This window comes from Scyliorhinus canicula, chromosome 17, assembly GCF_902713615.1.
Source record: "Scyliorhinus canicula chromosome 17, sScyCan1.1, whole genome shotgun sequence".
NCBI lineage: Eukaryota > Metazoa > Chordata > Chondrichthyes > Carcharhiniformes > Scyliorhinidae > Scyliorhinus > Scyliorhinus canicula.
Window position 1 is genome coordinate 122,437,917 of NC_052162.1, and position 137,279 is coordinate 122,575,195.

General features: G+C 45.8%; 5 protein-coding genes, 2 long non-coding RNA genes, 2 other non-coding genes and 2 pseudogenes across 10 annotated transcripts; 7 read left to right on the forward strand and 4 right to left on the reverse strand.

The window, feature by feature from the left end:
• The first annotated feature begins 6,754 nt into the window (after positions 1-6,754).
• On the forward strand, positions 6,755-6,826 carry trnae-uuc. Its single transcript has one exon. It is a non-coding gene; the product is annotated as a tRNA-Glu (tRNA).
• Positions 6,827-8,011: 1,185 nt separating this feature from the next.
• On the forward strand, positions 8,012-8,083 carry trnae-uuc. Its single transcript has one exon. It is a non-coding gene; the product is annotated as a tRNA-Glu (tRNA).
• A 5,796-nt stretch (positions 8,084-13,879) lies between these two features.
• LOC119951853 (zinc finger protein 214-like) lies at positions 13,880-19,420 on the forward strand (the record flags this gene model as incomplete). Its single annotated transcript, XM_038775230.1, has 2 exons — positions 13,880-14,866; positions 19,050-19,420. A coding segment is annotated over one exon (699 nt), but the record flags the coding sequence as incomplete, so codon positions are not given.
• A 6,883-nt stretch (positions 19,421-26,303) lies between these two features.
• On the reverse strand, positions 26,304-36,215 carry LOC119951861 (zinc finger protein 229-like). The gene is made up of 2 exons (XM_038775237.1): positions 35,348-36,215; positions 26,304-27,330 (listed from the first exon to the last, which is right to left on the reverse strand). Exons 1-2 carry the CDS (start codon positions 36,008-36,010, stop codon positions 26,563-26,565), a joined length of 1,431 nt encoding a protein of 476 aa, XP_038631165.1. The 5' UTR covers positions 36,011-36,215; the 3' UTR covers positions 26,304-26,562.
• Positions 36,216-43,060: 6,845 nt separating this feature from the next.
• On the reverse strand, positions 43,061-56,610 carry LOC119951877. The gene is made up of 3 exons (XR_005457700.1): positions 56,400-56,610; positions 43,612-43,946; positions 43,061-43,473 (listed from the first exon to the last, which is right to left on the reverse strand). It is a non-coding gene; the product is annotated as an uncharacterized LOC119951877 (long non-coding RNA).
• Positions 51,183-54,263, reverse strand: LOC119951803 (annotated as a pseudogene).
• Positions 56,611-58,638: 2,028 nt separating the features above from the next.
• LOC119951857 (zinc finger protein 239-like) lies at positions 58,639-60,088 on the forward strand (the record flags this gene model as incomplete). Its single annotated transcript, XM_038775233.1, has 1 exon — positions 58,639-60,088. A coding segment is annotated over one exon (600 nt), but the record flags the coding sequence as incomplete, so codon positions are not given.
• Positions 60,089-60,914: 826 nt separating this feature from the next.
• Positions 60,915-61,750, forward strand: LOC119951881. The gene is made up of 2 exons (XR_005457704.1): positions 60,915-61,274; positions 61,485-61,750. It is a non-coding gene; the product is annotated as an uncharacterized LOC119951881 (long non-coding RNA).
• Positions 61,751-74,132: 12,382 nt separating this feature from the next.
• Positions 74,133-79,110, reverse strand: LOC119951813 (zinc finger protein 235-like). Of its 2 annotated transcripts, none has more exons than XM_038775176.1 (2): positions 78,970-79,110; positions 74,133-76,185 (listed from the first exon to the last, which is right to left on the reverse strand). In XM_038775176.1, the coding sequence occupies exon 2, from the start codon at positions 76,020-76,022 to the stop codon at positions 75,096-75,098; it is 927 nt and encodes a 308-aa protein (XP_038631104.1). In that variant the 5' UTR covers positions 76,023-76,185; positions 78,970-79,110; the 3' UTR covers positions 74,133-75,095. The 2 variants fall into 2 exon arrangements, with proteins under 2 accessions (XP_038631104.1, XP_038631105.1); XM_038775177.1 differs by lacking the exon at positions 78,970-79,110 and adding an exon at positions 78,702-78,868.
• A 5,200-nt stretch (positions 79,111-84,310) lies between these two features.
• On the forward strand, positions 84,311-86,245 carry LOC119951578 (annotated as a pseudogene).
• Positions 86,246-95,698: 9,453 nt separating this feature from the next.
• Positions 95,699-114,732, forward strand: LOC119951579 (zinc finger protein 585B-like). Its single transcript, XM_038774765.1, has 5 exons — positions 95,699-95,781; positions 99,117-100,208; positions 104,152-104,157; positions 107,763-108,182; positions 114,135-114,732. The coding sequence occupies exons 2-5, from the start codon at positions 99,454-99,456 to the stop codon at positions 114,730-114,732; spliced, it is 1,779 nt and encodes a 592-aa protein (XP_038630693.1). The 5' UTR covers positions 95,699-95,781; positions 99,117-99,453.
• Positions 114,733-137,279: the final 22,547 nt, after the last annotated feature.

Sequence of the window (137,279 nt, forward strand, 5' to 3'; positions counted from 1 at the left end):
TGGTTCAGTCCTGGATGTGATTAACAGCAGCAACTGTAGCAGAATCCAACTCCTTCAATGACTTGAGAACTCGTTGGTGTCTCAGCAGGCTGGATAACTGAGTGAATCCCTTTCCACACTGAGAGCAGGTGAATGGCATCTCTCCGGTGTGAACTCGGTTCAGCACACTGGCTAAATCACTGGCTTTTAAAGCAGACCAAGGCAGGCCAGCAGCACAGTTCAATTCCCGTACCAGCCTCCTGAACAGGTGCCGGAATATGGCGACTAGGGGCTTTTCACAGTAACTGCAGTGACAATAAGTGATTTTCATTTCAGTGTAGATCATGTTCTAAACCTCTGTGTGCAGAGAGCAGCTGAATGGTCTCTCCCCAGTGTGAACTCACTGGTATCTCAGCAGTTGGGATGAATGACTGAATCCCTTACCACACAGAGGGCAGGTCAATGGCTTCTCACCTGTATGAACTCACTGATGTCTCAGCAGGATGGATGGCTGAGTGAATCCCCTCCCACACACACTGCAGGTGAACGGCCTCTCCCCAGAGTGAACTCCCTGGTGTGTCAGCAGGTTGGTTAATTGAGAGAATCTTTTCCCTCACAGAGCAGGTAAACGGTCTCCCCCCAGAGTGAACTCGCTGGTGTGTCAGCAGTTGGGGTGAATGACTGAATCTCTAACCACACTCAGAACAGATAGAACATAGAACAGGCCCTTCGGTCCTCGATGTTGTGCCGAGCAATGATCACCCTACTCAAACCCATGTATCCACCCTACACCCGTAACCCAACAACCCCCCCCCCCCTAAGCTTATTTTTTAGGACACTACGGGCAATTTAGCATGGCCAATCCACCTAACCCGCACATCTTTGGACTGTGGGAGGAAACTGGAGCACCCGTAGGAAACCCACGCACACACGGGGAGGACGTGCAGACTCCACAAAGACAGTGACCCAGCCGGGAACCGAACCTGGGACCCTGGAGCTGTGAAGCATTTATGCTAACCACCATGCTACCGTGCTGCCCAAATGAATGTTCTCTCCCCAGTGTGAACACGTCGATGTGTTTCCAGCACCGATGGGGAGCAGAATCCCTTCCCACAGTCCCCACATTTCCACGGTTTCTTCATGGTGGCTCTCCAGGTTCGATGATCAGCTGAGTTATCCACACTGAACAGTGAGTACGGTTTCTCCCTGCTGTGAATGGTGCGATGTGTTTTCAGGCTGTGTAACTGGTTAAAGCTCTTTCCACAGTCAGTGAACTTGGAACACTCTCACTCAGATGCCTGGGTCTTGGTAGATTTTTCAGCTCAGACTGATGTTTAAAGCCTTTTGAAGAAGACAGAACAGTAAAATTATTTTTCCTTCTTGATTGAAAGGCCAATGATAATCATGTCCTGATGAATCAAGTGACTGTCAGATCTTCAACTGAGATTTAATTTGACATTTCTGTCTGCAAATCCTCACTTTCTGATGTCCTGTAAAATGAGTTTACAAAAGTCATCACTGTCAGCACAGTATAGAAATTAAGAACAGACAATTCTAGTTTCTCTGGAATATTCAGTCCTCTTTCATTCCTCAAAAACTGCAAATCTCCATCCCACACACTCACCCTCCATTCTCACACGGCTGTATCTAATATTCACCCTCACAATTCTCCTGAAAGTCTTTCTGCAGCTATGATAGCATAGTGGTTAGCACAGTTGCTTCACAGCTCCAGGGTCCCAGGTTCGATTCCTGGCTTGGGTCACTGTCTATGCGGAGTCTGCACGTTCTTCCCGTGTCTGCGTAGGTTTCCTCCAGGTGCTCCGGTTTCCTACCACAGTCCAAAGAAGTGCAGGTTAGGTGGATTGGCCATGTTAAATTGGCCTTAGTGTTCAAAAGGTTGGGTGCGGTTACTGGGTTACAGGGAGGGTGGAGGTGCGGGCTTGGGTAGGGTGCTCTTTCCAAGGACTGGTGCAGACTCGATGGGCTGAATGGCCTCCTTCTGCACTGTAAATTCTATGATTCTATGATATGTCTATATTACTGGACTAAAATTTTGGGTAATGTACAGAACTGTATGATTTGATTAGATATTTAGAGATGTTTGTGTGGTGGTGGTGGGGGGGGCGTGGCGGTGGTGGGGGGGCGGTGGAGGGGCGGTGGAGGGGCGGTGGAGGGGGCGGTGGGGGGGAGGGGGGGTTTAAGACTGCATGGGTTTGCTTCAAGGAAGAACTTTATTTTGGAGGAAGAGCTCTCGAACCTCCTGCCTCTGAAGTTGGTGGTAGCAGAGATGATTAAGAATTTTAAAATGAAATTAAATGGGTACATGAAGAAAATAAACTTTCAGGGGAACAGGGACTGGTTGTTTAGCTGTACAGAGTCGGAATGGACATTAAATTGATTTGATTTGTTCTGTGCCATAATGGCTCTATGTCTGGAAATATGTACGTAGCTTTAGTATTATATTACAAGACTAGAAATATTAGTTAATATACCTTATTACAGAACCAAAAATAATACATCTAATCTGTACCATATAACAACACTGGGCATATCTCGCCCATATTAACTTACTGTCCCCTTAAATGTCAGCCATCTCCAGGGGAATCCAGCCCCTTATCTGTGAACATTAGGAAAGAGACCATCCTTTTAGCCAGACAAATAAATGTGGGGCTGATTTAGCACAGGGCTAAATCGCTGGCATTAAAAGCAGACTGAGGCAGGCCAGTTGCACGGTTCAATTCCTGTACCAGCCTCCCTGAACAGGTGCTGGAATGTGGCGACATTACAGTAACTTCATTTGAAGCCTACTTGTGACAATAAGCGATTTCCATTTCATTTTTTCATGTGTCAAGCTGAGGGACCAAAGGATGTCAATGTCTTTAAGAGATGATGTGGAGATGCCGGCGTTGGACTGGGGTTAAGAAGTCTTACAACACCAGGTTAAAGTCCAACAGGTTTGTTTCAAACACGAGCTTTCGGAGCACGGCTCCTTCTTCAGGTGAATCTGAAGAAGGAGCCGTGCTCCGAAAGCTCGTGTTTGAAACAAACCTGTTGGACTTTAACCTGGTGTTGTAAGACTTCTTACTGTCTTTAAGAGAGAGAGAGAGAGACCTGGGCCAAGCTTTCCAGAGTCTGCACCCTCCCTGGATTCACTTCCATTCCCTTCAGTTGAGGTCAGAATGAGACAATAAATGGAAAGGGAAGAAAATAAAGTGTTTTACTCACAGAGGTTGAAAACAGGACGAAGGTTTAGTCTGTGTGAAGCTCAATTATCACTCACACAAAGCCCGCGCTCTGATTGGCTGGAGAACCAGACTACCTCCCGTTCTCAAACTTTTTTTATTGGTCAACATCTCAGCAGGGAGGTCAGGGGGCGGGCTCTTTCCCGCATGTGCTCATCTGCCCCCCCCCCCCCCCCCCCAAAAAAAAAACCCACCACCTAGGGACATGCGCAGTCCCGGGCCGCCCGCCCGCGCGGCGGATAGAGAGCGGTTTCACAAGCGCGGGGGAGCCTGGGAGCTACGGACGCCATTACTCATCCGGGGGACCAGTCACCAAACCATGGAATTGGGATGAAAAGTTGGGTGGGGAGCGCACTCACCCCACCCTGACACAAAGTACATGTCGGCAGTCACTGGATTTGATTGTGACCCCCCCCCCCCTTAGCAAAAATTTTTTCAACTTCAGGTGGAAACATTTAGGCACTGGGTGACATTGGGGAGAGCAATAGGTGAGAGTGAAACTGTACCCCAGAGTCAGCACCTTCAGGGAAGGAGAATTGGGGGAAAAGCAGGAGGAATGCAAGATGGAGGATTGCGAGTGCGAGTGCACACCAATGCGAAGGCAAATGTACACCGAACGTGAGGGCACACTGAGCACGAAGCCATACCGGGCACGAACGCACATCGAGCGCAAAGCCATACTGAGGGCGCGTACACACTGATTGTGGCAGACCAACATCATGCCGAGTGCGAGGGACACCGAATGTGAGGGCCCTGTTCACTATGTATTTGTTTATTCTGTAATTGGTTTCCTCATGTCACTGTGATGCTCCAGTTATCCATTTGTACAACTACACTGTCGTGTATTGTAGTGTATTGAAGCCGGTAGAATGGCACGGTGCTGTCTCTTGGTGATTTACGGTTATTGAGGTATGCGGACTGTTCATGGGCCAAGTTTCGTCTGTTTCGTTGCAATGGTGAAATGACAGTGATTTTGCGGTATTTAACCTATTTACTGTTTTATGTTGGTGTTTTGTATTTTGTTTTTATGGAAACGGAAGAATTATTGAACAATTCAAGATGTAAAACTTGTCTGCAGGTTGTGTTTCTCTGAGTTTCTGTTGTTTTGGCTGTAACTCTGTTTCCAGACCTGGTGTTTTGTATGGTGACTGCCTTTTTCTAACTTTGCAGCCAGAACTTATCCAAGGTTGTACATTCCTGCTACCGGTTTGATGAAGGGCAGCAGTAGCCTGCTGGAAGGCGTGGATTTTGGTTGGCATACTGCCGGTCTGAAGGTGGAGGAGAGCTCAATCTTGCAGTCTTTGAACTAGACGGGGTCGGGAGACCAGGTTTTGGTACTGTGGGAGAGGCCAGGCAGGGGCCCAATTGACTGTGTAATTCAGAGGTCTTATCAGGGTATCTCATAACCTACTGGTGACTCCTGTGTTTGTTTGTTTTTAATATATTTTATTACAAACATGGATCAATGCAGGTTACAGCAATTAAACAGCCCGGGAAACATACTTCCCAGCAATCAACTATACAATGTGTACATATTTCCCCCCAACTCCCCCCATTGTGCCCCCACGACAAACAGCCCCTCACACATGGTCACAAACATCCCCCACCTTTCCTCAAAGCCCGCTGAAGAGCCCCTTAACTCATACTTTATATTTTCTAACCACAGGAAGTCATACAGGTTACAACCAAGCCGCCATCCCCAATGGCCATGCCGACCACCACTTCAGCAAAATTTGCTGCCGTGCAATCAGAGAGGCGAACGCCACAACATCGACTTTCCACCTCTGCATGAAACCCTAAATATTGCCACCAAAGGGTCCCGGTCCACCTCCTCCTCCACAATCTTGGCTAAGACCGCGAACTCTCCTGCCCAGAAACTTCCCAATTTTTTGCAACCCCAAAACATGTACACGTAATTCGCTGGCCCCCACCCACACCTCTCACACTGATCTGCTACCCCCTGGAAGAAGCCACTCATTCTCGCCTGAGTCATATGCACCCTGTGTACCACCTTAAACTGTTCAGGCTCAACCTTGCACAAGAGGAGGTCCCGTTTATCCTACGCAGTGCCTCATTCCATTCTCCCCAATTGATCTCCCCTCCCAACTCTGCTTCCCATTTCTCCTTGATCTTCACCACCCACTCGCCTCTCTGCTCCCCCAGCCACTTGTATATATATCCCAAATTCTTCCCTCCCCTTCTGCACCCTGAAGCAACAGCCGCTCCAGCAGGGTGACCTGTGTTTGTGGCTGCTCCTTGTTTGGGGGCAATGCAGGGTGCTGATGTTTTTCATTTGAACTGAGTAACTGGTGAGGAATTGTATGTTTGCTATCATCTTATTGTTTTTTTCCCCAGCGGCTGTGTGCTTACTGTGGCCCCTCATGCTTGTTGCCTGGGGGTGTGGTCAGCTAGCAGTGCTGGGGAGGGGGAGGGGTGTCCCCTCTCACTCATCAGCCATGCTCCATGGAGCCGTGCAAGGAATAATCTCATTCAAAATTTGTGGAAGTGTAAATGTCACAAGGCTGTGAGATGGCGTATTGTGCTAATGTTTAACAACAAATCGGAACGAGGAAGCTTTGCCTCATAGTTACAGATGAGTACGTTTTAATGTTCCTGCCCAGTATGAAACAGGGGAGTTTGTGTATGTTCAGCAAACGTCCATTGAGGTCACAGGAGCTGAATAAAACAGAAGAAGCTCAAAGGTAGTGCCACTCACTGAAGAATTGTGGAAATATTGCTGGGAGGTTAAGTGAGCTGAATATAAGCTACCTGCATGTTTCTGAGCCTGTGCTCGGTGTATTGGGAGGTTTGCTCCTGGTTGGAGTGTCCCCGGGATGGGCAGTAACCAGCAGATTGAAGCTGCAGTCTCCACGTTCTGCTGGCAGCGAGTGAATGGAGAGTTTGGGTATAATCCGGCTGCTTGCCCCTCACTCACCCACTGTGGAGCCGGGGTAGAAATAACCTCATTCAAACCTCCTGGAAGTGTAAATTTCACAAGGCTGTGAGATGACGTATTGTGCTAATGTTTAACAACAAATTGGAACGAGGAAGCTTTGCCTCATAGTTACAGATGAGTACGTTTTAATGTTCTGTACAGTATGAAACAGGGGAGTTTGTGTGTGTTCAGCAAACGTGATAGTTTCACTTCGGTAAAAGATCAACCAAAATTGGGAACTATTCAAATTTTGATCAAAACGTAATTGCGAAAAACAATGTATTTAACAATTGAAATGAGTTTTTACTAATTACTGATAATGTCCGCCGGATGTTGCGTTGTACGTTTCACAGGAGCCACAGTGAGAAGGTTGGTGGGTTTTGTAAATTGGAAGTGACACATGAGCAGCTTGTTGGGCTGTTTCGTCTCACTGTCGATTTCATGTTCCAGTAAACGGCAATCGGTGTTGTGATTGGCTGAAGATGTCACTTATGTTCATTCTAAACATGGAAGTTTGTATATTTCTAATGAAAACTCGGACATGAATATAAAAGGTGAATGATATAGTGTCAGGCGGTATAACGTTTGCGTGTCAGTTTCCCTGGTGGTCTAGTGGTTAGGATTCGGCGCTTTCACCGCCGTGGCCCGGGTTCGATTCCCGGTCAGGGAATGATAAATTATTGTTGTCCACAAAACTATTCAACGAAGCTGTATCGCAGTTTCACAGAAAGGAGCTCTGCTAGAATTAGTTAATTGACAGTTGTAGTTTCGCGTGAGAGCTGGCAAAGTTACAAATGCACAGGTCAACAATAAACACAGAGGCAGGAAGAAATGGGCCGTGATTGGCTGCAAAGGAAGAGATATTATGAAGCAGCAGAAATCTGGCTGGTGTTGTTGCTCACACAAACAAAATTATCTCCCAGACCTGGTTCCAAATCTTGGGTGTGATGACAAGAAAACTTCTAACTGAAATTATTCAGTCCATTGAGGTCACAGGAGCTGAATAAAACAGAAGAAGCTCAAAGGTAGTGCCACTCACTGAGGAATTGTGGAAATGTTGCTGGGAGGTTAAGTGAGCTGAATATAAGCAACCTGCATGTTTGTGAGCCTGTGCTCAGTGTATTGGGAGGGTTGCCCTGGTTAGAGTGTCCCCGGGATGGGCAGTAACCCGCTGATTGAAGCTGCAGTCTCCGCATTCTGCTGGCAGCGAGTGAATGGAGAGTTTGGGTAAAATCCTGCTGCTTGCCCCTCACTCACCCACTGTGGAGCTGGGCAAGAAGTAATCTCTTTCAAAACTTGTGGAAGTGTAAATGTCACAAGGCTGTGAGATGACGTATTGTGCTAATGTTTAACAACAAATTGGAACGAAGAGGCTTTGCCTCTTAGTTACAGATGAGTACGTTTTAATGTTCTACACAGTATGAAACAGGGGAGTTTGTGTATGTTCAGCAAACGCGATAGTTTCACTTCGGTAAAAGATGAACAAAAATTGGGAACTATTCAAATTTTGATCAAAACGTAATTGCGAGAAACAATGTATTTAACAATTGAAATTAGTTCTTACTAATTACTGATAATGTCCGCCGGATGTTGCGTTGTAAGTTTCACAGGAGCCACAGTGAGAAGGTTGGTGGGTTTTGTAAATTGGAAGTGACACATGAGCAGCTTGTTGGGCTGTTTCGTCTCACTGTCGATTTCATGTTCCAGCAAACAGCAATCGATGTTGTGATTGGCTGAAGATGTCACTTGTGTTCATTCTAAACATGTAATTTTGTATATTTCTAATGAAAACTCGGACATGAATATAAATGGTGAATGATATAGTGTCAGGCGGTTTAACTTTTGCTAGTCAATTTCCCTGGTGGTCTAGTGGTTAGGATTCGGTGCTTTCACCACCGCGGCCCGGGTTCAATTCCCGGTCAGGGAATGATGAATTATTGTTGTCCACAAAACTGTTCAACGAAGCTGTATCGCAGTTTCACAGAAAAGAGCTCTTCTTGAATCAGGTAATTGACATTTGTTGTTTCGCGTGAGAGCTGGCAAAGTTACAAGTGCACAGGTCAACAATAAACACATAGGCAGGAATAAATGGGCCATGATTGGCTGCAAACGAAGAGAGATTATGAAGCAGCAGAAATCTGGCTGGTGTTGAGCCAGATTTTATTGCTCACACAAACAAAATTATCTCCCAGACTGGTTCCAATCTTGGGTGTGATGACAAGAAAACTTCTAACTGAAATTATTCAGTCCATTGAGGTCACAGGAGCTGAATAAAACAGAAGAAGCTCAAAGGTAGTGCCACTCACTGAGGAATTGTGGAAATGTTGCTGGGAGGTTAAGTGAGCTGAATATAAGCTACCTGCATGTTTCTGAGCCTGTGCTCGGTGTATTGGGAGGTTTGCTCCTGGTTGGAGTGTCCCCGGGATGGGCAGTAACCAGCAGATTGAAGCTGCAGTCTCCAAGTTCTGCTGGCAGTGAGTGAATGGAGAGTTTGGGTAAAATCCTGCTGCTTGCCCCTCACTGACCCACTGTGGAGCCGGGCAAGAATTAATCTCATTCAAACCTTCTGGAAGTGTAAATGTCACAAGCTGTGAGATGACGTATTGTGCTAATGTTTAACAACAAATTGGAACGAGGAAGCTTTGCCTCATAGTTACAGATGAGTACGTTTTAATGTTCTGCACAGTATGAAACAGGGGAGCTTGTGTCTGTTCAGCAAACGCGATAGTTTCACTTCGGTAAAAGATCAACCAAAATTGGGAACTATTCAAATTTTGATCAAAACGTAATTGCCAAAAACAATTTATTTAACAATTGAAATTAGTTCTTACTAATTACTGATAATGTCCGCCGGATGTTGCGTTGTACGTTTCACAGGAGCCACAGTGAGAAGGTTGGTGGGTTTTGTAAATTGGAAGTGACACATGAGCAGCTTGTTGGGCTGTTTCGTCTCACTGTCGATTTCATGTTCGAGCAAACGGCAATCGGTGTTGTGACTGGCTGAAGATGTCACTTGTGTTCATTCTAAACATGTAATTTTGTATATTTCTAATGAAAACTCGGACATGAAAATAAAAGGTGAATCATATACCGTCAGGCGGTTTAAATTTTGCTCGTCAGTTTTATGGCGGTCTAGTGGTTAGGTTTCGGCGTTTTCACCGCCGCGGCGTGGGTTCGATTACCGGCCAGGGAATGATGAATTATTGTTGTCCACCAAACTGTTCAACGAAGCTGAATCACAGTTTCACAGAAAAGAGCTCTCCCTTAAATACTTAAGCAAAATTTGTCGTTTCAAGCCAGAGCTGGAAAAGTTACAAGTGCAGCAGGTCAACAATAAACACAGAGGCAGGAAGAAATGGACAGCGATTGGCTGCAAAGGAAGAGAGATTATGAAGCAGCGAAAATCTGGGTGGTGTTGGGCCAGCTTTTATTGCTCGCCCAGGCAAAATTATATCCCAGATCTGGGTCCAAATCTTGGGTGTGATGACAAGAAAACATCAAACTGAAATTATTCAGTCCATTGAGGTCACAGGAGCTGAATACAACAGAAGAAGCTCAAAGGTAGTGCCACTGACTGAGGGATTGTGGAAATGTTGCTGGGAGGTTAAGTGGGCCGGATATAATCTACCTGCATGTTTCTGAGCCTGTGCTCGGTGTATTGGGAGGGTTGCCCTGGTTAGAGTGTCCCCGGGATGGGCAGTAACCCGCTGATTGAAGCTGCAGTCTCCGCGTTCTGCTGGCAGCGAGTGAATGGAGAGTTTGGGTAAAATCCTGCTGCTTGCCCCTCACTCACCCACTGTGCAGCCGGGCAAGAATTAATCTCATTCAAACCTCCTGGAAGTGTAAATGTCACAAGGCTGTGAGATGACGTATTGTGCTAATGTTTAACAACAAATCGGAATGAGGAAGCTTTGCCTCATTGTTACAGATGAGTACGTTTTGATGTTGTGCCCAGTATGAAGCAGGAGAGTTTGTGTATGTTCAGCAAACGTGGTAGTCTCACTTCAGAAAAAGATCAACAAAAATTGGAAACTATTCAAATTTTGATCAACCCGTAATTGCGAGAAACAATGTATTTAACAATTGAAATGAGTTCTTACTAATTACTGATGAATGTCCGCCGGATGTTGCGTTGTAAGTTTCACAGGAGCCACAGTGAGAAGGTTGGTGGGTTTTGTAAATTGGAAGTGACACATGAGCAGCTTGTTGGGCTGTTTCGTCTCACTGTCGATTTCATGTTGCAGCAAACGACAATCGGTGTTGTGATTGGCTGAAGATGTCACTTGTGTTCATTCTAATTGTATATTTCTAATGAAAACTCGGACATGAACATAAAAGGTGAATGATATAGTGTCAGATGGTTTTTACTTTTGCTTGTCAGTTTCCCTGGTGGTCTAGTGGTTAGGATTCGGTGCTTTCACCGCCACGGCCCGGTTTCCCGGCCAGGGAATGATGAATTATTGTTGTCCACCAAACTGTTCAACGAAGCTGTATCACAGTTTCACAGAAAAGAGCTCTGCTAGAATCAGTTAAGTGACATTTGTAGTTTCACGTGTGAGCTGATATACTGTCAGCCGGGTTAAAATTCTACTTGTCAGTTTCCCTGGTGGTCTAGTGGTTTATATTCGGCGCTCTCACCGCTGCGGCCCGGGTTCGATTCTTGGTCAGGGAATTATGATTTATTGTTGTCCACCAAACCGTTCAACGAAGCTGAATCACAATTTCATAGAAAAGAGCTCTGCCTCAAAGAGTTAAGCGACCTTTGTCATTTCACGTCAGAGCTGGAAAAGGTACAAGTGCAGCAGGTCAACAATAAACACAGAGGCAGGAAGAAATGGACTGTGATTGGCTGCAAAGGAAGAGAGATTATGAAGCAGCGAAAATCTGGGTGGTGTTGGGCCAGCTTTTATTGCTCATTATTTGGCTGAATGATTCAGTGAATCCCTGTCCACATGCAGAGCAGGTGAATGGCTTCTCCCCAGTGTGAGCCCTTTGATGTGTCAGCAGGTGGGATGACTGAGTGAATCCCTTCCCACACACAGAGCAGTTGAGTGGCCTCTCCCCAGTGTGACAACATTGATGAGTTTCCAGCACAGATGGGGATCTGAATCCTTTCCCACAGTGCCCACATTTTCAGGGTTCCTCCATGGTGCAGGCATCCTTGGGACTCACCAGTTTTCATAATCAGTTGAAGCCTCGTCCACAGCAAAAACGTGCAGGATTTCTCTCCACTCTGAATGGTGCAATGTTTTTTCAGGCTGTGTAAGTGGGTAACACCAGGGCGGCACGGTGGTGCAGTGGTTAGCACTGGTTCGATCCCGGCCCCCTGTCTGTGTGGAGTTGCACATTCTCCACATGTCTGCGTGGGTCTCACCCCTACAACCCAAAGATGTGCAGGTTAGGTGGATTAGCCGCACTAAATTGCCCCTTAATTGGACAAAATAATTGGGTATTCTAAATTTATAAAACAAAGTAATTGGTTGATGCTTTTTCCAATCAGTTCCTTGAAACACAATTACCCAGGTGTGTGTGTGTCTTGGTGCTTTAAAATCTCTTGAGACAGACAAACATTTCTACTTCTCGATTCAAAGTCTGATGATATTCAGGTCACAAGGAATCAAGTGACTGTCAGACTCAGATGCAACATTAACTTTCAGATTGCTGTCTGTAAATCCTCACTTTCTAATATACTGTAAAATAAGATTATAAATATCATACTGTCAAATAAAATAGAAATTCAGAAGGCATTTCTAGTTTTGATGGAATATTTTTCTTCCCTCATTCCCCAAAAGCTATAAATTTCCATCCCATACACTCTCCCTCCATTCTCACTCTGCTGTATCTAATATTCACCCATGATTAGACATATGGGGCAGTAGGGGAGAACTTTATTTCAGCAGTGAGTGCTGATGACTTGGAACTCACTACCTAGTGGTGCAAGTTGCGATGATAAGATTATTTGAAACTGAACATAGAAGGGCACCTGAAGGAAATAAACTTGCAGAGGTATGGTGATATCGAGGGGAAATGGAACAGCCTGAATTGTTCTGCAGAGTCGGCATGGACTCAAGTGACTGAATGGACTCCTTCTGTGCTGTAATAAAATAGAGAATTCATTCACAGAACTATATCAGAAGACAAGAAATAATAATAAATGGCTTAACCCCTTTAATGTGAACATTAGGAAAGAGACCATTCTTTTAGCCAAATAAATGTGTCAAGCTGAGGGAGCAAAGGATGTCAATGTCTTTAAGGGAGAGAGAGACCTGGGCCAAGCTTTGCAGAGTCTGCACCCTCCCTGGATTCACTTCCTTTCCCTTCAGTTGCTGTAAGTCCCCAATGTCCCCCCAGAATGAGAAAGGAAATGGAAAGGGGGAAACACTGAGCTCCCAGATGAGGAGGAAATTTTGGTCTGAAACTCATTGTCCAAGTTTCGAATTGTGACGTCACAATTGAGTCCTGCCTGAATCAACCAATAACAAATCACTCTGCTCCACGGTGACGTCTGCGGGTTCCAGTGCGCAGTCCCGTCCTCTTTGTTCCCCCTCCCCCGCCACCTCCTCCAGACAAGGTTTCCAGGCAACCGGCTGAGGGCTCCCGCCAGAGCGAGAAGCCGCTCAGTGATCTCCCCCCCAGGTCCGGTACTGCGCATGTTCAAAGGACGGGGTAGGTGCACATGTGCAGGGAGTCCCCGCCCCCTTGACCCACATGTCGAGGTATTGACCAATGGCAAACTGGGAGGACCGGAAGGACTCTTCTCCGCCAGCCGATCAGAGTTCCATCATTGTCTGCCTGCGGAGTTTGGAAATTGCGCTTGTTGATCTGCTCATTCCTGCCCAGGAAAGCTGCTGCTCCTCACTCTGAATGAGCTTGAGCATCACACCTCCTGTCTCCAACATCTGTGAGTAAAACGCTTTATTTTCTTCCCCTTTCCATTTATTTTCTCATTTTCACCTTCAGTTGATCACTTGCAGCAACTGAAGGGAAAGGAAGTGAATCCAGGGAGGGTGCAGACTCTGCAAACCTTGGCCCAGGTCGCTCTCTCTTAAAGACATTGACATCCTTTGCTCCCTCAGCTTGACAATTTCTTGTCTGGCTAAAAGGATGGTCTCTTTCCCAATGCTCACAGCTCTGATTCTCCGCCCCTCCGAATCCACTCCCTGAAGACGACATATGGGGTAGTGTTTGGAGACTAGGCATTGGGGAATGAGAGAGGGAAAAATGTTCCATAGAAACGAGAGTTGTCCATTCTGAAATTCTATCCTGCACTGTTTAAACTCATTTTGTAAACTCTTTTTATAGGATATTAGAAGAGGAGGAATTACAGACCGAAAACTCAAAAGTAATTCTCGATGTGACGGAGTCACTCTATTCCTTGGGACCTGAATATCATTGGCCTTTGAATCTAGAAGGAGAAATGTTTATCTGTTCTGTCAGCTTCAAACTATTTGAATCATCAGTGTGACTGGAAAAGCACCGAGACACACACACCCGAGTGAGAGTGTTCCAGAACACTGACTGTGCAAAGAGTTTTAACCAGTTACACAGCCTGAAAAAAAATCACACGATTAACAGCGGAGAGAGACCGTACACGTGTTCTGTGTGTGGACAAGGCTTCAACTGATTGTCCGACCTGGAGAGACAGAAGGAGACCCAAAACATGGAGAACCCGTGGAAATGTGGGGACTGTGGGAAGGGATTCAGATCCCCATCTGTGCTGGAAGCTCATCGACGCATTCACACTGGGGAGAGGCCATTCACCTGCTCTGTGTGTGGGAAGGGATTTGCTGTGTTATCCAACCTGCGGGCACACCAGCGAATTCACACTGGTGAGAAGCCATTCACATGCTCTCAATGTGGGAAGGGATTCAGTGATTCATCCAACTTGCGGAATCATCAGCTAATTCACACTGGGGAGCGACTGTTCACCTGCTCTCAGTGTGGGAAGAGATTCTCTCAGATATCCCAGCTGAAGAGCCACCAACGGGTTCACACTGGCGAGAAGCCATTCACCTGCTCTCAGTGTGGGAAGGGATTCACTGAGTTATCCAGCCTGAAGAAACATCAGCGAGTTCACACTGGGGAGAGGCCGTTCACCTGCTCTCAGTGTGGGAAGGGATTCCGTGTTTCATCCGTACTAGTGAAACACCACCGGATTCACAGCGGAGAGAGGCCATTCACCTGCTCTGCTTGTGGGAAGGGATTTACTGAGCTATCCATATTGAAGAAACACCAGCGAGTTCACACTGGGGAGAGGCCATACACCTGCTCTCAGTGTGAGAAGAGATTCACTCGGTCAGACACCCTGCAGTCACATCAGCGAGTTCACACTGGGGAGAGGTCGTTCACCTGCTCTCAGTGTGGGAAAGGATTTATTCACTCATCCAGCCTGTGGACACACCAACGACTACACACTGGATAGAGGCCACTCGTGCTCTCAGCCTGGGAAGGAAATATGTGATTCATTGCACCTGCTGAGACACCAACAAGTTCACAATTGATTACAGGAGTTGGATTCTGTTATTGTTTCTGCTCTCAATTACACCCAGGACTGCATTTTGTTCATTCTGACAGTTGATCAATGGGGACGATCAGACGGTTTCTTTCTACTGGACTGGCTGGTCTCACGACGTTGCCTCCAGTCTCATTGAGACTTGTTGCAATTGCCTGGTTCTAAATGTCACGAGAATCACAGAGCGAAAGAGTGTTTGTAAGTTTGAAGATATTTAGTTCCCATTACTATTTGGAACCTCCAAAGCATGCCACCTTGCCATGGAGATGGGCTGTGGTGGTTATATGTTTTTTTTCTGTTTGATTTATTTGTGTGTTCCTCAGAAGAAAACTATGAGGGTGAGGGGCAAGTTGTTTGAAGTAGATAGGGACACTGATGGGAAACAGGGAATAGCTAATATTAAAGGAAATATTACATATTTACCAGGTGGTCAGTTAGCTCAGTTGGCTTGAAGTTAAAACTCACCACTATTCTTAGAATTCCCCCTATACCAAAAAAAAGGTTGATATTCTAAATGGTGAACAGGGATTCTCACTCCCTGACTCCAATACAGGCTTCTGTGGGTGCTATTCAGGTCAAACTATCTTTTCAAGTTATCCCCCGGTATAACCCATACCTTCACCAAAGAATTTTACCTACTTACCCCTTAATAGCATTGATGTCCTGGGTCCTGCGTTATTAAGGAAGTGAAGTAAGCTAATAACCACTTTTTCAGGTTAAGTTATTTTATTATTATAATTTTTTCTTTTAAAAGCTGCAAACACTTTCTTTACAGAAAGGTAAAAAGATCTTTCTTCTGGATGCTGCTGCTGGATGCTTCAGGCCCACCTTGGCAATCAATCTTCTTAAAATCTGGTCTTCTTGAGTTGTATTCGCTGGTGAACTCGGTTGCTGTGTCCTGTTCTTCCCATGCACCGAGCTGTGAGAGCTGGCTCTGCTCTACCCTTTCTTCCGGTGGTTTATATTCTCTTTCGAAGAGTTATTAAGTTTTAACGACTTTATTGTAAATGGGCTTGTTTCACTTTGATAGTTTAAAAGTATATTTGATGTAAACATCTTACTACAACTAATTATTCATTTTGGGCATAACGTCTCTCAGATCTGATTAAAAAATGCTTTGGTTTCAATAGTTAACTTTTATTTCTGTGATTTCGAATCGTTTAATTTTCCAATTGTCCCCAGCTCATAACTTTGCCTTTGATTTTGACTTAAATGATGTTTCTCGTAGACAGGTCGTCTCCAATTTTCTTTTAATTGACTTGATGTTCGTAGAATTTTACACTTTAGAATTGACACCAAATTCGACTGGGCATCTTCCATCCTTTCCAGCTGTTTACTAAGAGAGTTTATTTCAATTAAGGTGTGAAACTTTGCTTTTAGCTGTATGCTAAAATTTAACTTGGTTATGACTTGAAAGACTTGCCTGTTTTAAACATTCGTCACTTAATGCAATTGAAACTCTCATCCATGCTTTTTCAGATGCTTCCTGAGATAGTTACATTCCATGAAGGTGTGAGCCATTGTTTTAGCTTACCACATGAAACCTGTGTGTCTGCGAAACCTGCTTGTGAGCAAGAATCTGCATTTTATAACCCTGCTCTTTGCAGCTGCTATTAACCTTTTGTGGGATCTTTCCCTGTACCCTCTCAAACCAGATATTGCCAGACTTCCATGTTTCAAATGACACATTTTTATGTATTTTCAAGAACAGGCTGGTTCATGATGCGGAGCGATGCCAACAGCATAGGTTCGATTCCCATACAGAGAGGTTATCCATGAAGACCCTGCCTTCTCAACATTGCCACTCACCTGAAGTGTGGTGACCCTCAAGTTAAGTCATCACCAGTAAGCTCTCTCTCTCTTAAAGGGGAGAGCAGCCTATGGTCCTTTGGGACTTTGGTGACTTTCATTTTACAGAATACAACAAAAATAGATTCCTTTAAGGAACAGAAATCAAAGTTCAAGATCCCATTAGATCAAAGGAAACGGCTCTTGAAGTGACCAAAATAGAAATAAGCCTGAGCATTGGGAACTTGTTTGGAATTCAGCAAAGGAGAACCAAGAAACTGATTTTTCAAAAAAGAACACGAGAGCAAACTGACGAGAAACATAAAAAACGACTGGAAAAGCTCTGATAGGAATGTGAAAAGGAAAAGATCAGTAAAGACCAATGTGGGTCCATGCCAGACAGAGACAGGAGAGTTTATAATGGGGAATAAGGAAATGACAGAGAAACTAAACAATGTGTGTCTGTCTTCACGGAGGAAGATACAGAAATTGTCCTAGAAACGCACAGTAGCATTGTGGATAGGATAATCGCTTCACAGCTCCAGGGTCCCAGGTTCGATTCCGGCTTGGATCACTGTCTGTGCGGAGTCTGCACATCCTCGCCGTGTGTGCGTGGGTTTCCTCCGGGTGCTCCGGTTTCCTCCCACAGTCCAAAGATGTGCAGGTTAGGTGGATTGGCCATGATAAATTGCCCTTCGTGCCCAAAATTGCCCTTAGTGTTGGGTGGGGTTGCTGTGTTGTGGGGATATGGTGGAGGTGTAGGCTTGGGTAGGGTGCTCTTTTCAAGAGCCGGTGCAGACCCGATGGGCCGAATGGCCTCCTTCTGCACTGTAAATTCTATGAAACACCAGAGAACCAAGGGACCAGTGAGCACGAGGAACTGAAAGAGATTCGTATTAGTGAAAAAGTAGTACTGGAGAAATTAATGTGGTTGAAAGTTAACAAATCCCTAAAAGCTGATGCGCTACATCCCAGAGTGTTGAAAGAGGTGGCTGTAGAGATAGTGGATACATTGGTGATCATCTTTCAGTATTCTGTAGATTCTGGAATGGTTCCTGTAGATTGGAAGGTGGTAAATGTAACCCCACTATTTAAGGAGAGAGAGAAAACAGGGAACCACAGACCCATTAGCCTGATATCAGTCGGAGGAAAATTGCTACAATCTATTATAAAGGATGTGATAACATTTGAATTAGGAGCAGGAGTAGGCCACTCGGCCCCTCAAGCCTGCTCCACCATTCAATACGTTCACGGCTGATCTGATTGTAACCTCAAATCCACATTCCCGCCGACTGCCCAACAACCTTTCATCCCCTTGCTTCCCAAAAATCTATCAGCTCTGCCTTCAAAATATTCAAAGACTCTGTTTCCACTGCCCTTTGAGGAATATAGTTCCAAAGACTCCCAACCCTCTGAGAGAAAAAAGTTCTCCTCTGCCTTAAATGGGCAAGTTATTATTTTTCAAGTGACTGCAATTTCTAGATTCTCCCACAAGTGGAATCATCCTTTCCACATCCACCCTGTCGAGGCCCCTCAGGATCTTATACGGTTCAATCAAGTCACCTAAACTCCATCGGACACAAGCCCAGCCTGTCCAATCATTCCTCATAAGACCAGCTTCCAATTCCAGGTATGAGTCCAGTAAACCTTCTCTGAACTGCTTGACATCATTCCTTAAATGAGAATAATACTGTACACAGTGCTCCAGATGTGGTCTCACCAATGTCCTGTATAACTGAAGCATAACCTCCCTACTTTTGTATTCAATTCCCCTCACAATAAACAATAACATTCTATTAGCTTTCCTAATTACTTGCTGTACCTGTATACTCGCCTTTTGTGATTCATGCTCTTGGACACCCAGATCCCTCTGAGTCTCAGAGCTCTGCAATCTCTCACCATTTAGATAATCAGCTTTTTTATTCTTCTGGCCAACATGGACAATTTCACATTTTCCCACATTATTCTCCATTTGGCAGATCTTATTCCTTTCATTTAACATGTAACTTTTCAACCTCCTTATGTCCCCTTCACAATTTACTTCCCTGACTATCTTTGTATCATTGCAACATTTTTTATTCTTTCCACCCAGATGGCCAATTTCACCTTTTCCCACATGATTCTCCATTTGACAGATTTTTTTCCCACTCACTTAACCTACCTATGTCACTTTAGTCTCCTTATGTCCTCTTCACAATTTACTTTCCTTCCTATCTTTGTATAATTGGAACATAGGAGCACGACTTAGCCATTCAGCCCGTCGAGTCTGCTCCACCATTCAATATGATCATGGCTGATCATCCACTTCAATGCCTTTTCCCCCACACTGTCTCCATATCCCTTTGTGTTATTGGGATTTCGAAATCTGTCAGTCTCTGCATTAAACACACTCAATGACTGAGCTCCCACAGCCCTCTGGGGTAGAGAATTCCAAAGATTCACAACCCTCTGAGTAAAGAAATGTCTCCTCCGAGACCCGTCCTAAGTGGCTTCCTCCCTTTTTTGAAATTGTGTCCCCTGGTTCCAGACTCCCCAACCAGGGGAAACATCTCATCTGCATCTGTTGCCAGTTACTTTTGGCTGTCCTCAACAGACACAGAATACAAAGCAGCTGAGAAATGTGAAGAACAGATGATGAATGTTGCAGCATCGATAGCAACCTGTCTTCCCATCAAGTGAAGAATTCTGCTGTCAGAGCCAGGCAACTACATATCACTGAATTGTTGAAGCTTTTCTTGTGTAATCTTGGAGGCCGCCCCAGTCTTTGGAAATCTAGGAGTTGGTAAATTTATGCTTGTGACTGTGACTTGTGAGAAGACTAAAATGGACTATACTTACTACACTCACATGTATGTTTGACTGTTGAAACATGTAAAATTATATTACAGAGTATAAGTTGCATGTAATCATAAGAAATGTTTGAAATGAAATATGTTTTTAGAAAAACAAAGCCACCTGCGTAAATAGCTGGTTCATTTTTTTGAAAAGGGCGGGGGGGGGGGGGTGATGATTGGAAGATTTTAGGAAAATTCGATTATAAGTTTATTGGGCAATGTAAAGGTTAAAAGTGTGGGGTTAGAGTGTGATTCACTGCAGTGGTCCTTTTTTTATTTTAAAGAAGGATCCTGTTTTGCAGGACCTGGGTGTTTTTAGTAGCCAGAAGGTGAAATTGTTAAAGGAATGTGTTTTTCAGTCTGGGCTAATGGACTGTGGTTTGACTGGGAAAGTACTTGTGGAATTAATTTTCTTTGCAGCCGGCAGAGATCATTTGTTTTCCAGCTTGGGGAGATGAGGTCATTGCTGGGTGGAACCAAGGAAGGCAGAAAGACATTTTCAAAATCTTTAGAGAGCAGTTTTTGGAGAAAGATTTGGAGGGAGGAGTTCAATTATGGGTCCACAATTCTCCCATAGTAAGATAGATTGAGAGCTGTATCTTTCTTTTCCTGTTTAATGGGAGATTGAGTAGTCGTGTTTCAGTGGGTGACTGTAAGTTGTTTTTGGGTGTGAAGTTAAAATGTTTAATATTGGAGCCATAATAAAGTTTTATTTGAAAAATAACCAAGCCCTATTTCTTCATGCGATCACTCCTGGAGTGAATCATTCTTTCTGCACAGTCTGACAAATAAACTGAAATATTGGGATTTTGGTCCAGTATCCTAGCCACTGTTGGGGTCTGGTCTGCGATCGGAATAGTGACCGACGTAACAATTGGTTGGAGGCCCATTTCCCAGTCAGTCCTCCAGCACCTTTCTGTCTCTCTATTAGTGCGACGCCCATGGCAGTTTCCCAACTGGGGCACAGGTCCCGTTATTCTCAGCTAAATTCAGCCTCAGCTCTGTCGCTGCTTGTCATTGATCATGAGCAATAGAGACAGAAAGGTGCCCAAGGAGCAAGTGGGAAGTTCAAACTTGTGGCTCCAAATCAACACTTCAACATTTGTCAGTTAAACCATGTTATTTATACTGGGTTTTAGTTATTAGATTTAGGCATCGGAGGCAAAAGGTGGAGGGTTTTAAAGTATAACTTTTCCTTTCTAGCTAGTGTCCACTATGGCTCAGGGGCAATACTGTCACCTCTGAGTCAGAAGGTTAAGACCCAGTCAAGGACCTGTGGACAAAAACCAGTTCCAACATTCCTGGTCCCAGCACTGAGGGAGTGCTGCAGTCAGAACAGCCTTCTTTCAAATAAGATGTTAGACTGAGGCCCTGTCTGCCCCTCTCAGGTGGGTGTAAAAGTTCCCACAGCCACTATTTTGAAGAAGAGCAGGGGAGTTATCCCTGGTGTCCTGGTCAATATTTATCCCTCAGTCAACACCACTAAAAACACATCATCTGCTCGTTATCACATTGCTGTGTGTGGGATCTTGCTGTGTGTAATTGGCTACTGCATTTCCTACCTTACACAATGACTACACTTCAAAAGTACTTCATTGGCTGTAAAGCACTTTGGGGACGTCCTGTGGTTGTGAAAGGCGCTATAGAAATGCAAGCTTTAAAATTGAAGATTTCTGTTATCTGATCTTGTTATCTGGAACTTAATTGATTTCAGCCACCCCAACTTACCATTTAATAAATTCAGACAACTTGAACCAATTAACGCAAAGGCAGAACCCTCTGGATACTAAATTTTAAAAGTTTATTAAATGAAAAAGGTTTACTGAACAACTTTAAGACATTGACTTTTCCAACTTCATGTGGGTGATCAGTCTGTAGCAGTGTAACCGTCTCTGGCTCCTTCTTTGACAGTAATTCTTGTGGAATTCAGCCTTGGGAGTCTGGCTTCTTCTTTGACAGTAATTTCCTTGGAACTCGGCCTCAGGAATCTTCAGTACTTGGCCAACAAAGAAGACCTTTGGAACCTCTACCTTTTATTCCCAAAGTATCCATTAACTCAGAGTTAGGCCTGTTGTGACATGATAATTGTCAATTTGGTCACTAGATTAATTGAATTGGATCCCCAATTACTGACACCACCTTCTCTCATTATCTCAGACAGGAATACAATAGAACTGTTTCATACTATTCCTTTATCTGATTCTATACAATCCCTTATTCATACAGTTTCAAATGTTGAGGCGAATCAGAGCTTGAAGGTCTCTCTTGCCAGTACATTTATCTTAATTTAACATTCTTTACATACACAGCAATTAAGCTTTTACATTTTTACAGCAAATAAAATTCAGGCTTTCACTAGAACTACTGATTCATGGTGGATTCTATGAAGGCTCATGAGGTATTACTGCTACTGGCTGGTAGCTAATTAATACAATAATCCAATTCATACATTTAGTTAATGCAAGATACACTAATTTAAAAAGACAATATGTGGAAGGCAATAGCTTTTTTCTTTTCTAATTTTTTTTTTAATTAAAATTTTTTAAAATAAATTTAAAGTACCTAATTCATTTTTTCCAATTAAGGGCCAATTTTAGCGTGGACAATCCACTAAGCCTGCACATTTTTGGGTTGTGGGGGCGAAACCCACACCAACACGGGGAGAATGTGCAACTGCACATGGACAGTGACCCAGAGCCGGGATCGAACCTGGGACCGCGGCGCTGTGAGGCAGCAGTGCTAACTACTGCACCGCCGTGCTGCCCTCTTTTTTTTCTAATCTTGATCAGGTTGAATAATAAACTTATTCTTGAGTCAGACTTGGATAGAATATGATAGACTGCTATTTATCAGAATACTTTCTTTGTATAAATTATTTCTGCTAGCTCTGCAGTTTCGAAACATTTGGGTTTGTACAATCTTAATTTATAAAAGAACAATTCAGCCATTACAATTTGTTTCGTGAATTATAACTTAATCAGAGTTCACTGTTGCATAATCAACTGTTTTGTGACTAGCTTCTAAGATGAAGTCAATATGTGATTAACAAAGAAATGTTCCATAATCTGTGCTAGAAGCTAGATGTTACGAGTTTAAAATTACTTCCTTGACCTTGTTACAATATGGTGTAAAAGTGACGGTATTATAAAATTAATGGATTTCCCAGTCCTACCTACAGTTTTGTACATTACAACAATGACTATACTTAGCACTACACTCATTAAGCTTCACCCGATGTCTGTGTATTTACATTGTGTATTATTATATTTCCTATCCTATGTTTTTCATGTATGGAACGATCAGCTTACACTTTATGCAGAACAATACTTTTCACTATCTCAGTACACGTAACAATATATTTAAATCTAAGATCTAAATCTTGGGATATATTACAGTTGGTCCCCTCATCAAAAAGATTGACAAAGATTGAGCTTTAATTTTGAGTAATATTTTCATTCTCTCTGAAATTCTCAATGAGTGGTAACGAGGGTAAAGGGACCTGAGTATAAATGGACCCGGGCGGCCTGTCAATAAGTCACTGAAGGCTAACATACAGGTGCAGCAAGTTATTAGGGAGGCGAATGGGATGTTGGCCTTTACCACAAGAGGATTTAAGTACAGGAGTAGTGAAGACTTGCTTCAATAGGTAGAACCTTGGTTAGACCACAGCTGGAGTACTGTGCGCAGTTTTCCTCCCCTTACCTTGGGAAAGGTATTATTGCCACAGAGGGAGGGTAATGAAGGTTCACCAGACTTGTTCCGGTGATGGGAAGACTGTCTTATGAAGCGAGATTGAGGAAACTGGGTCTCTTTTCTCCAGAGTTTTGTAGAATGAGAGGTGATCTTACTGAAACTTATAAAATACCTAAAGGAATAGACAGAGTAGGTGTAGGTGAGATATTTCCCCTGGTTGCACAGTCTGGAATCGAGTACCGGTCTCGGAGGAGACATTTCTTTACTCAGAGGGTTGTGAATCTTTGGAATTCTCTACCAGAGGGCTGTGGGAGCTCAGTCATTGAGTGTGTTTAAAGCAGAGACTGACAGATTTCTAAATCCCAATAACATAAAGGGATATGGGGATAGTGTAGGGAAAAAGAAATTGAAGTGGATGATGAGCCCTGATTGTATTGAATGGTGGAACAGGCTCGATGGGCTGAATGGCCAACTCCTGCTCCTATGTTCCAATGATACAAAGATAAGCAGGAAAGTAAATTGTGAAGAGGACATAAGGAGGTTAAAAAGGTAGATGTTAAATGAGTGGAATAAGATCTGTCAAACGGAGAATAATGTGGGAAAATGTGTGATTGTCCATGTTGGCCAGAAAAATAAAAAAGCTGATTATCTAAATGGTGAGAGATTGCAGAGCTCTGAGACTCAGAGGGATCTGGGTGTCCAAGAGCATGAATCACAAAAGGCGAGTATACAGGTACAGCAAGTAATTAGGAAAGCTAATAGAATGTTATTGTTTATTGTGAGGGGAATTGAATACAAAAGTAGGGAGGTTATGCTTCAGTTATACAGGACATTGGTGAGACCACATCTGGAGCACTGTGTACAGTATTGCTCTCATTTAAGGAATGATGTCAATGTGTTGGAAGCAGTTCAGAGAAGGTTTACTGGACTCATACCTGGAATTGGAGGCTGGTCTTATGAGGAATGATTGGACAGGCTGGGCTTGTGTCCGATGGAGTTTAGGTGACTTGATTGAACCGCATGAGATCCTGAGGGGCCTTTACAGGGTGGATGTGGAAAGGATGTTTCCTCTTGTGGGAGAATCTAGAAATTGGAGTCACTTTTAAAATAATATCTTGCACACTTAAGGCAGAGGAGAACTTTTTTTTCAGAGGGTCGTGAGTCTTTGGGACTCTCTACTTCAAAGGGCAGTGGAAGCAGAGTCTTTGAATGTTTTGAATGCAGAGTTGGATAGATTCTTGATAGGCAAGGGGGTGAAAGTTTATCAGGGAGGTCGGCGAGAATGTGGAGCTGAGGTTACAATCAGATCAGCCGAAAACTTATTGAAGGATGGGCCGAGTGGCCTACTCCTGCTCCTAATTCATATGTTGTCACATCCTTTATAATAGATTGTAGCATTTTCCCTCCTACTGATGTGAGGCTTATTTGTCTGTGGTTCCCTGTTTTCTCTCTCCCTCCTTAAATAGTGGGGTTACATGTACCACCTTCCAATCTGCAGGAACCATTCCAGAATCTATAGAATTTTGAAAGATGATCACCAATGTATCCACTATCTCTCCAGTCACCTCTTTCAACACTCTGGGATGTAGAGCATCAAGTTTTGGGGGTTTATTAACTTTAAACCACTGGATTAAGGGGTTAGAGTGGAGATGTGGGCTTAAGTAGGGTGCTCTTTCCAAGGGCTGGTACAGACTAAATCAGCCGAATGGCCTCCTTCTGCACTGTGAATTCTATGAGAATTTCTCCAGTGCTATTTTTTCACTAATATTAATCTCTTTCAGGCCCTCGTGCTCACTGGTCCCTTGGTTGTCTTGGGTTTTTGAGAGAATTTCTGTATTGTCCTCTGCGAAGATAGACACACATTGTTTAGTTTCTCTGCCATTTCCTTATTCCCCATTATAAACTCTCCTGTCTCTGCCTGGAATGGACCCACATTAGTCGTTATTAATCTTTTCCTTTTCACATTCCGATAGGAGCTTTTCCAGTCGGTTTTTATTTTTCTCGCCAGTTTGCTCTCAAATTCTATTTTCTGTTTATCAGTTTCTTGCTCCTCCTTTGCTGAATTCTAAAACAAGTTTCCAATCCTCAGACTTACAGCCATTTGGGCCACTTTATGAGCCTCTTCCTTTGATCTAATGGAATCTGTAACTTTTCTTGTTCGCCATGGTTGCATAAATTTTCCTTTTGGAATTTTTGTTCCTTAAAACAATCTATATTTAATGTCAACAAGTAATATAAATGCTGCCGATTTCCTATCCACCATCGTGTCTTTTATTGTAATTTCCCAGTCTCCCACAGACAACTTGCCCTCAGCTTGACAGTTTTCTTTTTTGAGAAACACTGGGATAAATTAAACAAAGAACTATGTAATCACCATTGTCCATCTCTATGGTACGAGCATAATTTTGGGGGTTCAAAAAAGAAATGTGAAGTAAATATATTCTTACTTCCAAACACCCGTTCACCGCGTGATCCTTGTGAAATTTGAAAACAAGTTTTCACAACAAGGCTCAAAGAGCATCAGCCCACTGACGGTCCGGAATGCACTGCCTCTTCCTTCAATCTAATGGAACCGTTAATTTACCTTGTTCGCCACGGTTCCATCACTTCTTCTGATGGATTTTTGATCCTTAAAGAAATCTATATTTGTTGTATATATGTGAAATGAAAGTCTCCAAAATCCCAGAAGACCATAGGTTGCTCTCCCCTTTGACAGAGGGAGCTGACTGGTGGTGATTTAACTGTGGGTCAATGCACCTCAGGCGAGGGGCAATGTTGAGAAGCTGGACCCTTCACGGATAACCTCAGCCAGTATTGGAAATGAAATTGTGCTGTTGGCCTCTTCGCATCATGAACTAGCCAACTGAGTTAACTGACCCACTGGTAGATATAAATTTCTTTAAATATTAGCTATTGCCTGTGTCCCATCACACCATTTAATGTGGTTTCCCAGTCCACCTCAAACAACATATCCCCCATACCCTGATAGTTTTCTTCTGCGAGAAACACCCAGATATATTAAACAAAAGAACCATATACCACCATAGCCCATCTTCATGACAGTGTGGCATGCTTTCGGAGGTTCCAAACAGAAATGCAAACTAAAAGGGCAGCATGGTGGCCTAGTGGTTAGCACAACCGCCTCACGGTGCTGAGGTCCCAGGTTCGATCCCGACTCTGGGTCACTGTCCGTGTGGAGTTTGCACATTCTCCCCGTGTCTGTGTGGGTTTCGCCCCCACAACCCAAAAATGTGCAGAGTAGGTGGATTGGCCATGCTAAATTGCCCCTTAATAGAAAAAATAATTGGGTAATCTAAATTTATAAAAAAAAAGAAATGCAAACTAAATACCTTCTGACTTCCAAACATCCTTTCAATCTGTTCTTTGTGAAATTTGGCCAGGTATTCACAACAAGGCTCAAAGAGAATCAGCCCACTGGAAGTAAAGTTATTAGTCCAGACAGTCGAGCAGAAAGAAACCCTCCAACCATCGCTATTGACAATATGCCAGAATTAACAAAATGCCATCCTTGATGTAATTGAGAGCAGGATTAACAACAGCAGAATCCAATTTCTGTAATCACTTGTGGACTTGTTGGTGCCTCCGCAGGTGGGATGGATCACTGAATGCCTTGTCACAGTGAGAGCAGGTAAATGGCCTCTCCCCGGTGTGAACTCGTAAGTGTGTCTGCAGGGTTGATGAATCACTGAATCCTTTCCCACACTGAGGGCAGATGAATGGCCTCTCCCCAGTGTGAACTCGCTGATGTGTCCGCAGGGTGGATGAATCAATGAATCTCTTCCCACACTGAGAGCAGGTAAATGGCCTCTCCACAGTGTGAACTCGCTGGTGTACCCGCCTGTTGGATACGTGAGTGAATCCTTTCCCACACTGAGGGCAGATCAATGGCTTTTCCCCTGTGTGAGCTCGATGATGTATTCGCAGGGTGGATGAATCACTGAACCCCTTCCCACACTGGGAGCACATGAAAGGCTTCTCACCAGTGTGAATACGTTGATGTACCCGTAGGTTTGATAAGTGAGAGAATGCCTTTGCACACTGAGAGCAGGTGAATGGCCTCTCCTGTGTGTGTACTCGCTGGTGTGACTGCAGGTGCGAGGACTGAGTGAATCCCTTCCCACACTGAGAGCAGGTGAATGGCCTCTGCCCAGTGTGAACTCGCTGGTGTGTCTGCAGGTGGGAGAACTGCATGAATCCATTCCCACACTGAGGGCAGGTGAACGGCCTCTCCCCAGTGTGAATGCGTCGATGAGCTTCCAACTCTGATGGGGCTTTGTATCCCTTCCCACAGTCTCCACATTTCCACGGTTTCTCCATGGTTTGTGCCTCGTTCACACAGAGAAAAAGGGTAGGGTCTCTCCCTGCTGTGAATGGTGTGCTATTTATTCAGACTGTGTAACTGGTTAAAGCTCTTTCCACAGTCAGTGCTCTGGAACGCTCTCACTCGGATGTGTGTGTCTCGGTGCTTTTCAAGTCACATTGAAGTTTAAAATATTTTGAAGCCGACAGATCAGGCAAAGATTTCTCCTTCCACATTCAAAGGCTGATAATATTCAGGTCCCAAGGAATTGAGAGACTCTGTCAAATGTAGAGATTTGGTTTGAGATTTTTGTGTGTATTTCCTCCCCTTCCAATGTCCTGTAAAAACAAATTACAAAAGACATCTGTCAATACAGGACAGAAACTCTGAACAGACAATTCTACTTTCACTGGAACATTCTTTCCTCATCCGTTCCCCAAATACCATCTCCATCCCACACACTCTCCCTCCATTCTCACTCTGCTGTATCTAATATTCACCCTCCCAATTCTCCTGAAGGTTCTGATTCAGGCCATTTGACAGATCCAAGGTTGCCGCTTCCTCTGCAGGACACTGGGACCATAAAAAGTAGCAGCTGCAGCCAGCCATTTGGCCCATCAAGCTAGCTCAACCATTTGATGAGATCATTGGCCAATCTACCTCAGCACCATTTCCCCCCACTATCCCCCATATTACTTTATATATTCAACATCTAGAAACCTTTCAATTTCTTGAAAATACTTGACGACTGAGGATCAATAGCTCTCCAGAGAGAGAATTCCAAAGCTTCACCAAATCCTCAAATGAGGAAATCCCTCACCTCAGCACTCTCTCCATTTTCCTGCCTGTTATCCATAACTCTTGACTGCCTCGTCAATCAGAAATCTGTCAAACACATTGTTGAAAATATTCAATGACCTCAGACAACACTGGACCCTTTGGAAGAGAAATCCAGAGACTATCAGCCCTCTGAGGGAAGAGATGACTGCAATATATAATGTAGCTGCAGTACACCAAAGCAAGATTAGAAGTAATAATATACATATATTATGTATGGTTCTGTAATAAAGTATCTAATTTGTACCATGCAACGACACGAGATATATCTCTGTCTGACATTAATTTACTGTCCCCTTAAATGTCAGCCATCTCCTGGGGAAACCTGCCCTTTAATTGTGAACATTAGGATAGAGACCATCCTTTTAGCCAGACAAATAAATGTGTCAAGCTGAGGGAGCAAAGGATGCCAATGTCTTTAAGAGAGAGACCTGGGCCAAGCTTTCCAGAGTCTGCACCCTCCCTGGATTCATTTCCTTTCCCTTCAGTTGCTGCAAGTGACCAATTGAAGGTCAGAATGAGAAAAGAAATGGAAAGGTGGAGAAAAGAAAGTGTTTTACTCACAGATGTTGAAGACAGGAGGACGTTTCAGTCTGTGTGAAGCTCAATGGACATTCACACAAAGCTCGCACAGGAACAGTGAGCGGCCTCTACCCCGCACATGCGCAACTTCCCCTCACACTTGAACATGCGCAGTCCCGGTGAGAGGGGGAGGTCCCGGCTGCTCATCGCTCTGGCCGGAGCAGCCGCTTGCCTGGAAACCGTCTCGTGGAGTTGCAGGGGAGGGGGAAGAATGGGTGGGGGCGGGGCTCCAGTGTCCACGCGCCGGACCTGCGCACTGGAACCCCGGGACGTCACTGCGGAGCAGAGTGATTCCTCTTGGCAGCTTCAGGCAGGGTTCCATTTCAACGTCACAATGCAAAAGTTGGACTAAAGCGACCCCATCTGGGCAACATCTGGGAGGAAATCCATGTTTCCCCCTTTCCATTTCTTTCCTCATTCTGGGGGAACATTGGTGACTTTCAGCAACTGAAGGAAAGGAAGTAAATCCAGTCTGTATGGAAGCAGTGAGCATGGATCTGTCAATCAGTCTGAATCAGCACCTTCAGGAGAATTGGGAGGGTGAATATTAGATACAGCAGAGTGAGAATGGAGGGAGAATGTGTGGGATGGAGATTTACACCTTTTGGGGAGTGAGAGAGGAAAAATGTTCCATAGAAATTAGAATTGTCCCGGTACTGACAGTGATAACTTTTTAAAACTCAGTTCTATTGTATTTAAAGAGATGGGTTTCTGTTTCGCTCTGAGTGACCAATATAACAATTGGTGGGGGCCCATTGACCAGTCAGTCCTCCAGCACCTTCCTGTCTCTCTATTAGTGCAAAGCAGTTTCCCAACTGGGGTGCAGGTCCACTTAGTCTCAGCCAAATTCAGGCCTCAGCTCCGTCGCCTGGTTGTCATTGACACGAGCAATAGAGGCAAAAAGATGCCCGAGAGGCGGCACGGTGGTGCAGTGGTTAGCACTGCTTCCTCATGGCACCAAGGCCCCAGGTTCGATCCCGACCCCAAGTTGCTGCCCGTGTGGAGTTTGCACATTCTCCCCGTATCTGCGTGGGTCTCACCCCCACAATGTGCTGGCTACGTGGATTGACCCTTAATTGAAAAAAATTGAAATGCTAAATTGACCCTTAATTGAAAAAAATTATTGGGTCCTCTAAATTTATTTAAAAGAAAGAAAAGTGCCCAAGGCTCACATGAGAAGTCGAAACTTATGGCTCTAAACCAACACTTCGACATTTGTCAGTCATATCCATGTTATTTATACTGGGGGTTTTATTATTAGATTTAAGCACTGGAGGGAAAGGGTGGGAGATTTAAAGGGTAACTTTCCCTTTCTAACTTTGTATTATCTATAGTGTCAGCCGTGGCTCAGTTGGCAGCTCTCTCACCTGTCAGAAGGTTGTGGGATCAAATCCCAGTCTAGAGAACTGAGAGCAATGCTCGTCCCAGCACTGAGGGAGTGCTGCACTGTCAGAACATCCTTCTTTGAAATAAGATGTTAAACTGAGGCCCTATCTGCCCCTCTCAGGTGAATGTAAAAGTTCCCACCGCCACTATTTTGAAGAAGAGCAGGGGAGTTATCCCCAGTGTCCTGGTCAATATTTATCCCTCAATCAACATCACTAAAAACAGATCATCTGCTCATTATCACATTGCTGTGTGTGGGATCTTGCTGTGTGTAAATTGGCTGCTGCATTTCCTACATTACAACAGTGACTACACTTCATTGGGTTCAAAGCACTTTGGGACATCCTGTGGTTGTGAAAGTTGCTATAGAAATTAAAGCTTTTAAATTGACGATTTGTGTTATCTGGAACTTAATTGATTTCAGCCACCCCCAACTTACCATTTAATAAATTCACTCTGTTTCAGACAGACTACCAGCCTCCCCAAACAGGCGCCGGAATGTGGCAACTTGGGGCTTTTCACAATAACTTCATTTGAAGCCTACTTGTGACAATAAGCGATTTTCATTTCATTTCACTACCAATTAAGACAAAGGCAGAATTCACTGGATAATAAATGTAAAAAGAAGTTTATTTAAAAAAAACTGTCAGCTAAACAACTTTAAACATTGACTTTCACTGCTATGTTCTGCACAAAAGAATGTGAAGCTGTAGCCTGTGGGGTTGAATGGAAATACATCAGGTTTATTGAAGAGCTGTTAACTCGACAAAGGTTTGATCTAGACGGAGGCAAAGTCTGTGAAGCAGCCACTGATGTCACAAACTATACCTGTGACTCTTAAAGTGGCCACGTAACAACATAACAACAACCCCAAATATATAGCATCTCTTCCCCCTTTACCTCTAAGATCCCATAACAACAATCAACCACAGTACCATAGAAAGCATTCCTTCTGGTTGTATCACAGCTTGATATGGATCCTGCTCTGCCCAAGACCGCAGGAAATTACAAAAGGTTGTGAATGACGCCCAATCCATCACGCACAACAGCCTCTCATCCATTGACTCTGTCTACAATTCCTGCTGTCTCGGAAAGGCAGCCCGCATAATTAAGGACCAGACACACCGGACATACTCTCTTCCACCTCCTTCCGTCAGGAAAAAGATACCAAAGTTTGAGCTCAAGTACCAACTGACTCAAGAACAGCTTCTTCCCTACTGCCATCAGACTTTTGAATGGACTTACCTCGTATTAAGTTGATCTTTTCTCTAGATCTTGCTGTAACGTAACATTATATTCTGCAGTCTCTCCTTCCTTCCCTATTTACGGTATGCATTGTTTGCACAGCATGCAAGAAACAATACTTTTCACTGAATCCTAATACATTTGACAATAATAAATCAAATCAAAAAAAGTACATTTACATCATCATCAAAACATATACACAAGGGCGGGCAATGAATTATTACACAGTAATTATACAGTCAATAGGAAAGACAATCTGGCGGGTGTCTATTCTGCACTGGTTGCCGGCTCACTTAAGGGATTTGGTTCTTCTTGCCCTTGGATGTCCTCCCGGGTCTTCAGAAGATGTCTCTCCCCTGGAAGGTGTTATAGTCTCTTTTGCAGACAGAAGATTAGGAGCAGCATGGGGTTCTTCAGAAATCTCAGTTTCTGCGGATTGATCAGAAGTTGCAGACACATGATTGGGTAGTATGGATGGCGGTTCATCCTGAGGTAGTTCTAGCACACACGGTACTGGCACATTGATGGGTGTCACTAACAACTGATCTGTGTCGTCTCCACACTCGCTCATCTTCAGTTTGCACAGTGTAGGAAACAGGGCCAGTTTCAGGCAACACAGTTACAGGGACCCTCTTCTCGCTGGTGGTGCAGCTGCATACCAAAACCTGCTCTCCTTGTCCAAAAAAGCATCTTTTGGGATTCCCTTCTCTTCAGGTTTGTGACTGCTGATTGTGGTACACTATCTCAGACGTCTCCGGGCGAAATGTTGATCAGATGTCGTTCTCAGCTTCCTCTTCAATAGTAGTAAAGCTGGGGAACTCTGTCTGGTCGTGTGTGTGGTGTTGCGAGACGTCGCCAAGAAACTGTTTAGTCGGCAATTTAATGAACCTTGGTCCTTGAAGGCTTTCCGAGCATCTTCAAGGACTGGACAAACCTTTCAGCTGAACCATTTGTGGATGGGTGGTAAGGCGCTGATTTTATGTGTTGGATACCACTCATCTTTAGATAGTTCTCAAACTCCTGAGCTGTGAATTGTGGACCGTTATCACTTACAATTTGTTCTGGTTTCCCAAATCTGGCGGCAAAATCACATCGAGATTTTCGATGGTTTGTTCTGCAGTTGTTGATTTCATTAGGACCACCTCAGGCTATTTGGAGTGTGTATCTGTGACAATCATCAATATGTGCCCCTCATGTGGCCCTGCAAATTCAATGTGTAACACCATGGTTGAAGTCTCCCTGCTGCCAATGAAGGAAACCTTCTGTGGCCCAAAATAATTAAGGGCCTATGTGCCGTTAGCAATATGAAGTGATGACCACAGAGATATTGGTGAACTCTCGCACCATAAATAATACTCAGTGCTCTTTCTCCAACTGGATGTAATCTGATTCAGCATTTGTTAAGGTCTGTGACGAAAGCTATTGGTCTTTCTTCCCCTGAAGGTGGTATGTGTGACACCACCATCCCAACACTGTACGGCGAGACATCATTGGTAAGTTGTGATGGTAACTTTGGGTTGAAATGGACCAACACTCCTGAATTCTTCAGTGTTTCTTTAACTGACTGATGTGCTTTTTCACACTCTGGTGTCAATTGCTCGGCTTGTTTTATGCACAACAAATTAGGTCATGGTTTAAGCAGGGTTTTGAATCAAATTTCTCATATTGGTTAATTAACCTGAGGAATGATCTTAACTGTGTTACATTCATTGGTCATGGATCCTCCATGATAGCCTCCATCTTCTTAGCTGCCTTCTGTTAGAATGGTGAGCAAATGTAGAGATTCAGCCCCGTCCGCCTTCAGCCCCTTCAGGTGCGTAAACACCCGGGTCCGTTTGACCGGCCCATTCAGCCCCCTCACATTCCAAGTTATCAGCCGGATCAGAGGGCTCCCTGCCCCCCTCCCCTGCCGACTAGCTATAACCCGTCCCCTGCCCGCCCCAGGCCAGCGCCCCTCGCTCGGCCCGTTCCCCACGGGGGCAAACCCCCACCCCGGCCCCCCCTGCAGACTCCAGCACCTTCCTGGCCATTTCAGCAGCAACCCGGTACCCCGCCCCCCTCGCTCAGCCCGTTCCCCACGACCCCGCCCCCATCCACTCTCAGCGCGGGAAACAGAAGAAAAGCCGGCGCTTTCCCTCTGCCCGACCCCGCAAACAAAAGACAGCATCCCACCCATCCTAGAAACAACACACAACCAGCTTAAAACAGCATGAAACAGCATAAAACAGAGACCCTTCCCACCAAAAGTTAACACAGTTATTTACAAACACCCAACCCTCAGTCAGAGTCCAACTTCTCGGCCCACACAAAGGCCCACGCCTCCTCCAGGGACTCAAAATAAAAGTGCCGTCCTTGTAGGTGATCCACAGATGGCTGTAACATGCCAAACTTCACACTCTTTCTGTGGAGCACCGCCTTTGTCCGGTTGTACCCGGCCCTCCACTTGGCCAACTCCGCACTCCAGTTCTGGTAGATCCGCACTACCGTGTTCTCCCACTTGCTGCTCCGCTCCTTCTTGGCCCACCTATGCACGCAATCTCGGTCAACGAACCAGTGGAACCGCACCAGCACCGCCCGTGGCAGCTCATTCGGTTTGGGCCTCCTGGCCAGTATTCTGTGGGCCGCCTCTAGCTCCAGGGACCCCCGGAAGGACCCAGCTCCCATTAGCGAATTCAACAAAACGACCACATAGGCCCCCAGGTCTGACCCCTCCAGCCCCTCCGTGAGGCCCAGGATCCGCAAATTTTTCCGCCTCGACCGGTTCTCCATCTCCTCGAACCACTCCTGCCACTTCTTATGGAGCTTCTCATGCATCTCCACCTTTACCGCGAGAGCCGCGGCCTCATCCTCCCTTTCGGAGGCTTGTTGTCGGAGCTCCCGGATCTGCACCCCCTGGGCTGTCTGTGTCGCCAGCAGCTTGTCCGTATTCGCCTTCAGCGAGTCCAGCAGCTCCATTTTTAGCTCCCGAAAACAGCGCTGGAGAGTCTCCTGCTGCACCTGCGCCCACTGCCTCCATTCCTCGAGGCCTCCGCCATCTTGATTTTCTTCCCCCGCTTTTTCTTAGGCACTGCCACCGCTATTTTGCTGGCCCCACTCCTGGTCCAGACCATAGACCACTGGGGATCTGCTGCAGACACCTTCCCACGTCGGGAACCGTCGAGCAAGTACCGCTGGGGGCCCTTAAAAGAGCCCAAAAGTCCGCTCCTGGCAGGAGCTGCCGAACGTGCGGCTTAGCTCTGCATAGCCGCAAACGGAAGTCCGGCTGCTCTCCCCTTTGACAGAGAGAGAGCTGACTGGAGGTGATTTAACCCGAGGGTCAGCACTCCTCAACGCAAGGGGTCTGGTTGAAAAGTTTATTCATGAATAAAGTCAGCCAGTACGGGAGTTGAATCCTCACTGTTGGCTTTGCTCTGCATCACCAACCAGCCATCCAGCTAACTGAGCTGACCAACCCCTGATAAATATGTAATAATTCCTTAAATATTAGGTATTCCCTGTACCAATCAGTTTCCCAGTCCACCTCAGACAACTTGTCCCTCATACCCTGATAGTTTTCTTCTATGAGGAACACCCAGATAAATTATACAAAAGAACCATGTAACCACCAGGGCTCATCTCCATGGCAACATGGCACGCTTTGTGGGGTTCCAAACAGAAATGAAAACTAAATATCTTCAAACTTCCAAACGCCCTTTCACTCGGAGATCCTTGTGCAATTTGAAGCCAGGTATTAGCAACAAGGCTCAAAGAGCTACAGCCCACTAGAGGCAAAGTGGTGAGACCGGCCAGTCCAGCAGAAAGAAACCCTCCGACCCTCCCCACTGACCACCTGTCAGAATGAACAAAATGCAGTCCTGGGTGTAGAGCAGAAACAATAACAGCAGAATCCAACCCCTGTAATCGATTGTAAAATTGTTGGTGTCACAGCAGGTGCGATGAAATATGTAATCCTGTCTCACATGGAGAGGTGGATGGCGTCTCCCTAGTGTGAACTCGCTGGTGTCTCCGCAGGGTGGATAAACGAGTAAATCCTTCCCCACACTGAGAGCAGATCAATGGCCTCTCCCCAGTGTGAACGCGCTGGTGTGTCCGCAGGTGAGATAATTGAGTGAATCCCTTCCCACACTGAGGGCAGGTGAATGGTCTCTCCCCAGTGTGAATTCGCTGGTGTCTTCGCAGGTTGGATACTTCAGCAAATCCTTTCCCACATTGAGAGCAGGTGAACGGCCTCTCCCCAGTGTGAACGCGCTGGTGTGACTGCAGGTTGAATACTCGAGTAAATCCTTTCCCACACTGAGAGCAGGTGAATGGCCTCTCTCCAGTGTGAACTCGCAGGTGTCTCTGCAGGTGATATAATTGAATAAATCCTTTCTCACACTGGGAGCAGGTGAATGGCTTCTCCCCTGTGTGAACTCGCTGATGTGTCTGCAGGGTGGATAACCGAGCGAATCCCTTCCCACACTGAGAGCAGGTGAGTGGCCTCTCCCCAGTGTGAACTCGCTGGTGTGTCTGCAGACTGGAGAACTGAGTAAATCCCTTCCCACACTTTGAGCAGGTGAATGGCCTCTCCCCGGTGTGACTGCGTTGATGAATTTCCAGCTGAGATGGGACTCTGAATCCCTTCCCACAATCCCCACATTTCCACGGTTTCTCCATGTTTTGGGTCTCCTCACGTCTCTCCAGGTTGGACAGTCAGTTGAAGCCTCATCCACAACACGGGTACGGTCTCTCCTCACTCTGAAGCTTGTTATGTTTTTCAGGCTGTGTAACTGGTTAAAGCTCTTTCCACAGTCAGTGCTCTGGAACACTCTCACTCGGGTGTGTGTGTCTCGGTGCTTTTCCAGTCACACTGATGTTTCCGCAGTCAGTTCACTTGAACACTCTCACTCGGGTTGTGTTGTGTGGGTCTCGGTGCTTTTCCAGTCACACTGATGTTTCCGCAGTCAGTTCACTTGAACACTCTCACTCGGGTTGTGTTGTGTGGGTCTCGGTGCTTTTCCAGTCACACTGATGTTTCCACAGTCAGTTCACTGGAACACTCACTCGGGTTGTGTTGTGTGGGTCTCGGTGCTTTTCCAGTTGCACTAATGGTTGAAATGTTTAGCTAACAGTTCGGGTAAATATTTCTCCTTCTAGATTGAAAGCCCGATGGTTTTCAGGTTCCAAGGAAGGGAGTGGCTGTCAGATCGGGACGTAACGTTTGAGATTTCTGTCCGTAATTCCTCCTTGTCTAATATCCTGGAAGAAACAATTTACAAAATTCATCACTGTCAGTGCAGGATTGAAACTCAGAATACACAATGCTAGTTTCTGTGTCACATTTTTTTCCTCTCTCTTATTCCCTGAGAGCTGTAAATCTCCATCCCACACACTCTCCACTCTGCTGTATCTAATATTCACCCTCCCAATTCTCCTGTAGCAGAATTCATGTTGATTGACAGATCCAAGCTCACAGCTTCCTATCCAGGAGATCACAACAAATATGAGTTGCAGTCGGCCATTCGGCCCATCGAACCTGAACCATTCAATGGGATCCTTTGCCGATCTACCTCAGCCCCGTTTACCCACACTATCACCATGTCCCTCGACATCTTCAATATCCAGAAACCTGTCAATCTGTGTCTTGAACATACTTGACGACTGAAGCTCCAGAATTCTCGGAGGTGGAGAATTCCAAACCTTCACCACATCCTCGAGTGAAGAAATCCCTCCTCATCTCAGGTTTTTCTCAATTTTCCTGCCGGTTCCCCATAACTTGGGAGGGGGGGGGGGCATGTGACACCGGGAGTAGCTGGTTTTCCGCAGGTTCTGGTGTCACTCACCTATGATCTGTCAATTGTCCTGATTGCCTGGCATTCATCTACCTAATCCTTGAATTAATATTTGTTATCATGTCCCTGGAAGACTTCAGGGTTCGGTCTGGAAGGATTATGCTGTAAAAAGTGAAGAAATGCGCTGATAAAACAGCGTAGGTGGATTCAGCGGGATTGGAGCCGCCTTTTCAACAATGCGGCCTGACACTCAGGAAGTCTCACGATCCCGCGCTCTCTGGGGCTCTCTCAAGAGGTGGCGAAAATAATGACTGGCGACATTATCCGTGTTACTGACCAGAGGCTGAGTGTTCTGACTCAATATCTGTGAGCTCATGAGGCCCAGCTGCAAAACGCCATGAAGAGGCTCGATGATCCGGAGGAGAGAATCCTGAACGTTCAGCAAGATGCCTCCTCCACGGAGGTAAGAATTCAGTCCTTTGAAAACCAGCTGAGTGGTTGGTGGAGGTCCTGGAGGATTTGGAGAACCGAGTGTCGGAGAAAAAACATCCGAGTTGACGGCCTGTCAGAATGTGTGGATGGTAAGGCTCCCGTTAGTTCTTCGAGGACCGGAAGCCACGTTTTCTCAAGCTGGATGTGAAGCCTGGGTGTTTCAAATTAGAAAGGATGTATCGTATCCTGTCTCTGAGGCTGAGGGATAGTTTTCATCCCAGGCCTGGAATCATTCACTTGCACAACTGGAAAGATCGCCAGAATGTCCTGGAGAGGGAACGGTGAGGTGCCGTCTGGCTCCAGGAGAGAGGGAGGATTCAGGACTTTCGGCAGCAACACAAACGAAGTGTCGAGGCTTCGAAGAAGTTCAAAGGCAGCTCAAGCCTATGGGTCGTGAATTACGTCAGGCTTTATCCTGAGACCCAAAAAATGGTATCCAACAACTCCGTCAAGCCTGTCAATAATCTAACTATCGCCTTGGCCTTCATTAAATCCATGAAGGGCAAGGATCTGGAGGGATGGTTTGCAGCTCGGACTAACTCAGGTTCTAATCCGAACTCTTTCCCTGTCATGGTATTCTATTTTTTTTTTAAATTTAGTGTACCCAATTCATTTTTTTTCCAATTAAGGGGCAATTTAGTGTGGCCAATCCACCTAGCCTGCACATTTTTGGGTTGTGGGGCCGAAACCCATGCAAACACAGGGAGAATGTGCAAACTCCACACGGACAGTGACCCTGAGCTGGGATCAAACCTGGGTCCTCGGCGCCGTGAGGCTGCAAGGCTAACCCCAGTGCGCCACCGTTCTTGCTGCCCCTGTCATATTATTGTCTGAATTTCAGAATCACAGAAATACACATAGGGACAGGACTAGGCCATTCAGCCCCTCGAGTCTGTCCTGCCATTTAGTGAGGTCATGGCTGATCTGTGATCTAACTCCATATCCACTAATATCTTTGCTTAACAAACCTCCACCTCAGATTTAAACTTAACAACTGATGCAGCTTCACCTGCTGTTTGTGGGAAAGAGTTTCAAACCTCTCCCACTCTGCGTGTGAAGAAGTTCTTCCGAACATCTCTCCTGAACGGTCAAGCCCTAATTTTTAGACAATGATCCCTACTTTTAGAATCTCCAACCAGTGGAAATTGTTTATCTTTATCGACCTTCTCTTTCCCTGTTAATATCTTAAATACTTCAATCAGATCGCACCTTAACCTTCTAAATTCTACAGATCACAGGCCTAATTTGTGGTTAAAACGTTGGGTCAGAGCCACTGCAATCTCTCCCTCACCTCCCACAGCATCCTGGGACACAATTCATCCAGAATTAGTAATCTAATAATCTTCTGGGCGGCACGGTAGCATAGTGGTTAGCACTGTTGCTTCACAGCATCAGGGACTTGGGTTCGATTCCCGGCTTCGGAGTCTGCACGTTCTCCCCCTGTCTGCGTGGGTTTCCTCCAGGTGCTCCGGTTTCCTCCAACAAGTCCCGAAAGATGAGCTTGTTAGATGAATTGGACATTCTGAATTCTTCCTGTGCGTACCCGAACAGTGTGGCGAGTGGGGGATTTTCACAGTAACCTCATTGCAGTGTAAGCCGACTTGTGACAATAATAAAGATTATTATGAATGGGCCAAAGGGCCTCTATCCGTGCTGTAAAGAGAGGGAATGAATGAGAAGTACTTTACAGAGAAACTGCCAAAGCCACAATATTCACCAGCTCTAAGGACACACTTTAGCTCCCTTTCCAATCTGAAAGCAGCCGGAGCTGGATTTACATTCCCCTTAATTCATCATTGCTGGTTGATAATCCTGTACTTCCTTACCTCACACCACTACGACAGCACCTTCACTACACAGACTGCAGCAACTGACCAAACATCACCTTCCCAGTTATTCCTGAAGGCACCGCCTTCCCAACCTGGCCCCTTGCCTGAGGTGTGGTGATCCTCAGGTCACATCACCGCTGGTCAACTCTCTCTTCCGGGACCAGGCCCGGCGTGACAACCACCAGCTGGAGAAGCAGAGCGCATGCGCTGGCGTCTTGGTGATGCAACAGCTGGTGGGCGGGACCTGAAGGTTTCTGTTCCCAGCCGGGTCCTAGTGCCCGGGGCATATTCCGGACAACAGGTTTTTAAAATCTTTCATCCATTCCCAGGCTGCAGCTGATGTTTGTGGCCTGGAGGTGTCTATGGATCACGCATACATTCAGTGTGAGAGGCTGCAGCCTTTGAATAGCTACCTGAAGGGGGTTATACAACGGTTGATTACATTTCGTGGTCCTTTCCCGTCCATTATCAGGATGTTTGTGTGATATTTTCTGACCCTCAGTGTGATATTTCTTTATTTAAAATACAGTTCAGCAGCAGACTTACTGGTGATTTTTAAAGGAATAAAGGTTATTTATTATCACAACCTTTCCCTGGACGTTTGAGCATCTAAGTCTGTCGGCTCTTTTACTCACTGACACATACAGAGATCAAGTTGAAGCTGTGATGATGAAAATGGAATGTAGACTGCAATCTTTATATCGCTGCAGGTCTGATGTCTTCTTATTAAGCTGATCCTTTCGTTGGAGTGAAGCGTTTTTAGACACAAATAATTCTCATGAGTTTCTGAAGCTCCTCATAAGACCATAAGACATAGGAGCAGAATTAGGCCATTTGGCCCATCGAGTCTGCTCCGCCATTCAATCATGGTTGATATTTTTTCATCCCCATTCCCCTGCCTTCTCCCCATAACCCGTGATCTCCTTATTAATAAAGAACCTACCTTTCTTTGTCTTAAAGACACTCAGTGAATTGGCCTCCACAGCCTTCTGCGGCAAAGAGTTCCATAGATTCACCACCCTCTGGCTGAAGAAATTCCTCCTCATCTGTTTTAAAGGATCGTCCCTTTAGTCTGAGATGGTGTCTTCTGGTTCTAGTTTTTGCTGCAAGTGGAAACATCCTCTCCATGTCCACTCTATCCAGGTCTCAATAAGTTTCAATAAGATCCCCTCTCATCCTAAACCCCAACGAGTACAGACCCAAAGTCCTCAAACGTTCTTAGAACATAGAACATAGAACAGTACAGCACAGAACAGGCCCTTCGGCCCTCGATGTTGTGCCGAGCAATGATCACCCTACTCAAACCCACGTATTCTTGTAGATGAAAATCCAGGAGGTTGGTTCTCAGGTGGACTTGGAAGCTGGAATAAGTTCAGTCCTGTGGCTGCACTGGGAGACATTCAGCTCTGCTGGTTCAGCTGGTTCCTGGTGCTTCTCACACACACATTTGCTTTGTTCAGGGCTTATTATACTGCATCCCTGACAATTAACTGCAGGGTTAAAACTCTGGGGCCCAGAACACCCCGATACAATAGCAGTTTACGATGCTCACTTACGCTTATCTCTGTCCCAATTCAAGCTCATTCTCCTGTGTTCAATTCGGCACTTGGAGACCAACAGTCCTGAGATTTCGTATTCCTCAAATGCTGGTTCATCCTGACACGACACATTTAAACTTCACAGGTGGCTGCAAAGTTTCCTTATTCAGGTCCGTGTTTAACTAAATATTGGTCACAGCATCAAATATTGCCCACAGTTTAATGTCCACAGTAACCTGTTAAATTGCAGCCATCTTGGCAGAGTTTGTGGATCTGACAGTCTATAATATCTAATATTCTTGTGCTGAGCGTGACATCTTGAATCTACTTTGAGTCTGGTTAAAACAGTGCATTGTAGCTGGCTGGGGTAGGGTAGCACTGTTGCTTCACAGTTTCTGGGTCCCAGATCCGATGCCCAGCTTGGGTCACTGTCTGTGTGGAGTCTGCACCTTCTCCCCGTGGGTTTCCTCCGGGTGCTCCGGGTTGCTCCCACAAGTCCCGAAAGACGTGCTGGTAGGTGAATTGGACATTCTGAATGCTCCCTCTGTGCACCCAACCATGCGGCGGAGTGTGGTGACTAGGGGATTTTCACAGTAACTTCATTGCAGTGTTAATGTAAGCCTACTTGTGACAATAAAGATTATTATTATTATGGAGGGGGTGGGCGGTTACTCTGGCTGCCGACTTCTGTCCGTGGTCTTGTCTATTCCCAGTGGTCTTGCAGAGGGAGCATGTGGTATCCACCGGAATGCTTGACACCTTCCACGCCCAGTGGATTCCTCAGCGGACAGAGTGTTTCAGAGACACTGGGAACAATATTCTGGTTCAAAACTTCTTTTTCAGGCGGGAGGTTTGGCAGCTGGGCAACTCGAACCAAATATAACATCAAGATCTGACAGTCACTCAATTCATTCGGACCTAAATATCACAAACTGTCAATGTGTTTGTCTGTTCTGACTGTGGGAAGAGATTTCAAACATCATTGTGACTGGAAAAGCCCCGAGACACACACGCACCTCAGTGGGAGTGTTCCAGTGAACTGACTGTGGAAAGAGCTTCAACCAGTTACACAGCCTGAAAAATCATCTTGTTTCCTCTTGTGGGACAGTCTGGGACCAGAGGGCATAATCTTAGAGGAACGGGTCTCAGATTTAGGACAGAGTGAGGAGACGTTTCTTCCATCAGAGGGTAGTGAATCTGTGGAATTCTTCAGCTGGCATTCTGTCTCTGGAGTTTACCATAAAATGTCAGAGGTGAAGGTGTCGTAACCCGGATGGGCCGCTTGGTGGCGCAGTGGCTCTTTCACTGAGGGGCCTTGAGTTCAGACACATCCCAGACAGGACTGGTGTGAACTACCTGTCTGGGAAAAGGGAGAACGCTGTATAATCAGGGAAAAGGATCAGTGCCGATGGACCTTAGAGAAAGGAGTTCAGATTAGTCTTATTTTCTTAATTTTTCATTCAATATTTATTAAAATTTCAGAGAAAATATTACACAAAAGTTTATTTAGATGTTGACAAAACGGAACATAACGATTGAGGGCAGGGCCGGCCCAAGGCACCGGCAACTCGGGCAGTCGCCCGGGGCGCCATGTGCTCGGGGGCGCCAGAGACTCGGGTCCCGCGCATGCGCAGTTGGGCCGGTGCCAAATGCGCATGCGCGGTGGCCGCCCTCCCCCAGGGCGGCCCCCTCCGCCCCGCGCCCGCCCCCCTCGCCTTGGGCCCGCCCACCCCGTCCACGCCTCAGCCCCCCCCCCCCCCCCGCCTCAGGCCCGCCGGCCCCCCCCGGGCTCGAGCCCGCCGCCCCCCCCCCCGGGCTCGGCACCCCCCCCTCCCCGGGCTCGGCCTCCCCCCCCCCCCGGGCTCGGCCCCCCGACCCCCCCCTCTGGGCTCGGCCCCCCGACCCCCCCCCCTCTGGGCTTGGCCCCCCGACCCCGCCCCCCCGCGACCCCGCCCCAGCCCCCCCCCGCGACCCCGCCCCCGCCCACGACCCCCGACCCCGCCCCCCCCTCGGCCCCGCCCCCCCTACCTCCCTGGCCCCGCCCCCCCGAAGGGCGCCGAAGTTCAGCTTGCCCGGGGCGCCAGCAACCCTAGGGCCGGCGCTGATTGAGGGTCACACTGAGAACAGAACACATGCCCTCTGAGCTGCCAAATGTATGTACAACTGTAACAGACACCAGAGAAAAGGAGCTCAATATAAAGGGAACAAAACAGTTGTGAATAAGGTTCGAGGTAAGTTACTTATTTAGACATGACATTGAGAGAAATTACTAGCCACAATTACATTACAGCCAAAATTATCTTGTACATTTTAAACTGAAAAGCAGAAATACTGTCCATGATTGTCTCAGTTACAGATGCAGCATAATAAACTGAGAGAATATTACTGTTAGAGTCACCAAGAGGAGATATTGTATTTCTGTCACACACAGATCATAATAAACAGCTGAGGAAAATCTACAGCATCCGAACGTCAACTGATCACTTGATCTGTAAAAGAGAGAGAAAATGGTGAAGCAGATGTTTATGATCTGGAACATTGATGTTAGAATTTTTAATCAATCAAACATTTAGGGTTTTTAAACGGCTTCTGTCAGTTTGAAGTGTGAGTGGATTGAATCTTCTCACCTTCACCAGAGTGACTGCAGCGCTGTTGGAAATGCTCAGGAAGAACAGGGTGATGAATGTGGAAGCGGTTGTCCAGATGTTCCCGTTATCATCCTCATAGTCTTCAGTCCAGGTGTGGTCTACATGGAGCAGGTGAATGGCCCCTCCCCAGTGTGAACTCGCTGGTGTCCGCATGGCCGGTGCATCACTGAATCGATTCCCACACTCAGAGCAGATGGATGGCCTCCCCCACTGTGTACCTGCTGATGTGTCATCATATTGGAAGAATTCCTGAAACTCATCCCACAACTGGAGCAGGTGAATGGCCTCTCACCGGTGTGAACTTGCTTGTGTATCTGTAGATAAGTTGACCGAGTGAATTCATTTCCACACTCAAAGCAGGTGAAGAGCCTCTCCCCAGTATGAACTTGTCAGTGTGTTGGTAAGTTGGATGAATGACTGATCCCTTCCCACATTCAGGACAGGTGAAAGGCCTTTCCCCACTGTGACTGCGGCAAAGACTCTCCAGCTTAGATTGGGAACTGAATCCCTTCCCACATAGAGAGCAGGTGAACGGCCTCTCTCCGGTGTGAATGCGACGATGCATTTCCAGCACAGATAGAAATCTGAATCCCTTCCCAGCCACCACATTACCGCGGTTTCTTCATAGTTCGGATGCATTTGTGACTCTGCAGGCTGGACAATCAGTTCAAACGTCATCCACACACAGAACACATGTACGGTCTCTCCTCGCTGTGAAGGATGTGATAACTTTCATTTGCTTTTTAATTAGTTACAGCTCTTTCCACAGTCAGTGCTCTGGAACACTCTCACTCGGGTGTGTGTGTCTCAGTGCTTTTCCAGTCACACTGATGATTAAAATCTTTTGAAGCTTCTGGACTTCCTGGCTCAAAGATAGGTACCTTGGTCAAAAGCAGCAGCACCCCCGGGGGGGGGAGGGGGGGGGGGGGTGTTCCTCATCATAGTTTCTATATTTTTTCGCTACGGTTATGTAACTTAACATCGTGTTAATTTAAGTTGTTGTTAATATGTTGGGTTGTTCATTGAGGAGGGGCAAAGGTTCATGATTGGTATCATTACTGTTATCGTTGGTATTTTAGTATTGTTTGATGTCGTTGTACAAATTCAAAATTTTTCAATAAAAATTATTTAAAAAAAAAAAAAATCTTTTGAAGTGGACAGAACAGAAAACATTTCTCCTTCCAGCTTCAAAGGCCGATGATATTCCGGTCCCATGGAAACGAGTGAATCTATCAGATCGAGATATGACATTTGAGATTTGTGTGTGTAATTCCTCCTCTTCTAATATCCTGGAAAAACAATATACAAAAGTTATCACTTTCAGTACAGGATAGAAATTCAGAACAGACAATTCTAGTTTCTCTCGAACATTCTTTCCTCTCTCATTCCCCAAAAGCTGTAAATCTCCATCCCACACACTCTCCCTCCATTCACACTTTGCTGTATCTAATATCCACCCTCCCAATTCTCCTGAAGGTGCTGATTCAGGCTGATTAACAGATCCAAGCTCAATGCTTCCTGTCCTGGACTCAGAAACATCAAAATTTAAATGCAGGCTGCCAGACAGATATATGTCTATATTACTGGACTAAAAGTCATAGAATCTACCGTGCAGAAGGAGGCCATTCAGCCCATCGGGTCTGCACCAGCCCTTACCAAGAGCACCCTACTTAAGCCCATATCTGTACCCTATCCCCGTAACCGATTAACCCCCACTTAAGCTTTTTGGACACTGAGGGTAATTTAGCATGGGCAATCCACCTAACCCACACATCTTTGGACTGTGGGAGGAAACAGGAGCACCCGGAGGAAACCCACGCAGACATGGGGAGAAAGTGCAGCCTCCGCACAGACAACGACCCAAGCCAGGAATCGAACCTTGGACCCTGGAGCTGTGAAGCAACTGTGCTAACCACTATGCTACGGTGCTGCCCCTAAAAAATGTGTTCTGCCCCAAAAACTGTGTTTGATAAAGACTTGATTCCCTTTCTTTCCCTTCAATTGCTCCAAATCACCAATTGAAGGTCAGAATTAGAAAATAAATGGAAAGGGCGGAAAATAAAGTCTTTTACTCACAGATGTTGGAGACAGAATGAGGTTTCAGTCTGTGTGAAAGTCAATCTTCATTCAAACAAAGCCCGAGCTCTGATTGGCTGGAGGACCAGAGTCCTTCCAGTCCTCCAATAGTTTCCATTGGTTGCCGGCTGCCTGAAAGGGGATGTCACGTGTCGCTGGGAGAACTTTTGACTCGTGGAACGCAGACAATTTGGCCAATGGGATTAGCACTATCCTGCACATGCGCTGCTGCCGCTCTCCCTTGGACATGTAGTCCCGGAGCTGCCCGTCCATGCGACGGATAGAGCGGGTTACCCAGAATGGGGCATTGTGGGAGGCGCGGTTGTCATTGCTCACCCGTGGCCCAGTCTCCTGGGACTGGAATGAGAAGCGTCACTCTGACACAAAGTACATGTGGGTGGTCACTGTATTTGATTGATTTCAGCCATCCCAACTTACCATTTAATAAATTCACTTTGGTTCAGACAAGACTATAACCAATTAAGACAAAGGCAAAATTCTCTGGATAGTAAATTTTAAAAGAAGTTTATTAAATCAAAATGGTTTACTGATCAACTTTGACGTTGACTATTTACAGCTTCATGCGGTGAAGCTGATGCGGTCATGATCAGTCTGTAGCAGCGTAACCCTCTCTGGTTCCTTCTTTGACAGTAATTCTTGTGGAATTCAGCCTTGGGAGTCTGGCTCCTTCTTTGGCAGAAATTTCCTTGGAACTCGGCCTCAGGAATCTTCAGTACTTGGCCAGCAAGGAAGACCTTCAGAACCTCTACTTTTATCTCCAAAGTGACCATTACCTCACGTCAGAGTTGGGCCTGTTGTAACATGACCATTGGTCAATTTGGCCATTAGATTAATTTAATTGGGATCCCCAATTGCTTACACCAGCTTCTTTCAGTATCGTAGACAGGGGCGGCACAGTGGTTAGCACTGCTGCATCACAGCGTCAGGGACCCAAGTTCAATTCCATCCTTGGGTGACTGTGTGGAGTTTGTACTTTCTCCACATGTCTGCGTGTGTTTCCTCAGGTGCTCTGGTTTCCTCCCACAGTCCAAATATGAGCAGGTTAAGTGGAGTTAAGGGGTAATGAGGATAGGTTGGGAGAGTGGGCCAAGGTAGGGTGCTCATTCAGTGGATCGGTGCAGACTCAATGGAATAAATCGCCTCCTTCTGCACTGCAGGAATTATATGATCCTATGTATACATTGGAACTGTTTCATACGATCCCTTTATCTGATTCAAACAATCCCTTATTCATACAGTTTCAAATGTTGCGGCTAATCAGAGCTTGAAGGTCTCTCTTGCCAGTACATTTATCTTCATTGCACATTCTTTACATACACAGAATTAAGCTTTTATATTTTTACAGCAAATAAAACCCAGTCTTTCACGATAACTACTAATTCATTATTGATTCATTAATCCTAACTCAATTAGCTCATTTCTTATTCAGTCATTTGTTACTGACTGGTAGCTGATCAATATTGTTGATTAACAAAAGATACATTGGTGCAAAGAGCTTGTTTTGTAGAAGGCTATTCCTTTCTTTCTTATGAACCTTGATTGGATTGAACAATGGGACTTAGACTTGTGCCAGACTTTAACAACATATTATGTCCTATAGGTTTACAAAATTCTGGAACAATGTTAGTTTGAACAATTTCTATGAGTTCAATCATTTATGGAAAAATGTTGGTTGAAAAACTATTCATTTAAAAAATAATGGTCGTCACATGCTGCAGTTTAACATGGCTTCCTTGACCTTGTTACACATAACAATGATGCAGACGGACGATAATATATTAACAATAATTGCTTATTCTCAAAAGTAGGCTTCAATTAAGTTACTGTGAAAAGCCCCTAGTTGCCACATTCTGGCGCCTGTTCGGGGAGGCTGGTACGGGAATTGAACCCGCACTGCTGGCACTGTTCTGCATTACAAGCCAGCTGTTCAGCCCATTGTGCTAAACCAGCCCCTATAGTGATTGATTTGAACGAAATATCATTTTTAAAATGTGTTCATGGGTTGTGGGCATTGCAGGTTGTGCCAGGATTTATTGCCCATCCCTAATTGCCCTTGAGGGGGCAGTTAAGAGTCATCCACGTTGCTATGGGTCTGAAGTCACATGTAGGCCAGACCAGATAAGGATAACAGATGTTATTATGAAATTATGAATGCTAATAGAATAATGTAACTTTTTATTGCGAGGGGAAATGAATACAAAAGTAGGGAGGTTATGCTTCAGTTATACAGGACATTGGTGAGACCACATCTGGAGCACTGTGTACAGTATTGCTCTCATTTAAGGAATGATGTCAATGTGTTGGAAGCAGTTCAGAGAAGGTTTACTGGACTCATACCTGGAATTGGAGGCTGGTCTTATGAGGAATGATTGGACAGGCTGGGCTTGTGTCCGATGGAGTTTAGGTGACTTGATTGAACCGTATAAGGTCCTGAGAGGCCTTGACAGGGTGGATGTAGAAAGGATATTTCCTCTTGTGGGAGAATCTGGAAAATAGAGTCACTTTAAAAGTAATGTTACTCATTTAAGGCAGAGGAAAACTTTTTTCTCTCAGAGGGTTGTGAATCTTTGGAACTCCCTTCCTCAAAGGGCAGTGGAAACAGAGTCTTTGAATATTTTGAAGGCAGAGCTGGATAGATTCCTGTTCATCAAGGGGGTGAAGGTTATCGGGGGGTGGGGGGGGGGGGGGGGGGGGCAGGAATACCACAAGAAATAGGAACAGTAGTAAACCATTCGGCCCTTCCCCGCCATTCAATTATGGCTGATCCAGCATTTCTCTTGGCCACTTTCCTGCCCTTTCCCTGTAATGCTTGATTCTCTCGCTGATCAAGAATCTATCTCAGTCTTAAATATAGGCAAGGGCTCTGTCCCCACAGCTCTCAGTTCCAAAGACTCACAACCCTCAGTGAAGACATTTCTCCGTATCTCAGTCTTAATTGGCACCTCTTTATTCTGAGACGGGTCCCTCTGGTCCACAGCTGCAGCAAGACTTCCCGACTCTTATACTCCAACCCCCTTGGAATCAGGGCCAACATTCCATTAGCTTCCTGATTACCTGCTGTACCTGTCTGCTAGCTTCCTGTGTTTCCTGCACAAGTTCCCCCGAGTCCCTTTGTGTTGCAGCTTTCTGCAGTTTTTCTTCATTTAAATAATACTGTTTCCCTTCCAAAATGAAATTCACATTTTCCCACATTATGTTCCATTTACCAACTTTTTACCCACTTAGATAACCTATCTCATTGCAAATTGTTTGTACCCCCCTCCTCGCAACTTGTCTTTGCTCGTTCTCCCCGTGTCCGTGTGGGTTTCCTCCGATTTCCTCCCACAGTCCAAAGACGTGCAGGTTAGGTGGACTGGCTATGCTAAATTGCCCTTAGTGTTCAAAATGGTTAGGAGGGGTTACGGGGACAGGGTGGAGGTGAGGGCTTTAGTGGCTCGGTGCAGACTCGATAAGCCGAATGGCCTCCTTCTGCACTGTATGTTCTATTGCACCTAGTACATTCGCTTCGACCTCCAAGTCATTATGAGATATTATAAACAGTTGTGGTCCCAGAACTGATCCTTGTGTAAACCCACTGGTTACAGTTCGCTGTTTCCTGTCCATCAGCCAATTCTCTTCCATCCCAATATTCGAGCTCCATAATCATGAGCTCTTATCTTATAACTTAACCCTTTTGTGAAGTACCTTGTCGAACGCCTTCCAAAAGTCCAAACACATCACATCTACTGGTTCCCCTCTATCTGGTTGTGATAAATTAACCAGACACCGTTTCCCTTTCATGAAGCTATGCTGACTCTGCTTATTGTGATTTTCCAAATTTGTTGGTATTACTTCCTTAATAATTGATTCCAGAATGTTTCCAACAATAAAGTTAGACAAATTGGTCTACATTTACCAGCTTTTTGCTTCACTCCCTTTTTGTATAGGGATGTCACATTTGCAGTTCTCCAATCCTCCGGTACATCTCCAGAATCCAAGGATTTTTGGAAAATTATAACCAATGCTTCCATTGTCTCTGTAGCCATTTCTTTAGGATCCTAAGATGCAAGCATCAGGGCCAGGGAACTTACCTGCCTTGAGCTCCATTAGTTTGTCTAACGTGATTTGTCCAGTGATTTAATTCCTCCCCCTATTCTTTAGCATTAATGGGATGTTCAAATTCTCTTCAACCATAAAGACTGCTGCAAAATATCTGTTTAACTCCTCTGCCATTTCCTTGTTCCCCATAACTATCTCCCAGATTTATTTTCTAAGGGGCCTGTGTGGAGTTGAGGTTACAATCAGTTCAGCCGGGAACTTACTGAATGGTGGAGTAGGCTCGAGGGCCTATTCCTGCTCCTAATTCATATGTTATCACATCCATTATAATAGATTACATAGAACATAGAACATAGAACACTACAGCGCAGTACGGGCCCTTCGGCCCTCGATGTTGCGCCGACCTGTGAAACCATCTGAAGCCTATCTGACCTACACTATTCCATTTTCATCCATATGTCTATCCAGTGACCACTTAAATGCCCTTAAAGTTGGTGAGTCTACTACTGTTGCAGGCAGGGCGTTCCACACCCCTACTACTCTCTGAGTAAAGAAACTGCCTCTGACATCTGTCCTATATCTCTCACCCCTCAATTTAAAGCTATGTCCCCTCGTGTTGGTCATCACCATCCGAGGAAAAAGACTCTCACTGTCCACCCTATCTAACCCTCTGACTATCTTATATGTCTCTATTAAGTCACCTCTCAGCCTTCTCCTCTCTAACGAAAACAACCTCAATTCCCTGAGCCTTTCCTCGTAAGACCTTCCATCCATACCAGGCAACATCCTAGTAAATCTCCTCTGAACCCTTTCCAAAGCTTCCACATCCTTCCTATAATGTGGTGACCAGAACTGCACGCAGTACTCCAGGTGTGGCCGCACCAGAGTTATGTACAGCTGCAGCATGACCCTGTGGTTCCGAAACTCAATCCCCCTGCTTATAAAGGCTAGCACACCATATGCCTTCTTAACAGCCCTATTAACCTGGGTGGCAACTTTCAAGGATTTATGTACCTGGATGCCGAGATCTCTCTGTTCATCTACACTACCAAGAATCTTGCCATTAGCCCAGTACTCTGCATTCCTGTTACTCCTTCCAAAGTGAACCACCTCACACTTTTCCGCATTAAACTCCATCTGCCACCTCTCAGCCCAGCTCTGCAGCTTATCTATGTCCCTCTGTATCCTATAACATCCTTCAGCACTATCCACAACTCCACCGACCTTCGTGTCATCTGCAAATTTACTAACCCATCCTTCTACACCCTCTTCCAGGTCATTTATAAAAATGACAAACAGCAGTGGCCCAACAGATTGTAGCAATTTCCCTCCTACTGATGTCAGGCTAATGGGTCTGTGGTTCCCCATTTTCTCTCTCCCTCCTTAAATAGTGGGGTTACATTTACCACCTTCCAATTCGCAGGAACCATTCCAGAATCTATAGAATTTTGAAAGATGATCACCAATGTATCCATTATCTCTACAGCCGCCTCTTTCAACACTCTGGGATGTAGAGCATCAGCTTTTGGGGATTTATTAATTTTTCATCCAAAAAATTCTCCGGTGCTACTTTTTCACTCATGCTCACAATTGTGAGAACCCCTTGGTTCTCTCGTGTTTTGGGACGATTTCTGTATCTTCCTCTGTGAAGACAGACACACATTGTTTAGTTTCTCTGTCATTTCCTTATTCCCCATTATAAACTCTCCTGTCTCTGCCTGGAATGGACCCACATTGGTCTTTGCTAATCTTTTCCTTTTCACATTCCTGTTGGAGCTTTTCCAGTCAGTTTTTATGTTTCTCGCCAGTTTGCTCTCATATTCTATTTTCTCTTCATCAGTTTCTTGGTCCTCCTTTCCTGAATTCTAAAACAAGTTCCCAATCCTCAGGCTTACTACTATTTTTGCCACTTTATGAGCCGCTTCCTTGGATCTAATGGAATCTGTAACTTTTCTTGTTAGCTACGGTTGCATCACCTTTCCTGTTGGATTTTTGATTCTTAAAGGACTTTATATCTGAGCAGCTGTGAAAATGAACGAAATGCAGCGCTGGATATAACCGAGAGCAGAAACAATAACACAAGCCAACTCCTGCCATCAATTGTGAACCTTTTGGTGTCTCAGTAGGTGGGAAGAATTACTGCATCATTTTTCCTGTGGAGTTTTGTTCCTGAAAGGAATGTGTATTTGTTGCAAATATGTAATAAATCCTTAAATGCTCACAGATGTCTGTTTATTGACTAATCTTTTCTTGCAATTTCCCAATCTCCCACACACAACCTGTCTCTCATACCTCGACAGTTTCCTTCTTTGAGAAACACCCAGAAAAATTAAACAAAGAACCATGTAACCACTGTAGCCCATTTCATGGCAACGTGGCATGCTTTAGGGGGTTCCAAACAGAAATGGGAACTAAATATCTTCCAACTTCCAACATACTTCCATTCTGTGACCCTTGTGAAATTGGAAACCATGTATTCGCAACAAAGCTGAAAGAGCATCAACCCACTGGAGGAAACGCTGCGAGGCCAGTCGTTCCAGCAGAAAGAAACCCCGACCATCCATATTGACCAATTGACAGAATGAATAAATTGAAGTTCCGAATGTAATTGAGAGCAGAAACAACAACAGCAGAATCCAATCCCGGCAATCATTTGTGAACTTGTTGGTGTCTCAGTAGTTGCGATGAAACACAAAATGTGTTCCCACATTGAGAGCAGATGAACGGCCTCTCCCTGTGGGAACTCGTCGGTGTCTCCGCAGGTAGATGGATCACTCCATGCCTCCGCTAATCGGAGCAGGTGAATGGCCTCTCCCAGTGTGAACTCGCTGATGTCTCTGCAGGCTGGATGAATGTCGGAATCCTTTCCCACAATGAGAGCAGGTGAATGGCTTCTGCCCAGTGTGAATTCGCTGGTGACTCTTCAAGTGGGATAACTGAGTGAATCCATTACCACACTGAGAGCAGCTGAACGGCTTCTCCCCAGTGTGAAATCGCTCATGTCTCCACAGGGTGGATGAATGTCTGAATCCCTTCCCACACTAAGAACAGATGAACGGCCTCTCCCCTGTGTGAACGCGCTGGTGTATCTTCAGGCTGGATAACTGAGCGAATCCCTTCCCACACTGAGAGCAGGTGAACGGCCTCTCCCCAGTGTGAATTCGCTGGTGTGTCCGCAGGGTGGATAAATCTCTGAATTCCTTCCCACACTGAGAGCAGGTGAACGGTCTCTCCCCAGTGTGAACTCGCTGGTGTGCCTGCAGGTGGGGTGACTGAGTAAATTCTTTCCCGCACTGAAAGCAGGTGAATGGCTTCTCCCCAGTGTAAATTTGCTGATGTGACTTCAGGCTAAATAACGCAGTGAATTCCTTCCCACACTGAGAGCAGGTGAATGGCTTTTTCCCCGTGTGAACCCGTTGGTGTGACTTCAAGGTAGATAACACAGTGAATCCCTTCTCACACTGAGAGCAGGTGAACGGTTTCTCCCCAGTATGAATTCGCTGATGTGACTTCAGGGTGGATGAATGTCTGAATCCCTTCTTACACTGAGAGCAGGTAAACGGCTTCTCCACAGTGTGAACTCTTTCATGTGACTTCAGGCTGGATAATTCAGTGAATCCCTTCCCACACACAGAGCAGGTAAATGGCCTCTCCCCAGTGTGACTGCGTCGATGAATCTCCAGCTTAGATCGGACTCTGAATCTCTTCCCACAGACTTCACATTTCCACGGTTTCTCCATGTTTTGGGTCTCGTCGTAACTCTCCAGATCTGACAACCAGTTGAAGCCTTGTCCACACACAGAACACGTGTACGGTCTCTCCCCGCTGTGAATGGTGTGATGTTTTTTCAGGCTGTGTAACTGGTTAAAGCTCTTTCCACAGTCAGTGCTCTGGAACACTCTCACTCGGGTGTGTCTGTCTCGGTGCTTTTTCAGTCACACTGATGTTTAAAATCGTCTGAAGCGAACGGAACAGACAAACATTTCTCCTCCCTTCTCGATTCAAAGGCCGATAATATTCAGGCCCCGATGAACCGAGCGACTCTGGCAGATCGAGATGTGACTTTTGAGATTTCTGTCTGTAATTCCTCCTCTTCTAATATCTTGTAAAAACAATTTACAAAAGACATCATTGTCAGTAAAGGATAGAAACTCAGAACAGACAATTTTAATTCCTCTGGAACATTTTATCCTTTCTCACTCCGCAAAAGCTGTAAATCTCCATCCCACACACTCCCTCCATTCTCACCCTGCTCCACAACGAGTGAAGAACTCCCTCCTCATCTCAGCTTTGTCTCCATTTTCCTGCCTGTTTTCCATAACCCTGGACTCCCTGGTCATCAGAAATCGGTCTGGATGGGAACCATGTGATGCGGCGCAGGAGTAGCTGCTTTCCCGCAGGTTCTGATGCCACTCACCTAGAATCCGTCATTTATCCTGATTGCTCGGCACTCATCTACCTGATCCTTGAATTAATATTTGTTGTCATGTCTCTGGAAGACATCGGGTTTAGGAAAGGTAAGATTAAGAAATCCGTTGATAAAAGAGTGGAGGCGGATTCAGTGGGGGTGCAGCCGCCTTTTCAACATGGAGGCCTGACCCTTGGGAGGTCTCTCGACGCCGCGCTCTCCGGGACTCTCTCGGAGGTGGCGAACATGATGATTGCCGACCTTCTCTGTGTTATTGACCAGAGGCTGAGTGAGCTGACTCAATATCTCTGAGCTCATGAGGCCGAGCTGTAAAACACCATGAAGAGGCTTGTTGATCACGAGGCTGCGAGGGAGACCGGGAAAGTGAAGGACAGGGGAGGGAATATGGTCTTGGACCCGACGGGTGAGAATGGGGTGTTTCGGGACTTCTATGGCAAGCTGTATGGGTCGGAACCCCCAGCCGGGGCGGAGGCGATGAGGCGGATTTTAGAGGGGTTGGAGATCCCGAAGGTGGAAGAGGAGCTGGTGGAGGCCCTGGGGACCCAATTGGGTGGTAGAAGCATCCTTCACTTTCCCGGTCTCCCTCGCAGTCTCCTGCTTCCTCAACTGGTGCACTAGCATCCTGCTCGCCTTCTCCCTGTATTCATACACTGTCCCCCTTACCCTTCTCAACTGCCCCACTGCCTTTCCTGTAGATAGACCCCTGATGGATCTCTGTGTCTATTCGGAACCCTGGATATCCGTTATCCCTTCTTAGTTCCCAAATACCAGAGGTCAAGTCTGTGCTTTTTGGCAAAGTTCAGTTGAACTGTATTTGTCAGCTTGTGTCACTGGTAAACTTTATTTGTCAACATAAGATTAGGTCAGATTGATTGTCTTTAGTGAACACAGGAGTTGAGTTTAGAACATACAGGGCAGAAGGAGCCCATTTAAGCCCTCACTTCCACCCTATCCCCGTAACCCAATAACCTCTCCTAACCTTTTTTTGGTCACGAAGGGCAATTTATCATGGCCAATCCACTGAACCTGCACATCTTTGGACTGTGGGAGGAAACCGGACCACCCGGTGGGAACCCATGCACACATGGGGAGAATGTGCAGACTCCGAACAGACAGTGACCCAGCAGGGAATCGAACCTGGAACTCTGGTGCTGTGAAGCCACACTACTAATCACTTGTGCTACCATGCTGCCCAATTTCATTCAATTACAAATTGTAATACACAGAATAAAATGACTGAGTGATTTAAAAAAAAGAAAGATGGTGATTTAGCAAAAACAAGTAAAGGAAATAGGTTTCAGAAAGAGATAGATAGAGATACTGAAGGTGATGCTATCGGGCAAGGCCCCTGGCCTGGAGGGGTAGCGGTGAAATTTTATAAGAAATTCTCAGGGGTAATGGGGCCGGTGCTGCTAAGGGATTTTAACAAGGCAAGGAAGCTGGGAGTGCTCCTCCAACGTTGTCACAGGCTTCGATATCCCTCACTTTGAAGCAGGAAAAGGACCCAGAACAATGTGAGTCATGGAGACCGATCTCCCTGCTAAATGTAGATGCTATTGGCTAAGATCTTGGCCTCGAGAATAGAGGATTGTGTCCCAGGGGTGATAGGGGATGACTAGAGGGGTTTGTGAAGGGGAGGCATCTGGCAGCCAACATCAGGAGGCTACTCAATGTGATCATGATACCTCCAGAGGGACGAGAGGTAGAGGTGGTAGTCGCCATGGATGCAGAAAAGGCCTTTGATCGAGTGGAGTGGGACTATTTGTGGGAGGTTCTGGGGCGGTTTGGATTTGGACAATGTTTTGTGGACTGGGTCCGGTTGTTATACCAGGCACTGGTGTCCTGTGTACAGACAAACCTGTTGCGTTCACATTATTTCAGGCTGCACTGGGGGACAAGGCCCACTCTCGCTACTGCTCTTTGCCATGGCTATAGAACCAGTGGCAATGGCACTGAGAACATCAGGGGATTTTGGGATGGTGGACATTATGAAAGAGACCATCCTTTAACCAGACAAATAAATGTGTCAAGGTGAGGGAGCAAAGGATGTCAATGTCTTTGAGAGAGAGAGACCTGGGCCAAGCTTTCCAGAGGGTGCCTCCCTGCAATGACTTCCTTTCCCTTCAGTTGCTGCAAGTGACCAATTGAACGTGAGAATGAGAAAAGAAATGAAAAGGGGGAGAAATGAAAGTGTTTTACTCACAGATGTTGGAGAGAGGAGGAGGTTTCAGTCTGTGTGAAGCTCAATCTTCATCCACAGATAGCCCGCGCTGCTTGGTTGGAGGAGAAGAGTCCTTCCGGTCCCAACTCTTCCCATTGGCCAATACTTCAGCAGGCATGTCAGGGGAAGGGCGTTCCCTCGCACACGCGCAGCCTCTCCTCCCTCTTGGACATGCGCAGTCCCGGGCCGGGGGGAGGGGAGATCACCGAGCGGCTTCTCGCTCTGGCCGGAGCTGTCAGCCGGTTGCCTGGAAACCTTGTCTGGAGGAGGGGAAACAATGAGTGGGGCAGAGCTGCTGTGTCCGCGCGCCGGGCCTGCGCACTGGAATCCTGAGACGTCACCGCGGATTCCTCTGCGTGCGCAGGAAAGTTGTTGACCAATGGGAAGAGTTGGTGAACCGGAAGGATTCTCTTCCGCCATCCAATCAGCTCCCCCCGTTGTCTGAATGCGGAAGCTGTACAATGAGGAAACCTGGGACCTCACACAGACTGAAAACTCTTCCTGTCTCCAACATCAGTGAGTAAAACAATTTATTTTCTCATTCTCACCTTCAATTAGTGACTTGCAGCAACTGAAGGGAAAGGAAGTGAATCCAGGGAGGGTGTAGACTCTGGAAAGCTTGGCTCGGGTCTCTCTCTTCTTAAAGACATTGACATCCTTTGCTCCCTCAGCTTGACACATTTATTTGTCTGGCTAAAAGGATGGTCTCTTTCCTAATGTTCACAATTAGAGGGTTGCTTTCAAACCATCCCTCCAAATCCTTGTCCTTCAAGGATTTAGCGAAGACCAAGGAAGTAGTCAGATTATTGAAAGAATTGACAGAGTTGTCTGATGCAATTTTCAGGGTCACAGGATAAAGCAACATAATTCACTGTAAGGTGAGGTGGGAGCCAGGTCCCACCTCACCATATCCGTCTCCAGGACCCTCTGGTGATCTTTCAAGTTGTAGAAGTGAATGATTACAGGCCTGGGATGAAAACTATCCCTCGGCGTCAAAGACAGGATCCGATGCCCTTTCTAATTTGAATCAGCCAGGCTTCACATCCAGATGGAGAAAACGTGGCAGCCAATCCTCGAAGAACCTAACGGGAGCCTTACCCTCCACACCTTCCGGCAGGCCGACGACTAGGATGTTCTTTCTCTGACCCTCGGTTCTCCAGGAGTCCACCACACCACTCAGCTGGTTTTCCAAGGATTAAATTCTTGCCTCTGCCGAGGAGGCATCTTGCTCAACATTCAGGATTCTCTCCTCGGGATCATCAAATCTTTTCATGGCATTTTACAGCTCGGCTTCATGAGCTCACAGATATTGAGTCAACTCACTCAGCCTCTGGTCACTAACACGGAGAATGTCGCTGACATCGATCGGCCAATGATCCCACAGAATAAACGAGCAGGGTCGATGAGCTGAATGGCCGTCTGCAGCTCCTATTTGTTATGATCTGTGTGTCCAGGACACGAAGCTGTGAGCATAGATCTGTCAATCAGCCTGTATCAACACCTTCAGGAGAATTGGGAGGGGGAATATTAGATACAGCAGAGTGAGAATGGAGGGAGGGTGTGTGGGATGGAGATTTACAGCTTTTGTGGAACAAGAGAGGAAAGAATGTTCTCTAGGAACTAGAATTGTCTGTTATGAATTTCTAACCTGTACTGACAGTGATGTCTTTTGTAAATTGTCTTTACAGGATATTAGAAGAGGAGGAATTACAGACAGAAATCTCGACCACCAGCTCTCAATCTGACTGAGTCTCTCAATTCCTTGGAACTGAATATCACCGGACATTGAATCTGGAAGGAGTAATGTTTGTCTTTTCTGTCGGCTTCAAAAAATGTTAGCCATCAGTGTGACTGGAAAAGCACCGACACACACACACACTACTGAGTGAGAGTGTTCCAGAGCACTGACTGTGGAAAGAGATTTAACTAGTTACACAGCCTGAAAAAACATCACACCATTCACAGTGGGGGGAGGCTGTACACGTGTTCTGTGTGTGGACGAGGTTTCAACTGATCGACAAACCTGGAGAGACACGAGGACACCCCCACCCTGGAGAAACGGTGGAAATGTCGGGAATGTGGGAAGGGATTCAGGGCTCCATCTCAGCTGGAAGCTCATCGACGCATTCACACTGGGGAGAGGCCGTTCACCTGCTCTGTGTGCGGGAAGGGATTCATTCAGTTATCCGCCCTGCAGACACACCAGCAAGTTCACACCGGGGAGAGGCCGTTCATCTGCTCTCAGTGTGGGAAGGGATTCACTCGGTTCGGTAACCTGAAGATGCATCAGCGAGTTCACACTGGGGAAAGGCCGTTCATCTGCTCTCAGTGTGGGAAGGGATTCACTCGGTTCGACAACCTGCGGATACATCAGCGAGTTCACACTGGGGTGAGGCCGTTCACCTGCTCTCAGTGTGAGAAGGGATTCACTACTTCATCAAGCCTGCTGAAACACCAGCAAGTTCACAGTGGGGAGAGGCCGTTCACCTGCTCTCAGTGTGAGAAGGGATTCACTACTTCATCGAGCTTGCTGTCACACCAGCGTGTTCACACTGGGGAGAAGCCGTTCACCTGCTCTCAGTGTGGGAACAGATTCACTCAATCGTCCGACCTGCAGAAACACCAGCGAATTCACACTGGGGAGAAACCGTTCACCTGCTTTCAGTGTGAAAAGGGATTCGCTCGGTTATCCAACCTGCGGATACATCAGCGAGTTCACACTGGGGAGAAGCCGTTCACTTGCTCTCGGTGTGGGAAGGGATTCACTCAATCATCCCACCTGCAGACGCACCAACGAGTTCACACAGGGGAGAAGCCGTAACCTGTTCTTAGTGAGAGAAGGGATTCAGATATCCATACACCCTGCGGGAACACTAGCGAGTTCACACCTGGAAGAAGCCATTCACCTACTCTGAGCAGGGGAGACATTCAATGATCCGGAGACACTAGCAAGTTAATTCTGGGGAGAGGCCATTCATCTGCTCTCAATGTGGGGAGACCTATCACTGATAAGTCTATTTTCTTCCAGATGTGAATAGATCCTATCCCTCAGTATCTTCTCCAACAGTTTGCCTACCACTGACATCAAGCTCACAGGTCTATAATTCCCTGGATTATCCCTGCTACCCTTCTTAAACAAAGGGACAACATTATCAGTTCATCTGCTCTCAACGTGGGGAGGGGTTTTGTGATTCATCACAGCTGTTCTGACTGCAACAAGTTCACAATAAATTCCAGATGTTGGCTCCGTTGTTATTGTTTCTGCTCTCACTGACATCCAAGATTGCATTTTGTTCATTCTGACATCTGGTGAATGGTGATGATTGGAGGGTTTCTTTCTGCTGGACTGGCCGGTCTAACACCTCTGCCTCTGGTGGGCTGACCATTTTTGAGCCTTGTTGCGATTACCTGGTTCCAAGTTTGACGAGGAGCACAGAATGAAAAGGTGTTTGCATGTTGGAAGATATTTAGTTCCCAAAGCAGCCACATTGCCATGAAGATGGGCTATGGTGGTTACAGGGTTCTTTTGCCTAATTTATCTGGGTGTTTCTTGCAGAAGGAAACTGTCATGGTATGAGGGGCAAGTTGTCTGTGGTAGATTGGGAAATTACAATAAACATATCACTGAAAGTGGCAACGCAGGACGATAAACAAAATGAAATGAAAATAGCTTACTGTCACAAGTAGGCTTCAAATGAAGTTACTGTGAAAAGCCCATGGTCGCCACATTCCGGCGCCTGTTCGGGGAAGCTATTACGGGAATCGAACCATGCTGCTGGCCTGCTTGGTCTGCTTTCAAAGCCAACGATTTAGCCCTGTGCTAAACAGCCTCTCAGGTCACTAAGAAGGCAGACGGCATGCTTGTCGTCATTGGTCGGGGCATTGAGTATAAAAATTGGCAAGTCATGCTGCAGCTGTACAGAACCTTAGTTAGGCCACGTGGAATATTGCCTACAATTCTGGTCACCACATTCCCAAAAGGATGTGGAGGCTTTGGAGAGAGTACAGAGGAGGTTTACCAGGATGTTGCCTGGCCTGGAGGGTATTAGCTGTCAGGAGAGGTTGGATAAACTCGGATTGTTTTCACTCGAGCGACGGAGGTTGAGGGACAACCTGATAAAAGTTTACAAAGTTATGAGTGGCATGGACAGAGTGGATAGTCAGAAGCTTTTTCCCAGGTTGGAAAAGTCAATTACCAGGTGCCACAGGTTTAAGGTGCGAGGGGCAAAGTTTTTTAAAACATTTTATTGAGGCATTTATGCTTTTATAACAATAAGCGATACAAATATAAACATAGTTTAGTGCGTAAACATCCCTCCATCTCCCACTGCTCCCGCTTACTCTGGACACAAAATAGCTGAACTCCCCCCCATCTCATCACCCCCCTCCCCTTTATTGCCTCTGCTGACAGTTTAGTTTTATCTGAAGAAGTCAATAAACGGCTAGAGAGAAGAGGGAGAGAGAGACAGCCCCCCCCCCCCCCCCCCCCCCCCCAACCACACTCAGGGGATCCCGGATATGGTGGTGTCGAGAGTAGGAGTAAGGGAGGGAAGGTTTCCGAGATCTACAAGGAACTGATGAAGTGGGAGGGAGCCCCGAGGGAGGTGAAGCAAAAGTGGGATGAAGAGCTGGGTGGGGAGTTGGAGGCCGGATTATGGGAGGAGGCCCTGAGGCGAGTCAATGCGTCCTCGTCCTGTGCCAGGCTCAGCCTAATACAATTCAAGGTGGTCCATAGAGCGCACAGGGCGGGGGTGCAGATCAGCAGATTCTTTGAGGGGCTGGAAGACAGTTGTGGGCGCTGTGTGGGGGGACCTGTGAACCATGTTTATTTGTTCTGGGCATGTCCGAGGCTGAGAGGTTTCTGGCAGGGGTTTGCTGACCTCCTGTCAGAAGTATTAAAGGCGAAGGTGGTACCGAGTCCAGAGGTGGCGATCTTTGATGTGTGGGAAGATCCAGGAGCCCATGGGGTGGAGAGGCCGATGTTCTGGCCTTTGCCTCTCTGGTGGCCCAGAGACGGATCCTACTGGGATGGAGGGACTCGGAACCCCCGAAGTTTGGAAAATCAAGTTCACCTTGAGGGGATCGTTACAGGGGTTTGCCGCTCATTGACGTCTTCAAGAAAAAGTAAGCTGTGAGCAGGGGTGGGGCATGGGGGTTTGAGTAAGGTTAGGAACACCAGTGGAAAGGGAGGCTGGGGAAGGAGGTCCTGTTTGTGTAAGCCATGTTGGCTGGGGTTTGTTACTGGATGGGTGTGCTGTTTTGTTCCTTTTGATACCTGATGGTTAAAATTGTTACAATTATAAATGCTTTAATAAAATATTTTCTTAAAAAAAGTTTCTTCTTTCTACTGATTCCAGCTCCGACAACAGGTCACAGCATCTTCAGCCCTCAGCTCTGTTACTGGGCTGTCATTGACATGAGCCATGATGTGGAGATGCCGGCGTTGGACTGGGGTGAGCACAACTGGGGTTACAACACCAGGTTAAAGTCCAACAGGTTTGTTTCAAACACGAGCTTTTGGAGCACAGATTCACCTGAGGAAGGAGCTGCGCTCCGAAAGCTCGTGTTTGAAACAAACCTGTTGGATTTAACCTGGTGTCGTAAGACTTCTTACTGTGATTGACATGAGCAACAGAGAGACAGCAAGTTGCCTGAGGATTAAATGGGAAGTTGAAACTTGTGGCTCTAAACCAACTGTGCAAGATCTGTCAAGATCAGTAATTTAAAAAAATAAATTGTAAACCCAGTGAACAAATTAATGAGTCATAAGACAAAAACTTCAAGTTTTATGACTTTTCCTGCAACATACAAACTAGAAACAACACTGCCTAAACACTATTTTTATAAAGAATGCATTCATTAAACTATAAATAGGATGTTGCCCTTTTACTTTGAACACAATCAAAAATCGCACTCCATGGTAACGTCGCTGAAGTGGTCACTCAATTCCCTTGGAACCAGTCCAATGTGACTCTTCGTTCCTGTGTTTACTTCCATTCTATTCCTTTGCCTGACTGGCAACCCTTAATCCCAGAAGTGTCTTGCAGTGATGGTTCTCCTGATGATATTCAGGTCCTGATATAATAATAATCTTAATTGTCACAAGTAGGCTTACATTAACACTTTAGAATTAGAACAGTACAGCACAGAACAGGCCCTTCGGCCCTCGATGTTGTGCCGAGCAATGATCACCCTACTCAAGCCCACGTATACCTATCCCAGTAACCCAACAACCCCCATTAACCTTATTTTTTAGGACACTAAGGGCAATTTAGCCTGGCCAATCCACCTAACCCGCACATCTTTGGACTGTGGGAGGAAACCGGAGCACCCGGAGGAAACCCACGCACACACGGGGAGGATGTGCAGACTCCGCACAGACAGTGACCCAGCCGGGAATCGAACCTGGGACCCTGGAGCTGTGAAGCATTTATGCTAACCACCATGCTACCGTGTTGCCCAACACTGCAATGAAGTTGCCAGGAAAAGCCCAAAGTCGCCACATTCCGGCGCCTGTTTGGGTAGAGGGAGAATTCAGAATGTCCAAATTACCTAACAGCACATCTTTCGGGACTTGTGGGAGGAAACCCACACACATGTGGAGAACGTGCAGACTCCGCACAGACAGTGACCCAAGCCGGGAATCGAACCTGGCACCCTGGTGCTGTAAAGCAACAGTGCTAACCACCATGCCGCTCATAACCAAGTGACTCTTCCAAATCCTGAAGTCTTTTTTTCTGCAAATCATCATCTAATATCGTGTAAAAGGTATTCACAAATGGAAATTAAGAACAGACAGTTCTAGTTCCTGTGAAACATTCTTTCCTCAAAAGCTGTAAATCGCCATCCAACACTCTCCCCCTCCATCTCACTCTGCTGTATCTAATATTCACCCTCCCAATTCTCTGAAGGTGCTGATTCAGGCTGATTGACAGATCCCTGCTCACTGCTTCCTATACTGGACAGAGGCCTGAAATTCTCCATGCAGACTGCCAGACAGAAATATGTCTATATTACTGAACTAAAAATGTGTGCAACATACAGATTGGATTCACTTCCTTTCTCTTCAGTTGCTGCAAGTCACCAATGTCCCCTCAGAATGAGAAAATAAATGGAAAGATAAAGTAGACTTGGAGCAGCTGCTGCCTCTTGCGGGGCATTCCAGAATGAGAGGTAACAGTCTTACGATAAGCGGTAGCAAATTCAAAACAGTTATAATTTTAAAATAAATTCAGTGTACCCAACTATTTTTTTTACAATTAAGGTGCAATTTAGTGTGGCCAATCCACCTACTCTGCACATCTTTGGGTTGTGGGGGTGAAACCTACACAGACACGGGGAGAAAGTGCAAATTCCAGACAGTATGTGGAGATGTCGGCGTTGGACTGGGGTGAGCACAGTAAGAAGTCTTACAACACCAGGATTCACCTGAGGAAGGAGCAGTGCTCCGAAAGCTCGTGTTTGAAACAAATCTGTTGGACTTTAACCTGGTGTTGTAAGACTTCTTACTGTGCACACAGACAGTAACCCAGGGCCGGGATTGAACCCAGGTCCTCAGTGCCGTAGACAGCAGTGCTAACCACTGGCCAACGTGCTGCCCTATTCAAAACAGAGTTGAGGAGAAACTGCTTCTCCCAAGGGCTGTGAATCTGTGGAATTCACGACCCCAGAGTGAGGTGGAGCTGGGACAGTGAGTAAGTTTAGGGAGGAGTTAGACAGGTTTTTAATCGGTTTGAAGGATTATACTTGATGGGTGAAATGGCCTAATTCTGCTCCTATATCTTATGACCTTCTGAAAGGGGGAGACATTGATTTGCTCCCAGATGTTGCCCAGAGGAGGAAGTTTTAGTCTGAAACTCATTGTCCAACCTCCACATTGTGACATCACAAAGGAGCTCGTCCTCTGAATCAACCAATAGGAATAAATCCGTTCCGCAGTGACGTTATGCATTTGAGCCCACCGGCGCGGTGCGCGGACACGGGAGCTCCGCCCCCGCCCTTTATTCCCCTCCCCCAGCACATTGTCAAGTCGGTTTCCATGCAACCGGCTGACAGTTCCGGCCGTTGTTGCCCCCCCCCCCCCCCAGACCCGGGACTGCGCATGTCCAAGGGGAGGAGAAGTTGCGCATGTGCCGGGGAGCTCACTTCTGCTGACCTTACTGCTGAGGATTGACCAATGGGAAGATAGGAAAACCGGAAGGACTCTGTTCCTCCGCCAATCAGAGCTCCCCCATTTTCTCAATGCGGAAGCTGGACATGGAGGTTTGTGCCGAGCAAAGCTGTTGTTCCCCCAACCCTGAGTGAGCTTGAGCTGCACACAGACTTAAACCTCCTCCTGTCTCCAACATCTGTGAGTAAAACACTTTCTTTCCTCGCCCTTTCCATTTCTTTTCTAATTCTCACCTTCAATTGGTCACTTCCAGCAACTGAAGAGAAAGGAAGTGAATTCAGGGAGGGTGCAAACTCTGCAAAGCTTGGCCCAGGTCTCTCTCTCTTAAAGACATTAACATCCTTTGCTCCCTCAGTTTGACACATTTATTTGTCAGGCTAAAAGGATGGTCTCTTTCCTAATGTTAACAATTACAGGGCTGGTTTCCCCAGGAGATGGCTGACATTTAAGGAGACAGTAAACAGGACAAATGCAACCCAGCCAATTTGTCGCCCTTTCAGTCTACTCTCTATCATCAGCAAAGTGTTGGAAGGAGTCGTGAATAGTGCCATCAAGTGGCACTTACTCAGCAATAACCTGCTCACGGATGCTCAGTTTGGGTTCTGCCAGGGTCACTCAGCTCCTGACCTCGTTGCAGTCTGGGTTGAAACATGGACATGAATGCCAGAGGTGAGGTGAGAGTGACTGCCCTTGACGTCAAGGCAGCATTTGACCGAGTATGGAAACCACGAGCCTCAGCCACACTGTAATCGGACAGTTATGTCCACTGTTGTTATATGGAATATATTAGATATATTATTGATGGTTTTGTAATAAAATACATATATATTTCTAGTTTAGTCATATAGTACTGTACCTACATTATATATTTCCAGTCGTACAATCATTGCAGCACTGACAGAATCCATTTGTTAACTCGAGTCAATGCTGACTCTCTGTACAGCAATCCAGTCAGTCCTATTCCCCCTCAATATCCCGGTTCCCCTGCAAGTTTATTTTCTTCAATTTCATTTTGAATTATTGGTCATCTCGACTTCCACAACTCCACAACCATTGTGGGCAGTGAGTTCCTCAAAATGATCACTCTGTGACGAAATAAAATTCTTCCTCAGAATCTCCCCATCTCTAATCAGTAAATATACTACAATGGAGATTCTCTACTGTACAGGTTGTAATGAGTTTAGATTTGTTGATCAGCATCAATCAGCACCTTCATAAGAATTGGGAGGGGAAAGAAGTGAATCCAGTCCGTATATTGCACACATTTTTCGTCCAGTAACATAGGCCGAGATCAGTCTGGCAGCCTTTGTGTCCAGGACAGGAAGCGGTCAGCTTGGATCTGTCAATCAGCCTGATTCAGCATCTTCAGGAGAATTGGGAGGGTGAATATTAGATACAGCAGAGTGAGAATCAAGGGAGAGTGTGTGAAATGGACATTAGGGAATTTGAGGGAAAGACAGAGAGGAAAGAATATTCAACAGAAACTAGAATTGTTTGTTCTGAATTTCTATCCTGTACTGACAGTGATGACTTTTGTAAAATCTTTTTGCAGGAAGTTAGAATGAGAGGTGTTTGAGGCCGATATATCAAACTAAACATCACGTCAAGAACTGACTGAGTCACTCAATTCTTGGGAACCGAATATCATCCGCCTTTGAATCTAGAAGGAGAGCTGTTTGTCTATTCTGTCTGCTTCAAGAGATTTCAAACATCAGTGTGACTGGAAAAGCACCGAGACACACAAACCCTGCGTGAGAGTATTCCAGAGCACTGACTGTGGAAAGAGCTTTAACCAGTGACGCAGCCTGAAAAGAAATCACACCATTCACAGCAGGGAGAGACTGTAACCGTGTTCTGAGTGTGGACGAGGTTTCAACTGATCGTCCAACGCCGTGAGACTCAAGATCACCTGGGCCATGGAGAAACCATGGAAATGTGAGGATTGTGAGAAGGGATTCAAAGGCCCGTACGGGCTGGAAAGGCATCAACGCAGTCACACTGGAGAGAGGCCGTTCACCTGTTCTGTATGTGGGAAGGGATTCGCAGCCCCACATGAGCTGGAAAGGCATCAACGGAGTCACAGTGGAGAGAAGCCATTCATCTGCTCCCAGTGTGGAAAAGGATTCACTGATATCGGCAACCTGCGGAGACACGAGCGAGTTCACACTGGGGAGAGGTCGTTCATCTGCTCGGACTGTGGGAAGGAATTCACTCGGTTATCCCACCTGCAGAGACACCATCGAGTTCACACTGGGGAGAGTCCATTCACCTGCACTGTGTGTGGGAAAGGATTCATTCAGTTACCCAAGCTGCTGGTCCACAATCGAGTTCACACCGGGGAGAGGCCATTCATCTGCACTGTGTGTGACAAGGGATTCACTCGGTTAGCCCGCCTGAAGACACACCAGCGAGTTCACACCGGGGAGAGGCCATTCACCTGCACTGTGTGTGGGAAGGGATTCAGTCAATTATCCAACCTGCTGAGCCACAATGCCAATCACACCAATGAGAGACCTTTTAAATGCTCTGACTGTGGGAATGGGTTTAAAAGCTCTCAGGTACTGATGTCCCACCAGCGCATTCACAGTGAGGAGAGACCGTTCAGCTGCTCTCACTGCACAAAGAGCTTTAGAACCTCATCCAACCTGATGAAACATGAGCGAGGCCACACCTAACAATAAAGCAGAATACCCGGAGGCCTTGTTCATCGTGGCCGTGGACTTTAACCAGGCCAACCTCGAGTGTACTGCCAAAATTCCACCACCACATCTCCTGTCCCAACAGGGGCCCCGACATCCTTGACCACTGCTACACAAACATCAAGGGCACCTCTCGATCTACCCCCCCCCCCCCCCCCCCTCCCCCCAAACCGCACTTCGGAAAATCGGACCACAAGATGGATCTCCTTCTCCTGGCATACAAGCAGAAACTGAAAGGGAGAATCCGGTTAAGAAGGTTGTGCAATGCTGGTCGCGGCAAAGGAAGAGCTCCTACGCGACTGCTTGGAGTCAGTGGACTGGTCCATATTCAAGAACTCAGCAGCCAACCTAAACGAGTTTGCCAGCACCACCACAGACTTCATCAGCAAGTGTGTAGAAGATTGTGTGACAAAGAAAGTAATATCTATGTTACCCAACCAGAAACCATGGTTTAATCGGGAGATTCACTCCATACTGAAGGCCACGTCCGAGGCATTCAAGACAGGCGACCCTGACCTATGCAAGAAATCTAGGTACGACCACCACAAAGCCAACAGGGACGTCAAGAGAGAATACCAAACTAACCTCGAGTCACAGACCAATGACATGGACTCTCATCAATTAAGGCAAGGCTTCAACAACATAATGAGCTGCAAAGCCGAGAAGAATCTTCGGCCACCCCTCCCCGACAAATTCAATGCATTCTATGTTCACTTCAACAGGAAACCAACAAACCTTTGTCAACTGACCCAGCTACCTTGGACACACCCATACCAACCGTCACAGCCTCCAAAGTCAGATCGGCCTTCTTAAAAGTGAACCCTCGGTAAGCGGCAGGTCCTGACGGGATCCCTGGTCTTGCACCCAGATACTGTGCGGAACAACTGGCGAACGTGTTTCTGGACATCCTCAACCTCTCCCTACTCCGTTCCGAGATTCCCACCTGCTTCAAGAAGACCACCATCCATACCGGTGCCAAAGGAAAACCAGGCAACGTGCCTCAGTGACTACCATCCGGTGGCCTTGGCATCAATCATTATGATGTGCTTCGAGACGTTGGCCGTGAGACACTTCAACTCCAGACTCCCAGAATGCCTTGATCCACTGCAATTCGCAATCACCGCAACCGGTCCACCGGAGACGCCATGGCCCTACCTGTCCACCGCAGACGCCATGGCCCTACCTGTCCACCGGAGACGCCATGGCCCTACCTGTCCACCGCAGACGCCACCGCCATCTCCCTGGCCCAACACTCATTCCTAGAGCATCTCGACAACAAGGACTCCTCTGTCAGACTTCTATTCAGTAACTACAGCTCTGCCTTCAACTCCATAATCCCAGCCAAGCTCATATCAAAACTCCAAAACTGAGAACATACCCCTGTCTACATCAATGGGAACGAAGTAGGAAGGGTCGAGAACTTTAAGTTTTTAGGTTTAAAGATCACCAACAGCCTGTCTTGGTCCCCCCATGCCAACACTATAGTTAAGAAAGCCCACCAATGACTCTACTTTCTCAGAAGACTAAGGAAATTTGGCATGTCAGCTACGACTCTCAACAACTTTACAGATGCACCATAGAAAGCATTCTTTCTGGTTGTATCACAGCTTGGTATGAAGCCTGCTCTGTCCAAGACCGCAGGAAACTACAAAAGGTCGTGAATGTAGCCCAATCCATCACGCAAACCAGCTTCCCATCCATTGACTCTGTCTAGAATTCCCCCACGCACCTCGGACATACTTTCTTCCACCTTCTTCCGTCAGGAAAAAGATACAAAAGTTTGAGGTCACGTACCAACCGACTCAAGAACAGCTTCTTCCCTACTGCCATCAGACTTTTTAATGGACCTACCTCATATTAAGTTGATCTTTTCTCTACACCCTAGCTAATACTGTAACATTATATTCTGCAGTCTCTCCTTCCTTTCCTATGTACGGCATTGTTTGTACAGCATGCAAGAAACAATACTTTTCACTGTATACCAATACATGTGACAATAATAAATCTAATCAAATAAACTTGCCATAATCTTGTCCACCTCTCTCAAATCTCCCCTCAACCTCCTTTGCTCCAAGGTGAACAATCCCAGCCTGACCTGAACAAACAAACAGAATATGTTAATACCTGGGATCGGACGGGAATGTTTAATTTCTGTTTGAAAGATACTGGGAATATTGTCCTGGACAGTAAATGATTGGAATGTTTACCTTGGATGTGGTTGAATGGAATATATCAATCTGGCATCCTCCTACGTTCTAGTGAAAGTCTGGAATGTGTGGATAGGATGAATAAGTTGATCACTATCTCTTGGAAATATTTACATGCTTTTAAAAAGAAATTTAGAGGACCCAATTATTTTTTTCCAATAAAGGGGTAATTTAGCATGGCCAATCCACCTATCCTGCACATCTTTTGGGTTGTGGGGGTGAGACCCATGCAGACACGGGGAGAATGTGCAAACTCCTCACAGACAGTGACCTGGGGCCGGGATCGAACCCGGGTCCTCGGCGTATTGAGGTAGCAGTGCTAACCACTGTGCCACCGTGCCCTCACAGATATATTTAAATCCTGGCCCATGAACTTTATTTTAAAGAAATCACATTTGAAAGCCCAGATACTACATGAGATATCAGCACCATAACAGGGGAGATAAGAAAGACAGACACTCACTTGATCTTTTCATCAGAGCATCTGAGAGTTAAGTATATGTGACATGATTTTGGGATCCCGGTGTGGGTGTGCAGTTGTGATCTGTTACGTGTGAAAAATAACAAGGCTAAATTCATGGTGAAATGGACTGAAGACCGGGTCCCAAACACACACAGCTACTGGAGACAGAGCAGGAGATGAAATGGTTAATGTGGCCAGGGGATTGAGACACCATTGTGACATCATCAAGACATTGACACACACTCCAGAGAGAAACTGACTTTAAAACAATCCGGATAGAATTAAACACACTGGACATGGGCAAAGTGGGAGTGAAATTAAAGCGATAATGGGCTATGAAGGGCTTGGGAGAAATAATACTGAGTAAGAGCTGTCCACAAAGAGAGAGCTGGAAAATCTTATATCCATGTTTGATCTGTTCTTCGAGGCACCTGTCCCAATGTACCAGTAACCTGGAACTCACGGTGTTCCATCAGGAGAAGAGAAGATGGAGTAGATGTTACCCCAAGTGGAGAAGAAAAGAAGTGGGAAATAATGAAGTGACATTGAGTGAGGGTCAGAAAGACTCCCCCCCCCCCCCCCCCCCCCCAGAGGTGTGGACTATACGAATCATGGTGGACTCCCTACTTCAGGTTTCTTGCTAATGAGTGAACATTAAATTAAATTCTATGACTGGCTGTGGATTTATTTTGAATTTGATTGTTATACTTCTCCTGTTTTTATTCCTGTTGTGATTACGCTCTGGGTAAGGATGGTTGACAGGTGACAGGATGGGAAATTATGGTTTGGGTCTTCACTGACCAAATGTTTTATTGATCCGAAAGTGTAAAAGGGACCAAACTCCAGCAGAAATCGAGCAGAGCTGAGAACAGACGACTTGCTGTGTGGGAACAGGGAGATAAACAGCTCCCAGAGGACAGAGAAAACAAGAGTGCCTGAAATCCTAGACAACACCTGGGTGTCAAGGCCACCATGTTTTCATTGCTTGACATGGGAATGCTGACTCCCTGTACCGGAGACGGAGCGTGGGGAAGACAATTGTTTGAGAGTTTGACGTAGCTTGGGCGGGTACAATGGTTCAATGATCGGCTTTGTAATTGGTCCATTCAATGTTAGCTCAGCAATGATTGGGTTAAATCAGTCTCCATAGACTCTGTGATGTAATAAAGTATAAGAAGTGTTTTCCCGAGCACAGAGATTTGTTGAGGTTTTACACATTCCACTGACTGGGACCATGGCATCTGGGGCAGAGCAGGGAGCATTTACCTGGAGATGGTGCTTCTACCCAGAGTGTAATGGGAATGCTGCTGCACTTTGATATTACTGCTCAGATACAGGAGCAGGCCATTCGGCCCCTCGAGCCTGCTCCACCATTCAATAAGATCAGGGCTGATCTGATTGTGGTCTTAACTCCACTTTCCTTCCTCCACCCTTTCACTCCCTCGTCAATCAAGAATCTATCAAATTCAATCCAAAATCATATTCACTGACCCTGCCTCCAGCACTCATGGGAAAGAGAGATTCACAGATCCACAGCCCTCAGGAGAAAAGCAATATTCTCATCCATCTTTTAAATTGGAAGACTCCCTAATGTTTAAGCAGCGTTCCCGAATTCTAGTCTCTGCCACAAGGGGAAACATTCTCTCAGCAATCTCTCTGTCAATTCCACTCATGGTCTTATTGAAACACATGAGATCCTCTCTCCTTCTTCTAAACTGCAATGGATACAGGCCCAACCTGTCAAACCTTTCCTCAGAAGATAACCCCCTCATTCCAGGAATCCGGGGAGTCAACCTCCTCTGAACTGCTTCTAATGAATTATCTAATTTCTGAAATAAGGAGACCCAAACTGTACACAGTGCTCTAAATATGGTCTCACCAAGGCCCTGTTCAACTGCAGCAAAACATCCTGACTTTTATATTCCAGTCCCTTTGCCATACACATAATATTCCATTGTGCTTCCCAAGTGATTTCAACTCACTCGATAAAGCCTGATTAAACTGTTTAAGGACTCGATCAAGCCACTGGCTGTACCTGCAAACTAACTTATTGTGATTCTTGTACACGGTCACCCAGATCCCTCTGTACCTCATCGTTCTGCAATGTCTCACCATTTAAATCATATTGTTTTATTTAATGCTTCCTGCCAAAGTGGACAATTCACATTTTCCCACGTTATCCTCCATCTGTCAAGTTTTTGTCCATTCACTTAAGGTCCTTTGCAGATTCCTTATGTCCACTTCACAAATTACTTTCTGAACTCTCTTTGCATCATCAGAAAATGTAGCCGCCATACATTCAATCCCATCACCCAACTCATTAATATAGATTGTAAATAGTTGAGGGCCCAGCACTGATCCCTGTGACACTCCACTTGTCACATCTCACCAACCCAGAAATTACCCATTTATACCCCCTCTCTGCTTCCTGTTAGCTAACCAATCCTCTATCCATGCTGATATGTTAAACCCCCCCCCCCCCCCCCCCCCCCATGAGCTCCTATTTTGTGCAGTGACCTTTGATGTGGCCCCTTGAAAATACCTTCTGGAAATCTAGATAAACCACATCTCCAGGTTCTCCTTTATTGACATTCCTTGTTACTTCCTCAAAGAGTCTGGATCAATTCGTTAATCCCTGAATCTCATTTTGAAACATTGTGTGTCAAAATAAAAATCAAATCTCCACCCCTCTGGCTCCTTTACTAATTACCTTAGAGGGGCTCACTCTCTGTTAAAGAGCCTGCCAACCCCTCTCACCCACTTTCCCCAAAGTGAATGAATTTAATCAGAAAAAGACAAAAAAAACCAAATAATTTTAATGAAACAAGTTTATTAATGAAACAGAACATGGGTTAAAAAAACAAAATCAGAAAGTGACTTGAGGATCAAAGACAACCAGAGTAAAAGAATAACCAGAATAAAAACATGTTCACAATGTTCTAGACCCAAATGTTTCTCTTCAGCTCCCTGTACTCCTGCTCCTGTGACTCCCCACATTGGACACAGGAGCACTGAACCTGGGGGTCACGTCCCCATCAGCCCAGTTACCCCACCGCCGAACCCTGATTGGTTGGGGGTCCATTTTCCAGTCAGTCCTTCAGCACCTTCCTGTCTCTTTATTAGTGTCACACCCGTGGCAATTTCCCAACTGGAGCGCAGGTCCCAGCTAAATTCAGCCCTCCGCTCCATTGCCTGGCTGTCATTGACACGAGCAATAGAGACAGAAAGGTGCCCGAGGCTCAAATGGGAAGTCAAAACTTGTGGATTAGGATCTCTGTAAAGATCAGTAACTAATATTAAAAAAATCAAATTCCCAGTCAACAAATTAAAGGATCACATGACAAGACATCTTTATGACTTTTGCTGCAACAAACAAAATAGAATCAACATTAACTAAACACTATTTTTGAAGGAAACCTACAAAGTATAAAATATAACTTTTCCCTTTTACACAATCTAAAATCACTCCACAATTATTCTCTACTCTACCCCGGAAGTTGAAACTTAATTGTCTCAGAACCAGTCCAAAGTGATTATTCATTCCAGAGGTTTCCGTTCTTTTCTTTTCCCAATCTGCAGGCTTTAACCCCAGAACTGTCTTTCACAGTGAATGATTGGCAAGCTGCCAGAAAACCAAGAGTCGGCATAAATAGGTCATTTTCTGGTTGGCAAGATGCAACGAGCGATGTGTCACAGGGATTGGTGCTGGGACTGAAGGTCTGATCATTATGTTTGTTAATAGTGTGGGCAAAAAGGAAAAGGAGGTGGTGCTGCACCAATAACAAGGATGATGTCAGTACGTAAGGGAGGATCTCAGATCAGGAATACAAAATGTGGAAACTGTTTGGGTGGAGCTAAGAAACAGCAGAGAGCAGCAAACATTGGGAAGAGTTGTTTACAGACCACCAAACAACAGTGGCTGTGTGTGGGCAGTAAAAGCTTCTATATGTACGTAAAAAGGAAATATTTGGCTAAGACAAACGTGGGTCCATTACAGGGAGAGACAGGAGAATTTATAGTAGTGGGAATAGAGAAATGGCAGAGTATCGCCATTTTAAAAATTAAATTTAGAGTACCCAATTATTTTTCCCAATTAAGGGGCCATTTAGTGTGGTCAATCCACCTACCCTGCACATCTTTGGGTTGAGGGGGTGAGACCCATGCAGACACGGGGAGAACGTGCAAACTCCACATGGACAGTGACCCGAGGCCAGGATCGAACCCGGGTCGTCAGTGCCGTAGGCAGCAGAGCTAACTAACCACTGCAGCACCAGTATATTACCTCCTATCCCATGTGCTTTCATTTTGCTAACTAACCTCCTGTGGGGTGTTTACCAAAGAACATCCTGAAACTCCAAGTGTGTCACGTCCACGGACTCCCCTTTATCAATTCTGTGAATGACATCTTCAAAAACTCCAAAAGGTTCGTCAAACATGATTTCCTATTCCTAAATCCATGTTGACTATTCTGAGTTTGCTCTCATATTCTAATTCCTCTTCATCAGTTTCTTGGTCCTCCTTTGCTGAATTCGAAACAAGTTCCCAATCCTCAGGCTTACTACACTCTTACCCACTTTCTGAACCTCTTCATTTGAACTAATGGGAATCTTAAACTTTGCTTGCCACGGTTCCATCACATTTCCTGATTGATTTTTGTTTCTAAAGGAATTAATATTTGATGTAAATATGTAATAACATTGTAAATGCTAGCAATTGTCTATCTATTGTCACACTTTTTATTGTAAGTTCCCAATCTGCCACAGACAATTAGCCCCTCATACCTTGACAGTTGCCTTCTGTGAGAAACACCCAAAAAATTAAACAAAATAACAAGATAACCACCATAGCCCATCTTCATGGCAATGTGGCATGCTTTGGGGAGTTCCAAACAGAAATGGGAACAAAATATCTTCCAACGTCCAAATACCCTAACACTCTGGTCCTCGTGAAACTTGGAACCAGGTATTCACAACAAAGCTCAAAGAGCATCAGCCAACTGGAGGCAAAGTCGTGAGACCGGCCAGTCCAGCAGAAAGAAACCCTCCCACCATCCCCATTGACCAACTGACAGAATGAACACAATGCAGTCCTGGCTGTAATTAAGAGCAGAAATATTAACAGCAGAATCTAACCCCTTGTTCACTTGTGCACTTGTTGATGTCTCAGCAGGTGCGATGAAACACAAAATCCCTTCCCACACTGAGAGCAGATGAAAGGCCTCTCCCCAGTGTGAATTCGTTGGTGGCTCCGTAGGTGGGCTGGATGACTGAATCCCTTCCCACACTGAGAGCAGGAGAATGGCTTTTCCCCAGTATGAACTTGTTGGTGTTTCTGCAGGGTGGATAACAGACTGAATCCTTTCCCACAGTCTGAGCAGGTGAGTGGCCTCTCCAAAGTGTGAAAACGCTTGTGTGCCAGCAGGCCAGATAATTGAGTATATCCCTTCCCACACTGAGAGCAGGTGAATGGCCTCTCCCCAGTGTGAACTCGCTGGTGTGTCTGCAGGGTGGATAACCGTGAGAATCCCTTGCCACAGTCAGAGCAGGTGAATGGCCTCTCACCAGTGTGAACTTGCTGGTGTCTCTGAAGGGTGGATAACTGAGAGAATCCCTTTCCACACTGAGAGCAGGTGAACGGCCTCTCCCCAGTGTGAACCCGCTGGTGAGAGATCAGTTCTCGAGAGCTTTTGAAGCCACCCCCACAGTCAGAGCATTTAAAGGGTCTCTCATTGGTGTGAGTGACACTGTGTCTCCGCAGGTTAGATAAGTGAGCAAATCCCTTTCCACACTGAGAGCAGGTGAACGGCCTCTCCCCTGTGTGAATTCGTTGGTGGGATATCAGTTCTTGAGAGCTTTTGAAGCCACTCCCACAGTCAGAGCATTTAAAGGGTCTCTCATTGGTGTGAGTGAAATTGTGTCTCTGCAGGTGAAATAACTGAGTGAATCCCTTCCCACACACAGAGCAGGTGAACGGCCTCTCCCCGGTGTGACTGTGTCGATGGGTTTCAAGCACAGATGGGAACCTAAATCCCTTTCCACAGTCCCCACATTTCCACCGTTTCTCCATGTTGCTGGTGTCCTTGTGTCTCTCCAGATCGGACAATCAGTTAAAGTCTCACACAGGATACGGGAACTTTCTCTCTCCGCTGTGAACGGTGTGATGTTTTTTCAGGCTGTGTAACTGGTTAAAGCTCTTTCCACAGTCAGTTCACGGGAACACTTCTAATATCCTGTAAATTGAGTTCACAGAAATCATCACTGTCAGTACAGGATAGAAATTCAGAACAGACAATTCTAGTTTCTCTGGAACATTCTTTCCTCTCTCATTCCCCAAAGCTGTAAATCTCCATCCCACACACTCTCTCTCCATTCTCACTCTGCTGTATCTAATATTCACCCTCCCAATTCTCCTGAAGGTGCTGATTCAGGCTGATTGACAGATCCCTGCTCACTGCTTCCTGTCCTGGACATAGAGACTGAAAATCTCCATGCAGCTGCCAGACAGATATATGTCTATGTTACTGGACTAAAAATGTTTTAATGTTTCCGATTGTTCCAGTTAGTTAAGATACAGGGGGTTGTGACTGATCATGTTCTTGAACTTGCTGCCTATGAGGGGAGTCAAGCAGAGATGATTAATAATTTCTAAATGAAATTGGATGGGTGCTGCAGGGTTACAGAATGGGACCCACTCAAGACTGACAATTGCTGAAGGAGTTGGCCTCAATGCAAAATGTCCAATGGACTCCTTCTCTTCTGTTATAAATCTTTGTTTTTTCTTTTTTTAAATTTAGAGTACCCAATCCATTTTTTCCAATTAAGCGGAAATTTAGCGTGTTCAATCCACCTACCCTGCACATCTTTGGGTTGTGGGGGTGAAACCCACGCAAACACGGGGAGAATGTGCAAACTCCACACGGACAGTGACCCAGAGCCAGGATCGCACCTGGGACCTCGGCGCCGTGAAACTGCAGTGCTACCACTGCACCACCGTGCTGCCCTCTTCTGTTATAAATCTGACTGGAAATATATAACGTAGCTACAGTACTAGACAAGAATAATTAATGTACTTTATTTCATAACTATCAGTAATATATCTAATCTGTAGCATATAACACACGGTGAGACACAGTGGTTTGCACTACTGCCTCACAGCATGAGGGAGCTGAGTTCAATTCCCGCCTCGGGTGATTGTGTGGAGTTTGCACTTTCTCCCCGTGTCTGCATGGGTTTCCTCCAGGAGCTCTGCTTTACTCCCACTGTCCATTGATGTGCAGATTAGGTGGATTAGCCATGCTAAATTGCCCTATAGTGTCCAAAAACGTTCGCTGGGGTTATAGGGATAGGGTGGGGGCTTGGGCCTCAGTGAGGTGCTCTTTTGGAGAGTTGGTGCTGTCTTGATGGGCCCAATGGCTCTTTCTGCACTGTAGGGATTCTATGAAAACAAAGTTTCACAGCAGAGCAAGAAGCCCTTTGGCCCATCATTTCTGCACCAGCCATCAAGCACCTATGAATTCCAATCACTTGGACCATAGCCTTGTATGCTATGACCTATCAAGTGCTCAGCTCAATGCTTCTTCAATGTTGTGAGAGTTCCCGCCTCTGCCACACTTTCAGGCAGCGAGTTCCAGATTCCCACTACCCTCTGGGTGAAAATGTTTTTCCTCAAAACCTCATTAAATCCCCTGCCCCTTACCTTGAATTTCTGCCCACTGTTTACTGACCTGTCAACTAAGGGGAAAGCTTTCTTCCTATCTACTCTAGCTATGCCCTTCATTACCTGTGTTACCGTGCGCCCAAACCACATATCCCCTCAGCCTCCTCTGCTCCCAGGAAACACCTAACCAGGGTCTCTTCACGCTGAAACGCCCAGGCAACATGCTTATGAATCTCCTCTGCATCCTCTCCAGTGCAATCACATCCTTCCTCTAGTGTGGCAACCAGAACTGCACTCAGTACTCCAGCTATGGCTTAACGAGTGTTTTATACAGCTCCATTGTAACCTCTGTGCTCTTAAATTCTATACTTCAGCTGATAAAAGTATCTCATATCCCATCTTCACCACCTTATCTACCTTCCCTTCTGACTTCAGGGATCTATGGACAGGCACATGAAGGTCCCCCTGACCCTCTGTACTTTCTAGGGTCCTACCATTCATTGTATATTCACTTGCTTTTTCATCCTCACAAAATGCATTGCCTACTTTTCAGGGTTAAATTCCATTTGCCACTGTTCTGTCTATTTAACCTTTAATCTTTCCTCCTCACTACTTATCATACAACCAAGTTTTGTATCATCTGCAAACTTACTTGATCATACCTCCTCCATTCACATCCAGATCATTAATGTACACTACAAACAACAAAGGACCCAGCACTGATCCACGTGGAACACCACTGGACACGGGCTTCCAGTCACAAAAACAACGTTCAACCATCACCCTCTGCTTCCTGCTACAATGTCAATTCTAGATCCAATTTGCCAATTGCTGTGGATCCCATGGGCTCTTACCTCATTGACCAGTCTCCCATGTGAGTCCTTGTCAAATGCTTCACTGAAGTCCCTGTAGTCTACATGAACTGTACTACCATTAGCTACACACTGAGACAGCTCCTGAAAAACTCAAGTCAAATTTGTGAGACATGACCTCCCCTGACAAAACCATGCTGATTATCCTTCATCAATCCTTATCTCCCCAAGTGGAGATCAATTCTGGTCCGCAGAATTTTTTCAGAAGTTTCCCTACCACTGAGGTTAGGCTCACTGGCTTGAAATTTCGGTTTTTTCCCTACTTCATTTCCTGAATAATGGAACCACATCATCTGTCCTCCAGTCCTCCAGCACCGCTCCTGTGACCAGAGAAGATTTGAAAATTGTCAGAGCCTCTGCAATCTCCTCCCTTGCCTTCCACAGCAGCCTGGGATACATCTCATCTGGGCCTGGGGTTTTAAACAATTGAAGGTCAGAATGAGTAAAGAAACAGAAAAGGGGAGAAAAGAAAATGTTTTACTCACAGATGTTGGGGGCAGGAAGAAGTTTCAGTCTGTGTGAAGCTCAATCTTCACTCAGAGACAGAAGCAGCAGCTTTGCTGGGCAGAGAGTGGAGGAAGCTCCAGCAACCGGGATCAGTGAGATTGTTCCCAATGGGAGACCGTGCTGGGAAGTCTTTGTGACGTCCAATGACGACGTGCCTGAATCATCCAATAACAATTAGCCTACTGCACCCTGATGTCTCCGAGTTCCAGTGCGAAGGCCGGGCGCGGACACGGGAACCCCGCCCCCACCGATTGTGACCCCTCTTCCTGCACCTCCTCCAGACAAGGTTTCCTGGCAACTGGCTGATACTCCGGCCAGAGTGAGATCTCTCACTCCATCCCGGCCTGGGACTGCGCATGTCCAAGGGGGAGGGGAAGTTGCACATAGGCAGAGGAGAACCCATCCCTTGAACTTCCTGCTGAGATGTTGACCAATGGGAATATGCTGACAACCGGAAGGACTTTGGTGCTCCAACCAATCGAAGCTTTGTGTTAATGAAGATTGAGCTTCACACAGACGGACACTTCCTCCTGTCTTCAACATCTGTGAGTTAAATACTTTCTTTTTTCCCCCTTTCCATTTATTTTCTCCTTTTGACCTTCAATTGGTCACTTGCAGCAACTGAAGGGAAAGGAAGTGAATCCAGGGAGGGTGCAGACTCTGGAAAGGTTGGCACAGGCCTCTCTCTTTCTCAAGGACATTGACATCCTTTGCTCCCTCAGCTTGACACATTTATTTGTCTGGCTAAAAGGATGGTCTCTTTCCCAATGTTCACAATTAAAGGGCAGGTTTCCCCAGGAGATGGCTGACATTTAAGGAGACGGTAAATTAATATAGGACAGAAATATGTCTAGTGTTCTTATATGGTACAGATTAGATATATTATTTATGGTTCTGTAATATAGGAATTCAGAGCAGAAGAAGGCAATTCAGCCCCTCAAGCTTGCTCCGCCAATTAATCAGATCATGGCTGATTTCTTCCTGGTCCCAAATCCACCTCCCTACCTGTTCCCATATCCCTTAAACAGGTTTTTAAAATCAGAAATATGTCTATCTCCTTTAAACCATTTAATGACTCAAACTCTACCTCACTAAGCGGCAGCGAGTTCCACAAATTCATCACCCTCTGTGAGAAGCAGGTCACAAAGAAGAAAGAAAAGTACAGCACAGGAACAGGCCCTTCGGCCCTCCAAGCCAAGCCAAGCACCGACCATGCTGCCTGTCTAACCTAAAACCTTCTACACTTCCGTATCTGTATCCCTCTATTCCTATGCTATTCATGTATTTGTGAAGATGCCCCTTAAACGTTACTATCATACCTGCTTTCACCAGCAACTCCTCTGGCAGAGTTCCAGGCACCCACTACCCTCTATGTAAAAAAAAAGGTTTCCCTCGCACATCTCCTCAAAACTTTGCCCCTCATGCCTTCAACCTATGTCCCCAAGTAATTGACTCTTCCACCCTGTGAAAAAGCTTCTGACTATCCACTCTGTCCATGCCCCTCATAAGTTTGTAGACTTCTATTAGGTCACCCCTCAACCTTCATCGTTCCGGTGAGAACAAACCGCGTTTATCCAACCTCTCCTCATAGCTAATGCCCTCCATACCAGGTTACATCCTGGTAAACCTCTTTTGTACCCTCTCCAAAGCTTCTACATCCTCTGGTCATGTGGCCACCACAATTGAACACTACATTCCAAGTTCGGCAACTAAGGTTCCATAAAGCTGCAACATGACTTGCCAATTTTTATACTCCATGCCCCGGCCGATGAAGGAAAGCATGCCGTATGCCTTCTTGACTACCTTATCCACCTGCGTTGCCACTTGCAGTGATCTGTGTACCTGTACACCCAAATCCTGCTGCCTGTCAATACTCTTTAAGGGTTCTCCCATTTACTGTACATTTCCCACCTGTATTAGACCTTCCAAAATGCATTACCTCACATTTGTCTGGATTAAACTCAACCTGCCATTTCTCCACCCAAGTCTCCAACTGATCTATATCCTGCTGTAATCTCTGACATCACTATCTGCAATTCCACCAAACTTTGCGTCGTCCGCAAACTTACTCATCGGACCAGTTACATTTTCCTCCAAATCATTTAGAAACATCAAAGGCTCTGCGGAACACCACTAGTCACAGCCCTCCATTCAGAAAATCACCCTTCCAATGCTACCCTCCGTCTTCTATGATCGCGCCAGTTCTGTTCCCATCTTGCCAGCTCACCTTCTGTAGCACTCTGACACGAGGGATCTTGTCAAAGGCCTTACTGAAGTCCATGTGGAAAACACCCACTGCCCTACTTTCATCAATCATCTTTATCACTTCCTTGAAAAACTCAATCAAGTTAGTCAGACACGACCTCCCATTCACAAAACCATGCTGCCTCTCGCTAATACCTCCACTTGCTTCCAAATGAGAGTAAATTCTGTATCGAAGAATCCTCTCCAATAATTTCCCTACCACTGGCGTAATTTCCTGGATTAATCTTGCTACCCTTCTTAAACAAAGGAACAACATTAGCTATTCTCTGCCCCTCTGGGACCTCACCTGTAGGTAGTGAGGATACAAAAATTACAAAGATTGCATCTCAGTTCTAAATCTACCGCCTCTCAATCCTATATATGTGACCTCTCGCTCTAGATTGCCCCACAAGGGGAAGCATTTGGTCTATGTTTACTTTATCAATCCCTTTTAGTATTTTATACACCTGGATCAGATCCCCTCTCGTCCTTCTAAATGCCAGCGAGTACAAGTCCAAAATCTTTATTCTCTCCTCATACGTCAACCCTTTCATCCCCGAAATCAATCATGTGAACCTCCTCTGAACTGCCTCCAATGCCACCACATTCTTCCTCAAATAAGGAGACCAAAACAGGACACAATACTCCAGATGTGGTCTCACCAACACCCTATACAATTGCAACAACACTTCTCTACTTTTATACTCCAGTCCTTTTGCAATAAACGCTAACATTCCATCTGCCTTTTTAATTACTGGCGTAATTTCCTGGATTAATCTTGCTACCTTTCTTAAACAAAGGAACACATTAGCTATTCTCCGCCCCTGCTTATTGACTTTCTGCAATTCATGAAGAAAAACACCCAGATCCCTCTGCCTAAATGCATTTTGAATCTGCTTTCCATTTAGATAATAATTTGCCTTTCTATTTTTTTGGCCAAAATGGACAACCTCACACTTATCCACATTAAACTCCATCTGCCAATGTTTGCCCCTATCTCCTAGCCTATCTATATCTGTCTGTAAAATCTTTATCTCCTCTTCACTGCACCCCGATTCTACATCAGCGGCAGCACTTAGTCTCCATAATGGAGAATGCAGCTAAGTATCTGCTTATTGACTTCATCAAAACACCTCCAGGTGAATTCTCCGCCGGTGGGATTGTGTCGGCAGCACATCCCCGCCCGCAGGCTTCCCGGCAGCATGGGGTGGCTACAATGGGAAATCCTATTGGCCAGCACTGGGAATGGAGAGCCCTACTGCCGAGAAACACGCGACTGGGGAGGCGGAGAATTCACCCCATCAGATACCGGCCGGAATTCTCAGGGATGGCTTCAATGGGAAATCCCAGAGACAAGCAGCGGGAAGAAAGAATCCCACTGCCCGTGAATGGCGCGCTGCCGAGAAACACGTGACTGGGGCACCGGAGCATCCAGCCCATTGAACACCTCGAATAAATCCCCCAATCGTTCCTCCTCCAAGAAGAAGAATCCAACCTTCTCGAGTTTGTCCACGAAACAGAAGTTCCTCTTTCCTTTTCTATATTTTGGATCATGTTCTGCCATCACATTGAGGAAATGAAACCTCACTTGTGATAAAATCCAGAGGGCCAGATCCTGAGGAGGTTCATACTGAGCATTAAGAGACCTGGCTCAGGTCACTGCGTTCAACAAATGGCTGGGGAGGAACAAGTTCTCAATAGTTAATGAGCAGCTAAAGGTGGATAGACGGGTGGGGTAATTACTTCTGCCTGTTTACAGTAGGGCTGTAAACCTATAAAGATAGCGCAGTGTGAGAGACAAACAGTGATCTACACTGTTGGGCCTTAACCCAGCTGCAGTTGGGTATCAGAGCAGGCAACTAAAAACAGCTGCTCCCTTCTCTGCTGCCCACACACATAATTTACAATAATCACTGACCTCTCACCCCATGCTCATCCCTGCATCTGAGAGAGGTGATTGGATCTTAGACCATTGAGCCTTGACAGAAAACCAAACATGTTCTCTCACTGATTTGCAATGTTTATTGCCTGAAATTAACAATTAAGATAAAATACATTTTTTATTATTTCCAGTTGTGTAATATTGTGCTGTAGCTATGTTATATATTTTCAGTCATCTCTTCCCTCAGAGGGTTGTTAGTCTCTGTATTTCTCTTCCACAGGGACCAGTGGGGTGTGGGGGTCACTGAATATATTCACCGCTGAGTTGGACAGATTTCTGATTGACCAGGGAGTCGAGGGTTATGGGGAACCAGCAGGAAAATGGAGAGAAAGCTGAGATGAGGAGGGATTTCCTCACTCAAGAATATGGAGAATTCTCTCCCTCAGAGGATTGTGGAGTCATCAAGTATTTTCAGGGCAAAGATCAATGCGTTTCTAGATGATGAAGATAGCAAAGAATATGGAGGATAGTGTGAGAAAATGGTGCTGAGGTAGATCGGCCAATTATCTCAAATGGATGAGCAGGCTCAATGGGCCGAATGGCTGACTGCAGAATCTATTGTGTCCTGGACAGAAAGCAGTGAGCATGGATCTGTCAATCAGCCTGAATCTGCACCATCAGGAGAATTGGGAGGGTGAATATTAGATACAGCAGAGTGAGAATGGAGGGAGAGTGTGTGGGATGGAGATTTACAGCTTTTGGGGAATGAGAGGGGAAAGAATGTTCCATAGAAATTAAAATAATCTGTTCTGAATTTCTATCCTGGACTGACAGTGATGAAATTTGTAAATTCCTTTTACAGGATATTAGAAGAGGAGGAATTATAGACAGAAATCTCAAACCAAACATTACATCAAAATCTGATAGTCACTCAACACCACGGGTCTGGAATATTACCAGCCTTTGATACTTGGAGGAGAAATGTTTCCCTGGTCTGTTTGCTTCAGAGGTTTTAAACATCAGTGTGTCTGGAAAATCACCGAGACACAGACACCCGAGTGAGAGTGTTCCAGAGCACCGACTGTGGAAAGAGCTTTAACCAGTTACACAGCCTGAATAAATACCATCACACCATTCACATCAGGGACAGACCGTACACGTGTTCTGTGTGTGCGCGAGGCTTCAATTGATTATCCAACCTGGAGAGACATAAGTAGACCCAAAACATGGAGAAACCATGGAAATGTGAGGACTGTGGGAAGGGATTCAGGTTCCCATCAGAGCTGGAGATTCATCGGCGCATTCACACTGGGGAGAGACCATTCACCTGCTCTCAGTGTGAGAAGGGATTCACTGAGTTATCCAACCTGTGGAAACACCACCGAGTTCATACTGGGGAGAGACCATTCACCTGTTGTCAGTGTGGGAAGGGATTCGCTCAGTTATCCAACCTGCAGACACACCAGCGAGTTCACACTGGGGAGAAACCATTTACCTGCTCTCAGTGTGGGAAAGGATTCAGTAATTTATCCCACTTGCAGATGCACTGGCGAGTTCACACTGGGGAGAAGCCATTCACCTGCTGTCAGTGTGGGAAGGGATTCAGTGAATCATCCAGCCTGAGGGTGCACCAACGTGCTCACACAGGAGAGAAGCCATTCACCTGCTCTTTGTGTGGGAAGGCATTCAGTAGATCATCCAACCTGCGGATACACCAGAGAGTTCACACCGGGGACAGACCATTCACCTGCTCCCACTGTACGATGGCATTCGGTGATCCATCCGCCCTGCGGAGACACCAACAAGTTCACAAGTGATTAATGGGGTCGATTCTGCTGTTATTATTTCTGTTCTCAATTACATCAAGGGCTGGTGGCACAGTGGTTCGATCCCGGCCCCGGGTCACTGTCCGTGTGGAGTTTGCACATTTCCCCCATGTCTGCGTGGGTCTCACCTCCACAAACCAAAGATGTGCAGTGTAGGTGGATTGGCTATGCTAAATTGCTCCTCAATTTGGGAAAAAAAAAGAATTGGGTACTTTAAATTAAAAACAATTACATCCAGGGCTGCATTTTGTTCTGTCTGACATTTGGTCAATGGGATGGTTAGAGGGTTTCTTTTTGCTCGACTGGCTGGTCTCACGACTTTACCTCCAGTGGGCTGATGCTCTTTGAGCCATGATGCAAATACCTGGTTTAAAATTTCACAAGGATTACAGGGTGAAAGGGTGTTTGGAAGTTTTTTTCAATACATTTAGAGTACACACAGACAGTAACCGGGGGCAAGGACAGGGTGTTGGGAAGTTAGATGATATTTAGTTTGCATTTCTGGGGGCGGCATGGTGGCACAGTGGTTAGCACTTCTGCCTCACAGCCCGAGGACCCGGATTCGATTCCAACCCCGGGTCACTGTCCGTGTGGAGTTTGCACATTCTCCCCGTGTCTGCATAGGTTTCACCCCCACAACCCAAAGATGTGCAGGTTAGGTGGATTGGCCACGCTAAATTGCCCCTTAATTAGAAAAAAATAGTTGGGTATTCTAAATTTATTTTAAAAGAAAAAAAATTAGATTACTATATTAATTAGTCACCAGTCAGTACAGTAATAAGTAGTTTGTTTGACAGAAGGTTGTTTTGATAATGCAGCATTCACTCAGTGCTGGGATGAGGAATGTAGTATGTCCTCAATCGAATTACAACTAATGAATCAATCATGAATCAGTAGTTACAGTAAAAAACTGACTTTTATTAGTTGTAAAAATGTAAAAGCTAAATTGCTGTGTATAAAGAATGTGCAATGAGGATAAATGTTCTGGCAAGAGAGACCTTCAAGCTCTGATTAGCCTCAACATTTGAAACTGTATGAATAAGGGATTGTATAGAATCAGATAAAGGGATAGTATGAAACAGTTCTATTGTATTCCTGTCTAAGATAATGAGAGAAGGTGGTGTCAGTAATTAGGAACCAATTAAATTAATCTGTTGACTAAATTGACCAATGGTAATTGTAATGAACTCCAATTGGCTTTATTGGTTGGCCAATTGGAGTATGAGCTCCCTCAATGATAGCTCATTGAGGTGGTCCATATAAGCACCTGTGTAGGCTTTGTGAGCAGTCTTAAGTTGACTGGACTGCTAACTGCACTGTTTGGAGCTGCTCTTGTATCTAGTTATTGGTAATAAATATTGGTGTGGTGACGGGACTCCTGCTCCTGTGAATTATTACAGTGGCGACGAGGTAAACAAAGAACTTTGCGGAGACCAACTGCCGCACTCGGAGGGAAAGCCTTGCTATTTCAAAAATGCCGTTTTTTGGGAGGTTAGATGCATTCGACCCGACTATTGAGGACTGGTCCCAATATGTAGAGAGAATATGTTACTTCTTCCGGGCCAATGATATACTGACGGACGAAAGGAAACTGGTTATCCTGCTGTCGGCATGCGGACCCTCAGCTTTCGACATTATACGTAGTCTGACTTATCCCGATGTGCTGGACACGAATTCTTTCCAAGAATTAACGGAAATGATGAAAGAGCACTACGACTCAAAACCACCCCTCATTTTGCGTAGGTACAGATTCTACACAGCGAAGCGGGAAGACAGGGAGTCGGTCACGAATTTCCTGAGAAGGCTGGCGGAAAAATGTGAGTTCGGCCCAACGCTAAATGAAATGCTTCGGGACCGGTTAGTGTGTGGCATAAATGACCTCATAATACAGAAGGCCCTGTTAGCGGAAATGTAGCTAGACTGCAGGTAGGCGTTACAGCTCGCACTGTCCCTAGAAAAGGCAACAAGTGGGGCGCAGGAACTATAGGGCGCACCAATGGAGGTAGATACCTGTGAGAGGGACTACCACAATGGGTCCAGCTACCAGATAACCGTTCTCAGGAAAAGCCTGAGGAACAGAGGGCCAAAGGAAAACCCGAGAACTGCCCCCAAGTCTGCTAGGACTAACTGGAGACAGAGGGAAGTACCGGCTGAGGCTCCCCCAACAGAGAAGGACCGTTTCTGGCACCAGACAGGGTGGGGTAACAGCGACAGAAACCCTAGAAGGAGGTGGCAAAAGAGGAATAGCTGGTGGGGACGCAGGGAAGTACACAACCTAGACGCCCCATCCTCCTCTGAAGGGGAACAATTATATAATATTGCGACGAAGAAAGCAGAACCTATTAAGATTACCCCCCGGGTGAATGGTCGGCCGACAATAATGGAAATAGACACGGGGGCGTCCGTATCAGTACTGGGAGTGGCAGTATTTTTTAAAAATCACAGATGGATTCCAGCCACTAACCCTAACAAAAACATCGATGAAACTTAAATCCTACACGGGGGAACCCCTGGAAGTTCTAGGCACGACTCATGTACCCGTGGAATATGAGAAACAATTGCTCAGATTACCGTTGACGATAGTAGAGGGCTCCGGACCGAGCTTAAGTGGACAGAACTGGCTGAAAGACCTAAAATTAGATTGGATGAAAATTTTCCAGAGTGGAAGCGGGCAGTTGAGTGGAGTACTCCAAAAATACCCGGAGGTCTTCCAAGAAGGGGGAAATCATAGGCGCCAAAGCAACTTTGCACGTGGATCCAGAAGCCCTTCCGAAATTTTGTAAGGCCAGGGCGGTACCTTTCACGTTAAGGAAGAAAGTAGAGGTCGAAATAGAAAGGTTACGGTGCGACGGCATTATCAGACCAGTACAGTTCTCGGAATGGGCAGCGCCGGTGGTACCAATTTTGAAGCCAGACGGCTTGATATGTCTCTGTGGAGATTTCAAACAGACGGTAAACAAATACACACTGCTGGACAAATACCCGATCCCGAAAATAGACGACCTATATGCCAAATTGGCAGGTGGGCGTTTGTTCATGAAACTGGACATGAGCCATGCCTACCTGCAGTTAAAACTGGACAAGAACTCCCAGAGGTTCGCTACGATCAACACCCTGAAGGGCCTTTTTCGTTATACTAGGTTACCTTTCGGAGTGTCATCAGCCTGCGCTATATTCCAGCGTACGATGGAAAATATTCTGCAGGGACTACCGCAGGTGGCAATTTATTTGGATGATTTATTAGGGGCCTCACGGTAGCATGGTGGTTAGCATCAATGCTTCACAGCTCCAGGGTCCCAGGTTCGATTCCCGGCTGGGTCACTGTCTGTGTGGAGTCTGCACGTCCTCCCCGTGTGTGCGTGGGTTTCCTCCGGGTGCTCCGGTTTCCTCCCACAGTCCAAAGATGTGCGGGTTAGGTGGATTGGCCATGCTAAATTGCCCGTAGTGTAAGGTTAATGGGGGGATTGTTGGGTTACGGGTATACGGGTTACGTGGGTTTAAGTAGGGTGATCATTGCTCGGCACAACATCGAGGGCCGAAGGGCCTGTTCTGTGTTCTATGTCTTAATCACGGGTAGGACGGACAGGGAACACTTGAGGAACCTGGAGGAAGTGCTCAGGCGTTTCGCAAAGGCAGGCGTACGGCTTAAAAGTGAAAAATGTGTTTTTCTGGCCCCACAAGTGACGTACCTGAAATGAAATGAAATGAAAATCGCTTATTGTCACGAGTAGACTTCAATGAAGTTACTGTGAAAAGCCCCTAGTCGCCACATTCCGGCGCCTGTCCGGGGAGGCTGGTACGGGAATCGAACCGTGCTGCTGGCCTGCTTGGTCTGCTTTAAAAGCCAGCGGTTTAGCCTGGTGAGCTAAACCAGCCCCTGGGATATAAAGTAGACGAGTCGGGCTTACGCCCATTGGAAGACAGAGTAAGGGCAATAAAAGAAGCACCAGCTCCCACCAGTGTCCAGGAGCTACGATCATTTCTAGGGTTGGTAACCTATTATGGCAAATTTATTGAAAATAGTGCGTCCATCCTAGAACCCCTCCACCAGCTACTAAAAAAGGGGCAAGAATGGAAATGGTCCGCCCGCCAGAACCGAGCATTTAGGGACATTAAGGAACAGCTGTCATCCGAAAATGTCCAAGAGCATTATGACCCAAGGAAGGAGTTGGTGGTCACTTGTGATGCATCCCCTTACGGGGTAGGAGCAGTCTTAGCCCATAGAGGAAGGAATGGGGAAGAACGGCCAATAGCCTATGCTTCAAGGACCTTGGCGATGGCTGAGAGGAAGTACGCCCAAATCGAGAAGGAAGGACTGGCGATGATATTTGCAGTAACAAAATTTCACCAGTATCTGTACGGGCGGAAATTCACCATAGTGACGGACCATAAGACGTTATTAGGGTTATTAAAAGAAGACAAGTCAATACCCCAGATTGCATCAGCTAGAATCCAACGCTGGGCGTTGCTAATGGCGTGTATAGATACGTTCGGGAGAACAGACCGGGAACGCGAGTAGCAAATGCAGATGCTTTGAGCAGACTTCCCCTCCCGGACACCCCGCCGCTAATACCGAAAGTAGAGGAGACAGTAATGACTCTAAATTTTTTGGACACCCTACCAGTGAACGCACAACATATTCGGTTGTGGACCCAAAAAGACCTCGTTTTAGCCAAGATGAAGCATGTACTGCTAACAGGGGAACTGGAAAGACCAGTGGAGCCCCAGTTGCACCCATACTGAAGCAGAAGGGACCAAATAACCGTTGAAGACTGTATCCTATTATGGGGAGCCCGGGTAATAGTCCCAGCTCAGGGCCGTCGGGCAATCTTAACCGAGTTACATCACGGACACCCAGGGGTGTCTAAAATGAAGATGCTAGCTCGAAGCTACATTTGGTGGCCAGGATTGGACACACACAGCAGCTTTGGTACGTCGGTGCCAGGAGTGCCAACAGGGGCAAAGAGTGCCACCAGCTGCGCTATTGCACCCATGGGAATGGCCAGGCAGACCATGGACCCGCCTGCATATTGACCACACTGGCCCTTTCATGCGCTCAATGTTTTTGGTGATAGTGGTCCAAATGGTTGGACGTCCACCGGGTAAACGTGGCAAGCACAGCATCAACAATTGAAAAGCTCAGGGCCTCGTTTGCAACACATGGACTTCCGGAGGTATTGGTGTCGGACAACGGAACGGCATTCACAAGTGGGGAATTTGGAAAATCCCTAAAGGAAAACGGAGTCCGCCACATCAAAACGGCCCCTTACCACCCAGCGTCCAATGGCCTGGCAGAGAGAGCGGTCCATACACTAAAAGCAGGACTCAAGAAGCAGCCCGCAGTGTCAATGGATACAAAGCTCTCCCACTGGCTGTTTGATTACAGGACCACACCGCATTCCACAATGGGCATACCGTCAGCTGAACTCTTAATGGGTAGGCGGCTGCAAACGAGGCTGAGTCGCCTTTTCCCAGATTTAACGGGGAAAGTGGAGAAACAACAGGAGGCCCAACGCAGGGGGCATGATAATAGTCGGCAGCAGAGTGGGGGCACCGATTTGGGTCAAGAATGATGGGAATAGACCAACGTGGGTCAATGGCACGGTAGGGTCCCAAACAGGGCCCATATCCTATGAAGTTCCGATAGGAGGTAAGGTTGCTGCTTACCGAGACCAAATAAGGGCAGCGGAACCACACCTGGAGGCAGGCGAAGCAGGACCACCTCAAGCTGGGATAGCCCAGACGGAAAAGATACCCACATTCCAGCCCCGAGCAATTTCTCCAGACCCCGTCATCCAGTCGTCGGAGATGGACACGTTCGACGAGGCCACCGCGACACCTCTCCCCGAGGAGGAGGAAGAACAACTTCCAAGGAGGTTGTCAAGGAAAAGACGGGCACCTATAAGGTACATCCTGCCCACGTTGGAGAACGACCCGGCGGACAACACAGAGGTGACAGACCCGGACATGAGGAGCAGGAAGAAGCTCAGAGGAATGCTAGCTGGCAGGAATTCCTCGGACCTTGGGGGGGTGGGGGGGGGGGGGAGGGGTGTAATGACCTCCAATTAGCATTATTGGTTGGCCAATTTGAGTATGAACTCCCTCAATGATAGCTCATTGAGGGGGCCCATATAAGCACCTGTGTAGGCTTTGTGATCCAGTCTTAAGTTGACTGGAATGCTAGCAGCACTGTTTGGAGCTGCTCTTGTATCTAGTTATTGGAAATAAATATTGGTGTGATGACGGGACTCCTGCCTCCTGCCTCCTGTGGATTATTACAAGTAGGCTGCAATTAAGTTACTGTGAAAAGCCTCTGGTTGCCACATTCCGACGCCTGTTCGGGGAGGCTGGTATGGGAATTGAACCATGCTGCTGGCCTGCCTTGGCCTGCTTTAAAGGCCAGCGATTTAGCCCAGTGTGCTAAACCAGCCCCGAAATGAAATGAAAATCACTTATTGTCACAAGTAAACTACAAATGAAGTTACTGTGAAAAGCCCCTAGTCGCCACATTCCGGTGCCTGTTTGGGGAGGCTGGTATGGGTAGTGAAGCTACTGAGCCAGTGATGGACATTGGAATCCCCCACCCAGAATACATTCTGTGTCCTTGACTCAAAGTGATGTTCAGCATTAAGGAATATTGATTCACCAGCGGGATGGGGCGGTAGGTGATAATCAGCAGGAGGTCTCCTTGCCCATATTTTACCCGATGTCACGAGACCTCTTGGGGTCCAGAGTCGATGTGGAGAACTCCCAGGGTCACTCCCTTCCAACTGTATCCCACTGTCCACACAGATCCCACCGTCCACACAAATTGCTGAACTCAGAGGGAAAAAGCAACATGACGGAATTTTCTCTCAAAGTCCAATTCCTCACAAGGAGCTCTCAAAATCCAGATGGATCGCCAGCAATCAGCAGTGTGGTTCCTGACCAAGTTAACCTGACCTCGGATATGGAAAACCTTTGAAGCCGTCACAGATCCTATGCCAGGGTCCAGATTGTACACAATCCAATCGGAATTTTATACAGCAACAGGAAGCACAACCACTTAACCAAGGAAAACTGGGAAGACTGTGTGACCTGGGAAAGTTCTCTTGGGAAGGTTCAAAGAAAGTGAATCAACCAATAGTAAAGTGAACTCTTGTTGACAACAGCACTGGGACTCTCGAGCAAGCTGAACTTTCAAACATCTGATATGACCATCAATTCACTCGAGACACGAGAGGAAGTAAACTGTGGTTTTAATAGACCTACAACTGAGCCTGCCTGCGACCAGAAGAACTGAGGGCAGACTCACAAGACCGCAGCACTTTATACTTCCGGTAGTGGGAGGGGCCATGGGCGGAGCCAAGGGTGGAGCCCTGTACAAGCTCCTCATCTCCCCCTGTGGGCAGAGTCGCGCAACAGCTCACAGACAAAGCCCACAAGGACACAATGCTATATAGTGTGAATTAAGCATTATACATTCACCACAACCTCATTGTCACATTGGGTTAGTTTTGTTCAGGGTTAAGCTTATAGTATTGCCAAGGTGATATGTTTTATTGTAAAATGGGAAAAAGAGAAACTATTATCTGAACAGTGTGTAATAAAGACATTGTTACCGTGTTTATAATGTTCAAATATGTTGTAGCATGAAAGGATTCTGAAAACATGCTTACTTCAGAAGCTTTATTCCTTGGGGATGGGGGGGCATGTGATGACCCAGGTACTTTGGGAAATACCTTTAATAATTTAATAGTAAGATTAATAATAATTATTAGTATTGTTTTATTATTAATTTGGGAAATACTTTTTTGTGCAATGAACCCTTTAAAACCCAAAGTGAAACTGGAGATTCTTCTGAAGGAGAGGAACTGATTTCTTGGTTCTGAGGTCATCAGTTCCAAGAAATGACCATGTGACCTGAGGTTGCTCTGGGAACGTAAAGCTGAAGAAGCCAAGGCTGAATAGACAGATAATCGTATATTCAGTTACGCTTTCCGTCCCACTGAAGCAGGTTCGGTTGCTGGGGGTAAAGGACAGACACAGTTAATAAGGAAACCTGCAGTTCAAAACAGAGTTTGGAGCTTCCAACAGATCTGGGTGTTGAAGCAGTGCACTGAGAATACAGCAAGGAATGTGTTACGTCGCGTGTTACACAGTTGGAAAGGACAGCTTGCTGAAGGCTAGGAGAGCAGGGGGTTGTGGATCGGAAAACACCACTTGCTTCTATTTCACTTATGCGAAATCCAACCATACAGTTTAAAGAGGTCATAAAATTGAGTCTCTGGGGACATAAGAGCGTCACAACCCGAAAGAGAGCATTTACAGACGTGCACTTTGTTGGTGTTCACAATATTCACGAACCTTGTCTAGAATTTGGCTGTTGGTGGAAGTGACTCAAAAGGCCAAGTCCATTGGATGGGAAGTGAGGGATCCGACATTGCAGAGGGAGATTGGGAAGACTGAGATTGTCCATGGTGCAACATTTCCACAGGAAGTAATGTGAAGGCTCAGAACAATGTGGGATGTATCTTTGTTGTGCTGACTATTAAAGTACAATTTCTCTTGTTCTGTGAAATATCCAGTCCCTGTTAAGTCAGGTTTGTGTCGATTTTAGTTGGTTTGTCACAGTGAAAGTTTGAAAATGTGAAATTTTGTCCATTGGTTTTCTTTCCATTGGAGATTCCTTTCATTTAATAAGTTATCAATCTCTACAGAGATGGTAACAATAGACAGAGAGGCATTAGGGCAGTGGAGGAGGACATTCTACCTATCGGGTCCATGCTAACCCTGTGTAAATCATCCATTCAGCCCCATTCGCGCCTTCTATCCCCTGTAAGTTTATTGCCTTCAAGCCCCCATCCAATTTCCTTTTGATATCTGGGAAAGGTGGGAGGAACCAAAGGAAATCCAGTTTAATCTGGCACATCCGCAGTTTATTATTAAGACCTGGAAGATAATAAGGTGTTTAGTTAATAAACAAGTTGAACCTGGATCAGGCCAACAAAATGGGGACATTCAATGGGGTTGATGTGTATCTGAGATGCTGAATCTTTATGTAAACACGTTAAAATCTTTGAAATAGACAGACAGACAAACATTAGAACTGGTCCCAATCCCCATTAAAACACATTTACGGGAAGTTTAATAAGGGGGTCTCCTCTGCCACTCATTCAGCTCCTGGCTGATCCACACCTCAACTCCATGCTCCTGTCTTTGCTGCTCTTTGCACAGGGTTGGGTTGATGAGGGACGGAAGCTGGCGAGGTGAGACTGGGGGAGGGGAACCACAGCCAAATAAACACACAGGTGAACCGTGCAGGAGAGCATCCTGAAATGTAACAAGAATTCTGTTAGTTAGTGGCTAACTAGGCAATGTGCTGTGATGAGGTTTTAGAAATAGATCCTGGGCAGACTCGTTCACTGGAGCTCCACTGAATCTATCCAACAGCCAAAGTGACCTCTAACGTTGGAAAATATATGCTGCCCTCAAAGGATGCTGTGAAAATCCCCTAGTTGCCACACACCGGTGCCTGTTCAGGTACACTGAGGGAGAATTCGGAGTGTCCAATTCCGCTAACAGCACAACTTTCAGGACTTGTAAGAGGAAACTAGAGCACCCAGAGGAAACCTACGCAGACACAGGGAGAACGTGCAGACTCCTCATAGACAGTGACCCAAGCCGGGAATCAATCCTCGGTCCCTAGCAATGTGAAGCAAAAGTGCTAACCACTGTGTTACTGTGCTGCTTGGAGATGCGACACACTGCTGCCACTGCCAATGGTGGAGATGGTGAATGGGGTGCTGATCATGTGCCTACTTTGGCCTGTATAAAACAAACTCTCCGATTTGAATAAAACAGTCCGATAATTAAGCACTTTAAAGAATTGATTAAAACCTGATAAAGTTAAATAATCCAGTCCACTTGAAAAAAAAATCTGCTCTTCAAAGATATATTGGTACAAATTACATGAATTCTTTGTAGTTGAATTGAGTACCTTGACTCCTCACACGGACACCTGGCTGACAAGAGGCACTGATTGGACAATAGCTGGAAACAATGAGCTGAAATGTTTTTCTGGGAGTGAAACTGTTTCTCTTTAACCCGGAATCGACTATGTGAGAGTTAAAGGCAATACCAGGCTAAATGACATTGAATATACAGCACAGAACCAGCCCAACCAATCCATGCCAATGTTTATATTTCACTTGAGCCTCCTCTCATGCTTTCCCATCTGACTCAATCAGTGTATCCCTCTGTTCATTTCTCCACATTCCCACCACTCTGTGGGTAAGAAGCTTCTCCTGAATTCCTGATTAGATTATCTCACATTCATAGCTTCTAGTTTTTGTCTTACCATTACAAGTGAAAGCACTCTTCATGTGCATCAAACTCTTTCATAATTTACAGCCCTCCATTAGCTCCTAAGCCTTGTATTTTGATGAGAGCAGTGACCCGGCCTATGCATCGCCTCCTGATAGGTTTAACCTCTCACACTAAAAATCTAAAGACAAAAATGCCTGGTTCACACATTTGGAGACTGGTTTGAAGAGGGGTAATGGCGGCTGAATCAACCATAATGCCCCTCGCCGGAAAAACCACTATCCAACGGGCCGGGACTGCGCATGTCCAAAGGAAGCTATGCGCATGAGCAGTGGCGTTCATTCCTATTATTGTCAAAATGGCATCCATGATGACGTTACATCCGTTAACCATTTTGTCTGTCGGCCAGCAACCAATGGTAAGAGTCGGAAGACCGGAAGGACTCTGGTCCTCCAGCCAATCAGAGCGCGGACTTTGTGTTAACCACGTTTCAGCTTCAGACAGACTGAAAAATCCTGCTGTCTCCAACATCTGTGAGTAAAACACTTTCTTTTCTCCCCTTTTCCACTTCTTTTCTCATTCTCACCTTCAATTGGTCACTTGCAGCAAATGAAGGGAAAGGAAGTGAATCCAGGGAGGGTGCAGACTCTGGAAAGCTTGGCCCAGGGCTCTCTCTATCTTAAAGAAATTGACATCCTTTGCGCCCTCAGCTTGCCACATTTATTTGTCTGGCTAAAAGGATGCATAGAATTTACAGTGCAGAAGGAGAATAATTGGCCCATTGAGTCTGCACCAGCCCTTGGAAAGAGCACTCTACTTAAGCCCACCTCATCCCCCTAACCCAGTAATCTCACCTGAACTTTTTGGACACTGAGGGCAATTTATCATGGCCAATCCACCTAACTTGCACATCTTTGGACTGTAAGAGGAAACTGGAGGACAGTGAGAGCCTTTTTCCTCGGATGGTAATGTCTAGCACGAGGGGACATAGCTTTAAATTGAGGGGAAATACCTATAGGACAGATGTCAGAGGTAGGTTCTTTACTCAGAGAGTAGTATGGTCATTGGATAAACATATGGATGATAAGGGAATAGTGTAGATGGGCTTTAGGGTGGTTTCACAGGTCGGCGCAACATCAAGGACTGAAGGGCCTGTACTGCTCTGTAATGTTCTCTGGAGCACCCAGAGGAAACCCACACAGACACGGGGAGAACATGCTGACTCCGCACAGGCAGTGAACCAAACGGCAAATCGAACCTGGGACCCTGGAGCTGTGAAGCAACTGGGCTAACAACTGTGCTGCCTTGCTGCCCCTGATGGTCTCTTTTCTAGTGTTCACAATTAAAGGGCTGGTTTCCCCAGGAGATGGCTGACATGTAAGAGGACAGTAAATTAATTGAAATAAGTGTAATGTTATATTGTACAGATTAGATATATTATTGGTTCTGTAACAAAGTACATTTATTATTATTTCTAGTTGTGTAATATCGTACTGAAGAGCTTCATTTCCAGAAGAGAAAATGCTGGAAAATCTCAGCCAGTCTGGCAGCACCTGTGAGGAGAGAAAAGAGCTATTGTTTTTGAGTCCAGGTGACCCTTTGTCAAAGCTAAAAAGGATAGAAAGTGGGAGACATTTATACCATTGGGCGAGGGAAAGAAAGATCAGTCATAACTACAGAAACAAAGGAAAAAGAAGGGCAGCACAGTGGTTAGCATTGTGGTTTCATAGCGCAGGGTCCCGAGTTTAATTCCCGGCTTGGGTCACTGTGTGGAGTCTGCACGTTTTCCCCCGTGTCTGTGTGGCTTTTCTCCGGTTCCTTCCCAAAAGTCCCGAAAGATGTGCTGTTAGGTCATTTGGACATTCTGAATTCTCCCTCTGTGTACCCGAACACGTGCCGGAATGTGGCGACGAGGGGCTTTTCACAGTAACTTAATTGCAGTGTTAATGTAATTCTACCTGTGACAATAAAGATTATTTAAAAAATAAAGATTATAATGGCAGTCCCCAGAGAGAATAAAAACTGAGAAAGACTAAACAGCAGAGAAACTAAAATCAGAAGGTAAGCTGTGACAGATGTAGATGTGGGGGGAGGGGGGCATGGTTGGGAGAGAGGTAAAATGAGAAAAAGGAGGGAAGTGGGAAGCAAAGTAGACAAAGGGTAAAGAAAGGGGGGATAAGATAGGGGGAAAGAGTGAGGGGGAAATATATATATATGAAGAAAGACAAGAAAGAAATAACAGGTAATGGACAGTTCAAATGAAATGGAAAGAAAACAAAGAGGATGAGGTGGGGTAGAGCAAATCATCTGAAGTTGTTGAATCCGATATTGAGACCAGAAGGCTGGAGCATGCCTAACCGGAGGATGATATGCTGTTCCTCCCGTTTGCGTTGAGCGTCACTGGGACATTGCAATAAGCCAAGGGCAGGCATGGAAGCAGGGTCTTGTGTTAAAATGGCCAGCAGGGTGGCACAGTGGTTAATCTCTGCTGCCTCACGGCGCCAAGGTGCCAGGTTCAATCCCGGCTCTAAGTCAATGACCATGTGGAGTCTGCACATTTTCCCCGTGTCTGCTTGGCGTTGGCCCCTACAACCCAAAGTGCAGTGTAGGAGGATCGGCACGGTAAAATTGTCCCTTAATATGAAAAAATGAATTGGGTAATCCAAATTTATATAAATAAATAAATAAAATGGCAAGCAACGGGAAGGTCAGGGTCCTGAATGCGCTCAGGCCGAAGGTGCTCAGCAAAGCGACCATTGCCATCTAGAAGAACAATTCCCAGGTACCTGGGAACCCCACCGCCTGGAGGTTCCCTTCCAAGTCACTCACCAGACAGACTTGGAAATATATCGCCGTTCCTTCACTGTCGCTGGGGCAACATCCTGGAACTCCCTCGCTAACAGCACAGTGGGTGTGCAAGGAGACCACTTACCACCACTTTCTGAAGGGCAACTATGGATGGGCAACAAATACTGGCCTAACCAGCGACGCCCAGATCCAGTAAATTCATTTATTTAAAAAACATTTTAGAAGACCCAATTATTTTTTTCTAATTAAGGGGCAATTTAGCATGGCCAATTCCCCGGCCCTGCACATCGTTTTACATTGTGGGGGTGAGACCCATGCAGACACTGGGAGAATGTGCAGACTCCACACGGACAGTGACACGGGGCCAGGATCTTCAATGAATTTAAAGACTATGTAGTGAAGCTTTGGAATTCTCTACTCCAGAGGATTGTGCGGACTCAGTCATCAAGTATTTTCAAGACAGAGATTGACATGTTTCTGATGTGGAGATGCCGGCGTTGGACTGGGGTGAGCACAGTAAGAAGTCTTACAACACCAGGTTAAAGTCCAACAGGTTTGATTCAAACACGAGCTTTCGGAGCACAGCCTGAGGAAGGAGCTGCGCTCCGAAAGCTCGTGTTTGAATCAAACCTGTTGGACTTTAACCTGGTGTTGTAAGACTTCTTACTGGACATGTTTCTGGATATTGAAGACAGTGAGGGAGATGGGGGATAGTGTGGGAAAGTGGTGCTGAGGTAGATCGGCCACTGATCCCATTGAATGGTTAAGCAGGCTCGATGGGCTGAATGGCCAACTGCAGCTCCTGTTTGTTATGATCTCTGTGTCCAGGACATAAGCAGTGAGCAGAGATCTGTCAATCAGCCTGAATCAGCACCTTCAGTAGAATTGGGAGGGTGAATATTAGATACAGCAGAGTGAGAATGGAGGGAGAGTGTGTGGGATGGAAATTTACAGCTTTTGGGAATGAGAGAGGAAAGAATGTTGCTGGGAAACTGCAATTGTCTGTTCTGAATTTCTATCCTGGACTGACTGTCATGTCTTTTGTAAACTCCTTTTACAGGATGTTAAAAGGATGGGATTTACAGACAGAAATCTCAAACGTCACGTCTCGTTCTGACAGTCACTCGATTCATCGGCCATTATCTCGAAGGAGAAATGTTCGCCCAACCTGTTGGCTTCAATAGATTTTAAACATCAGTGTAACTGGAAAAGCACCGAGACACACACACCCGAGTGAGAGTGTTCCAGAGCACTGACTGTGGAAAGGGCTTTAACCAGTTACACAGCCTGAAAAAAAATCACCCCATTCACAGCGGGGAGAGACCGGACACGTGTTCTGTGTGTGGACGAGGCTTTAGCTGATTGCCGACCTGGAGAGACACGAGGAAACCCAAACTATGGAGAAACGATGGAAATGTGGGGACTGTGGGAAGGGATACAGAATCCCATCTCAGCTGGAAGTTCACCGACGCAGTCACACTGGGGAGAGGCCATTCACCTGCTCTCAGTGTGCGAAGGGATTCACTGAGTTATCCAGCCTGACGAAACACCAGCGAATTCACACTGGGGAGAGGCCGTTCACCTGCTCTCAGTGTGAGAAGGGATTCACTCAATTATCCAGCCTGAAGAAACACCAGCGAGTTCACACTGGGGAGAAACCGTTCACCTGCTCCCAGTGTGGGAAGGGATTCAGTGATTCCTTCAACCTGCGGATACACCAGCGAGTTCACACTGGGGAGAGGCCGTTCACCTGCTCTCAGTGTGGTAAGGGATTCACTTACTTATCCAGCCTGAAGGAACACCAGCGAGCTCACACTGGGGAGAGGCTGTTCACCTGCTCTCAGTGTGGTAAGGGATTCACTTACTTATCCAACCTGCAGAGACACCAGCGAGCTCACACTGGGGAGAAGCCATTCACCTGCTCTCAGTGTGGTAAGGGATTCACTGACTTATCCAACCTGCAGAGACACCAGCGAATTCATACTGGGGAGAAGCCATTTACCTGCTCTCAGTGTGGTAAGGGATTCACTTACTTATCCAACCTGCAGACACACCAGCGAGTTCACACTGGGGAGAGGCCGTTCACCTGCTCCCAGTGTGGGAAGGGATACTGTGTTCCCTCGTCCCTGCTGAAACACCAACAAATTCACAAGTGATCACCGTGATGGATTCTGCTGTTATTGTTTCTGCTTCAATTACATCCAGGACTGCATTTCGTTCTCTCTTCTCTTTCCGTCTCAGGGATTCTGAGACAGGAAAAGTGACGCAACCGTGGCAAACGAGAAATATTAAAAATTAATTAGATCAAAGGAAGAGGCTCATAAAGTCGCTGGTTTAGTTCACTCAGCTGAATCGCTGGCTTTGAAAGCAGACCAAGCGGGCCAGCAGCACGGTTCGATTCCCGTACCAGCCTCCCCGGACAGGCGCTGTAATGTGGCGACTCGGGGATTTTCACAGTAACTTCATTGAAGCCCACTCATGACAATAAGCGATTTTCATTTCATTTCAAGTGGCCCAAATAGTAGCAAGCCTGAGGATTGGGAACTTGTTTAGAATTCAGCAAAGGAGGACCAAGAAACTGATGAAGAGAAAATAGAATATGAGAGCAAACTAGCAAGAAACATAAAAACCGACTGGAAAAGCTCCTGTAGGAATGTGAAAGGGGAAAGATTAGCAAAGACCAATGTGGGTCCATTCCAGGCAGAGACAGGAGAGTTTATAATGGGGAATAAGGAAATGGCAGAGAAACTAAACAATGTGTGTCTGTCTTCACGGAGGAAGATACAGAAATTGTCCCCAAAACACTGGAGAACCAAGGGACCAGTGAGCACGAGGAACTGAAGGAGATTAGTATCAGTGAAAAAGTAGCACTGGAGAAATTAATGTGGTTCAAAGTTAATAAATTCCCAAAAGCTGATGCTCTACATCCCAGAGTGTTGAAAGAGGCGGCTGCAGAGATTGTGGATACATTGGTGATCATCTTTCAAAATTTTATAGATTCTGGAATGGTTCCTGCAGATTGGCAGGTGGTCAATGTAACCCCACTATTTAAGGAGGGAGAGAGAAAACAGGGAACCACAGACCCATTAGCCTGACATCAGTAGGAGGGAAAATGCTACAATCTATTATAAAGGATGTGATAACATACAGATTAGGAACAGGAGTAGGCCACTCGGCCCCTCGAGCCTGATCCACCATTCAATAAGTTCACAGCTGATCTGATTGTACCTCAACTCCACACTCCCGCTGACCCCCCCCGATAACCTTTCACCTTCTTGGCAAGAATTTATCCAGCTCTGCCTTTTGAGGAAGAGAGTTCGAAAGACTCGCGACCCTCTCATTGAATAAGTTCTCCTTTGTCTTAAATGGACAACTTATTACTTTTAAAGTGACTCCAATTTTAGATTCTCCCACAAGAGGAAACATCCTTTCCACATCCACCCTGTCAAGGCCCCTCAGGATCTTATACAGTTCAATCAATTCATCTCAGCTCTATCGGACACAAGCCCAGTCTGTCCAATCATTCCTCATAAGACCAGCCTCCAATTGAAAATGAAAAATGAAAATCGCTTATTGTCACGAGTAGGCTTCAATGAAGTTACTGTGAAAAGCCCCAATTCCAGGTATGAGTCCAGTAAACCTTCTCTGAACTGCTTCCAACACATTGACATCATTCCTTAAATGAGAGCAATACTGTACACAGTGCTCCAGATGTGGTCTCACCAATGTCCTGTATAACTGAAGCATAACCTCCCTACTTTTGTATTCAATTCCCCCACAATAAACAATAACATTCTATTAGCTTTCCTAATTACTTGCTGTACCTGTATACTCGCCTTTTGTGATTAATGCTCTTGGACACCCAGATCCCTCTGAATCTCAGAGCTCTGTAATCTCTCACCATTTAGATAATAAGCTTTTTTATTCTTCCTGCCAAAATGGACAATGTCACATTTTGCCACATAATACTAGATTTTACAGATCTTTTCCCCACTCACTTAACCTATCTATATCCCTTTGTAACCTCATTATGTCCTCTTCACAATTTACTTTCCTACCTATCTTTGTATCATTGGAACATAGGAGCAGGAGTTGGCCATTCAGCCCATCGAGCCTGCCCCACCATTCAATACGATCATGGCTGATCATCCACTTCATTGCCTTTCCCCCACACTGTCCCCATATCCCTTTGTGTTATTGGTATTTAGAAATCTGTCAGTCTCTGCTTTAAACACACTCAGTGACTGAGCTCCCACAGCCCTCTGGGGTAGAGAATTCCAAAGATTCACAACTTGTAGATTTCTATTGATCAAATGATTGCCCTGTTCTATCCCCGTATCCCTGTCGATTTATTTCCCTCAAAAGCCCATCCAATTTCCTTTTGGAAACGTTCCATCAACTCCGCTTCTACCCCCTGGTCGGAAGTGGATTTCAGGTATTTCCCAAATACAGCCAAACTCTGGTTCAAGTCTAAGATTTTCTTCAAATGTAAACGAGAATCAAAGGGCAAAGAAGGAGGCCATTAAGCCCACCATTCCCATGCTAGCTCTTTGAATGAACAATCTAATTGGTCCCATCATCCTGCAAGTTTATTTTCCTGCAGAATCTGTCCAGTTCCCTTTTGAAAGTTACAGTAGAATTTACTTCCTGCATCTTTGTCAGGCAGTGAATCCCAAATCACAACAAGTCATTCTGTTTTAAACCAAATACTTTCATGAGATACTGTGTTTGGATTTTCACAGAGTATTTGAAATGCAGTGAAAGGCATGGTTGTTACATAAAATCAAGTCTCAGTCTTCATGAGTGATCTTGGTGAGTGGACCGAGTGTTATATATCCAAGTTTGGAAACTAGTTCTAAAAATAAATTACATTTATTTGAGCGGCACAATGGCATAGCAGTTAGCACTGTTGCCTCACAGCACCGGGGACCCATATTCAATTCTGGCCTTGGTCACTGTCTGTGTGGGGTTTGTCCGTTCTCCCGTGTCTGTGTGGGTTTCCACTGAGTGCCCTGGTTTCCTCCCACAGTCCTAAGATGTATGGGTTAGGAGGATTTGTCCTGATAAATTGCCCCTCAGTGTCCAGGGATGTGCAGGTTAGGTTATGGGGTTACGGGTGAGTGGATATGGGTAGAGTGCTCTTTTGAAGGGCCGATGCTGACTCGATGGGCTGAATGGCCTTCTGCACTCAAGGGATTCTATATCTATTTCTTTAACACCTTTCCTGACCACACAATCTCCTAAAGCTTTTTACAGCCTTTGAAATACTTTTGAAGTGTAGTCACTGTTGTAATGTCGGAAATTCTGGGTCTGCCTCATTAATAATATTTCTTTAGAAAAATCAATCACTCGCCATCTTCACTGTTATAAGTAACAAGGTTAAGGAAGCCATGTTAAACTCTGAAATGTCGGAAATTCTGGGTATGTCTCATTAATAATATTTCTTTAGAAAAATCAATCACTCGTCATCTTCTCTGTTATAAGTAACAAGGTTAAGGAAGCCATGTTAAACTCTGAAACGTGACTGGACCTGTATTTTAAAAATTCATTCTGTATAAACCAAACTGCTTCTAGAAACTGCTGAAAGAGGTGAAATTGTTTAAAGTAACAAATTGTTCCAGAATTTTGTAAAGCTGCAGGGTATCATCCTGCCAAAGTCTGGCTCAAGTCTAAGACTCATTGTTCAATCCAATCAAAGTCAGTAAGAAAGAAAGTGATTGTCTTCCATAAAACAATCTTTTTCAACCAGTGGATATTGTATTAACCAAATATATTAATTAAAGATTACTGTATTAATTAGCTGCCAGTCAGTAACAGATGGCTGAATAAATAATGAGCCTTAATTGTGACAATTAAATAATCAATAATGAATCAGTAGTTACAGTAAGAGACAGAGTTTAGTTTGCTGTAAAAATGTAAAAGCTTAATTGCTGTGTCTGTAAAGAATGCAATGAGGATAAATGTACTGGCAAGAGAGACCTTCAAACTCTGATTAGCCTCAACATTTGAAACTGTATGAATAAGGGATTCTGCAGAATCAGATAAAGGGATAATATGAAACAGTTCTATTGTATTCCTGTCTGAGATAATGAGAGAAGGTGGTGTCAGTAATTGGGGATCCAATTAAATTAATCCAGTGACCAAATTGACCAATGGTCATGTTACAACAGGCCCAACTCTGACGGGAGGTAATGGTCACTTTGGGGATAAAAGTAGAGGTTCTGAAGGTCTTCCTTGCTGGCCAAGTACTGAAGATTCCCGAGGCCGAGTTCCAAGGAAATTACAGTCAAAGAAGGAGCCAGACTCCCGAGGCTGAATTCCACAAGAATTACTGTCAAAGAAGGAGCCAGAGAGGGTTACGCTGCTACAGACTGATCACCCACATGAAGTTGCAAAAGTCAATGTCTTAAAGTTTCTTTGAATAAACTTTTAAGATAATGCTGTCTTTGTCTTAATTGCCTTGTCTGAACCAAAGTGAATTTATTAAATGGTAAGTTGGGGGCGGCTAAAATCAACAAAGTTCCAGAAAACAAGATCAGAAAACATAAATCTTCAATTTAAAAATTTGCATTTCTATAACGCCTTTCACAACCACAGGACGTCCCAAAGTGCTTTTCAACCATTGAAGTACCTTTGAAGTGTAGTCACTGTTAAATGTAGGAAAAACAGCAGCCAATTTACACACAGCAAGATCCCACACACAGCAATGTGATAATGAGCAGATGATCTGTTTTTAGTCTTGTTGATTGAGGAATAAATATTGACCAGGACACCAAGGATAACTCCCCTGCTCTTCTTCAAAATAGTGGCTGTGGGAACTTTTACACCCACCTGAGAGGGGCAGACAGGGCCTCAGTTTAACATCTTATTTGAAAGAAGGCTGTTCTGACAGTGCAGCATTCCCTCAGTGCTGGGACCAGGAATGGTGGACATGATTCTTGTTCTCAGGTCCCTGGACTGGGATTTGAATCCACAATCTTCTGACTCAGAGGTGAGAGAGCTGCCCACTAAGCCACGGCTGACACTATCGACAATGCAAAGTTAGAACGGGAAAGTTACCCGTTAAAACTCCCACCCTTTGTCTTCCTTCTCACCCACTTTCCCGAAAGTACATCAAGGTAACATGAAAAGGGGTGGCACGGTAACAATAGAAACCCCAGTATAAATAACATGGATTTGGCAACATTGACAAATGTTGAAGTCTCGGTTTGGAGCCACAAGTTTTGGCTTCCCATTTGAGCCTCGGGCACCTTTCTGTCTCTGTTGCTCGTGTCAATGACAGCCAGGAGACAGAACTGAGGCTGAATTTAGCTCAGAATAACGGGGCCTGTGTCCCCAGTTGGGAAACTGCCATGGGCATCGCACTAATAGAGAGACAGGAAGGTGCTGGAGGACTGACTGGGAAATGGGTCTCCAGCCAATTGTTATATTGGTCACTCAGAGCTAAAGAGAAACCCGTCTCTTTAAATACATTTACAGGGAAGAGGCTGCAATGAAATCTGTCCCTTTAAACCTGCACAAAAGCAGGAGGCTCAGATTCACAGGTTGCAGGAGGAGACCATTTGGCCCATTGTGTCCCTGCTATCTCTTTGAGAGGACTCTCCCATTCATCCAACTGCTCTGCTCTTTCCCCACATCCCTGCAAATTCTTCCCTTTCATCTATTTACCAATTGGAAAGATACAATTTTAGCTGTTTTCAGGCAGATCAGAACAACTCGCTGTGTCAAAAAATAAAAGAAAATCTCATCTCCCCCTCTGGCTCCTTTGCCAATTACCTCAGAGGGACTCACTTTCTGTTAAAGAGCCAGTCAACCCCTCACACCCACTTTCCCTAAAGTACATCAATGTAACATGAAAAGGGGGTGACACGGTGGCACAGTGGTTAGCGCTGCTGCCTCATGGCGCTGAGGGCCCGGGTTCAATCACGGCCCTGGGTCACTGCCCGTGTGGAGTTTGCACACTCTCCCCGTGTCTGCATGGGTCTCGCCCCCACAACCCAAAGATGTACAGAGTAGGTGAACTGGCCAGGCCAAATTGCCCCTTAATTGGAAAAAGAATTGGGTACTCTTAAAAAAATAATAATTTTAATCAATCATGAAAAGTCCAGAAAAATCTAATAATTTTACTGATAAAGTTTTATTGATGAAACAGAAGATGGTTTTAAAAAAACAGAAAATAACTTGCTAATCAAAGACAACCAGAGTAAAAGGATGTTCACAATGTTCTGGACACAAATGGTTTCTCTGCTGCTCCTCTGTGCCCTGTTTCCGTGCGTCCCCGCTTTGGACATGGGGAAACTGAGCACCGGTGTCTCCCCTCCTGGGCACCGATTGGTTGCGGGTCATTTCCCATTCACTCCTCCATCACCTTCCTGTCTCTATTGGGATGCACATGCCAGTTTCCCAACTGGGGCACAGACCCTCAGCTCCATCGCCTGGCTGTCACTGACACGAGCAACAGAGAGACAGGGCTGAGATAGGAAGCCGCAACTTGTGTCTTAAACATCTGTTAGGATCTCTGTAAAAATCAGTCACATCTCCAAAGAATTTCAAATTCCCAGTGAAAGAATCATCACAGGATTTCATATTTTTAAACAAAAATAAACTTCAAAGCATATATAAAACAATAAAAAATTAAAAACCAGCACTGTGAACTTCACACTGTAGTTTATAAAAATTCCTGCTGTAACCTCAGTTTCACAGAATTCCCTTTAATTCTCCTCAGTATTCCAGCTATTCCCCAAGCTCCAAGATTTGATGGGGATCCATCCATTAGCTTTCGGCTATCTATCCTTCAAGACCTCAAAATTATTGACTCCTCAGTCCAAGTGTGAGCTTCACTGCCTTCCTCCTGAGGGATTTAAACATTAGAAACACCCCTGGATCCTCATGACCCTCTAGGTTCCTGCTCCCACAGCTGGTACACAGCTCCTGCTCCCGCAGCTGGTTCCCAGTTCCTGCTCCCGCAGCTGGTTCACAGCTCCTGCTCCCGCAGCTGGTTCACAGTTCCTGCTCCCACAGCTGGTTCCCAGCTCCTGCTCCCACAGCTGGTTCACAGCTCCTGCTCCCACAGCCGGTTCCCAGCTCCTGCTCCCACAGCCGGTTCACAGCTCCTGCTCCCACAGCTGGTTCACAGCTCCTGCTCCCGCAGCTGGTTCCCAGCTCCTGCTCCCACAGCTGGTTCCCAGCTCCTGCTCCCACAGCTGGTTCACAGCTCCTGCTCCCTCAGTCGGTTCACCGCTCCTGCTCCCACAGTCGGTTCACCACTCCTGCTCCCACAGCCGGTTCCCAGCTCCTGCTCCCGCAGCCGGTTCACGGCTGCTGCTCCCACAGCCGGTTCACGGCTCCTGCTCCCAGTGACCCGGGGCCAGGATCGAACCCGGGTCCTCAGTGCAGTGGGCAGCAGTGCTAACCACTGCGCCACCGGTGCAGCCCACTTTAAAAATCAGTATCACTGGAACAGCTTCAATACCCACACACCCGAGTGAGAGTTTTCCAGTGCAGTGACTGTCGAAGGATCTTTATCCAACTGCACTTCCAAAAGGTGTCACATCATTCACAGCGAGAACCCTTACACGTGTTCTTCAACTGATTGTGAAACCTAGAGAGACACAAGGACAGAGGGCAACATGGAGAAACCATGGACATGTGGGGACTGTGGGAAGGGATTCAGACACCCATCTCAGCTGGAAATTCATCGACACAGTCACACTGGGGATAGGCCGTTCATCTGCTCTGAGTGTGAGAAGGGATTCAGGAATTCATCCAACTTAGCATCACACAAGCTAGTTCACTCCGGAGAGAAACCATTCAGCTGCCCTGAGTGTCAGAAAGGATTCAGATCCTCATCTAAACTGGCGATTCACCAACGTATTCACACTGGGGAGAAGCCGTTCACCTGCGCTGAATGTAAGACGAGATTCACTCAGTTATCAAACCTGCAGACACACCAGCGAGTTCACACCGGGGCGAGGCCATTCACCTGCTTGACGTGTGGGAAGCGATTCAGTGATTCATCTGCCCTGTTGACACACCAGCGAGTTCACACCGGGAAGAGACCATTCACCTGCTCTGTGTGTGGGAAGGGTTTCACTCAGTCATCTAACCTGCTGAGACACCAGCGAGTTCACAAGTGATGACAGGGGTTGGATTCTGCTGTTATTGCTGCTGCTAATCACTTGACTGGCTGGATTTGCGACTTTGCTTCCAGTGGGCTGATGCTTTTTGAGCCTCGGCAGGAGCATTTCCACCGAAATGATCCACAAAAGCTGATGAAGGACATTTATTTCACCCTAGATAGTAAATAGTGTTTTTCCCCCACTACTGGTAGATATAAAATAAATACGTTTATCTCTGTTCCATTGAATCTACAGCACAGGGCCAGGCCAGTCGGCTCAATTGGTCTCTGTCAGTGTTGATGCTCCACATGAGCTTCCACCCACCCCTCTTAATCTCCACCATCAGCATATCCTTCTATTCCTTTCTCCCTCATGTATGTATTTAGCTTCCCCTTCAATGTATTGATGCTTTTCACCTCAACCACTCGCTGTGGGAGTGAGTTCCACATTCTCACCACTCGCTGGGTAAAGAGGTTTCTCATGAAATTGCTATTAGATTATTGAACCGCTTCATCATCTTAAAGACTTCCATCAGGTCACCCTTCAGTCTAGGGCGGCACAGTGGCGCAGTGGTTAGCACTGCTGCCTCACGACACTGAGGACCCGGGTTCGATCCCAGCTCCGGGTCACTGTCCATGTGCCGTGTGGAGCTTGCACATTCTCCCCATGTTTGCATAGTTCTCACACCCTCACAACCCAAAGATGTGCAGGGTAGGTGAATTGGCCACGTTAAATTGCTCCTTAATTGGAAAAACAATTGGATACTCTAAATTTAAGAAAGATAATTAATTGTTTGAAATATATGTTGAAAAAGATTACCCCTCAATCTTTTTTCTGGAGAAAAGCAGCCCCAGCCTTTCCTGAGGGTGAAATGCTCTCAGTTCTGGTATTGTTCTTGTGAATCTTCGTTGCATCTTCTCCAGTTCCTCTATTTCCTTTTTCTAAATGGAGATGACAAATGTTGACAGTGCTCCCAGTGTAGTCTAACCCTGGCTCGAAACAAGTTGAACATAACCCCCCTGCTTTTCAATTCTATCCCTCCAGAATGGAACCCTATATCTGGGCCCCACACTTTAGGAAATATGTGAAGTTCTCAGAGAGGGTGCCAAGGAGATTTACGCGAATGGCACCAGGGATGAGGGAGTTGTGAGTTGGGGAGACTGGAGCAGCTGAAATTTCTCTCTTTAGATCCTAGTCATTACGGCAGGCAAGGAGGCAAACCAGCTCATTGAATCCATGAGTAAAACTTTAAATGTGTTCCCCCTTTCATTTGTCTACCATCAGCTAATGGGAACAGCTTTTCTTTAACCACCATATCTAAACCTGTTGCAATCACATCCACCTCTATCAAACCTCCCCTCAACCTCCTTTGTTCCAATGTGAACAACCCCAACTTCTCCAGCCGAACCTCATGGTTAAAATCCCTCATCCCTGGAACCATTCTGGTAAATCTCCTCTCCACCCTCTCGAGGAGCCTCACATCCTCCCTAAAGTGTGGTGACCCAGAACTGGACTCAATACTCTAGTTGAGGCCTAACCAGAGCTTTAGAAAGGTTCAACATAACTTCCCTGCTTTTGTTCTCAATCCCTCTCTTTCTGAAGTCCAAGATCCCATTTTCTCCAAACAGGAATGTCAGAACCTTTTCTGCTGGAACATAAAAAGCATTTGAATGACATTCTTAAAGTTGCTGAAGAAGATTTTGACCAATGAAGGAAGGAGTTGTTGACACAGAAAGAAGCCATTTTGAATTTGCTGTCTCCAAAAGAGAATCCAAAATGTTGGAGTCTGGGAAATGAACTGAAAAATGAAGTTCCGCCTACAACTGAGCCAGAAGAAGAGAGTTTAAATGTGGGATTGACCGGGACATTCCCTTGGGATTGAAACAATGGGGAAACTACAAACAGTGAAGAAAATAAACTTCAAATGGTGAACTCTGAACAGATTGTTTTCAAAACTGAATTTGAAAACTCACGTCTGAACAGCAATGAGGACTCTCCTCTCACAGAAGGAACTTTGGACGATAATTGTTGGAGGAAGAAAACTTTCAGAAACACAGCAAGCAGTAATGTTTTCCATCTTCAGTGGACTGTGATTACTGGACATGGAATTCAGCAGTGTGCTGATAGCAAGATAGACTTGTGAATGTGAAGGGGACAATAGAGGGATTATTCTGTTTATTGCAGGTTATCAGATATTTAAACACAAGGAAACATAGGAACAGGAGTTGGCCATTCAGCCCTTTGAGCCTGCTCCGCCATTCAATAAGTTCATGGCTGTTGCTAAGATATGCAGAAGGTTGTAAGTTGTAATATTCTAAATAGGATATTATGAGGGTGATACATTTTCATTTCTTCCTGGGGAAGATGTTGTGAAGATCTAGTTTCATAATTCATGTTTAAGAAATATAACTTTTAGTTTGGGAATTGGATTTTTCAAATTTAAGATAAGTGGAAAACCTGGGTTGAGAATCTGACAGAAACACCCTCAGGTGTTCGCAATCACAAAGTGTGGCCTATGTTGACTTAAGAAGTCAACGCTGGAAGGGTAAGATCTGTAAAAGGGCAGCTGGGCTCTTTTAGCTGGAGACCTGGAGACATCGGGTCTGACAATTACTGTCCTGTCTTTGTTACAGAGGTGAATTCTTCATGCAGACCTCAGGGTTGAAAGGTTTGGTTTTTGAAGCTGAACGTTGATTAATTTAAACATCTGTTGGGCATCCCAAAGAGTCTGTGTTACCATGGGGACAAGTAATTCAGGGTGATTCCTTGGTTGGAATTCTGGATGTTTCCCACAAAAAGCAGGCAATCTGCAGTTCGCTTGGAAGTAGTCAGCTGTGGGACCAGGACCTGTGAGACCAGAAGTCAAGAGGGCCGTGAGGAACCAGGGGTGTTGCAAATGTTTAAGACTTTTAGTAAGAAGGTAGTGAAGCCCACTCTTGGACTGAGGGGGTCCACAGTTTTAAGGGATTAAAGGAAAGTTGGAGGGTTGTTCATCCGAAAGCTAATGGAAGGATCCCCATAAAATCTTGGCTAGTAGGGGCACGATGGGAATTCCAGATATTATCGACATCACTGTATATATTGCAGACATCATTTATTTATCTGCGATCACATAATCTCACCTCACAAAAGGAGGTAGTTTGGCCCATCGTGCCTCTGCTGGCTCTTTGAAAGAGCTACTTAATTAGTTCCACTATCCTGCAAACTAGTCCCCTTCCAGTATTTATTCAACTCCCTTGGTGGAATCTGTTTCCACCAGCCTTTCAGACAGTGCATTCCGGATCACAACACCTCACTGTGTAAAGATTCATCTTCCTCATTTCCCCTCTGGCTTTTAAGTCAATCACCTTAAATCTGTGTCCTCTGGTTAACAACCCTTTTGACAATGGAAACAGTTTCTCTTCATTTATTTGATGTAAACCATTCATGATCTTGTCCAAATTCAGATAAAAGAAAGGTCCTGAACAGTCCCATTGTTCTGCCCATGGAACAATTTACATAAATGCTTAAATTCAATAAAATTAACCCAGTGACAGCAATGAGCAATTGTCTGCTGAAAACAGGTCTGATTCAAGATTGGGTAATGCTCATTCATGTGTTAAAAGTGGGTTTCCAGAACTGTCTTCAGCTAAGTTGGATTCTAGTCGTGGAGATACTGAGTGTCCCTGGGGCAATTTTAGGAAATGACTGTTGGTTCAGGAATCGGAGGAAGATTCACAGGTCCACATTGAATGGTCGCCCAATCAGGAGATGGAAATCACTTGTGTCTTTCATCAGCAGACTATCTTTAAAAAATAAATACGGATAAATATTTACTATTTCAGAGTCCTGTCTGCCTTTCTTTCAAATTGAAGCATTTTAGAGGGTCAATTTGGAACTGAGTAACTGGCACCTGTAACCAAATTAAACTGAGCCTAAATATTAATTATATACCCCTTAAAATCTGACAGAGGAACTCTGGAAAGTGCAAGAAAGATTTACAAGGATGATACCAGAACTGAGTTACAGGATGTATTGAACAGGCTGGGGATATTTTCTCTGGGAAAGAGAAGATTGAAGACTGACCTGATAGTGATTTTAATGGCTGTGATGGGGCCAACATCAAGTCGAGACTGATTACAGGACAGAAATTCCAAACTGACAGTTCTAGTTGTCACAGAAAATACTGTCCCCCACACACTCCCTTCTCCCTATTGATTTTAATACTAATTAATCACACTATTCTTCTCCTGCTTTTACCCCAGTTCTCATCCCCTGAAGGTGCTGATGATCGGGTTCAGTTTCACTCCCACCTATTTCCCTCCCCAATATGTCACCCACACGGGGCTCCGGATGAGTAATGGCGGCTGTACCTCCCACAATCCCTCACGCTCAGGAAACCGCTCAATCCACCGCTCAGGCGTCTCGGGATGCGCATGTCCAAGGAAGATGGAAGCTGCGCATGTGCGGAATTCCTCCCCCCCCCCCCCCCCCCCCCACGACAATCTGGCAGACATGTTGACCAATGGGACACTTGGAGGACCGGAAGGACTCTGGTCCTCCAGCCAGAGTGCGGCCTTTCTTGAGAATGAAGATTGAGTCAAAGACTAAAACGTCCTCTTGTCTCCAACATCTGTGAGTAAAACACTTTATTTTCTCCCCCTTTCCATTTCTTTTCTCATTCTCACCTTCGATTGGTCACTAGCAGGAACTGAAGGGAAAGAAAGTGAATCCAGGGATGGTGCAGACTCTGGAAGCTTGGCCCAGGTCTCTCTCTCTTTCTCTTAAAGACATTGACATCCTTTGCTCCCTCAGTTTGACACATTTATTTGTCTGGCTAAAAGGATGGTCTCTTTCCTAATGTTCACTATTAAAAGGCTGCTTTTCCGAGGAGGAGGGTGACATTAAATTAATATCACAGAGAAATATCCAATGATATATTATGCAGATTAGATATATTATTTATGGTTCTGTAATGAAGTACATTTATTATTTCTAGTTGTGTAACATTGTATTGTCGCTACGTTATATATTTCCAGACACACAATCATTGAGTCACAGAAGGAATCCATTCTGTAACTGACAGGGCAAATGTTTGAGATTTTGTGAAACCTATTTTTGTTGTATCAGCTATTTAAAGTCAAATTTATCCCATCTATTCAAATATTGGTCTTGCCAGTAATGCCTATATCTTAAGAAGGATAAATACATTCAGAGTGTTGTGGATGTTCAGTCACTGAGTCTGTTCAAGACAGAGAATGGAGGAATTTTGGATATTTTGGGAATGAACGGACTTGGGGAGAGCACAGGGATGTGAAGGCAGAAGATCAACCATTATCAGATTAAGTGGCAGAATAGTCTTGAGGGGCTGAGTGGCCTCCTGCTGTTCCAGTTTCCTAGTTTCTCATATTCTAATGTTATCAGAATTATCAGGAGTTAACAATGGGGACAGAAGGAATGGGGGAAGTAAGGGTGCATGGGGAGGATTACAGTCAATAGGGGGAACAACTGAATCAAATATAAAATGGTCTGTTCTGAATTTCTGTCCTTTACTGACGTGATGACTTTTGGAAACACCTTTTACAGGATGTTCAAAGAGGACGATTTGCAGACAGAAACCTCAAACCAAATGTCAAGATATGGCAGTCACTCGATTAATCAGGATCCGGATCTCAAGGGTGAATTTTTGTCTCTTTTGTCGGCTTCAAGATATTTAAAGTTTCAGTGTGACTGGAAAAGCACTGAGACACACACACCTGAGTGAGAGTGTTCCAGAGCGCTGACTGTGGAAAGAGCCAGCTATCCAGTTTGAAAAAAATCACAACATTCCCAGCAGGGAGAGATTGCATCTTTGTTCACTTCAATTGATCGTTGAACCTGGAGATAAACAAGGGCACCCACACCATGGAGAAACCATGGACATGTGGGGACTGTGGGAAGGGATTTTGTACCCCATCTGCACTGGAAACTCATCGACGTGGTCACACCGGAGAGAGGCCGTTTACTTGCTCTGTTTGTGGGAAGGGATTCACTCAGTTATCTCACCTGCAGACTCATCAGCGAATTCACACTGGAGAGAAGCCATTCGCCTGCTCAGAGTGTGGAAAAGGGTTCACTAATTCATCCAACCTATTGGCGCACCAGAGAGTTCACACCAGGGAAAGGCCATTCATCTGCTCTGAATGTGGGAAAGGATTCAGTGATTCATCCACCCTGCTAACACACCAGCGAGTTCACACTGGGGAGAGACCGTTCACCTGTCCAGAGTGTAGGAAGAGATTCACTCAGTTATCCAATCTGCGGAAGCACCGACAGGTTCACACTGGGGAGAGGCCGTTCACCTGCTCCGAGTGTGGAAAGGGATTCATTCAGTTATCCAACCTGCTAACACACAAGAGAATTCACACTGGAGAGCGGCCATTCTGCTGCTCTGGGTGTGGGAAGGGATTCAGTGATCTATCCAACCTACTGGCACATCAGCGAGTTCATACCGGGGAGAGGTCATTCATCTGTTCTGAGTGTGGGAAGGGATTCACTCACTTATCAAGTCTGCTAAGACACCAGCGAGTTCACAAGTGATCACAGTAAGAAGTCTCACAACACCACGTTAAAGTCCAACATGTTTGTTTCAAACACTAGCTTTCGGAGCACTGCTCCTTCCATTCACCTGAGGAAGGAGCTGCGCTCCGAAAGCTAGTATTTGAAACAAACATGTTGAACTTTAACCTGGTGTTGTAAGACTTCTTACTGTGCTCACCCCAGTCCAACGCCAGCATCTCCATATCTTCACAAATGATGACAGCGGTTGGATTCTGCTGTTATTGCTGCTGTTAATCACATCCAGGACTGAACCATGTTTATTCTGACACTTGGTGAAGTGGGAGGGTCGGAGGGTTTCTTTCTGCTGGACTGGCCGGTCTCACCACTTTGCTTCCAGTGGGCTGATGCTCTTTGAGCCTGGGAGAGCACATTTCCACTGAAATGATCCACAAAAGCTGATGAAGGACATTTATTTTATACTGGATAATAAATAGTGTTTTTCCTAACGCTACAGGTAAATCCAAAATAAATATGTTCATAAGAAATGGGACCTTGAATTAATAATTCTTTTGAGCTTATGTATAGTGGTTTTACAGAATCAGGAGGGGGGGGGGGTTTAAACTAAAATAGTCAGGGGGTGGGAACCTTTGTAAGGATTACGAGCAGGGGGAATCAGAAACACAAAAATACAGCAAGGAGAATTTAAAAAGCAGAGAAACCAAGGGCCTGTATCAGGTAACGACACTGTAATACATAGTGGGGACCGGTCAAGTAATGTTAAAAGGACTAACCTTAAGGTTTTGTTTTTCATAAATTTAGAGTACCCAATTATTTTTTCCAATTAAAGGGAAATTTAGCGTGGTCAATCCACCTAACCTGCATATCTGTGGTTTGTGTGGAGGTGAAACCCACGCAGGCACAAGGACAATGCAAACTCCACACAGACAGTGACCCAGGGCCGGAATCGAACTCTGGTCCTCAGCACTGTGAGGCAGCAGTGCTAACCACTGTGCCACCCAAGGTTTTGTACATGAATGTTCGGAGCATTTGAAATAAAATGGATGCATGAATTGTGCAGATGGTTGTCAAGGGGTCTCACATAGCAGATTGCTAAATCAAAGGGCATAGGATTACAGGTAGTGTCTTGATGGATAGAAAGCTGGTTCGCTGGCAGGAAACAAAATGCTGGAATAATTTTTTTTTCCGATTGGCAGGCAGTGACTAGTGGAGTACCACAGCGATCTGTGCTGAGACCCCAACTGTTCACATTATATATTAATGATTTGGACAAGGCAACTAAAATTGTATTTCCAAATTTGCAGATCATACAAAGTTGGGAGAAGATGAGCTGTGAGAAGGATGCAGAGATTATTCGGTGGGATTTGGACAGGCTGAGTGAGTGGGCATATGAATGGTAGTTGCAGTATAATCTGGATAAATGTAAGGCTATCCACTTTGGTAGCAAAAATCGGAAGGCCGATTATTATTTGAATGGGTGTAAATTGAAAGGGGTGGATACTCAGTGAGACTCGTGTATCAGTCGCTGAGAGTAAGCGTGCGGGTGGGGGGGAGAAAGAGGCAGCACCCAAAACACAGGGGAAATATATGATACAACAGGGTGCAGGAGCCCACGAGCAGCGCCCCCAAAAGAAGGGCCAGTTCTCCTGGTGAGGCTTCACCACCCTCACAGCGCTGGGACTATCCGCTCCCCCACAGGTGACAACAGGGAAGGATTTCTCTTTTATTACTGCAGACCATAAAGTTACTATGCTGGGCACGCACGGTGGCACAGTGGTTAGCACAGCTCCAGGGATCCGGGTTCAATTCCAGCCTCGGGTGACTGTCTGTATGGTGTTTGCACTTTCTCCCCGTGTGTGCGTGGGTTTCCTCCGGGTGCTCCGGTTTCCTCCACAGTCCAAAGATGTGCAGGTTAGGTCGATTAGCCATACTAAATTGCCCTTAGTGTCCAAAGGGTTGGGTGGGTTTAGTGGGGTTACGGGGATAGGATGGAGGTGTGGGCTTAAGTAGGGTGCTCTTTCCAAGGGCTGGTACAGAATCGATGGACCAAATGGCCTCCTTCTGCACTGTAAATTCTATGATGCACTCACATAGACCACACCGGCAATATGCAGAGCACAAATGTACAGCCTAACCGCTTGTGTCTAGATCGAGTTAAAGATGCAAAATGTTTATTTCTGTTACCATGGCTAATCCTGTTATATTTTTGTTGTTATTATTACTCCTTTGTGTTTTTTTTTTCCTCCGGGCAGATACAATTGTACAGTCGGAGTATGTGGACGATAAGTCTGTCTGTCAATGAAAATCTTACAATAAAAATACTTTTTTTTTAAAAAGTGAGTGCCCAACAGTTTGGCAGATGGAATATAATGTCGGAAAATGTAAAGTTATGCATTTTGGAGGCGAACTAAAGGAGCTGAACATCATTTAAATGGAGAAAGACTGCAGAACACTATAGCACAGAGGGATTTGGGGGTCCTCATGCATAAATCCCAAGGTTGGCATGCAAGTTCAGCAGGTAATTGCCAAGACACATTGAATGTTGGCATTTATCTCAAAGGGAATGGAGTATAAAAATAGGGGTGTTCTGCTAAAACTATACAAGACAGTAGTTAGACCACACCATAAATACTGTGAACAGTTTTGGTCGCCTTATCTAAGGAAATATATACTAGCATTGGAGGCAGTTCAGAGAAGGTTCACAAGGTCGATCCAGGGTTGAAGGGATTTTCTGATGAGGAGAGGTTGTGCCTGTACTAATTGGAGTTTGGAAGAATGAGAGGTGACCACATTGAGACGTTCAGGATTCTCAGGGGGCCGACATGATAGATACTGACAGGATGTTTCCTCTTATGGGAGAGTCTAAGACCAGAGAGCATCATCTCCAAGTGAGAGATTGTTGTGTTCATTGTTTTAGTCTTTCAGGATGGTGAAGGTTGTAGTGTTAACAAAGAACAACAAGCAGTGTTTAACAAAGAAAGCTAATTTATTACACTGCACTGAATTAGATTTGAACATATTACTAAGGAATTAGACAAGTCAAGATGACACAACACTTCTGCAACGCAACACTAAATTATTCTATCAGTTAAACTATCTCACATCTACTCTGTCTGGCTCCCTTCCACTCTCTCCCAGAAGTCAAGGAGACAAGTGATATGTATATGGTTGCTCTATAGCACCATCTAGTGACTAGAGTAGTAACATTAACCCTTTATGTGCTTTATAATATCCACATATTGTGGCATCCCCCTTTCTTTGGAAAATGTGATTCTTGCATTCAAATTTACATACAGGCAGCGTATGGACAATGTACAATAATGAACATCAGTAAATGTTACACATGAGTTAAATTAGTGTTTTCCAGTTCATAAATTGAGACAATCCGGTTTCTTCCTTGATCTTGTTGATCTTCTCAATCCAACTGTCATTGAGTCAGAATTTTTCTTCTTTTGATTCATGTTTGCATCAGTAAGTTGAGCATCAGATGATGAAGTACTCAGTTTTAACCAATGTCCAGGAAACCTACTGTTGGAAAACAATTGTTGAGATTTAATTGGATGTTGAATTGGAGTTGGAGGTTGCTTCACCTTCAGCAATGCACAACAATTTCTCCTGAATATCGAACCATCAGATGTTTTTACAAGATAGGAATGTGGAGCTGCCTGACTTAAAACACAATCCACCTGTTGGATCTTATACACGTCCACAATATCCTGGAACTAGTGGAATCAGCTGTTTGGCTGACTTGTTGTAATACAAAGTTTTGAGTTTGCTGCTGCTGTCTCATCTTATTTACCATTGGTTTATCATCAAGATTTGGTACAGTTAGGCTGGCAATGTGGTATGCAGCTGTCTGTTAGAAGAGGTTGCGCTGACGGAAGACTTGTCGATAAAGGAGCAGCTCTATAATAAAGCTCTATTAATAAAGCTAGCAAAAAATCTTGTCTCGCCTCATATGCTTTCTTCAACAATTTCTTCACAATACCAACACCTTTCTCAGCCTTCCCATTGGACTGGGTCCATTCCCAACTGTCGAAACAAGGTCCAGTGTCCATTTCGACCATCAATGGTATCCCGTGTCTATAAAAAACATCTTCAGTTGCCTTGATGACTGATTTTGAACTCGAGTTTGTAAGTTTAATCACTTCTGGATAATTTGAGTAATAGTCAATAATGACGAGGTAGTCTTTGCCTTGAAAGTAGAAAACATCTATTCCCACTTCAGACCATGGAATTGTATTCATCATTGTGAATTTATCTTTTTGTTGAGCAGACTAGTTTCTTTGATAAATGTCACAGTCAGAAACATAATTTCCAATGTTTGACTTTATGCCAGGCCAATACACGGATTGCCTCGTGTGTCACTTACATTTCTCAACATCCTGGTGTCCTTCATTGATCTGGGTAAGAATCTGTCTTCTCACTTTGTAGGAATGACTATTCTATCCAGTTTGAGGAAAACTCAATTTACCACAAGAGGGGCCATCTTTAACATTTCTGAAACTAGAACAGCTTGCATTTGGCCATCTATCAGTCATGTGATGAATCATTCACTGCAAAACTTCATCCGTTGCAGTTTCTTAATCTTAATTTGCCTGCACAAGATCTGGACTTGTATCTTCATTTCAGTAGCACGTGATAATGTATCTGCAAAGATCAGAACTTTTCCTGGAGTGTATACTAGACAAAAATCATATCTTCTTGGTCTCATTAGGATTCCCTGTAATCTGGCGAATATCATTTAGACTCTTGTGAATTATATGCACAAGCGGCCTATGATCAGTCTCAATCACAAATGTAGGTAGACCATAAACATAGTGAAATATTTCAACACCTGTCACCAGACCCAAGACGTTTTTCCTCAATCTGCGCAGCATTGTTCTGTGGGCATCATGGCTCGGGAAGCATATGCCATTTGAAGTCTTCTGTAGAAAAACAGCTCCCACCCTGACTTGACTTGTGTCCGTCAAGATCTTTGTCCACTTTGTCGGATCATAAAATGTGAGAAGGGGCTGATGTCAGTGCGGATTTGAGGTCGGACATTCTGTTTCATGTGAAGTTCAAGAAAAAGAAAAATGTTTCTTGATCAATTGTCGACGAGCTGTTGTCCTAGACGAATGATTCAGAATAAATTTGCCAAGAAAGTTGACAACTTCAAGCATTCTCAAGACTGCTTTTTTGTCTGTCGTAACAGGCATTTTGTATATAGCTTTAACTTTAGCACTGTTTGGTTGTACACCATTCTAGATATGGGATCTCCCAAAAACCCAGTTTGGAAATCCCAAATTGACACTTGGATTTGCTGCGCTTCAATCCATACAAAATCGTGCTCTTCTGACATTGCAGACCCGATGATAATATCATAGAACATAGAACAGTACAGCACAGAACAGGCCCTTCGGCCCTCGATGTTGTGCCGAGCAATGATCATCCTACTCAAACCCACGTATCCACCCTATACCCGTAACCCAACACCCCCCCCCCCCCAACCAACCTTACGTTTTAGGACACTACGGGCAATTTTAGCATGGCCAATCCACCTAACCCGCACATCTTTGGACTGTGGGAGGAAACCGGAGCACCCGGAGGAAACCCACGCACACACGGGGAGGACGTGCAGACTCCGCACAGACAGTGACCCAGCCGGAAACCGAACCTGGGACCCTGGAGCTGTGAAGCATTTATGCTAACCACCATGCTACCGTGCTGCCCCATCATCGACGTATACCCGTTCCCCACCCCAATACCTTCTGTAATGGTTTCCATTGCACTATGGAAAAGTTCTGATGCAGAGATGTTTCCAAAGGGCATGTGATTGACACAATATCTTCCATACGGCATATTAAAAGTACAGAGCTTTCTGCTGGACTTATCAAGTTGTAGTTGCCAAAATTCTTTTGAAGCATCTAACTTTGAAAACATTTTCACGTGTCTGCCATCTCTCCTGTAATCTCTTTGCACTTAGGAATTGGATAGTGCTCTCCTGATATTCCTGTTCAGATCCTTTGGGTCTGTACATATTCAAAGACCTCCATTAGGCCTTCATACGCTTACCATGGAACTAACCCAACCAGTAGGTTCAGTTATATGTTCAGTTTCTGCATATGGTCAAGTCCCTGCTTGAGATGTTCTTTGAGAGGGGCTGGTACTCTTCTCGGAGGACATATTACTGGTATAGCATTTTCTTTAAGCTGTATTTTATTGGTAAACGGTAACATACCCATGCCAGTGAACACATTTGGAAACCTAGCAAGGATGTCTTGCTGTGAACCAACAAATCGATTGGCGCTGTGAATCCTTTCCACAAGATTGAGTGTTAAACAAGCATCAACACCTAGTAGAGACGATTTATTGGCATCAGCTATTTCAAATAGCACTGGCAGGTGGATATTATTGTTGCTTACTGTTAGACAACACAACCCTCTTGTGCTGATGATGCTGCCATTGTAGTCCCTCATTGCCATTTATTAGCTTCAATTGGAGGAAAGAGGTGTGAGAAAGTGATCAAATGTGCATGAGCTCCAGTATCCAACTTAAAAAATATTTTGGACCCATTTACTTTTAATGACATGTCCTAATCTTTATATGAACAGATGATATCTGCTTTGTCATTTTTCAGCATTATCAATTTTGTTGACTGCATCAACAAAGAATGTGTCTTCTAAATTGTATTGTTGTGCATCAATATCAGAATGAGAAAATTTTGCTTTGTTTTGCACACTTTGAATTTTCAGGGCCTTGTTAAAAAAGTTTTTTGTGTTAATTGGAGGCTTTTTTGTACTTGAACGGCACTGTGAAGCACAATGATACAGTTTGCCACAGTTTGTGGATACTTTCCCAATGGCTGGGCATTTTATTCCTTGGTGGGCGTGGTCACAACGTGCACACATCACCAAGCTGCTGATGTCATTTGTAAAATGGCTGCCAGCTGCAGCGAGTCTTTTTTTTCACTGCGCCACAGCTGTAATGGCATCAGCAACCTTGTCTTCTTTCGCGGCTTTTTCCCGGGACTGTATATCTGCAGACTGACTCGCGGCAAGCTCACTCACTTGGCATAAACATATTGCATCTTCTAATGATAAATTGTGCTGCCTAAACAAATGCTCACAACGTTTTTCACATTTAATATCAAACGACATTTGGTCATGGAGGGGGGAATCAATCTTCACTCTTAAACCTCAATCAACATCACTAAAAACATTTGCTCATTATCACATTGCTGTGTGTGGGATCTTTCTGTGTGTAAATTGGCTGCTGTGTTTCCTACATTACAACAGAGACTACACTTCAAAAGTACTTCATTGGCTATAAAGCACTTTGGGACGTCCTATGGGTGTGGAAGGCGCTATAAAAATGCAAGTTTTTAAATTGAAGATTTGTTATCTGATCTTCTTATCTGAAACCTAATTGATTTCAGCCACCCCCAACTTACCATTTAATAAATTCACTTTGGTTCAGACAAGACTTTAACTAATTAAGACAAAGGATGAATTCTCTGGATAGTGAATTTAAAAAGAAGTTTATTAAATGAAGACGGTTTACTGAGCAACTTTAAGACATTGACTTTTATAACTTCATGTGGGTGATCAGTCTATAGCAGCGTAATCCTCTCTGGCTCCTTCTTTGACAGCAATTCTTGTGGAATTCAGCCTCGGGAGTTTGGCTCCTTCTTTGGCAGTAATTTCCTTGGACCTCGGCCTCGGGAGTCTTCAGTACTTGGCCAGCAAGGAAGACCTTCAGAACCTCTACTTTTATCCCCAAAGTGACCGTTACCTCACATCAGAGTTGGGCCTGTTGTAACATGACAATTGGTCAATTTGGTCACATTTGGGACACATACAGCAACCGACCCACACCACAAACCTCGGCCCGAACCCAAACCTCCTCAGGATTTCAAACAAATACCTCCACTCTACCCAGTCAAAGGCCCTCTCTCCGTCCATTGGCACAATCACCTCTGGCACTCGCCCCCCCCCCCCCCCCCCCCCCCCACCCCGATCCCCCCCAAACGGAGTCATAATTACGGTTAACAACCTTCTAATATTACGGGAGAGCTGCCTCCCCTTCACATACCCCGTCTGATCCTCAGAGACCACCCCTGGCACACACCCCTCCAACCTCCTCACCAATACCTTTGCCAGGACTTTCACCTCCATATGCAGCAGGGAGATGGGTCTATAGGAACCGCTGTCCAATGTACTCTTCCCCTTTTTCAAGAATAGCGAAAACGCGCCTGCGCCAACATAGCCGGAAATCCCCCCCACTTCTCCGTCGGGAAACGCTTCTAAAATTCCGCCAGAAAGCCATTCAGTCCCGGTGCCTTACCTGACTGCATCATGCCAATGCACTCCATCAGCTCCTTTAGTCCTAACGGCTCCTCCAGTGTCTGCCTCTTCCCTTTCTCCAACTCTGGGAAATCCGGCCCATCAAAAAACTGACTGGAACACCTCATTTATACTCTCCGGATCCGATACCATGTTCCCTCCACTCCAGCTTCCGCTGAATAATTTTATCACTGCTGTCAGTCGCTGAAATCTGATGGGCCAGCGGCAACTCACCTTCTCCCCCTACTCATACTGCACCCCCAATCCCTCTGCAGCTGACCCACCACCCTTTTCATTGTCAACCGATCAAACTTCTCCTGTAACTTCTTTCGTTCCACCAACAACCCCTTCGTGGGGGGCCACATAATACCTCCTATCCACCTCAACTATCTTGTCCAATAGTCGCCGATGCTCTTCCCTCCCCATCTTATCCTTATGGACCTTGGACAAAATAATTTCCTACCAGACCACCGCCTTCAAGGCCTCCCAAAGCGTGGCTGCCAATATCTCCCCATTTTGTGAAGCTCAACATAATTCTTAATGACCACTGCCACCTTCCCACGGAACTCCTTGTTGGTCAAAAGCTCTGAATCCAGCCTCCACCCCGACCTCTGCACCTGTCACGAACGAACTCTCACATCTGGATAGTGCGGGGCGTGGTCCGAAATCACTATTCCTGCACATTCCTCACCTCCCACCCTCATCAGCACCACCTGCACTCTGGGAGCACTGTCAACATTTGTCATCTCCATTTAGAAAAAGGAAATAGAGGCACTGGAGAAGGTGCAACAAAGATTCACAAGGATAATACCAGAACTGAGAGCAATTCACCCTCAGGAAAGGCTGGGGCGGCTTTTCTCTAGAAAAGTTAAGACTGAAGGGTGACCTGATGGAAGTCTGTAAGATGATGAAGGGGTTCAATAATCCAATAGGGATTTGATGAGAAACCTCTTTACCCAGCGAGAGTGAGAATGTGGAACTCGCTACCACAGCGAGTGGTTGAGGTGAACAGAATTTTTAAAAAATTCAGTCATGGGATGTGGGCTTCGCTGGCTGGGCCAACATTTATTGCACTTGATCTGAGGCCATTTCACAGGCCCAAGTAGACAAGGACGGCAGATTTCCATCCCTAAAGGACATTAGTGAACCACACGGGTTTTTACGACAATCAACAATGGTCTAATCTTTAGACTTTTAATTCCAGATTTTTATTCAATTGAAATTCCACCATCTGCCTCGTGGAATTTGAACCGGGCTCCCAGAACATTACACAGGGCCTCTGGAATACTAGTGACGATACCACTACGCCATTGCCTCTCCTGAATACATTGCAGGGGAAGCTGGATACATACATGAGGGAGAAAGCAATAGAAGGAGATGCTGATTGGGGGGAGGAGATGAAGAGGGGTGGGTGGAGGCTCATGTGGAGCATAAATACTGACAGAGACCAATTGAGCTGACTGGCCTGGCCCTGTGCTGTAGACTCAATGGAACAGAGACAAATGTGTTTCTTTTCACTCTACCCAAGGAAGTAGGACTATTTACTCTGCAGGAGTACCTCCTTAATGGGCAAATGAAATAATTTGTTACTTTAAAATTTAAAAAAATAAATCTGTCCCGGGTTTGGGGGGGGGGGGGGGGGGGGGGGGGGGGTGTGAAAACCATGGGATGCGGGCGCAGGAGTAGCTGTTTTTCCGCAGGTTGTGGTGCCACTCACCGAAAATGCGTAATTTATCTTGAATGCCTGGCCCTCATCTACCGAATCTTTGAATTAATATTTGTTATCATGTCCCTGGAAGACTTCGGGATTGAGTTTACTAAAATTATGCTGAAGAACATCAAGGAATTAGTCGATAAATGAGAGCAGGCAGATTCAGCGGGGCTGGAGCCTCCATTTCAACATGGTAGCCTAACCCTCAGGAGGACTCTCGACCTCACACGACTTTCGACCCCGCGCTCTCCGGAGATCTCTGAGGCTGTGAAAATGATAACTGCTGACATTCTCCATGTTATTGACCAGAGACCGAGTGTGCTGACATTCTGGTGATGTGTTGGTGGGTGTGCAGCATTTATTCTCTTCCCTGAAGCTTCCGGAGGCCTCAGAAAGCCAGCGTGCTGCTCTTAGTGCTCCCCTTGCTAGGGAAGAGGTGCCAAACGCCATGAAGGAGCTGCAGCCGGTTAAAGCCCTGGGACCGGATGGCTGTGGGTGTGAGTTTTATCGGGAGTTTGAGGATTCGTTGTTGGACCCATTGGTGGGAGTGTATTGTCACTCTTTTGACTGTGATACTGCCACCGACTCTTCGTAAGGCTAATATCTCTTTGATTCTGAAGGTGAGCAAGAACCCAGAGGAGTGGGCCTCTCAGCACCCAATCTCTCTTTTGAATGTTGACTTGAAACTACTATCTAATGTTTTAGCGAGAAGGCTGCAGGACATCCTTCCGACAATCGTGCGGGAGGACTAGAATGGGTTTATAAGGGGAAGATTTTCCAGTAACAACGGTTCGAATGTTGCTGAAGCTTGATGAAGTAAAGTGGGAGGAGCCCTGTGTACAGTATCAATGACAGGGACTGAATGGCCTGGTTCTGTGCTGTACATTCTGCAAGAAGAACTTGCATCACACAAGATTTCCCATCAAATACTTTTTCTGAAGTTTTGGCATTTCAGTGATTTTAAACTTAGGGTGAGACAAAATGTTTTAGCATATAAACCATACTAAAGTTTAGGATGGTTGGCAGAGGTGAAGGAGCAAGGGGAGGCGCTGAAGGAAGTGGAGGAGATGTTATTGTAGCACGGTGATCAACTTGCGTCGATGGGGAAGGAGATGCGGAAGGTGATGGAGATCAATAAGGATCTGCGATGAAAAATGGAAGACCTGGAAAATAGATCCAGGCGACAGAATTTGAGGATTGTGGGGCTGCCCGAAGGAATTGAAGGGCCGAGGCCGACTGAGTATTTTGCCGCGATGCTGGCGAAACTATTAGGGGAGGGGGAGGATCCCTCCCGATGTGAACTGGATCAGGCTCATCGGCCGTGGAGGCCTGTACCAAAGGCGTGTGAGCCGCCAAGGGTAGTGACTCTGTGCTTCTGTAGGTACAGTGTGAAGGAGAAGGTCCTGTGCTGGACCAAGCAGAAGCGGGTGGTGCAGTGGACTGGAGCTGGTATACATATATACCAGGACTTTACGGTGGAGCTGGCGAGGAGGCGGGCTGCTTTCAACCGGGTGAAGAGGGCACTGTACATTAGCATGGTGCAGTGCGGCATTGTATTTCCAGCAAAGCTGAGGGTGACTTACAAGCTCAGGGACTTTTATTTTGGAACTGCGGAGGCAGCGGAGGAGTTTGCGAAGGCAGAAGGACTGTGGCAGAAGTGAGAAATTGAGAAATGGCCAGGTGCCGATGTAACCTCATGACTGTATTTTCTTTTTTGTGTTGTTTGTTTGTTTCACTGCGTGCGGGTGTATGGGCTAAAGGGGCCGGTGTTGTATATATTTGGACAAGGGAAGTGATGGGACTTTCAGTCGAAGTGAGGGCTCTTTGGGGTGTAGGTGGATATGTGGAGTTTGTGTGCTAAAAGGGGATTTCTGGGCTTTCCTAGGGTCGGGCAAGGGGGACAGGGACCTGGGTGGGGACCTCCACGCTGGCTGGTTTAAGCCGGCCAGTGAATGGGAGGGAGGTGGAGGAGGGGCTGCGGCCATCGGAGCCTGGCTAAACAGGGTCCGAGTGGTCTAGCCGGGGTGGAAAGATGGGAGGGAAGGAACCGAGATTGGGGGAAGGAGATTTACAAGAGGCAGTGGAGGGAGGGGGGGGGGGGGGGGGGAGAGAGAAAGAGTGGACTCTATGGTGTCCATGGGCAGACCAGACTCCTTTTTTCTTTTTCTCCTTTGTTTTTTTGTTTCCACCGTGGGAGGGTTTGTTTTATTGGATGCATATATTGACAGGTGGGCCGATGTTTGGGATGGTGGGAGGATGGGATCGTTGTTATTGTTAAGGGGATTGATTTTGGATTTGTTACCGTTTACTGTCTGTGGGTGGGGTGTAAATTTTGAAGGAAAATATTAAAATAAAGTTTAGGGTGGCAATCTTAATGTTGAAACAGTACACACTTGGCGGCACGGTGGCGCAGTGGTTAACAGTCCTACCTCATGGTGCTGAGGTCCCGGGTTCGATCCTGGCTCCAGGTCACTGTTCGTGTGGAGTTTGCACATTCTCCCCGTGTCTGTGTGGGTCTCCCCCAAAAGGATGTGCAGAGTAGGTGGATTGGCCATAATAAATTGCCCCTTAATTGGGAAAAAAAGAATTGGGTACTCTAAACCTTTGTGAAAAATCACAGACCATCCGCAGCGGTGCTCAAGAATGGTTTACGGGTGTTGAATTTTGAGCTTCAGAGAGGGACTAGACAGGGCTTCCCTCTGTCCCCCTGGCTGTATGCGTTGGCCACTGAGCCCTTGCCAGAGAATATCAGATCAGATCCTCTGATATCGGGACTGGGGGGTGGGGTGAGTCCGCACAAGATCACCCTGTATGCAGATGACGGGCTGCAGTTTGTGTTGAACCCCAGTGTTTCAGTCCCAGCCATATTGGAGTTGTGGATAGATTTAGTGCCTTTGTAGCCACCTGGGTTGGCCACTTCCCGAGTTAAAATGGAGATTGCAAAGAGCGCAGGGAAAAATGGACAGTATCAGAAAACAAGCAGTTTGCAGAGTTCCTCTGTGTATTCGGTCTGCAGAAAGCAGACAGCACTGAAACCAGCAGCCATACATATTAAATGAGGGGCAGCACGGTGGCCTAGTGGTTAGCACAACCGCCTCACGGCACTGAGGTCCCAGGTTCGATCCCGGTTCTGGGTCACTGTCCGTGTGGAGTTTGCACATTCTCCCCGTGTCTGCGTGGGTTTCGCCCCCACAACCCAAAAATGTGCAGAGTAGGTGGATTGGCCACACTAAAATTGCCCCTTAATTAGAAAAAATAATTGGCTAATCTAAATTTATTTTTAAAAAATACATATTAAATGAGCAATTCCCGGGCACAATAGATACAATTAAGGATGGCCAAGGTAAGGCCAGACTCCTCGGCGCCAGCAGGAGTCCAAGACAAAAGAAGCTAATGAGCACCCAAGGAATGCCGAGCGATCAGGAAACAGCCCCAGATTTGGGAAATTCAAACCAATCGATTGGTACGTGATCCAATCTATTGGAGTCAGGTGTGGGGTACCACCCAAAAGGGCGCAAAGCCCCTAGGGACTATAAAAGAGAGTCCCCAAGTTCAATTCAGCCTTCTTGGCAGGGTCACTCAGCAGCTCGAAACAACCCGTGACTGCGACCTGCCTTGAAGCTGCACCACCAAGTAAGTGTCCAGTCAACGCACGCTATGAGATAGGCGCTCCTGACCCTTAGTCCGTATCAGCTGTAAGCCAGCAGTCTCAGGATTAAAAAAGAGGCCATTGTTCCCTGACCCAGTGGGTTCCTTTTCCAGAAGATAAGTATTGGCCTGTAGTGGTAGAAGTAGCCTAGTTTAGTAGTATTTATGTATGAGTAGTGATTGACTGTGTGTATAATAAATGTGTTTTGATTTGAACCTTACTAACTGGTGCACTGAGTCATTGATCAGCACTTGAACTTGAACCTCGTGTTGGTATCATAAAGATACCTGGCGACTCTAGAGCAAGGTAATAAAACAGAGCCAATTGAGTGTAAAGCACACTCACTAGAATGAGCAACACCTTCTCTAGTTATATGATCAATTTTACATTGGCTGTGGTTAGCACTGCTGCCTCATGGTGCTGAGGACCTGGGTTCGATCCCGGCTCAGGTTCACTGTCCAGAATGGAGTTTGCACTTTCTCCCTGTGTCTGTGTGGGTCTCACCCCCACAACCCAAAGATTGCAGGGTAGGTGAATTGGCCACACTAAATTGCCCCTTAATTGGTGAGGAGGGGTTGAGGGGTAAGCCCCTTCTTCTTGCTAACTTCCCCTTCAGATGGTCCCCCTTGGGATTTAAATATCTGGGAATGTCAATGACCCCCCCCCCCCCCCCCCCCCGCCCCACCCCATCTATATGGGGCCACCTTTCCACAGCTGATAAAAGCAAATTACTGCGGATGCTGGAATCTGAAACAAAAGGGAAAATGCTGGAAAATCTCAGCAAGTCTGGCAGCATCTGTAGGGAGCGAAAAGAGTTAACGTTTCGAGTCCGATGACTCTGTCAAAGCTGGTTTGTCCTTTTTTTGTGTAAATGTTTTTTATTGAGTTTTCATATTTTATATCCAACAAATTACAAATTATTAGAAAAAACAGCAAAAATTAACATGTATATTTACAGGTAAGCATCTTCATAATAACAACTGTGGCCGCCCCCTTTAACCGACATACATATTTTACATTCCCCAATATGGCCGAGGCACATGTTTATAGGCATTTATTTACAATTTGGTTTTGGGCCTTAGCTTGCCGTCAGACTGTCGCTTGCGGCTTTGTCCTTCCTTTTTTTTTGGAATAATTTTTATTCAAGTTTTCAACAACAAATTTTATCACAACAGAGAAAAACAGTAACCCCTCCCCTCCAATACAAAAACAATAAATTAACAAGAAAAATAAATAAGCGTAAAACCATGAGAACAAACCCCCATAACGAACCCGTAGCCCCCCCACCCCCCCCCCCCCCCCCCCCAACCCGGCTACCTTCCCCCAATTCCCGTCCATTTTCCCCTGATTCTTGGCCACCCGACTATTCTTCCTCTTGTTCGTTGGCAACAAACAGGTCCCGGAACAGTTGCATGAATGGCTCCCACGTTCTGTGGAAGCCGTCGTCCGACCCTCGGATGGCGAATTTGATTTTCTCCAATTGGAGAGATTCCGAGAGGTCGGACAGCCAGTCTGCAGCTCTGGGCGGTGCTGCTGACCGCCAGCCAAACAGGATTCTACAGCGGGCGATCAGGGAGGCAAAGGCAAGGGCATCCGCCCTCCTCCCCAGGAATAGATCTGGCTGGTCTGGAATCCCGAAGACCGCCACTATCAGGCATGGCTCTACCCTCACCCCCACCACTTTGTACATAGCCTCGAAGAAGGCTGTCCAGTACTCCACAAGTCTGGGGCATGACCAGAACATGTGGGCGTGGTTGGTGTTGTATCTTCGAATTTGTGAAGTTTTATTCAATTTACCGGTTGTTCTTGAGACATTGTTGAAACTCAGTAGAAATTCAAGTTAAAAACTTGTCAGGTGCAAATAAGAATTGTTTTATTTGAAGTTCATTGATTACAACTTGAATTTCATTTAAAAGGTAGTTTGTAGACAATTTGATTTTCTTCAAAGAATCACAGGAATTATCTTCTGAGACAATAGCCTGAACACAACTTTAAAAGTCAGAGGCTGAAGTCAAAGTATGAAAATGAAATAGGAATACAGAACTCTTTTCTAATTCTCTTCCTTTACTTTCTCCCTCTCTCTCTCTCTGTCTTTCTTCTCTTTGTCTCTTTCCTGTCTCTTTCTGTCTTTCTGTCTGTCTTTCTTTCTTTCTGTCTTTCTGTCTAAAATGGTGGCCAAATCATCCATGGATATACTATTTCATATCTGTCTTAAGCGATCCGATCACACCCCAATATAATCCTAATTGGTTTAAGCTATATTCAAAACACATTTGATTTGATAACAAGCCGTCCATCCTCACGATGCAACGCCACTTCCAATTGTTGCTTATCTGCAACAATTAAGACGTTATGTCATCTCATCATAAACTGTTTTTTTGACACAGTCTAAAATGTTTCAGCTTGCATACGTTATGGAATGTGGTTCAGGCTGTTATCACAAGTGGCCTGAAATCAGAACAATGGAGCCTTTAATGATTCCACCTTACAGCCCATGGGATTTAACCCCTGTCCTTGAAAGAATGTGATGTTTTTATCAGTGGTTCTGTGTTTCCCAAACTCATGTCTGAGTTTGGAAATTGTATGTTTCTTTCATTTTAAAACTGGGATTTAATATTTATGCTTTAAACAGCCTTTTTACCTATATAAAGTGTATTTAAAATACCTGACTTCTACAGTTGGCCGGGCCTCTTTGGCACCATTCACATCTGTCCTCCACCTCCGGGAAGAACCTACTCATACGGTTTCTTGTTAAGTGGGCTCTATGTACCACTTTTAGTTGCGTCAGGCTGAGCCTTGCGCACGTGGAGGTGGAGTTGACCCTATGCAGTGCTTCGCTCCAGAGTCCCCACCCTATCTCAATCCCCAGGTCATCCTCCCATTTCTTTCTTGTTGCGTCCAGTACGGTGTTGTCCCTTTCTACCAGTCGGTCATACATGTTGCTACAGTTTCCTTTCTCTAGGATACTTGCGTCCAGTAGGTCTTCCAGTAGTGTCTGTTGTGGCGGTTGTGGGTACGTCCTTGTCTCCTTTCGTAAGAAGTTATTGAGCTGCAGGTACCGTGGCTCGTTCCCCCTAACTAGACGAAATTTCTCTGTCAGTTCATCCAGTGTTGCGATCCTGCCGTCCGTTTATAGGTCCCTGACTGTCAATGTCCCTCCGTCCTGCCTCCACCTTTTGAAGGTGGCATCAATCAGTGCTGGTTGTTGCAGATGGGAGCCTTGTCCGACATTTTGTTCAGGCCAAATTGCTGCTGCAGTTGGTTCCAGGATTCGAGGGTGGCTGTCACCACTGGGCTGCTGGAGTGTTTTTTTGGGGGGGATGGGAGTGCTGCCGTGGCGAGGGCCCAGAGGGAGGTCCCCATGCAGGAGGCCTCCTTCGCACGCACCCACTCGGCTTCTGGCTCCTGGATCCATCCCCTTACTCCCTCGGCTGTTGTCGCCCAGTGGTTCGGGAGGGCTAGCCTCCCCTGGATTTTGTTTTTTGTAGATTCAAAGATTCAATCCTATTCATCAAATGTAGTCAGGGAATTGGAGAGAATTTTTGATAGAGCCTTACTCTGTATTCCTGATCCTGGGTCTCCCAGATGGGGGAATCACAGATTCGAATGAAAAATGTCAATTATAATATCCCAATGTTTGTCACTGGTAAAAATATCCTCAGCTCCTGGATTAGCCACAACTTCCCCTCGAGCCCAAACTGGCCATGGGCTGATTATGGAATCCATTCCGATGGAATTTTAAAAGTCTGTACTCCATTTGGAGTCTTATGTATTTTGTAAAGTATGGGACCCCTATCTCAAATGCATCACCTCCAATTCGCCTGACTTGCTTCTCCTGGGCTATCCATGAGCGAATTCAAAGTAACTTATTCATTTGAATATGATCATATTGTTAGTATGTTTTGCAACACTCTTGAGTGTGCAGCTGGCATTGTTATCCTTACCCTCTTTCCTCACTCACTGGTTGTGATCCAATGGCCACGCTGCGCTGGCAGAACAGCTCACCGAGGCGCAGGATGGCTGATGAAACCTGGGAGACCCCGCTCTCAGGATCTACCCGGCTCGCCACGCCTCACGAGATTCAACGTGATCTCACACGATGTTGTGATGTAAAATCCCACCCATTGTGGGCAAGATCACCTTTTGGCAAATCTGCATATTAGAGTGATGTGCATGTTGCCAAGGTACCTGAAATGAAAACAAATGTACTTTATTACAGAACAATAAATATCTGATGTGTCCCATATAAACAGACATTTCTCCATCCGACATTAATTTACTGTCCCCTTAAATGTCAACCATCTCCTGGGGAAACCACCCTTTAATTGTAAAGAGTAGGAAAGAGACCATCCTTTGAGCCAGACAAATAAATGTGTCAAGCTGAGAGAGCAAAGGATGTCAATGTGTTTAAGAGAGAGAGAGACCTGGGCCAAGCTTTCCAGAGTCTGCAATGTACCTGGATTCACTTCCTTTCCCTTCAGTTGCTGCAAGTGACCAATTGAAGGTCAGAATGAGAAAAGAAATGGAAAGGGGAGAAAAGAAAGTGTTTTACTCACAGATGTTGGAGACGAGAGGAAGTTGCAGTTAGGGTGAAGCTCGATCTTCATTCACACAAAGCCCGTGACCTGATTGGCTGGAGGAGCAGAGTCCTTCCGGTCCCAACTCTTTCTATTGGACAATACCTAAGCAGGAAGGTCGGAGGGGGTGAATTCTTGCTGGCACATGTACACCTTCCCCTCTCCCTTGGACATGCGCAGTCCCGGGGGAGAGGAAGATCCGCTCTGGCCGGAGCCGTTAGCCGGTTGCCTGGAAACCTTGTCTCGAGAAGGGGCAGGGGAACAATGGGTGAGGCGGGGCTCCCGTGTCAGCACCGAGCCTGCGCACTGGAACCGTGAGACGTCACAATGACTCAGAGGGACGTTCTCAGTACAATGTACCATTGGGAGCAATATCACTGGTTGCAAAAAATAAATACTGCGGATTGGACAACAGCTCAGCACGTGTGGAAGTCAAATGCCCTCCCACCCCACGTGAGCCGTGGCCCGCCCCTTTATTGTTTCCATGAGGGAGAATGACCTATGGAAATCCACGGAGGACCGGAAGGCCTCTGGTCCTCCAACCAATCAGGATCTGGGATTTGTCAATGGCTGCACAGAGCTTCCTGTTGCCCAGGACAGCTGCTACTCTTTCGTCTCTGAATGAAGATTGACTCCCAACAGGCTGAAGCTTCCTCTTGTCTCCAATATTTGTGAGTACAACACATTCTTTTCTCCACATTACATTTATGCTCTTTCTCTGGCTTTCAGTTGTTCAAATCCCCAGGCCCATAGGAGATGTATCCAAGGCTGCTGTGGGAGTCAGGGGAGGAGATTGCAGAGGTTCTGACTATTTTCAAATTTCCTCTGGCCGCAGGAAGAAACCATTCCCCTTGGTAGACCCGTCAATAACAAAGTGAAAGGCAGGGGATTTAGAGGGGATTTCAGGAAAATCATTTTCACCAGAGGGTGGTGGGAATCTGGAACTCAGTGACTGAAAGTGTGGCAGAGGTGGGAAACCTCACAACATTGAAGTAGCATTGAGGTGTGCACTGGATAAGCTAAAGCATGCAAGGCTACGGACCAAGTGCTGGAAAATAGGATGATCATAAATAGGTGCCTGATGGCTAGTGTAGAAATGAAGGGCCTCGTGCTCGACTGTAAAACTCTGATTCCATGAGGACAGAGATATGTCTGGTGTTGTTATCCAGATTAGATATACTATTGATTGATTGATTGTTCTGTCATAAAGAACATTAATTGTTTTACTCTTGTAACATAATACAGTACCTATGTTATATATTTCCAGTCAGATTTATAACAGAAAGGAAGGAGTCCATTGGACTTTTTGAATCGATGCCAAATCGTCAAGCAATTCTGTCAGTCACGAGTGGGTCCCATTCTGTAACCCAGCAGAGCCCATCCAATTTCATTTAGAAATTATTGATCATCTCTGCTGATTACTCTCATTGGCAGCAAATTCAAGATAATGATCAATCACAACCCCCTGTATCTTAACCAACTGAAATAATCCTAGACATTAAACACATCTTTAGCCCAGTAATATAGACATAGATCTGACTAGCAGCCTGCATGAAGATTTTCAGTCTCTGTGTCCAGGACAGGAAGCAGTGAGCATGGTTCTGCCAATCAGCCTGAATCAGCACCTTCAGCAGAATGAATATTAGATACAGCAGAGTGAGAATGGAGGGAGAGTGTGTGGGATGGAGATTTACAGCTTTTGGGGAATGAGAGAGGAAAGAATGTTCCATAGAAACTAGAATTGTCTGTTCTGAATTTCCATCCTGTACTGACTGATAACTTCTGTAAACTCCTTTTCCAGGACATTACAAAGTGAAGATTTAGAGAAAGAAATCTCGAACCAAATGTCATGTCAAGATCTGACAGAATCACTCGATTCATCAGGACCTGAATATCATCAACCTTTCAATCTAGGACCTGAATATCATCAACCTTTCAATCTAGGAGGAGACAAGTTTCTTCTGTTGGCTTCGACAAGTGTGAAACATCAATGTGACTGGAAAAGCACTGAGGCACACACACCCGAGTGAGAGTGTTCCAGAGCACTGACTGTGGAAAGAGCTTTAACCAGTTACACAGCCTGTTACACATTCGCAGTGGGGAGAAACCGTACACATATTCTGTGTGTGGACGAGGCTTCAACTGATTGTCCAAACTGGAGACACACGAGGAGACCCAAAACATGGAGAAACCGTGGAAATGTGGGGACTGTGGTAAGGGATTTAACTGCCCATCCAAACTGGAATATCATCGACACAGTCACACTGGGGAGAGGCCGTTCACCTGCTCTGCGTGTGGGAAGGGATTCACTCAGTTATCCAACCTGCTGAGACACAATCTCACTCATACCAATGAGAGACCCTTTAAATGTTCTGACTGTGGGAATAGCTTCAAAAGCTCTCAGGAACTGATGCTCCACCAGCGAGTTCACAGCGGGGAGAGGCCGTTCACCTGCATTCAGTGCGGAAAGAGATTCACTCAATTATCCAGCCTGCAGAAACACCAGCGAATTCACACTGGGGAGAGGCCATTCTCCTGCTCTCAGTGTGGGAAGAGATTCACTCAGTTATCCCACCTGCAGACACACCAGCAAATGCACACTGGGGAGAAGCCATTCACCTGCTCTGACTGTGGGAAGGGATTTAATCGGTTTTCCAGTCTGCAGACACACCAGCGAGTTCACACTGGGGAGAAGCCGTTCACCTGCTCTCAGTGTAGGAAGGAATTCACTCAGTTATCCAGCCTGCAGACACACCAGCAAATACACACTGGGGAGAGGCCATTCACCTGCTCTCAGTGTGGGAAGGGATTCCCTCGGTTATCCCATCTGCAGACACACCAGCGAATTCACACTGGGGAGAGGCCGTTCACTTGCTCCCAATGCGGGAAAGGATTCACTCAGTTATGCCACCTGCAGACACACCAGCGAGTTCACACTGGGGCGAGGCCAGTCACCTGCTCTCAGTGTGGAAAGAGATTCATTCACTCATCCAAACTGCAGACACACCAACGTGTTCACACGGGGGAGAAGCCGTTCACCTGCGCTCAGTGTGGGATGGGATTCTCTGACTTACCCAGCCTGCAGACACATCAGCGGGTTCATACTGAGGAGAGGTTATTCACCTGCTCAGTGTGTGAGAAAGGATTCACTCGGTCAACACACCTGCTGAGACACCAGCAAGTCCACGAATGATGGTATGGGTTGGATTCTGCTGTTAATCAGGACTGCACGGCGGTGCAGTGGTTAGCACTGCTGCCTTACGGCGCTAAGGTCCCAGGTTCGATCCCGGCTCTTGGTCACTGTCCGTGTGCAGTTTGCGCATTCTCCCCGTGTTTGCGTGGGTTTTGCCCCCACAATCCAAAGATGTGCAGGGTAGGTGGATTGGTAGGTGGGCTGGTTTAGCTACAAGGGGCTGGTTTAGCTCACTGAGCTAAATTGCTGGCTTTTAAAGCAGGTCAGCAGTACGGTTCGATTCCCGTACCAGCCTCCCCAGACAGGCGCCGGAATATGGCGACTAGGGGCTTTTCACAGTAACTTAATTGAAGCCTACTCGTGACAATAAGCGATTTTCATTTTCATTTCAAATTGCTCCTTAATTGGAAAAAATGAATCGGGTAGTCTAAAACTTTTTTAAAAATTGCTGCTGTTAATCACTTCCAGGATGAACCATGTTCATTCTAACAAGTTGGCGAAATGGGAGCGTCAGAATCTCTGCGCGACAGCCAGTCTCACGACTTTGTTCCCAGCGGGCTGATGCTCTTTGAGCCTGAGAGAGCAGATTTCCACTGAAAGGATTCACAAAAGCTGATGAAGGACATTTATTTTATCCTGGCGAGTAAATAGTATTTTTCCTCCACATACAAGATCAAAACTAAATACTGAATGTAGCAGGATGACAATCTGCTAAACATCCACAAAGCATGATGGGAAAAGTAGCCAATCTTACACAAGCCCAGGGAGGAATCAGGGCTAACCCACTGTGCCACCATGCTGCCTCCTGTTTTAAACACTAATAAAGAATGAGTTGTACATAATATTTTGTGTCAGTGTTTCTTTGTCCCCATCCTTGTCTGAGGTTGATATCCTCGTCTGAGGGTGGGCATATTTAAGTGGCGTCCCTGTGTGAGCATGGTTAAGTGATCACCTTAATGTCACACCATGTCCAAATTAAAATTATGGCTGGTAATAATCCAGATTGGGAAAGAGTACTCCCAAGATTACCTAAAGAATAAATGGCCTAAATGATTTGAAGATGCCAATAAGGCATTCATGGGTCCGGGACCCTTTGGACACTGCGAAGGGG

What these genes read in the sequence shown, in the direction of transcription:
- LOC119951813 (XM_038775176.1), bottom strand. Translation starts at nt 76,022, where the DNA reads ATGGAGAAACGGTGGAAATGTGGGGACTGTGGAAAGGGATTTAGGTTC.
- LOC119951579 (XM_038774765.1), top strand. Translation starts at nt 99,454, where the DNA reads ATGGAGAAACGATGGAAATGTGGGGACTGTGGGAAGGGATACAGAATC. An exon ending in CTGCTGAGACACCAGCGAGT is followed by an intron (nt 108,183 to 114,134) that starts TCACAAGTGATG and finishes TCATCGACGTGG; the next exon opens with TCACACCGGAGAGAGGCCGT.
- LOC119951861 (XM_038775237.1), bottom strand. Translation starts at nt 36,010, where the DNA reads ATGGAGAAACCGTGGAAATGTGGGGATTGTGGGAAGGGATTCAGAGTC. An exon ending in CCCTGCGGAGACACCAGCGA is followed by an intron (nt 27,331 to 35,347) that starts GTTCACACTAGG and finishes TGTGTGAACGAG; the next exon opens with GCACAAACCATGGAGAAACC.